This window comes from Panthera leo, chromosome A1, assembly GCF_018350215.1.
Source record: "Panthera leo isolate Ple1 chromosome A1, P.leo_Ple1_pat1.1, whole genome shotgun sequence".
NCBI lineage: Eukaryota > Metazoa > Chordata > Mammalia > Carnivora > Felidae > Panthera > Panthera leo.
The window spans coordinates 212,657,025-212,801,203 of NC_056679.1; the positions used below are offsets into that span (position 1 = coordinate 212,657,025).

The 144,179-nt window shown below is 41.0% G+C and overlaps 1 protein-coding gene and 1 non-coding gene across 3 annotated transcripts; one reads left to right on the top strand and one right to left on the bottom strand.

Moving 5' to 3' along the window:
• Positions 1 to 16,611: 16,611 nt before the first annotated feature.
• Positions 16,612 to 90,021, bottom strand: NPR3 (natriuretic peptide receptor 3). Of its 2 annotated transcripts, none has more exons than XM_042952439.1 (8): positions 89,234 to 90,021; positions 75,708 to 75,830; positions 65,280 to 65,446; positions 27,734 to 27,869; positions 21,915 to 22,009; positions 20,410 to 20,545; positions 18,428 to 18,512; positions 16,612 to 17,404 (listed from the first exon to the last, which is right to left on the bottom strand). In XM_042952439.1, the coding sequence occupies exons 1-8, from the start codon at positions 89,988 to 89,990 to the stop codon at positions 17,293 to 17,295; spliced, it is 1,611 nt and encodes a 536-aa protein (XP_042808373.1). In that variant the 5' UTR covers positions 89,991 to 90,021; the 3' UTR covers positions 16,612 to 17,292. The 2 variants fall into 2 exon arrangements, with proteins under 2 accessions (XP_042808373.1, XP_042808366.1); XM_042952432.1 differs by having other exon boundaries at positions 18,428 to 18,515.
• Positions 90,022 to 103,797: 13,776 nt separating this feature from the next.
• Positions 103,798 to 103,903, top strand: LOC122202574. The gene has a single exon (XR_006194742.1). It is a non-coding gene; the product is annotated as a U6 spliceosomal RNA (small nuclear RNA).
• Positions 103,904 to 144,179: the final 40,276 nt, after the last annotated feature.

A 144,179-nucleotide genomic window follows, 5' to 3' on the forward strand; every position in this document is an offset into this window, starting at 1 on the left:
TCCAAATTGGCAAAGATGAAGTCAAGCTTTCACTTTTTGCAGATGACATGATATTATACATGGAAAATCCGATAGACTCCAGCAAAAGTCTGCTAGAACTGATACATGAATTCAGCAAAGTCGCAGGATACAAAATCAATGTACAGAAATCAGTTGCATTCTTATACAATAACAATGAAGCAACAGAAAGACAAATAAAGAAACGGATCCCATTCACAATTGCACCAAGAAGCATAAAATACCTAGGAATAAATCTAACCAAAGATGTAAAAGATCTGTATGCTGAAAATTATAGAAAGCTTATGAAGGTAATTGAAGAAGATATAAAGAAATGGAAAGACATTCCCTGCTCATGGATTGGAAGAATAAATATTGTCAAAATGTCAATACTACCCAAAGCTATCTACACATTCAATGCAATCCCAATCAAAATTGCACCAGCATTCTTCTCGAAGCTAGAACAAGCAATTCTAAAATTCATATGGAACCACAAAAGGCCCCGAATAGCCAAAGTAATTTTGAAGAAGAAGACCAAAGCAGGAGGCATCACAATCCCAGACTTTAGCCTCTACTATAAAGCTGTCATCATCAAGACAGCATGGTATTGGCACAAAAACAGACACATAGACCAATGGAATAGAATAGAAACCCCAGAACTAGACCCACAAACGTATGGCCAACTCATCTTTGACAAAGCAGGAAAGAACATCCAATGGAAAAAAGACAGTCTCTTTAACAAATGGTGCTGGGAGAACTGGACAGCAACATGCAGAAGGTTGAAACTAGACCACTTTCTCACACCATTCACAAAAATAAACTCAAAATGAATAAAGGACCTGAATGTGAGACAGGAAACCATCAAAACCCTAGAGGAGAAAGCAGGAAAAGACCTCTCTGACCTCAGCTGTAGCAATCTCTTACTCGACACATCCCCAAAGGCAAGGGAATTAAAAGCAAAAATGAATTACTGGGACCTTATGAAGATAAAAATCTTCTGCACAGCAAACAACCAACAAAACTAAAAGGCAACCAACGGAATGGGAAAAGATATTTGCAAATGACATATCGGACAAAGGGCTAGTATCCAAAATCTATAAAGAGCTCACCAAACTCCACACCCGAAAAACAACCCAGTGAAGAAATGGGCAGAAAACATGAATAGACACTTCTCTAAAGAAGACATCCGGACGGCCAACAGGCACATGAAAAGATGCTCAACATCGCTCCTCATCAGGGAAATACAAATCAAAACCACACTCAGATATCACCTCACGCCAGTCAGAGTGGCCAAAATGAACAAATCAGGAGACTATAGATGCTGGAGAGGATGTGGAGAAACGGGAACCCTCTTGCACTGTTGGTGGGAATGCAAACTGGTGCAGCCACTCTGGAAAACAGTGTGGAGGTTCCTCAGAAAATTAAAAATAGACCTACCCTCTGACCCAGCAATAGCACTGCTAGGAATTTACCCAAGGGATACAGGAGTACTGATGCATAGGGGCACTTGTACCCCAATGTTTATAGCAGCACTCTCAACAATAGCCAAAAACGTGGAAAGAGCCTAAATGTCCATCAACTGATGAATGGATAAAGAAATTGTGGTTTATATACACAATGGAGTACTACATGGCAATGAGAAAGAACGAAATATGGCCCTTTGTAGCAACGTGGATGGAACTGGAGAGTGTGATGCTAAGTGAAATAAGCCATACAGAGAAAGACAGATGCCATATGTTTTCACTCTTATGTGGATCCTGAGAAACTTAACAGAAACCCATGGGGGAGGGGAAGGAAAACAAAAAAAAAAAAAAAGAGGTTAGAGTGGGAGACAGCCAAAGCATAAGAGACTGTTAAAAACTGAGAACAAACAGGGTTGATGGGGGGTGGGAGGGAAGGGAGGGTGGGGGATGGGTATTGAGGAGGGCACCTTTTGGGATGAGCACTGGGTGTTATATGGAAACCAATTTGACAATAAATTTCATATATTGAAAAAAAAAAGAAAATATCTTTTCCCATTCCATCAATTGCCTTTTAGTTTTGTTGATTGTTTCTTTTGCAGTGCTGAAGCTTTTTATCTTCATGGGGTCCCAATAGTTCATTTTTGCTTTTAATCCCCTTGCCTTTGGAGATGTGTCAATTAAGAAATTGATGTGGCTGAGGTCAGAGAGGTTTTTTCCTGCTTTCTCCTCAAGGGTTTTGATGGTTTCCTGTCTCACATTCAGGTTCTTCATCCATTTTGAGTTTATTTTTTGTGAATCGTGTAAGAAAGTGGTCTAGTTTCATTCTTCTGCATGTTGCTGTCCAGTTCTACCAGCACCATTTGTTAGAGACTGTCTTTTTTCCATTGGATGTTCTTTTCTGCTTTGTCAAAGATTAGTTGGCCATACATTTGTGGGTCCAATTCTGGTGTCTGTATTCTATTCCATTGGTCTATGTGTCTGTTTTTGTGCCAATACCATGCTGTCTTGATGATTACAGCTTTGTAGTAGAGGCTAAAGTCTGGTGTTGTGATGCCTTCCACTTTGGTCTTCTTCTTCAATATTACTTTGGCTATTTGGGGTATTTTGTGGTTACATACAAATTTTAAGATTGCTTGTTCTAGTTTTGAGAAGAATGCTGGTGCAATTTTGATTGGGATTGCATTGAATGTGTAGATAGCTTTGGGTAGTATTGACATTTTAACAATATTTATTTTTCCAATGTTCATGGAATGCACATTTTCAGATCACAACGCTATGAAACTTGAAATCAATCACAGGAAAAAGTCTGGAAAACCTCCAAAAGCATGGAGGTTAAAGAACAACCTACTAAAGAATGAGTGGGTCAACTAGCCAGTTAGAGAAGACATTAAAAAATATATGGAAACAAATGAAAATGAAAATACAACAATCCAAATGCTTTGGGATGCAGCAAAAGCAGTCCTGAGAGGAAAATACATTGCAATCCAGGCCTATCTCAAGAAACAGAAAAATCCCAAATACAGAATCTAACAGCACACCTAAAGGAAATAGAAGCAGAACAGCAAAAACACCCCAAACCCACCAGAAGAGAAATAATAAAGATCAAAGCAGAAATAAACAATATAGAATCTAAAAAAAAAGTAGAGCAGATCAATGTAACCAAGAGTTGGTGTTTTGAAAAAATAAAATTTATAAACCTCTAGCCAGGCTTCTCAAAAAGAAAAGGGAGAGGACTCAAATAGATAAAGTCACGAATGAAAATGGAATTATTACAACCAACCCCTCAGAAATACAAGCAATTATCAGGGAATACTATGAAAATTATATGCCAACAAACTGGACAACCTGGAAGAAATGGACAAATTCCTAAGCACCCACACACCTTTCAAAACTCAAACAGGAAGAAATAGAAAATTTTAACAGACCCATAACGAGTGAAGAAATTGAATCAGTTATCAAAAATCCAAATAAATAAGAATCCAGGACGTGATGGCTTCCCTGGGGAATTCTACCAGACACTTAAAGCAGAGATAATACCTATCCTTCTCAAGCTTTTCCAAAAGATAGAAAGGGAAGGAAAACTTCCAGACTCATTCTGTGAAGCCAGCATTACTTTGATTCCTAAACCAGAGAGAGACCCAGCAAAAGAAGAGAACTACAGGCCAATATCCCTGATGAATATGGATGCAAAAATTCTCAACAAGATACTAGCAAATCGAATTCAACAGCATGTGAAAAGAATTATTCACCATGACCAAGTGGGATTCATTCTTAGACTGCAGGGCTGGTTCAGTATTTGCAAATCAATCAATGTGATATATCACATTAGTAAAAGAAAAGATAAGAACCATATGATCCTGTCAATCAATGCAGAAAAAGCATTTGACAAAATTCAACATCCTTTCTTAAAAGAAAAAGAAACCCTCGATAAAGTCGGGATAGAAGGAACATACTTAAACATCATAAAAGCCATTTATGAAAAGCCCACAGCTAATATCATCCTCAAAGGGGAAAAACTGAGAGCTTTCCCCCTGAGATCAGGGACACGACAGGGCTGTCCACTCTCATTGCTGTTGTTTAACATAGTGTTGGAAGTTCTAGCATCAGCAATCAGACAACAAAAGAAAACCAAAGGCATCAAAATTGGCAAAGATGAAGGCAAGCTTTCACTTTTTGCAGATGACATGACATTATTATGGAAAACCCGATAGACTCCACCAAAAGTCTCCTAGAACTGATACATGAATTTAGCACAGTCGCAGGATACAAAATCAATGTACAGAAATCAGTTGTATTTTTATACACTAATAATGAAGCAACAGAAAGACAAATAAAGAAACTGATCTCATTCACAATTGCATCAAGAATCATAAAATACCTAGGAATGAACTTAACCAAAGATGTAAAAATCTGTATGCTGAAAACCATAGAAAGCTTATGAAGGAAATTGAAAAATATACAAAGAAATGGAAAAACATGACCAATTTCAAGCTGATGTCACTGAATGTGGAGCTAAGAAAATATATACAGTGTGTTACATGATTATTTTATATTTCCATACAGATACCTTACAGATAGAATAGATGTAAATACTCTCAAATGCATAGAAAATAGCAAAATAATTTGAAAGTGAAATTTTGAGTATTTATTACCATTGTTTTTAATGAAATGAATTTAATTGTAAGCTTATATAACTTAGCTTTGAAGAATGACTTTGTTAACCAGCTCACAAAGTTTCTGAAACTATAATAAATTGTTTTCACAAGCTAGTACAAACAACTCCAGCACAACTCTACACATATTTTCTTTATATGACAGAGATGAACCAGAGAATGACAATTAATTCTTAAATAAGATCTAAGAAATCTTTTGGGCCAAGGCTTACTTGAATGAGAAGATATAGGATCTTGGATGGGTAGACATTAAGAATAAAATGCAAAAAAAGCATCCAGACTAATATACAGGGTTTTGGCTTTGGGGGGTTTTCTTTTTTTCTCTTAAGTCAAAGCAGCTAGAAAAAGCTTAAAGTAAGAAAAAAAATGTTTCAAAAAAGAAAAAAGATGTTTCAATGTGCTTTTCTGGAGGATACACTAAGTAAGAAACACAAATACCATGTGATTTCACTCATAATCTAAAAAACAAAACAAATGAATAAACAGACAAAAAGCGTTATCTGACCTGTAAATACAGAGAACAAACTGATGGTTGTCACAGGAAATGGGGGTAAAGGGATGGGCAAAATGGGTGAAGAGGAGTGGGAAACACCAGCTTCCAGTTATGGAATGAGTCACAGGAATAAAAGGCACAGCACAGAGAATATAGTCAATGATACTGTGGCAGTGTTGTATGGAGACAAACGGGGACTACTTGGGGTGAACACAGCATAAGATATAGAAAGGTTGAATCAGTATGCAGTAGGCCTGAAACTAATGCAACATTGTGTGTCAACTATACTCAAATTTTTCAAGAAAAAAATTTTAAGCAGATAGAAAATGCTTAATAGAGTAAGAAAAAAATGTTTCAGCATGATCGTTTGCAAGTGTATTGTTGCATTATTATCACTATCACTATTGTTGTTATTATAATAAACCGATAATTAGTGCTCTGTTTCACTATAGGAGCTGCCTGTAAATGTAACTAAAAGTTTAACACTGGAGGCTGGTTTTAAGAAACAGTTATGAAAACCTTTGAAGGAAAGAGCAGAGGCATGAGATGTTTATTTTGCCAGTAGTTTTGGTTTAAAAATAGCCTGTTAATCACTCAACTAGTCAGAATGTGAGAGATCTCTCAAGGAAGACAAAGATAAACTATTAGGAATCTGGGGTGGACACAGGTTTGTGTGGCCTCTAATAGAATCAGCCAGCAAAGATTTACTAAACAGATGGATATCTCTAAGACACTGAGATACAACAAGGGGGAAGCGTGGCCCAGGATCTATTCTCAGGTTACAGTGAATAAACAAGCAGACATTATGTAATCCCATCAAACAACAGACTAATGTCTCCAGACTGATGGATTTCATAATTTCAACTATCATTTACCAATGTTTAATTCTGTCAAGTAAAGACATAAAAGCGGGGGGTGGGGGGACCACTGTTATCACTACCATTTGATGATAGAAAAGGTATTCTCACAGCTCAGACACAAAATCATAGTTGTAATCTCACGGGAAAAAAAAGCCAAACAAAGCTTTATATATTCAGTCAATTAGTGTTTATAAACATTTCCCTATTATTGTCCTTATTTTTCTTATTAAAGCACAAACTGCTAACGCTTCCTGGACAGACAACCATCCTAAAGATGTGACATGGAAACCTCTGAGCAGCAGTCCTAAATTCTGCTGTAAAAGTAGCATCTTTTTCTTATCATCACGATCAATGTCTGATAGGGCAGTATGCGACAGAGGATTAAAGGTGAGAGGGTCTTTGAGGGTCATCTAGGTATACTTAGAGTGTGAACAACACTAATCTCATGTTGTTACTGTGGCCACTGCCGTATTTCACGCCCTGGCTTTGTCATCTCCTGGCTGGGTGACCAGGGCAAGGTGTAAGACTCTGTCTCAGAGATGATCGCAGTGCCTGCCTCACAGGGCTGTGGCAGGGACTGCATGAGATAGTTTAGCCCTGGAGGGTCCTGGGAAGTTTGATGCCACCAGTGTGAGCCATCATTGCTTCTCTCTGCTGGGAACCTCCCACCCACAACGTTGTGCACACCTCAGGGTCCTCATCTATGAAATGAAGTTAAGGAGTAGATAGAATCTACCGCACACAAGGTCACATACAAGAAAGATCCCAGGGCCACAGTTATGGGCCAATCTTGACACTAGGAGCCCAAGAACTTGAGATGCTAAAATAGTAGCAACCCCGTTTGTTGACCTGCCACTGCATATCAGGAACCACTTGAACCCTTCAAATGACTTATTATTCTCCTAATTGTACCAAGGAGCAAACTGAGGCAAACAAAGGCCTGTGGTTTTCTGAGACCCCCACAGCTAGTTTACAAAAACACAGAGATTTAAGCAGGCCATTTGAGAAAATCTAAGTTTTAACAAAATTTCACAAAGCAGAAACATCATGGAGTATTAACCTTACAAAAACTATACAGAGTTTCTTTGGGTAATAATTCCCCTGGTGCAGGAAATGTTTTATTTTGGAATACTTAGTACTTGACAAAGAAGATAAAAGGAAAGAAAAGTTTCAGGGAATTCTTTGAAGACCAGCAGTGTGGAGGTTATAATGTTAAAAGGATAAATAAGGTGGCAACTGAAGAGATGGGACAAAGCTACAAGGTTGTTCAAAACAGAGTGCAAGCCCTAAAACCTGATGTAAGTTAGTGAAGAACGCTGGATGTAAAAACATTGGGAGTGGAGGGCTCCCAGCAAATTAGAGAGTATTTGCCCCATCAAAGGCATTAAAATTCCTTTTTTTTCTTTCTGCAAACACTAGCTGTCCAAACAGAATGCATCTGCAGAGGCTCCAATCATAATCACTGAGACAATAAATGCCCCAGAATGAGGGAGAGCTCACCTGAAGCCAGGGTGGCCAGGGAGGTCTGCAGAGCAGCAGGTGTGAACCTCTGGTGAAAAACAGACCCGACTAGAAAGCCAAGGGTTTTCCCGGCAGGAGGAACAAAAGGGATAAAAAGTTGCAGTCAGGAAAGTGTGAGGAATGTTTTGTGTGTGACAAGGAAATCAGTTTGAGGAAGTCAAATTCAGCACAATTTGAACCTAAGGACTTGCCACTAGTAAGACAGTAAAGCCAGACTGAGGGCGTAGGGCTGTGAACACCAGAGGCAGGTGTGGAATCTGATGGGGAAGAGGGGAGCTCATTAGAGGTTACTGAGCAAGACAGTGACATTGTCAAAGCAGCATCTTAGGAAGACCAACATGGCGGCAGTGAAAAGAAGGAGGAAAAGAGGGGAGTTGAGGAGTTTGGAGGCTGCTCTCTACTACTTTGAGGCTGAGGTGATAAAGGCCTTGTTTGGTGGCAGAGAAGATGGACAGGGAGAGATGGATGAGAATCTGACTGGATGTGAAAGGTGATAAAAAAGAAGCCAGGTCTACTTACAGAAGATGAAAAATGACCACTCTACTGGACTAAGTCGTTTGGCATGGTCATTGTCTAGAAACAGCAGCCTGACTTCAAACCCCAGCTCTGCTACTTGGTAGCTGGGAGGACTTGGGCAAACTTTCTGTGCCTCCATTTACACACTTTTAAAGTGACCATAGTCGAACTTCATAAGAGTGACACATGGATAGTGTGTCATAGGAATTTCATAGGAGCGACACTGACACATTGTTCAGAAAATGAACCTATTTAAGGTGCTTAGCCCATTTATGGTGCTTAACCCATTTAAGGTGCATAGGTCTCTTGGCATGCAAAGAGCTCTCAATAGCTTGCTACTGTTACTGAACTGAGAAGGGCACACACTCTTGCTCATTCTTCATTAAATACTGAGAACAGTCATGAGGGGTATACAGTTAAGACACCAGGTGACAAGTTTCATTTAGTTAGTCTTTTGTTGGATTTTTTCCTAAAAGCATAAAATACCTTTGACACCACCCAGGACGCTCCTGCTGGAGGAGCACAGATCTCTCCTGCATAGCTGGTTCTTTTTCAAACCCTCCATGGAGAGCACCCAGCACTGGCCACCACACTACAGGATAAGGAGGGGGTGACACAGCCTGGAATGCAGTCTCCCAGACCTGTCTTACTTGACCCTCATTCTGAACTATCGGAGGCCCTTCTGGAAGAGAGGTGTTGTCTCTATTCTGGTCTCTGGTGTCCCTGGGCCTGGGAGGTACCCCTATAGGTATTAAGAACTTCAGGGCTTTGATGCAATCATCTTCTACCAGCCTGTCTGATGCCTGGTCTCTCTTGGCCCACTGGGGTAGCAGTGGAATAAGAATCCCTTTTGTCTACACTATGCAATCTCCCCACCCACCCACTAACACCTTTATGAGGTGCTGCAAAAATCCCAGAATTCCCAGGAGAGACTTGGACTGAGGTCAGGCACTGGTGGGAAAGATGTTCTTCGGGACCCATGAGGGTCTTTTATATTGGGGGGAGGGCAGTCATTGCTCTGACAGATGACAGCTGCTAGCATGATTGCCCCAGGGTAATGACGTCCAGGGAGCAGTTCTTAGGGATGCTAGGTTCTTCAGTTCTTAGAGGTTCTGATAAGCCAGGGCAAGAAAGCAGGTGTGTGACAGTGCTGATGCGCTAGGCCAGCAGGCGCCTCCACCCCAAGGAGAAAGCAGATTTGAATGAAACTTCTCTGACCCTCTGAGGGCTGTCACTGGCCCACACTGGCCCTTGTCTGGCCCCTTTGGATGGGGGCCAATGTACAGAAGAGGGACCTCTTCCTCCTTACTGTCATCTCTTCCTACAGCAGGGCAGGGCTACTTGTCACCAAGCCAAATTGTCTTGAAAGGCCTCAAAAATGACAAGCTGGGGCTTTGTCCCCTTATCCAGGGCAACAGGAGAGTATCGTAATTGTCCTACTGAATGCCTCACTCTATGCCAGGCAGGGTTCTAAGTTTGAAGTCTTCACAGCAGTTGTGAGGTTGGGACTATGACAATCCCACTCACCACAGGGTGCAAGTCACAAGAATGGAGCCGGGTTATAACCTGGCTCCAACAGTGTCCTCATCTATGAAATGGGAATGATAGAGCTTCAGCAGCTAACGATGCTCAGGGATGCACAAAGCCTGCAAATGGAATTCTTTTCCTTACTTCTAGTTTGGTGTTAATAGATGATTTTTTAAATTGCTATTCTTTAAAAAAAACACAGCCATTGGTACCTCTCCTATTAGTAGTCCTATTTCTGTCAACTCCAGAAGCCCATGATTTAGCATTAGGGAAGGAGTGTGGTACTAAAATCAATGGTATTTGGAGCTCCGTAGAGCTCCTCTGGGGAACATAGCCCCCACTAGCCACAGTGATGAAGCATATTTGGCCATTCGTGGGATGTTGCGTATGCATGAAGAAGTTCATAGAGGGATGAGGAGGTAATACACAAGATGGAGATTCAAGAAGGCCCAGGTCCCCAGGGTGGTCCCCAGGGTGATATGGGAAAACACTAGGAATACTCTGTACATTATGGACTGAATATTTGTATTCCCCCTAAAATTCATATGTTGAAGTTCAAATCCCCCAGTGTGGCTCTATTTGGAAATGAGGTCACAAGGGTGGGGGTCTGATCTAATAGGATTAGTGTCCTTATAAGAAGAGACACCAGAGAGGCGCCTGGGTGGCTTGGTCGGTTAAGCACCTGACTTCGGCTCAGGTCGTGATCTCATGGTTCGTGGGTTCGAGCCCCACATTGGGTTCTGTGCTAACAGCTCAGAGCCTGGAGCCTGTTTCAGATTCTGTGTCTCCCTCTCTCTCTGCCCCTCCCTTGCTCACACTCTGTCTCTGTCTCAAAAATAAATAAACATTAAAAAATAATTTTAAAAAGAAGAGACATGAGAGAGTCCCTCTCCCTCTCTACTTGTCTACCTCTCTCTCTATTTCTATCTCTATCATTGCATTACCTGCCCCACACACAGCCATTTCTGGGATTGGTAAGTAATAAATGTGACTTTACTTCCTCTCTGTGAGTATATTGAAACTGTGCCTTCAATCAAAATAACCCCAGGGTTCTTACTTCCCCAAAGTGCCAGCTCTGATGCTAAGGGAGCTAGCTGCCAACCCTGTGTAGGTGCCTTGTGCCTCCTCATTCATCAGATCAGATTCTGCATGTTGTCAGTTCAGTACACTAGCTCCAGCTTCCCAACATTTCTATCTGCCTATCTCCCTGTGCACACATGCACCCAGGAAAGGACATGTGAGGATACGGCAAGAAGACGGCCATCTATAAGCCGAGAAGCCCTCGCCAGGAACCAAATTGGGAGATATCTTGATCTTGGCCTTGCAGCCTCCATAACTGTGAGAAATAAATTTGTTGGTTCAGACCCCCAGTCTTTGGTATTTTTGGTATGACAGCCTGAGTGGACTAAGACAGCCTGTGTTTCCTGGAGGTTTCCTGGCCCCGCCCTTCATTTCTGGCTTGCCCTTCCACACCCTTCCCCCAGCCCCCACTCCAACCTCCAGCCCAGAATCAGCATCCAGCTCAGAATCCTCTCAAACAGGAGCCCCCAGTATGAGTGGCATTCGTGGTGCTGTCAGGGGACTCCATGGCAGTGGTAGGAGCAGGAAGACCAGGGAAATCGCTATGTGGTGCTCTGGCTTAAAACAAACCATAAGTAATTTTCCAGGTAATGAAGCAGCTTTTTACAACCTTGAGGAAACTAGAGATGCTTAAATCTCATCAGTCTAATGAGTACACCAGAACCTGAAGAACTCTCTAGTGACAAAACTGACTTGGGACCTCTTCAAACTGGGCAATAGGAGTCAGTGAGGCCAACTGTGTAGCTGTGCAGTGTTCTCAAGCTGTAGAGATGCAGGTAATAGGATTTCTGAAGGGTTCTTCCCTTACCCTCCAATTCAAGGTTCACCACTCATTATAATATATTGTTTTCTTAGGGCACCTGGGTGACTTGGTTGAGCATCCAACTCTTGATTTTGGCTTGGGTCATGATCCCTGTGTTGTGGGATCAAGCCCTGTGTCAGGCTGCACGCTGAGCATGGAGACTTCTTGGGACACTCTCTCCCTCTGCCCCTCTCCCCGACTCATGCTATCTCTCTTTCTATATATAATAAAATATAAAAAAGTAAAATAATAGTAATTTTTTTTCTTATTTCTATGAATTTCCCTTTGCTGGGCAGAAATTCTTGAGTTCTTTCATGGGTACCATTCAAGCAGTACAATTCATCACATCTACTAATTGATCTTTACTTAAACTCACCCTAGGAAAACAAAGTCCCCAGAGAATATGGGTATGTGCAGTGTATGTTGGTTGAATTATAAACAGGAAAAAGTTTCTTTGGGATGTATTTTTAATGAGAACACCATTGTTATAGTGTGAGCATGTGGCATTCTTGCTTAATAGAAACATTTACAAGAACATACATATTTATATCCAAACACCAAATGAAGTAGATACTTTAAATGATCAGTTTGCACCAGAAATAAAAATATATTATACAAAACAGGGGTTATATCCACAGTCATTAACTTTCATTTTCCACACAAAACAATAAATTAAATCACATTATATGCAGATAGTTCTACTTACATTAGAATAATAAATTGTATATAGCTTGTGCAGTTCTTATTTTACTTTTCTACCATCCTCATGGTAGATTAATATTGGTTGGTAGTCCTATATTTAAGATAACAATGAGTAATAAATGGCCCAGAAGACAAAGGCTACAAAAGCAATCCTCCACAGTGTCTGTTCCATGTCCTCTTGGTTTCAACCATTCACCACACACAGGACACAAAGCTCAGATTCCCAGGACCCAGCAAAAAGGTCTGCAAACTCACAGCATCTGCATGTTATTGGGAGCACCTTATCACTGTCTTATAAGTAAGACACACCACACTGAACTTTGTCAGATGTCGGCATTAAATAATAAATAGAGTATCTGGTTTTGAAATCCAAATTTTCCTCTTTCTCAACATTTTCTGCCCAATTATTGTATGACAGCTTTGTTCCCCTAGCAAATAAAATTTGGTAGTCTATGTTATGATTTACACCCTTGGTGGAAGGGCCCTTTATTCCTGTGCATAAAATTTAGATCTTTAAACATGTGAATCAAAGCAACAGCATCTTTGCTAACTCTTAATTTTGCTTGTTCAAATCTTTCCCCTAGAAATCATTCCACACCTGATACATCAAAGAGCTATTATAACATACAGATTTTTACTTCTGAGACTCAGCTCCCATTGAAACCCTTTCACCGTGTTTGAAGTAGTTTACAACATGAACATTAACAGCATCAGCTGGTTTAGAATTGCTTTCCCTTTGGTATGAATTAACGTTAGTGGTTAATGAAAAATTTGAACAAACTCCAATCCAGCACCCTTTGAAAGTCATTTTAATCCTAGAGTCTAGCTGTGGGATATGCCTGCAAGAGACATTTGTGAGATCTACATGCTGAAAACCAAAGCCAGGCTTGTTGGAATATACGCACATCACAGGCTTGAACTGCCCCGAGAGCATGTGTAGTCAAGTCAGCATAGGGTTCTGATCCAAAGCCAGCTACATTCTTATAGGCAGCACTGTTTTCTCTTCTTTCCCTCTGAGGAAGTGCAGAGGTCCTACTCAAGTCTCTACCTGCATGGGCAAGATGTCGATGCATCTCTGGAGCCATGATGGATGCTGGAGGGGTGGGCAGAGGGAGTAGGGGAGAAAGGGGTGGTAAAGACAGTGGCAGCTTGCAATGCCACCCTCTTCTGTTTCTTTCGGAGGATCAAACTCTTGACTTTTCTTGCTGGGTGTGTCCCAAGCTTCTTGCTGAGTCTGGCTATTGAAGATGGGCTAAGCTACTGGGTATTCTGTAGTTTAAAGATCAACTGAAAAGGAAACAGATCCTTCTGAACAGCACGTTCTCATTTTCTATGCTTCTGCACTGCCCCCAAAATATATTCCATGTTTTCAGACAGTTTCAGTTTGTTCCAGTGAAGAAGAAATTCAGCCCATTTTCAGCTTCTCCATGAAGCACTAACCAACAGGGCATAACTAAACAAAACCCATGAAATACAGATCGAGAGGCCTGATTTTGGTTGGTGTTTGGCTTTATCCTGTACCCACTCAGGATCTGGGTTCTTTGTGTCCCAAGAAACATAGGTCCGCATTCCTTTCAATTTATAAACACCCCCTTAATACTGGTGGTATAATATTTTACTTGGCGTCCTAAACAGACTTCCACAAATAGCCCAGTATACTCACTGACAAGAAGGTGGTGATGCCACGGAAATGACTTTCTGAATTGTCATTGTATGAGGTCTATACAATAGCTTTAATTTCCCTGCCAATGGCATATCTTACACTTCCAAAATCAGTACCAACCAGAAGGAAAGTGGTAAATTAGGGACAAAGGGGACACAGGTACCTGGAATAAGCTAACTCTAGAAGCCTGTGAGTAAAGTAAAAATCTGAATTTTAGAGAAGAGGAGAAACGGGCATTATCTTCCCATGCCTTTCTCTTCTCCCTCCACTAAATATAGCATCTGAAATGTAAAAAAAAAAAAAAAAAAAAAAAAAAAAATACATAAACTATTTTAAAGCCTATGGAACCATGTATGTAGTTCAGGAAAGGACAAGCTGACAGTTCGGAGAAATGTAATGCTGTAGGGGCTTCCTCATGGAACCTGTGATCAGCCTGGGGGAAAATATGCACTCTATACAGAAATTTCTTTCTGGATAGAAATGATCATCTGGAGAAGGCTTTTATTTTTGAGTCCAGGGGGGAAAAAACCCTAAGAAGGTGACAATGATGACCATAAAACCTATACTTATTTCCAACACCATAAGTATATACAGAAAGTATATACTCATTCTGACCTATATAAACATCAGCTTGTTTGTCCAGATGAAAAATACTGATGAAGTTTCCCTTTTGAAATCTGAACACCCTAGATTTCAGGGTAAAAATTTATAGGGTGATTTAAGAACTAAAGCCTTACTCATTTTACTGTATGATATGTGGCTTCTGGTGGAGTATGAATGACTAGTTGTCAAAGGTGCTGTTTAGCACTTAGGAACTTAAATCCCAAATTATAATTTCCAGAGGTCTTAACCCAGGGTAAGCTTGGGCCAAACATCTATACTTTTAGCAAAGTTTTCCAATGTAATAGAGTTTTCAAAACTTAACAGAGTTTTGGCAACACATGGATGATTTCAAGGAGGAAAGAAGTGAAACCAGACATGTAAAGAAGCAATCAGAACTGCTTTAAGATTGGAAAAGAATGGCATGCACATACGAGAAACCTCATGATTTGTTCCACCACATTTAAAAGACTCAAAATCTCAATTCTACCATTTTATCTGGGTGTAAAATATTAAGTTTAGAACTATTCTACTACTTGAAGTAGAAATAAAAGATATTTGCTTTAAAAATGTTAGAGTTAATGGGCCCCTATATAAAATCCAGAAAGGTTAGAAACATTTATACCCAAAGACTACAACCAGGTAGAGTGATTTTTCCCCTGTAATAAGCACATAGGCTTGAAATTTAATTTTTTTTTACGAACACGAGATGGTATAAAATGAATATCTCTAAAACACATTGAAAATATCATTGAAAAATAAAAATTAGAGAGAAATAAGCTCTCAATTCACGAAAATAGGATGGACGCAAACCTTCCATTATGTTTTCACTTTAAGGAGTCCTGAGCTGTTAAATGTTTTGCTTTTCTAGATTATACCTCCCAAACTCTCTTCCTACATTGGAATTTCTGGAGCTTGCATTTCTTGCTTTCTTTTTCCATCTTTTTTTGAAGTCAGCACTTTTTCCTTCACATCCACTATGGAGAACTACAGTATGGTCATTTCGGTTGATCATAGCTCATTCTGTTATGTGCTCTCCAGCTGCCTGAATCCTATTTTTTAAACGTGGAGGGAAAATATGCCTTACACAGAAATAATTCATTCACTGAAATAATCCATTGGCCAGTTGAAGTAGGAGTGACAGAGGCAGACTCCTCCTGGGAAGCAACCTCAGGCCAGCTTCCAAGACACACAGCTTTCACTCTCTCTGCCTCCACTATTACCTGTGTCAACTACGACCTCCATCACTACCAAGGAATTATTCTAACTCCTCTATTTTCCTCCCTATACATGGTCTTTTATAGTCATTAAGATAATTTTTAAAACTATTTTCCAGATGTTCAAAATGTTATTGAGGAAAGCCCCTAGTGACATAATTACAAGATAGTACACTAATCTGGCAACTTCCTATTCTTCTCTGTTTTCTCCATAAATTATAAGCAAAAATGGCAACCTGAGTTTAAACCTCTGTGCAGAGTATTGGGTGCAAAGTAGGTATTCGGCAAATACCTATCCAACTCTGTTCAAATCCCTTACATATACACCCATAACCCACCATTACACGGATTATTAGCGGATGACTATTAAGCTTTGTGGAATCAACTAAAAAGGAATATAAAAGCTATCTAGATTCCCTCTTTTAACCAAAACATCACTGAATTTTAGTAAAACGTCATGTATGCATTTTTTAAATTTATCATCTCTGTGCTTACTGTTAAATTCTAATACTCTTTATAAAGTTGTTGAGGGAAAAGGCTGCCTTAAACCATACTTAATTCCAATAAATTCCACCCTTTATCTTGAAACTCATCATTTGACCAGAACTGGAAGAGGTCCATCCTGAAAATAACTTACATTTAAAACAGGTAAATTGTTGTTGTATGGAAACCAATTTGACAATAAATTTCATATTAAAAAAATAATAATAATAAAAAAATAAAACAGGTAAATTGTTATACTCCTGTAGAGTCTGTGATCTGAATACAATTCTAGGTCTCTGTAATTAAAGCAGCAATTGGCATTTGGCTATAACCAAGGGCAAGAGGGAAACAGAGAAAAAGAGAAGCATCTTTCATCATCGTTGTTTTGTGGTACACTTTACCCATGCTTTTAAAATATAAGTGAAATTCAATCTTCAAAATGAAAAAATAGACACATTTTCTAATAGCAAAATATAAGATTAAAAATACCTAAAAATAAAATGTTAGTGTGAAATAGGGTTTTTTTACATTAAAAAATGAAACATTTTAGATTTGCCTTTCTTATATAAATCCTCTTATCTTATTAATAGTTACAACTTTCCAGAATAGCTTTTATGAGACACTGAAGGAGACAGGCAGGAAACCCTTTTTCAAGATATGACATCAGGACCTGAATATATACATTGGACAGAGCATTCCTCAACCTCAAATCCATCCAGCAGCACTAGAAAAAGGAATGCTGTATTTCCAACCTTGAGATTTTTCATTACATTTTCTTCTTTTTGGATCTTAAATTCTTTCCAAGAATATTCTACTTTAAAAATGATTTTATTCTAGCTATAAAACATTTCATTTAGGAAAACCACACGTTGTAGCCTTATGTGAAATGTCCCCAAAAGCCATCAAGATATGGAGACATCGCATTTTCAAAACATAAATCTAATCATAGGCCCTGAAACAGTGTGACTATTTAAACAGAGTGATGTTATATTCTCATATTTGCTTGTCATGAGATGAAAGGCCAGGAGGCATATGGTGATTAATAATAGTTCCTGAGCTTCTAAAGAAATTATACAACAAAATGACTAACTGCTTAAAAGAATGAGTTCTTCAAGAGCGCCCCTTCTGTTCCGTTGATGTCTTTCATCCCATCTATCTCCTTAAAGAATCTCAGGGCAAAAGAAAAGGCTTTCTTTTAAGCCACTGAAAAATGGGATCTGATGGAATCTTCCCGTAACTCTCGATGTTTTCCAACATTACTTTCTTCTTGCTGGCTTCGCCTCTCAATGGTTATTCTGTATTTCTTCCTGGGTAAAGGGAAAGTGAATGCAGTAATAAAACCTCAGTTGGCTACAAAATACTATGGTTTCTCTTACAAAGAATGCCCTCAAGGGACATCTGGGTTTGGGTTGATAAATGAGAAGTGACAGAATATGAAACCCTGGTCAGAGATTAAAGCTGTGTGCCCCAAGGCATTATGCACTTCTTCAAGGAGGAAAATTGGCATGCTTTCTGAAATGCCATAGAACAAACCTCCCCCTTTTTCCCTGGGTGCCTTGTGGGTTAAGTCTTGTCTGTTCTGCCACAGAAGCTCTCCCTAACTCCCAGGATGTGCCCTAGATAAAGATCAGACTAAGTATACTGTGACCAAAGGAACAGGAATACAATTGTTCCCACAAAGAATCACATACACCCAGAGTTAAATTTCCATACAGAAATGAAGAAATCTTGGTCTAATGACATGAGAATAAGCCACAAACTCAATCACCAAAGATTACAAAGGAATGAATCGCCCTCATCATTTGGGACTATCAGTATCTTGAACACACATAAATATTACAAGTTTACAAGCTTTGGGGCTTAACCACAGTGATAATTAAGCACATGGATTCTCCAAACTGAGCACACACCAGCCTGAGAGTGTTGATTAAGGGCCACCTCCTCCTCTTCAGAAGGTGAACTCAGACACCTATTTCTGAATTGGAGGAAGCTTAAGAATAGGTAAGTTGTTTCTCCTTTGTCTACTTACACATTTGGTGGGTAGTAGGAATTTGTGCCAGAATATTTGTGATCAAAGGATAGCAGTGGCTCTGTGGCTGACAGGGGGATGCAACAGAAAGCCTGACCCACTACCCAGTATGCTAACCCACTGACCACCAAACCACCAGGGTCACAAAGACCATCACAGAAGAACAGCTTAGTTCTTTTAACCACCATGATTTGGGGGTAAGACCAAGATATAGACAAGTCATAGGGAGGACTGTGCAAAGGCAAGTGACAAGGGCAATAAAGGAGAGTGAATTTTAAAACTTGATAAAAACAGTTCTCACCTGAAAAAGTAGAAGGCCATTAACAAACCAGCTCCTAGTAAGGCCCCCACAACAATTCCTGTCACTGCCGATTCTTCTAGACCACCTGCTTAAAAAAGAAACATAGATAATCAGAGTTCATTTTGAGAAACAGAAATATCTCAAGTTTCATTCACTGGAAGGTGTATCTCAATTTCCCACTTGAGGCAAATTTTCCTTTTTTTTAAGAAAGATTTTCTAGGGGATCCTGCACCTTCATTTGTTTGCTAAGCACAAAGCTTCAGAAGCATTTAAGAAAGGACCAGATGGACGAACATACCACTCGAAGAGAGTGAGAACAATGAGAAAAAGCAGGTTCCAAAAGTATCTGAGGAGCACAAGGACTGAAGTTTTAGACACATCCACACTGAGTTCATAGTCAGAGAAGACAACTGGACAGACCATGGGACTGACCCAGCACATCTTACTTTCACAGATGGATGATGACACTTCAAAGTGCTAGAAGATTTGGTGAAAAATGCACTGGGTTAATATTCTGTTTTTAGATGTTCTCTCACCAGAGCCAGAGTTTCATGTCAAAATGTCCTATATAGCTTTGCAAAGATGGGAATAACAACTTGAAACAATCAAATTCAGTAGTGTCCCAGTTATTATATAAACATGACAAAAAGCTAGCTTTATATAAACAGCATAGTGTCAGACTTTAATGCATTATCTCATTTAATCCTCAGAACAGCTCTAAGAGTTGGGTGCATTTTTTTCATTTTACATATGGGAACACAGAGGTTTAAAGAGGTAAAGGAATATTCCTAGGGTCACAAAACCAGTAAGTGACAAGGGTGGGATTTCAAACCCATGCCCAGTAACTCCAGAGAATGTTCTTAACACACTTCTGCCCTACTCCTCCCCGTAGTTATTGCATATACATAAATAACATGGTTTGAAGGCTGGACCCAAAATAATAAGCATAAATACATTAGCCTAAAGTGACCAACTGGCCCGAAAGATCAATATTCACTTGGTTCTCCCTCACTAGCTTATCAAAGGGTCTCTCTAAAGCAATGACTTCCAACAGACTCCTATTTGTAAGCTCCTTATAAGAATGTCCACTTGTGGGGCGCCTGGGTGGCTCAGTCCATTAAGTGTCCGACTTCAGCTCAGGTCATGATCTCGCATTTCATGAGTTTAAGCCCTGCATCGGGCTCTGTGCTGACAGCTCAGAGCCGGGAGCCTGCTTTGGATTCTGTGTCTCCCCCTCTCTCTGCCCCTCCCCGGCTTGTGCTCTCTGTCTCTCAAAAAATGAATAAATGTTAAAAAATTTAAAAAAAAAAGAATGTCCATTTGCTGGGGCACCTGTGTGGCTCAGTCAGTTAAGCATCTGACTTTGGTTCAGGTCATGATCTCATGATTCATGGGTTCAAGCCCCACACCAGGCTCTGTGCTCTGTGTCTCCTTCTCTCTCTGCCCTTCACCCACTCGTGCTCTCTCTCTCTCTCTCAAAAATAAATAAACACTAAAAAATTTTAATTAAAAATAAAAGAATGTCCACTTGCTTCTATATTTATGACAAGGCTTCTCATGAATAATATATTTTACACTTATTTGCTAATTTGCAAATTTGGGAGTGTTTAAGTCTGAGGGGTAGGAAGGTACCAACAAACTCTGAAGATCAGACTGAGACTTGCTACACATTTCCTATTTGATCTTTTTATTTTCCCCAACTAGTAATGCCAGATGCTAAGAGATGATACATAGTAAGAGATGGAGTAATAGGAAGAAGTCATCTAGCATTTTGGGAAAAGATGAAAGAGAAGAAAGACCTAGAAACCTCTGGTGAAGGTGGGGTGCCAGTTCGTGAACTGTTCCCCTGGGTTTTACCACATCGGAAGAAGAAAGCTGAACGTTCAGAACATGAGCTCCTAGAGAACATCTGTCTTTTAAACTTGCATAACACTGACATTAAAGATGGTGAAACACAGCACAAGTTAAGTCTCTAAACTTACATGATTTGCAAGGGGAGCTGTTTGTGTGCTCCACGATTCTGGTTTCATCTATTCTCAGTTTTAAAGGTCCCCAAGGATATTTGACATTCGGCCGCATTTCAAAACGACCTTCTTTTCCAAAGTAATCACCGATAACCTACGTAAAAGCAGAAAACATGCAAACTGAAAGGTCGAAGTTATCTGTTTCCAAAGGAGGCATAGGGTGGGCTCCCCTGTGACACTGACTATAGTGATGTGTTTTTGAGGACTTTGTAAGTCAGGATTTGTGGTCACTGATGGTGCTTTCAAAGGAGGCATAACTGAGGGAGAACTGTGGCTCCCCATGGCAGGAAAGTGGTTACACAGAAAACAATAATCTTGGAACTCATGGCTCCTCCCTCACTCATCCGAGGAGGTGCTGCTTGACCCGTCTGCCGTCTGCCACAGAGCAGCCCACACACAGGCAGCCATTTGTAAGGCCCCAGTTACTTTTAGGGATGTGGGAGAGAGTCAGGCATCTCATACCCAGATTAAGCCAGTCCAGGTACACAGCCTCATGCCACTCAATTAGCTGGGCACATAAAGGGTCAAAAGTATCTTTTAGGAACATCCTGTTTCACCCTCCTCTGTTTGGAAGATTATCCCCTGATTTCGAGAGTTACATTCTCCTCTCTGCTGAATTTATCCCATTTGCACCCCATTTCCAGACAACTTTTTTTTCACTTGGTTCAGTTTTCTTTGATGCTCACTTCAAGGTTCACCCACGGTTTCTGGTTCAAACAGATGTTCCATCAGCTACCTGGGCCCTGATCTAGAAGTACCTTCCCACCCAGGTTCTCAGGATCTGTTTCTCTTTTTTTCCTGGGCACCAGCACACTGCTCCTGAGTGGCCTGTGACATCTCCCCCTCTGTCTTCTGAAGGAGGGCCAGCAAGCTCTCACAGGCTAGCTCATGTCATAGTAAAAAGAATTCTAGATAATCACCAAAATACAACAATCACTGGCATGTACGGAGCATGTCCCAAGTACTTTAACCTCACAACGAGCCCATAATAGACTATTACTATCCTCCCTTTACAGAGGGAGAGACTAGAATGCACATGAGACTCAGGCCACTCCAAGGGTGAAAAATCATTCAGTACATGTAGCAAGTGTCAGGTCCAGCTGGCTCTGCTCCTCCCACAAAGGCCACATATATGTGTACTAAGAGAAAAGCAGCAAGCCCTTTAGGCCAGGGTCACATCAAGTGCTATGGAAACATCAACCCTGGATGAGAGCCATCAAAGAAGCACATTTGGCCACTGGAAACAGGATTTCCCCACTCAGGATAAACATGGAACCGTTTCTTGAAATCTTCCAGGATCCCCTCAACCAGAAGGGAGCCCTCTCTACTTGGAAACTCCTAGATTTCCAGCTCATTTTTATTTGGAGGCTGCTCTGGGGACAGCTATTTGGACACCAGAACAAATGCATTCCTTGGAACCTCAACAAGCAGAAGGAGCAGCCGAGGCAGTCTCATTCGCTCACCTCCTGGGTGCCCGCCTCTGGGTCTGTCATTGCAATCACAGAGAAGTCCCCGTACCGGTCTCCATTGGCATCTATGGACACCTGCCCGGCAATACCTAGAGGATGAGACGGGAAGAACTCCAAGTTAGTGACTTCAAAGGCCTCTGTCTGCCACCAAAAACAAGAAAATGAATTGACAGGATTTTTTAAACAAACTCATGCCACAGGGAAGCTCATCAGACTCTGAGCATTTTTGTTGGCATTTGGAAAGACATTGTAATTTCATCTGTGTCTGCATTCCTAAATTCTTAACATTTCTCCATTTAAAAATGAAAAGAAAAAGAAATAAATGACCCTCTTTGGGGAATATGTTTAGGAAAAAAAAAGGTTAAGGCTAATCCTGAAAGCAGCATGCTTATCCCAGAGTCTTGTATTAATTAAAAACAAACAAAAACTGCAAAGAGAGAGAGGCTGGAGGTGTGGTGCACTCCTAGACCTGTCATGAGTTCATGTTATCACTGGCCAAACATTATAGAAGAGAAGTCATTCCAGGCCCAGGACTCAGTGAATGTGCATCACTATAGGCACACTCAATGTACAGGAGAGCAGAGGGCCTGCTTCACAGGCCATGGGAGCCAAGAGCTAAAGAAGAGCTAGTCTTCACCCTACTTGTGTTCATTAATTCATTTTTATTGTGTTTTGTTTTGGGGGTGTTTTCCCAGTTTTATTGAGCTATAATTGACATACCTCACTGTATGAGTTTCAAGCATCCAGCATAAAGGTCTGACTCGGGTATATTGTGAAATGATCACTACAGTAAGTTTAGTTGACATCTGTCATCTCATATAGATACATGAAGTCACTCGTTGTTTATCCACATGAGTTCTGGGTCGTTACTAGGTGCTGAACTGGACACATTCCCCACTCAAGACAGGGGCAGCCTGGACTAAGGATTTCACTTGTTCGCACTGGAATCTGACTGCATGTATTTTAATCCTAGCTTTCACATTTACTAGCTCTGTGACCCTGGGCAAGGACTTAGCCCTCTGGGTCTCCACCTTCAGGACTGTAAAAGAGGAACAATAGTACCTCTCAGCCAAGAGACTGTTGAGAAGATTAAATGAGCTACAACAGGTAAAACACTTCCACCACAAGTATAAAAGAAGTTAGTTGTTTTCTTCTACTGTTACTGTGCCTGGAATACCACCACTACTGTGCCCGGAATCTGGGAGAGGGCATCTGACCATGCCCACACCACTCAGAAAAGGAGCTGGCACATCCAGTTGGAGACTCAAGGAGGATTCAGTAAAAGAGCAGATCTTTCATAGGAATACTAGTAAAATCCATGATTTAGACAAGCAGCCATCAGGAAGTAGCAGTATTCTAAGCAGAAAGGCCAGACTTGTTCATATTTACAAAGTCATGGAAGCTGAAAGGAACCAGAGGGACCATGACATTCTGGGGTAGGTGGCCCATGCGTGTGGAAGGAAGCAGTGAGATGTAAGGCTGGCATAGGATGGCCAGAGCATGGAAAGCCTGAGTGCCCACACAAAGGATTTCAATTTGCTTTGGCTAGCAACAGTGGCTTAGACAGCTAATCAGTAAAAGAGAATATGTATCATTAGTTGATATCAAATGTCTATACTGTAATTTTCATTAACTAAGCAAGAGAATGCATAGGTCAGCCACATTCTAATTAACTAAGGCAATTTGTTTTCTTTCATTTTAAACTGTGTTAAAGTTCAGTGTAATTCTTAGTGTTTCTATTGATTTGATTCTCTCTGGAAGTAAAATGAATGTCTGGGAAAAGGGATCCCAAGGGAAAGTTCCATCCTCTAGTGTGGTTTGGAGAGGGCAAGTATTTGGGTTTACTGTCCTTTTGGTTATGGTTTGAGGGCCCACTGATTTTTCCAGACTTCGGTCTATTTTGCCGCAAACAGAATGGAGCTACCATTCATCTTGATTTTTTTGTCTTTCTAATATATGCCGGTTACAGAGGATACACCTATCTTAAACTTGTTTATTCTTGACAGCCTATACAACGTTTAAGTCACATATGTCATTTTTAAACATCATATTTATCTTGGGGCACCTGGGTGGCTCACTCACTCAAACATCCGACTTCGGCTCAGGTCATGATCCCGCAGTTCATGGGCTCAAGCCCAAAATCAGGCTCTGTGCTGACAGCTTGGAGCCTGGAGCCCTCTTCAGATTCTGTGTCTCCCTCTCTCTCTGCCCCTCTCCTGCTCATGCTCAGTCTCTCTCTCTCTCAAATGTAAATAAACATTTTTAAAATCTTTTGAAAACATCATATTTATCTCCAAACATATTGTCTATCCAAAACCATTTGTTATCCTGTTCAGAGGTGTTTATAAAGAAAGATGTGTTCTGCTAAGGGTTTTGTAGAGTATTTTATAAGACAAGGTGGCCCTAGTAATCCAAGACCTCATTACACTTTAAGCTATTACAATTCTGCCAAGAAATGGGGTGAGAACCCTCAGGGTGGCCAATTAGCAAGTGAGACTTCACCTGAGAGTATTGTGTATAAGGTGAGATTGTCAAGCTGACAGCAGAATTTTCCTGTACATAAGTAATGAGACTTTCCACCCTCATTTCCATTGGCCTGTAGTGGACTTCAAGGTTTGAGCCACAGTCCTATTTACCTTGTCACTCTGACCTCTCCCACAGAGAGGAAATTCAGCTTCTTCCCAGGCCATTTATTGAGAGCCTTGAAAGACGGTCATTGGTTTCACAGTAATAAAATCCAAATCTGTCAAATAACATCCAGAGTATTTTTCCCTTAACAATTTAATGGTCACTTACAGAATGACCATTTCTCAGAGTTCTTTTGGGAGCTACCCTCAGACTGATCATTGTTTAGCAAATAAAATCGGCTTTCCAAATAATTCAAGCCCAAAACTTACATTGGCTTCAATTATCTTTATATCTGGACAAATAAGAGTCTAAGTTTAGACTCGACTATATAGTTGATTGTTTTAGGACTCATTTCATATTGTCTGTGTAGACCTGGCCCTAGAATGGAAGCATCAGGATGACCTATGGGAAAATTTAGTCCATGCCCTCTATACAATGCTGAATTCCAGCCCTTGTGGGCACCTGCCCTTCCCTTAACAACCTCCTTCAGAAGACCAAGAACAAATGACCACACCATGTAGTAAGGAACAGCTAAAAATGGGATGTGGCCTACCAAGGTTGTGTCCACACACACACTAGTTTCTCAGTGTATTGGGCACAACTTCTGGGAAATCTGACTCTGTCCTAATATGCCCCCTGAATTATCTGATTGGATTCCAGCTCCTCAACTGAAGCAGTCACAAGTTGAGCAAGACAATCCTGGAGGCTTATTTGTTTGTCATGTCCTACAATCTGTCTAAACTTAACGTAGATGCTACTCTAGTGTCAAGTAAGACATGACATTCACTAAAACCACCACAGAGAAACTAAAGCCAATTGTCACCATATTTGCTGCCCAGACAACTGGAACTTGACCTCTCAGCACTGTCCTACCATTCCTAATAAACAAGGGCAGGATGAGGCAATGGAGTGCATTGAAATCCCAAATGAATATGTGTGTGTGTGTGTGTGTGTGTGTGTGTGTGTGTGTGTGTATGTCTGTGTGTGTGTGTGAGCGTGCACGCTCCAAATCTAGACTTGGCAGTACTTGTTCCCATCACTGAAAAATTTCATTAATTGAATTGCAAATAGATGTAAGCATAGCCCAGTGTATGAAAGGGCTCACAGGAGGGGTTAGTGTGATGTAGGACTGAAAGGGCTCTTGTCGGTCATCAGCTAGTCCAACTCCTTCATACAGGTGATGACAGAGAAGCCCAAAATAGTGTGACAGTGGCTAGGATGCAGGTTCCCTGAACTCCTGGTCCAGCAATCTGTACTCCATATCAGTGGTTTTTAAATGATACCCATCAGTATACTATACTTTATTTTCCACATAGTCCCCGTAAGGACTCCTTTTAAAGACTTCAGAAAGATCATGTCCCTCAAAACTTTCTGGTGGCTTTCTATCTCACTCTGGGTGGAAACTAAAGTCACCAGCACAGCTTCCAGATGCATGTGATTTGTCCCCCACTCCCTCTCTGACTGTGGCTCCTATCACACTGCCCTTCACGTGCTGTGCTTGAGCCCAACAGGCCTCTTTGCTCTTCAGGGGGGCCACTCAGCACTCTCTCGCCAGATACACTCAAGGTCTCTGTGTTTGCTGCTCTGTCTGGAATGTTCCCTCCTAAACATCTACATAATTTCTTTCACTTTACTCAGGTCTCTACTCAACTTCAACGTACCAGAGACCTTCCCCAGCCACTCTCTTTAAATTAGCAGTCCTCCCACCACCCCCTCCTGTCACTGTCTATCTCCCTACCCTGCTTTATTTTATTGCCCCTGAAATGGTGTATTTGTTTGTTTATCACCAGTTCCCTCCACTACCTGGAAAGCTCAACTGATTGCAGGGAGGGTCTTTAGCTCACTGCTGAATCCTCAGCACTTTGAACAGTGCCTAGCGTATAGCAGGTGCTCAAGAATATTTGATGAATGAATGGGTGCATGAATATAAAATTGACATCTGCAAGGCTCCAGCAGCTGGGTCATTCTCATTGAGTCCCATGTTAATCTTCTTTGAGACTGTCAGTGAAGTGAAAGGAAACCAGAATTCTATACACTATTAGCAAGAATTCAGACCAGGAGACCTTTTGGGAAGATATTTGGCAATATTTAATGCACCTTAAAAGGCACTAACATACTTTTGGACCCGGATATCTCACGACTAGAAATATTCCCCATTGGATGTACTCACAAAAATTCATCAAGATGTGTAAGATGCTTGAGATAGCATTTTGCATAACAGCAAAAACTGTAAACAACTGAAGTATCCGTCAATAGGAAACTGATTAAAGAAATCCTTGTACAACCATATAGTAGAAAAATATAGAACCATCATTTTAAACTGTGCTGAATCATGAGTGCTCATATGGAAAAATTTTTTACTTGACATACAAGTTTTAAAAAAAGATGAGATGGAAGAGTGACATTCATTGTATGGTTCCTTTTGTATAAATTTTTTTGATAAGATATATAAATGCATATGTGCTGGCAGAAGGCACAAAATATTTTTAGACTAAATCATAGGAAATTGTTAATAGTGGTTACATTAGGGAGAGGAGACTAGGGTGGGAAGGAAAACTTTCACTTTTAATTTTGTACATTTTTGTACTGTTTAAATTTTCCAGCCAAGAATAGTCTCATTCTTGTACAATTTTTAAATGTCAACAGAGGTTGCTTGAGTGATGAGATTATGGGCCATTTTTTTTTGCTGTGGTTCATATACTTCTCTGTTCTAAAGAAAGCCACAGCTGATATTCACCATTTTAGAAATAAAATAAAAACAGAGGGCTTGATTAGACTTGCTTATAATCTCAAACTACCCATGATTAAATTGATGAATGTGTATCTGGGATTATTTCATTTAAAACTGATCACAGAACTCTTCACAAACTAATTATTTGTTGTGAATAAGGCTTGTGACAAATTTAATTTGAAGAAGCATAGAGTTGTTATCTAACAATCAAAAGGAGACAAGGTACTTCCTGTTTCAGTGGGATTCTTTCAAAGCACTTTCACAAGCTTCATCTCATTTAATTTTCACAACAAGCCTGTGAGGTAGTTTGAACTTGACATATTATCCTTACTTTACAGCTGAGGAAAACAGGAAACTGACAAAGTCCCATAGGTGTAAGAAAGAAAAACAGAACCAGGGAAGAAGAAGCTTGATCATCTACAGAGTGTTGTCATCTTATAGACTAAATCCTCACCTTCAAATGTTCTGTTCCAAGTCTGTTGGATAATTTTCCCTCCATCCTTCTTGCTGTAACCAGCTCTGAGTACTTCATGTAAAGCCAGAACATAGAGGAGGATGGCATCGTGGAATCCTTCAACAAACATGTTAACCTGAAAAGGAAACCCCAGTTGGGTGAGCCCAAACACCAATGACTCAACGTTCATGAATAATGTAAGCAAATCAAATGGTTAACAAGTTAGACTCAAGGTTCACAAGCAATGGCAGAGATGGGCAAAGTGTAGCCAACAAGAATCATGCCAAGATTTTCCTGGTACTGGCTTAGTGAGGAAAATCCTTCCCAGGTTTAGGAATTTGGAGAGCAGTAAAGATATTACACAAGTCAAGGAAATTGTACCTGTTGACGAGGTTAAGTATTCCAGGTGCATCACACTTGCCCATAGTTCCCTCTATACGGGTGCTTTCTTTCTTCCTCACGTCTACTCTCTACCTCAAGCCAGCCTAAGTCCAACCTCCCCCTTTAGGTTTTCATCTCCATCAGTCACCATGATCTCTCCATGCTCTGAATATAAAACTGACTAAAAGAACAGTAGGGATCCACTCATTCATGTTTGGATACTATTGAAAGCCTACTCTAGTGCTGGTGTTAAGGATTCAAAGAGGAGTGCTATTCCTACCTGCCTGGCATCTGTGGGCACTGCCATTCCTACCTGCCTGGCATCTGTGTCCTCTCTTCCATCAGCAATGGCATCTCAGTTTCTCTTTCCAGTTTGTGTTTGTACTTGTTCCTGTGGATCTGACCATCTCTACCCACCCTCTGGACTACCCCTCCCCACCCCAAGTTCTAAGGACAGGAATGGAAATATGCTGGGCCATTGGTTTATCCCAGCCAGGTCCTGGCTTAAGTAAGATAGCCCTTCCCCTCAAAAAACTTAAGCTCCATGTGAATTTGGGGAAGTCATTTAATTTCTTTGAGCATTGTTTCATTCAATAAGCATCATTTGAAAGTTCAGGTACCATATTTAAACCCATTGAACATGAAATGAGAAAATACAATCTTGAAATTTAGTAGCTTACAAATTCTGTATAAAAGTACAAAAAAAAAAAAAAAACACCACACACACACAAAAGCAAGTCTTTTTATTTCAGGAGAAATTGTCAAGAATGGAATGCCGTGGAGCAGAATGAATTCAGCATTCCACAGATGACCACCATTAAGTCTTTGTGAGGAGGCATTCTATGCCTCATTCCTAGAAAAGGTTCCCATAGGAAGAGAGCCACAACTGACCTGCATCACCTAGTTCAAATACACAAACATCCATAGAAAACACAGCTCAATGTCCAGTGCTACTTGGCCTCATCTCATCCTTAAGGATGGTGAGTCCTGTTTTTTGTCATAGAAGCAAATGTTTTGCATTTGCCAAAGTCCAGTGCTGAGAGGCTGTTTAGAATAATGGCTAGAGCCTGGGCTCACTACCCAGAGCTGCCACTTCCTGGATGTGTTTCTCCACAACTCTGGGCCTCAGTTTTCCCTATCTGGAAAATGAGGAAAATAGTAGTACTTATCTCGTGGAGTTGCTCTTAGGTTTAAATGAACTAATAGATGTAAAAGACTTCCAACAGTGCCTAACAGAGTTGGCACTCACTGTTGGGTTTTACTGTTGTTATTGTCTACATATAGAGAATTATAAACCTAGGGATCCTGCTTAGCCTTTAATTCCTAACAGCAGTATTCAGAAAATAAGCATTCTACTTATGGTATAACATATCTTATGGACCCATTTTACACTTAATGGAAACTAAGGCTCCTTGTTCATGCTTTAACATGCCAAGCAGTGTTCTTACTTCCAGAATGTCACACCCTTAATTCTGCCCAAGCATAAGGTGTGCAGCCCGCACTGGTCAGTTCCACGGACCATCTGGGAGAAGAGAGGTGTCTGATCGCAGAAAAGCTCAGAATTAGTTGCAGGGCCCAAAGTCTAATCCTAGCCCTGACACATTACTTAATCTCCCTAATCTTAAATTTCCTCACTGGCTGAATGGGGGTTTAGTGCCTGCTCATCCCACAGAGCTCTTCAGGGGACTGAATTAGTGATTGCATATAAAACATCAGAAACAGTTTCTGGGACTAAGAAAGCAAATGGTAGACATTGGCTTTCACTCTTAACCATCAGCTTAAGTCTCAGAGAGTCATTATTTTCTTAGGCAAAGAAGAATGATGTACAAATAACATCTAGTCAAAGATGATTTTCTGCTGATTTGGCTATGCTAATTCAATTTTCCAAAGGAATATGAAATTTTCACTTAAGCCATGAAGTCATCATGGCTTAAGAAAGTGTGCATGCTGATGAGTTAATGAATTTTAATAAGTGGACTTTAGGGGCACCTGGGTGACTCAATCAGTTAAGTGTCCTACTCTTGATTTTGGCTCCATTCTCACAGTTCATGAGATTGAGCCCTGAATTGGGCTCTGCAGTGACAGCATGGAGCCTGCTTGGGATTTTCTCTTCCTCTCTCTCTGCCCCTCCCCTGCTTGTACTCTCTCTCTCATAATAAATAAATAAACTTAAAAAAAAATAACATAGTGGTCTTTAGCTGTGTAATTTCTTAGGCCATGGTAAAAACATTTTTCAAAAAAATCTATCTTCCCTGGGATAATTATATAAAACTCATCCTGCTACAGGGGCGCCTGGGTGGCTTGATTGGTTAAGTGTCCGACTTTGGCTCAGGTCATGATCTCACGGTCCGTGAGTTCGAGCCCCGCATCGGGCTCTGTGCTGACAGCTCAGAGCCTGGAGCCTGTTTCAGATTCTGTGTCTCCCTCTCTCTCTCTGCCCCTCTCCTGTTCATGCTCTGTCTCTGTCTCAAAAATAAATAAACGTTAAAAAAATTAAAAAAAAAAAAACTCATCCTGCTACACAGGGAAGTCATACAGCCCTGGACTATGGGAAATATAAAGTGGCTCAGAAAAACTCTGGTCTAATCCTCTCAGTACTCTGAGAACCAAAAGAGCATCACTCCCCATTAGTCTTTCTGCACTCTCTAATTGAAGGTTTTCCCTCTCCTTGTTCCTGGGGAGCCTAGTCTGAGCCCTGTTAAATTGTAAATTACCAGCCACTGGGTATCAGCTCTCCACTTATCTTCCTCCCCCTCCTGATTCCTGCTCAAAACCTAGGGCCACCATGCTGACATTGGGCACCCAAAGCACTGGACATGCGCCCCAGCATCAACCACCTTCTGGCCCCTCCTCTTCCTTCCTTCTTGCTGTGCCCTCTAAATTGCCCCTTCTACAATTGCAAATTATCTGGCTGAGAAACATGAATTTGGATTACCCTTTTCCTAACAGGTTTGATGGTAGAAGAGAATAGATAGGTTCTGAACACATGGCCAGGTCTGAAAACTCATTCTATCTTGATTTGCAAATGGATCGCAAAATTTACCTTTTCCTCTCAAAGTGGCTGAGTGTTTCCCTCTCCTGCCAAAATTAGCAGGAGAGCTGCTGACCTGCTCCGAGGCTCACTGGCACCCTGGGCTGCTGCGGAGGAGGTTTCATAACACCTACCTCATAGGACTTCAAGCCAGAAGCAAAACCCCAGAGACCGTCTTTTCTCGAGGAGAACATTCTCACATCCACATGTGTTTTTTAATGGGAGGAAAGCCCATCAGCACATTATAGACACTAAAAATCACAAGTGCAAACATTTTTTTTAATGAGGAAGAAAAAGAGCCAGAGTATTAAGTTGCCTTTGAAACATTTTTCACTCGACCTCCAGGCTGAAAGGAACAAGATCATCTGCTCTGTCCCCCTGCCTGTGGTCATAACAAAATTTGAACCTCGAAATCCATGATCCATGACAGATCATGCTATAGTTACTAATCAAAGAAAATAGGATACCCTTACCTGAGTATTCCAGTATTTAGCATCATTTCTAGCCAAAAAGCTCTTCCGTACCGTCATTAAGCATAAGTCTTAATTAAATTCCTAAATGCAGCCATTCCCCTGCTAGATACCGAACAGAGTTAAGAGAACAATGTAGTTCTTGGGGCGCCTGGGTGGCTCAGTTGGTTAGGTGACCAACTTGGCTCAGGTCATGATCTTGCAGTTTGTGAGTTCGAGCCCCGCATCGGGCTCCGTGCTGATAGCTCAGAGCCTGGGGCCTGCTTCAGATTGTGTCTCCCCCTCTCTCTACCCCTCCCCTGCTCATGCTCTGTGTCTCTTTCTCAATAATAAGTGTTAAAAAAAATTTTTTTAAAGAGAGAACAATGTAGTTCTTGAGCCCTGGGAGTTTACAATCTCAACCAAATAGCCCCACAGTTCCACAAAACACATAGATGAACTCCATACTAGAAAGTTATGAAGCAGAAAGTTATGAACCAATGAGGGACAAGAGTCAGAGTAATAATTATTTGTGCTGGGTATCATCAAATAAAGTATCTATCATTTAAAAAAGATGGAAGTCATTCATCATCTTCCACTCACTCTGGGAAGTTTTCCAGAACAAGGTAGCATGCTGGCACTAACTCTCTCATCATTTCATCTCCATCCTCCTGATCTTGCCCTTTTAGTTGGCCAGCATCAGATATTCCAAATGAAATATAGCCATTTTGCCACTGGCCTTCCTCTCTGATAGTGCCTGTCAGCCATGTCCATTAGTGTTTTTTAATTTTTTTTTAATCCTCTATCATGGGGAAAGCTGAATAGAAATCTTGTTATATTTTAACTGAGCATATAGAGTTGCCATTCATAACATGGCTCTTATCTGTGACAGTGAGCAAAGTCTTTCTTATTTCTCTTTGGAGGGGCAAGTTGAGATTGATAGATGAATTCTTCAATGCCTGAGTTCCAAACAAGTAAGCAAAGTATGCTGCATGCCTCAGCTGTTCTGTAAAGTGAGAATGAGTAACACAGCAGTAATCTAGCTCCTGGGATGTCTGGATATCTGAGAAAGACTCTAAAGCTCTCAGACCGAGGCTACTGGGAGAAAGCTACCAAAGTTAAATGCTAAGACTAGGCTGCCCTGGGATTTTGCTTGTGGTATCCACATAACTCAAGCATATCACACAGTGGTTCTATCTTCCTTGCCACAAACCAATGGTTCGTAATGCAAATGAGGAAAGCTGAGAGTGTTGGGCAACATTTCTCAAAAGTCTTTTGAAAAAGACATGACCCTTAACCTCTCACTCAGTTGAAGGGGAGATGGAGTAAAGGGAAATTTTGATGGCTTTCTGAAAAGGTAAGAAGAGAGAAGGGTCCAGGGCACCCAGAGACGGGTCCATCATAGCAGGAACAATGGCAACTTGTCTAATTAGTAATAAGACCCTCAAATGAAACTTATCCAGCTGGGCCCCTGTTGATCATGGACAGGGGAAAGAAATTGCCTGGGCATGCCACATGGGTAGGCCAAAGGTTAGAGAACATTATACATTTGATGAACACTTTACAAGTGATCTACATGCAATAAAAACAGAGATACTATTTGTTTTAATTCAACTTTCTGTTGAATTAAAAAAATTAAAAATCTATAATTTAGGGGGCACCTGGGTGGCCCAGTCAGTTAAGTCTCTGACTTCGGCTCAGGTCATGATCTCATGGTTCGGGAGTTCAATCTTCACATCGGGCTCTGTGCTGACAGCTCAGAGCCTGGAGCCTGCTTTGGATTCTGTGTCTCCTCTCTCTCTGCCCCTCTCTCACCTCTCAAATATAAACATTAAATTTTTTTTTACTCTATAATTTAGGATAACAGCAAGAACTTCCATAAGCCAATGGACATCACAACCTCTTCAACACCAAAAGGCAGAGTTCTCATTCTTACTGGCAGACATTCCCAATGTCTGCTCTTCTGTACTGGGCCTGCCTTCATGGAATTCACACTTGGTCACTTGCTTATTTTAGCCTTGAGGAAAGTTAAGTTGAAAATCTAAATCCTTATCCTAGTTGAAATCTGAGGAAATGCAAAGGTCAAGTGGCTTATTAACAACAGTGAGGCAGCACATCAGGGAGAGAGCCAGAACCCAGTTATGTGCTAGGCTGAAGCATTGCCATAATATCTGACATATTTCTTTCTCCCTGTGCTGAGGTTTGCCCTAAGTTTTCCAAATAACTATCTCTATCCTGGGCTCAGCTCCACCCCTATAGCAATACCTACTAGGATTAACTCAGATCTTATAGCCTAGAGTGTGGCTGCCGACAAACAGAGGTAGATTTTTTTCTCTCTCTCATCACCTAACACATAATGTATCATTAAACAAAAGCAGTCCTGAGAAGATTGTTAAGTCAACTTATGACCCCTCATTTGTCTTCCATACCACAGCAACTGGCTGCCCTTTTAATGACTGCAGCAGCAGTGGAGGCTAAATGCAGGCACCACAGTGCTGATACGTGGCACTCATTTATTTACACAAGCAAACCTCAGCAAGGAAGGCATGCAGGGCCTGCTGGTGGGGAGCAACAAGGTAGAGGAGGACTCCATGGAATTGGCCTGTTGGAATTGGTGGATGTGGAGCACAAGCAAATGATAATGACTTAAAAACTCTCCCCTTGCTCATGCAGAGAATTCAGTCATATGATATATCTACCCTCTGAATGTGTCACACACACGTCATATCCAGATGCTTCTCATCACCCTTACCCTTGATGGCTTAGTTGAGAAATACACATACATAATGACATAATTGTCCCTGGCTTTCAGATGATCAAGTGAGCAATGTCTGCCCTTGGCCTTGATTTCCACCAGTACCTGACCAGATGTACCTCTGGAAGGCTTGGTGACCAAACCCCCAAGACTGCTCTAGACACTCTCTGGCCTCTCTTCCCAGGGGTCTGTGGTCCTGTCAGGCTCAATGTTGAAGTGGGTAAATGTGTATACCAAAATCTAATGAGAGAAGGGCTGGGGCATGCAGCAGGTAGTGAGGTAGGCCCAAGCCAGTACAAGGGGTGACCAAGTCAAAGGGAGATGGAGACAAGGAAACATGAGAGGACAATTTCTGGCTTCATTATTTCCAAAAGGCCAAAATCAGAAAGAACATGTAAATTCTAATTTCTCCAACTTGATGACATCCTTTTAGACAACCTGAGAACTTCAGATCACTTCTCCTGAATTTCTTGAGTCATCTATAGATACGATGGCAAGGAAGAGATGAGCAAAAATCCAAGTTTAGATGGGTTTTTTTTGGGGGGGAGGGGTGGTAGTTACTTCTTTTCATTTCTGTCTTGTATCTTAAAATAAAACCGGTCCCTTTTTCTTTAACCAATTTCAAGATGTGGTAAGGACTGAGCTAAGATCCAGAACCCTAATTCCTAGTTCTAGCATTTTTGATTTATTCAACCACTGTGAACAGTCAGCACCTTAATTTTGTTCAATTTTTAATTCAGAGTTTCCCAAGCTGTATTCCACAGAGGCAGCATTCTTTAAAATGTAATGGATGACTCTAGAAATAGCAGTAATGTGTCTAATAAGTTTACAAAATGCTAGGTTGAATAAAGTCAAGCAGTTCTCTTTACTGCCAGATAATTATCATAACAGCTAACTTTTACTGAACATCTCCTACATGCTAAGAGATATGTAAACACTTAAGTTCTACTGCATTTAGTCCTTACAAAACTTTCATAGATAAGTCCTGTTATTATCCCCTGAAAGAGACTCTGACTAACCCTTTAACAGAATGGAGATATCTTGGTCAATGGATTAGGTCAAAATTCCAGAAAATGTTGGGGCAGACAAGCTCTTAGTAGGGGTCCAAACCAGAACTGCCTAGTTATGACATTTATCTTACTGATATGTTCAGCCAACTAATCCTGGAAAAAAAGCTTTGTGCTCTACTTTGTGTTTTTAATTGACTTGGTAGCTCTACAAGTTGAGTACATAGACTGGAAAGAGCAATGAGAGACTATGAATGAGAAGACTAAGACAATGTTCTTCAGGGTGATGGAAGAATAGAACCCACACCTAGAGAGGGAATGAGATGGCAGAAGATGAAAGAAGAAAGGAGGAGAAGGTACATGAGGCAACAAGCTAACTTTCCCTCGTTTCTTAATTCAGTCTTTAAGCCAGAGCTAATACAACATGACTCAGATCAAGTGGATCAGGAGTTCTGATAAGTCATTGACTCAGATAAAGTTAACTGTGTTCCAGCAATCAATAAAAAGGCCAAAGGAGCATCTAAATAAGCTGGATGTTAAGGATGAGGGTCCTACTCCAAAGACCAGTCTGTTCCAAGCACATCAGCAGCCAAACCATGTAATAAAAGATCTACTAATGTGATGTTTTTTTAACTAGCACACAACACAAAATATGATGACTTTGATAAGTAATAGTAATAAATGTAGCAAAGCTTCATCTACCCAGTTTCATCAAATAAAAAAAGATGTCTCATATCAGCAAAGTTTCCAGGTTCTTAAACATTATTTCTCTAAGTATCAAAGTTTTTGAATAATACAAACACTTTTGATGGAAGTGCCTGTAAAATTAGCCACATACATTCCTGCCTTGGTAGCATAAGTATGCTGAATGTGATATTAACTTATTACAATTCTCCATATGTAAAGCTATGACAATAGCCAGTCCAGTAGGCTTCATTGCTATTGAAAAGTGTACTGGGGGGCGGTGGCTCAGTCGCTTAAGTGTCCAGCTCTTGATTTCAGCTCAGGTCATGATCTCATGGTCATGAGATCGAGCCCCTGCAGCAGGCTCTGCACAGAGTGTGAATCCTGCTTGGGATTCTCCCTCTCCCTCTGCCCTGTCCCCATGTGCACATGTGCACTTTCTCTCTCTAAAGGGAAGAGAAGAGAAGAGAAGAGAAGAGAAGAGAAGAGAAGAGAAGAGAAGAGAAACGAAAAGAAAAGAAAAGAAACGAAAAGAAAAGAAAAGAAAAGAAAAGAAAAGAAAAGAAAAGAAAAAAGAAAAAAAAGGAAAGTGTATTGGGCTCTTTACACAATGCTGACACCAGACTTCTATGTTTCTAGATATTCTCACTTCTTCCATTCTGATAGAACATGAGCTGGGACCCACTTCCTTTTCTGAAATGCTTCCTTCCCTTGGCTACTGATTGTTCTGCATCTCCTTATCTAGCCATTCCTGTTGGTGACTCCAGGGTTTTCAACAGCTAAAGAACTAAGTCTAAATGTTTCAGGGTGGTGAAAAACACTCTTTAGTATTAGCCACACTCCCAAAAGAACTTTATGCCTTACTCTTTACAAAATCTCTTAGATTCTCTGAGCATGCCATGAAGTACCTTTACACATTAGCCCCTGGGCTTGGAATGCCCTCCACATAAGTCTTGTCTCATCCAAAGCAAACTCCTACTCAACTTTACTGGACATTCTCAGATTACCCTCTCCAGATCCACCTTCTACCCTTCTTCAACCAGCTCTGTGCCCTGTGAGGCTGGCATATATGGACAACATCAACTGGGTCCCCTTGCCCTCTGGTTTCTGGTTGGTTCAGCAGATGAGAGGGTAGAAGGAGATAATGGTCAGGATGTGAGAGGCTGCACTCCTCCACCAGATGCCACAGGTGGTTCTCCCCAACAGCCACAGACCTCATGGGTGCTAGAAACCTCTCCCTCCTCTTGCCCCTTCTAGTCTAGGGGCTGTAACAGCTTCCCACATTTGCAGGCCATGAGGTTCTTTGCCATTGTTTGTTGATTTTCCTTAATTCCACACTTACCTTTGTAATAGTCCCTTTACTGAGTTCTCTTTCATTTCCTTTCAGTGTGTCTTTTATTTCCTCCCAGGATCCTAATGGACACATCAACTTTCTGTGAGCCACTCAAACTTGTTCTTGCTGCATCCTTCCCTGAACCACCCAATTCCTCCTTTCTTCCACAAGTACACTTAGTGCACATATTATCTCACTCACCAGTCTATTTTACTCTTTTGCATGCCTCCATACCCTGACATTCCACAAGCCCCTTAATGCACAAACCATATGTTAGGTACCTTAGTTTTCCTAGAATCTAGCCCTGCATCTAACACAGAGACTGTACTCACTTGAGTTGACTCCACTGTCACCTGTCACTACCTGTTACTTTCACTGTGCCTACTTCTAGATGCCATCTTCTTCTCTCAGGCTTACTACTATTAATGTTCTGTAAGCTGGAGAAAGAAATCACAAAGCTCATTATAACTGTACTTAAAATGGGGGTAAACAGTTTCTGAGTGAGGATTTGAGAGATTCTCCTATAATAAAATTAATAAATTAGATGTTTGCTTTAGCTGCTCAAAAGCCTTTTTCACACACTCTTTGCTTTTGACTGGGTCTAATGTAGTTGAGATTGCCATAAAATTGATTCAGCAGGTACTTCTAAGAGAAAGACTTCCAGATTTTGACACCCAATACAGGATTCTCATGCTGAAACTAACAAATAATTCTCAGCCAGTAAATGAATGAACTTTTTTCTTTTCTTTTTTTTTTATGTTTATTTACTTTTCAGAGAGAGAGCATGAGCAGGAGGGGCAGACAGAGAGCGAAACAGAGAATCTAAAGCAGGCTCCACACTGTCAGAACAGAGCCCGATGCAGGGCTTGAACTCATGAACTGTGAGATCATGATGTAAGCCGAAATCAAGAGTTGGACACTGCCGAACATTTTTTCTTTTAATAAATTTTTTGCCATCAAGTTTGCTAAACACACACACAGACACACACACACAATAAAACTAAATATTATCTCCCCTACAAGAAGCTTAATTCCCTACACATTTTGAACACTGTTTATTAAAGGAAATTAAGGAATTATTGGAAGATTTCAGGTGTGATAATAGTATTATAGCTGTGTTTTTAAAAAGAGTTCCAGTACTGGCAGAGTAATTTGTATTAGATTAATTTTTCAAAAAGAAATTAAACTCTCTAAACAAAAAGTTTTAAAAAGGACTAATTGAAGACAATGGGAAGTGACCAAAAAAGAGGCCAAAAACAGAGGAAATTTGATCCTTGAAAAAATGGACCACATTTCATAAAAACTAAATGTATATGGTTTTCCTCTAAGGGTACTCCTTGTCTTGGGGTATCTAGGACTCAAGCAGAAAGTCACAGCCTTCTTGGCTTTAGAGGTCAGAGGGTGTAGTTCAGAGCTGATATTGAGGACATACAATGAGGGAGTAAATCCCGGGCAGAAGAGAGCCACAGAGAAGGGAGCATTCCAACCTGTTTCATAAACTTCTGTCCTTAGTTGATTTTTTTAATGTTTATTTATTTTGAAATTGGAAGAGAGAGAGAGAAAGGAAGCCGAGGAGGGACAGAAAGAGAGAGATGGAGGAAGAGAATCCCAAGCAGGACCTATGCAGTCAGCACAGAGCCTGACGTGGGGCTCGAACTCACAAACTGTGAGATCATGACCTGAGCCAAAATCAAGAGTCAGATGCTCAACTGACTGAGCCACCCAGGCGCCCCGAGTCCTTAATTGATTTCTAAACTGCACATATACAAGAAAGACACCAAGGAATCCAGTAGAAAGCAACAGCTGGAAAGCTGAAGAAGCTAAAGAACATTTAAATTGCTGCCTTCTAGAGTTTGTAACTTGAGAAATATCTCAGGCTTTCTGGTAAAACCCCATATGGGCCACACCTTAGAAGTAAAGTCTATACCAAGAGACTAAGGATTCATCCTAAAACTGAAAGTAACCCAAAACAGAATCACCTTAATAAAAAATAAAACCAAGCTTCCAAAAGTTCAAAGTGGGTGGTCAGTAATTTAACTGCCTGCTAGAACAAAAATCACTCTTCAGGGGAACATAACTGAATACACTCTCTATAACATCATCCACAACATCCATTACAAACTCAAAAAAAGTAAACATTCAGGGGCATGAGAGATCATCTATAGTCAAGAAAATAGTGAGTAAAAGGTGACCCTGAAATGATCCAAATGTTGAAATCAGCAGATAAGAACTTTAAAGCAGCTTTATATATGTTCAAAGATTTAAAGAAAAAGATGACCAAAAAGAAGGACCAAATGAGAAATCAGTGGAGAAATGTAAGGTTTAAAAAAGAACAAGTGGATATTCTAGAACTAAAAAGTACAATATTGAAAAAAGAAATATTCACTGGATAAGTTTAAAAGCAAATTGAGTCCATGATCTTAAAGATATCAATAGTGGGGCTCCTGGGTGACTCAGTCAGTTAAGCGGCCAACTTTGGCTCAGGTCATGATCTCACAGTTTGTGAGTTTAAGCCCTGCTTCAGGCTCTGTGCTGACAGCTCAAAGCCTGGAGCTTGCTTCGGGTCCTGTGTCTCCCTCTCTCTCTGTACCCCTCTCCTTGTGCTCTATCTCTGTCTCTCAAAAATGAATAAATGTTAAAAAAATTAAAAATTAAAATAAGCAAATAAATAAAAATTAATTAATTTTAAAAAAGATATATCAATAGTAAATATCTCAATCTAAAGAACAGAAACTATATAAAGTGAACATACAGGGGCGCCTGGGTGGCGCAGTCGGTTAAGCGTCCGACTTCAGCCAGGTCACGATCTCGCGGTCCGTGAGTTCGAGCCCCGCGTCAGGCTCTGGGCTGATGGCTCGGAGCCTGGAGCCTGTTTCCGATTCTGTGTCTCCCTCTCTCTCTGCCCCTCCCCCGTTCATGCTCTGTCTCTCTCTGTCCCAAAAATAAAAATAAAAAACGTTGAAAAAAAAAAAATTTTAAAGTGAACATACAGACCCCAACTGTACTTTCTGTATATTCTACTGTATATTCTACCAACAAAAAACTGAAGATGAATTTTTTATTCTACTTACAACAGTATCAGAAGACATAAAATTATTAGCACTAAATTTAACCAAAGACATGCAAAACCGCCACACAGAAAACTACAAACATTATTGAGAAAAATTAAAGATGACTCAAATAAATGGAGAGATATATGTTCACAGATTGGAAGATTTAGTGTTTTTAAGATGTCAGTTTTTCCCCAAATTGGTCTACAGATCAATACAATCCAAATAAAAAATCCCAGCAAGTTTTCTTTTTTTTAGAAATTGGCAAGTTGATTCTAAAATTTATACAGAAAAAAGAAAGAACTTAGGACATGCAAAACTTCCCTGAAAAAGAAAAGCAAATTAGAGGACTTGTGTTATCAGATTTCAAGATTTACTGTAAAGCCACAGTATTCAAGACAGTATAGAATTGGTATATATACAAATACATAGATTAAAGGAACAGAATAGAATCCAAAATCCACACTAATATCGTTATCTGAGTTTTGACCAAGGCATTTCATTCACAGTGGGAAAAACAGAATTTTTTCAACACACGGTAATGGGACAAATTTACTTTTAAAATATGGGAAAAAACTAAAACTTGATTCCTATCTCTCAGCATATACAAAAATTCATTTGATAAGGATCACAGACCTAAACATAAAAGCTAAAACTATAGGGGTGCCTGGGTGGCTCAGTCAGTTAAGTGTCCGACTTCAGCTCAGGTCATGATCTCACAATTCGTGAGTTTGAGCCCCACGTCAGGCTCTGTGCTGACAGCTCAGAGCCTGGATCCTGCTTTGGATTCTGTGTCTCCCTCTATCTCTGCCCCTCCCATGCTCACACTCTGTCTTTGTCTCAAAAATAAATAAACATTTAAAAAAATTTTTTTAAGCTATATAAAGCTGTGAAAGAAAACAGGATATCTTTTTATCTTTGGGATTAGCAAGTTTTATTAAAGAGAATACAAAAAAGCAACACACATTAAAAAAAGACTTCATCAATATAAAAAAAAAAACCTCTGCCATCAAAAAGTATCATTAAAAATACCAAGAAGTGAAAAGTTGAAAGAAAATGTTCATTATACATATTTCTGATTTACATTCAGAATATTTAAAAAGAACTTTTAAATTCAATAACAAAAGTAATAAATAACCCAATTTAAAACTGGGCAAAACACTTCATCAAACAAGTTACAAAAGTAAAGTAAGCCAACAAGCACATGTAAAGAGGCTCAAAATCACTAGTCACCACGGGAATACAGTTTAAAAACCACAATGAGGTACCATCCTACACCCATCAGAATAGCTAAAAGTAAAAAGTTGACAACCCCAAACGTAGATGAGATTTTAAAACAACTGTAACTCTCATACATTGCTAGTGGGGATTTAAAACAATATTACTTTGGCAGATTTTTAGAAAGTTAAACATAGACCTATGCTGTGACCCAGCAATTTCTTTCTTACATATTTACCCAATGAAAATGAAAGCATATGTCCATAAAAAGACTTGTACAAGAATGCTCACTGCAGCCTTAGTCATAATAGTCCCAACCTGAAAAAAAGGGTCCATCAACAGGAGAATAGATTGTAAAATTATGGCATATTTATATAATAAAATATTACTCAGCACTTTTAAAAAGAGAAAAGTGAATACATAAAACATGAAAAATCTCCAAAATGGCATATTAGTGAAAGAAGCCAGGCACAGAGTATACACTGTATGATTCCATTCATATAGTATGTGCTATATGAGTTTAAGAGCAGGTAAAACAAATTTATGATAATAGAAATAAGAGTATTTGCATCAAAAACAATAAACTACTTAGGAATGAATAAATTTAACCAAGGAACTGAAATATCTGTGCACTGGACACTTTAAGAGATTGATAAAAAGAAGCTGAAGAAGACACAAATAAATGGAAAATATCCTGTCCATTCATGGTTAGGAAGAAATAATATTGTTAAAATGCCCATACTGCCCAAAGCAAGCTATAGATTCAATGCAATGTCTACTAAAATTCCAATGGCAATGTTCATAGAAATAAAAAAAAAATCCTAAAATTTGTATAGAACCAGAAAAGATCACAAACAGCAAAAGCAGTCTTCAGAAAAAGGAACAAAGCAAGAAGCATCATACTTCCTGATTTCAAACCATATTACAAAACTATAGTAATCAAAACAGTATGGTATTAGCATAAAAATAGACACAGAAGTCAATACAATAGAATCAAGAGCCTAAAAATAAACCCACACATATATGATCAACTAATCTTTGGCAAAGGAACCAAGAATACACAATGGAGAAAGGATAGTCTCTTTAATAAATGGTGTTGGGAAAACCAGATATCCACATGTAAAAAAATGAAATTGGTTTCTATCTTACAACACTCACAAAAATTAACTCAAAATAGATTAACTCAAAATGTGAGGCTGAAACCATAAAACTACCAGATGAAAACATAGGAAAAAGGTTCGTAGACATTAGTCCTGGCAATGTTTTTTTGGATATGACAATAATATCAAAAGCCCAAGCAGCAAAAGCAAAAACAAACAAGTGAGACTATATCACATCAAAAAGCTTCCGCACAGCAAAGGAAACAGCGACAAAATGAAAAGGCAACATATAGAATTGGAGAAAATATTTGCAAACCATTTTTCTGTTAAGGGGTTACTATTCAAAATACATAAGGAACTCATACAAGTCAACAGAGAAGAATAATAATAATCTAATTTAGAAATGAGCAAAGGACCCAAATAGACATTTTTCCCAAACAGTTCATACAGATGGCCAACAGGTACAATGAAAAGGTACTCGACATCACTAATCATCAGGGAAATGTAAATCAAAACCACAATGAGATATTACTTCACAATTCTTAGAATGGTTATTATTTAAAAAACAAGGGGTGTCTCCATGGCTCAGTGGATTAAGCACCTGACTCTTAATTTTGGCTCAGGTCATGATCTCATGGTTCGTGAGATCAAGCCCCACTTCAGGCTCTGTGCTGACAGCATGGGGTCTGCTTGGGATTCTCTCTCTCCCTCTCTCTCAGCCCCTCTCCCGTTCTTGCTATCTCTCTCTCTCTTTTTCTCTATCGCTCTCTCAAAATAAATAAACTGTAAAATTAAAATTAAAATCAAATAAAACAAAACAAAACAAGGGATGCCTGAGTGGCTTAGTCAGTTAAGTGTCCAACTCTTGGTTTCAGCTCATGGTTCTTAAGATCAAGCCCTGCACTGAGCTCTGAGATAACAGCATGGGGCCTGCTTGGGCTTCTCTGCCCCTCCCCTGCTTGAGCTCTCTCTCTCTCTCTCTCTCTCTCTCTCAAAATAAATAAACATTTAAAAAATAAAAAGTAAATGGGGCACCTGGGTGGCTCACTCAGTTGAGTGTCCGACTTCAGCTCAGGTCATGATCTCACCGCTTGTGGATTTGGGCCCTGCATCGGGCTCTGTGCTGACAGCTTGGAGCCTGGAGCCTGCTTTGGATTCTGTGTCCCTCTCTCACTCTGCCCCTCTTCCGCTCTCTGTCTCTCTCTCTCTCTCAAGAATAAATTTTAAAAGTTTTTTTTAATTTTTTAATAAAAAGTAAAAAAATGAAACAAAAATCAAGAGATAAATATTGTCAAGGATGTGGAGAAAAGGGAACACTTGTGCACTGTATGTGGGATTGTAAATTAGTACAGTCATTATGGGAAACAGTATGGAAATTCTTCAAAAATTAAAACTATGACTACCATATGATCCAGCAATCTCACTTCTTGGGTATATGTCTGAAGGAATATCTTGAAGAGACATCTGCCAACCCATGTTCATTGCAGCATTATTCACAATAGCCAAGACACAAAAAACACCTAAGTATCCATCGATGAATGAATAAAGAAACTGGTAGATATACAATGAAATATTATCCAATCATAAAGAAGAAGGAAATCCTGCCATTTGTGACAATATAGGTGAACCTAGAGGGCATTATGCTAGCAAAATAAGTCAGAGAAAGACAAATGCTCTATGATCTCACCTATAAGTGGAATCTAAGAAAGTCAAATTCATCGAAACTGAGTTGAATGGTGATTGCCAGGGGCTGAGGATGGGAGAAATGGATGGGGAGATGTTGGTCAAAAGGTACAAACTTTCAGTTATAAGATGAATATGTTCTGGGTATCTAATATATAGCATGGTGACTATAGTTACCAATACTGTATTGTATACTTGTATAAAATAATAAAGAGTCTTATCTTTTAGATACAAACTAAAATATTTACAGATTAAGTAGAGGACACCTTGGATTTGCTTCAAAATTATCAGGAGTTGGGGATGAAGGTGGGGGAAAGTTTATAGATTAAATTACACTGAGTTGTTGAAGCTGAGTGATGGGGGCATGGAGCTTCACTACACCGTGCTCCCTCTTTTTATATATATTTTAAATTTCCCACATAAAAATTTTTCTTTATTGGGGTGCCTGGGTGGCTCAGCTGGTTGAGCATCTGACTCTTAATTTTGACTCAGGTCATGATCCCAGCGTCACGGGGTTGAGCCCTGTGTCAGGCTCCACACTGATGGGGCTTGCTTAAGATCCTCTCTCCCTCCCTCCCTCTCTCTCTCTTAAAAAAAAGTTTTCTTTACTAATCAGTTCCCTAATGAACAACTCCAGCCTGGAAAATAGTGGAAATTTTCCACAGTTGGTGCGATTAAAACGTATGAAAATACTAACAATCAGGTCAACATTCATGTTTTGTTCAGTCTAGTTCTTTGTCTTCTATCATCAATCAAAATTTTTTTTAATTTTAAATCAATAATTTTTTTAAAGACATTTATAGATCTTAAATATCATGCTAAAAGAATAGAGCAACATACCAAATGATCACCACACTCTCAGTCCCATTTGGAATCCATCATAATGAACTTATCTGAATCATTCTGGAACACATTTTAAGACAGCCTTTGAAAACTATGCAAATAATGAGTTTCATATGCTTACTAACTACCAGGAAAAATAGTCATTCCTTGTAATTATCCTGAAAGTATGCCTTCAGGTCTACAGTTTGAGAATTCAGTTAAGTCTTCAAATTTCAAGAAATGCCCATAGTTTTCACAAGGTTGGATCATGCTACATATTATTTTACATTTTGAAGAGACTGGTCTTTTTAAGTCTATCTCATTAAGAAAAGTTTTTTATCCCCTTGAGCAATTAAAAGATACTCCATTTCTTTCTTAAAATCTGTACAGCTAACATACACTCTGCTAATGTGAGGAGACTCATTACTCTTAAGAAAGTTACCAAAACAGTGACAGTATTCTAGATGCAGATGTGTCATGATTTTGAATCATGGCGGTAGTTCCAATATTTTAAAAGGTAGAATAAGACTAAGCCCAATAAATATATTGGCCACAAAAGAAGAAATTCCCGGTATAGCCCAAAAGAATTACAGAATTACAAAATTCCACAACATGAGGGAATTTAGAGCTCCTTCAGTCCAACCAGCGTATTATGTAAATGAGAAACTGAAGCCCACAACTGTTGCCTGATTCACTTGAAGTCACGCAGATATCAGGAGCTACAACCAGAACTAAAGACTCCAGACTCCAAACCAGCACCATCATCAGTGTTAACTTGCTTATCAAGCAAGGCACTTCCCTAAGGACCGAATTCACACGCAGGGATAGAACACCAAGGATATCAGCCTCTTTCAAAGACTAACATGACTTCTCTAACATAAGATTTCCAAGACCTTATCTGCATATCAGGAGGAAGAAAAAAAAGAATGCAAAAGTTTATCCTAGCAAACACGTTTTTAATTGTCAGGGAAATAGGATCAAGGCGGAAGGGGGGGCAATAATATTGGATACCAGATTCTTCAATTGTTAAAGAGAGCTCTAGGGCTGCTAAAAAAATAAAAATAAATTTTTAAATTTTTAAAAAAGAAGAAGAAGAAAAAGAAAAGAAAAATTGTAAATTGAAATAAGCTAGAAAAAAAGGGCTTAGCCTCATTAAGTCCACTGCTCATAAAGCCAATTCATCATCATTTAAGAACCTGCTATGTTATTTTAAGAGCTGAGACAGGGAACTTAAAGGGGGAAAGTCCTAATTAGAGACTGTGTTCTCAAAGAACTGAGATGTCAAAAATTCTCTGTCAAATATCACTGTCATCTGATGCAGGGACCCTCCCCCACTCCCCGGGCATAATGAATGCATTAAGGAGGTTGGCAGTCAGCTCACATTCTTCCTCTCCACCCACGTTCTTGCATTCATACTGGGAGATTTCAATGTCCCTGTGCATTATTCATTCATCCAACACCATAGCCTCTTGGTTCCCTGACTGCCATTATCTGACAAATTTCATCTGCACTCAATTTCAACTCACTCTCATGCACATGCCCTAGACCAATGCTTCTCAGACTTTAACGTGCATACAATTCACCTAGGAATCTTGTTCAAATGCAGATTCTGATTCAGTAGGTTTGAGGAATGGGGCACCAACATTCCTCATTTCTACAATCTCCTAGTTGATACTAATGCAGCTACTCCATGACCACTGTTTGAGGAGTAAGACCCTAGACCTTGTCATCACCTGGAGCTGCTCTACTTTCAAAATCCTTGAAAATCTCTTATTGACTATAGTCTCCTACTTCCTACTTCCTTCTGGGGATAGAACAAGTTCATTGAATTCAAATTTCCATCCTCACTCACCCCCTTTATGCTTATTCCAGTGAAGTGCTGAAATGGAGCAATTCCCAAAAAAAGGATGAGGTAGGCAGATACCGTGTTATCCAGGTGGAGGAGCCAGTGGGAAACTGGAAGCGGAGCCTGCCACTCAGGAGAGAGGTTGCAATTGGAGATACAAATTTAGGTGCTATCCACAGAGATGAACATCCCACCTAGACAAGTGGATGTGCTGCCCAGAAGTAGTGTTTAGAGAGAAAAGGGCCAAGGGAAGAACCCTGGGAAACACCAGTATTTGTGGAGCAGGTGGAAAAGAGGATTCATGAAAGGACACTAGGGGGGACCGCAGTGGGCAGAGAACTTGGAGACGGTGGTGTCTTGGAAGCCAAGGGAGGGGCAAATTTCAAAACAGAAGGAGACCTTTCCAAACTACTCCCCTGTGAAATCCTTCTGGTCAAGCCAGGTTATTTTGCTCACTATTCCCTAAATGTGTCTAATGGCATTCCAACTTCTAAGCTTGGAGTCACTTAGCTTCACTTAGGAGGCTCATCTGTCCCCATCTCTTCTTACCTATCCTTCCAGAGACACCCACACAGACGCTAAATTGTCCTCATTGGACCCAGCACAATGCCTTGACCAAAGGAAGGCCTCGATAAATGCTTGATGGTATCCACACAGATTCAAACAATAACCATCTTCAGGCTTAACTATACACATGGTGATAAACTGGGTCAAGTGGTCAATAAAAATACATGTGCACCTAGAGAGCATATGAACTACACCTGAAATCTGTTCTACCCAAGAAATTCTTGGACATAGGGTTGACATAAATACATGTCACTGCTGAGCAGAGAGAAGGAAAAATGTCCTAAAACTGAAATGCATGTAACTTGTATGGCAACACTGGGCAAATCTGACACAGGGCCATTTGCTAATGAAATCAAATCTTCAAGATCTTTATGACAGGATAGAAACACAGCCATCTGACTTCGGTGAGTGGGTAATTACCTCACACAGAGATTACAGGAAAAGGATAGAATAAAGGAAATAATTAATAAAGATCTCCAAATTTAGACCAATTGTCAAATTGTTTATTATACAAAAAAAAAAAGATATCCCCTGTTCATCTCCTCCCTGCCTCCAATCACAGCCCGTGGGAGCAAGATTTTTTTCAGAAATTTACGAAATGAAGCAAATTCACTCCAGGGGGGAAAGAATCAGAAAATAAACACTAATCCAAAATAATTTCTTACAGCTTGAGCTACTTTCAAATTTCACAACTGGGAAGAGGACTGAGTCCCTAGCAATATATTATTCTAGTTCCTCTCTTTTAACAATTGGCTGGGCCCCAGGAAGGGTGTCATTTAAAACTGCTACTGCCTGCTGCTTGCAGGGCTATGGGATCTTCTGCTCTCAGCTACTGGGGCTATTTTCCTTGGACACTATCACTCAAAGTGCTTAAGCTTATAAAACCCCTTTACAATCATTTTTCATAACTCCCAAGAGCAACTCAGTGCGGTTTTCTCCATTTCACAGATTAAAGTCTCTGGCACACAAGGTGGCATGCCCCAAGGTCACCAATTGTTTTAATGCCCATTAATTCATATTTATTGAACCACTACCTTGGGCTCCTCCACCACATCCACCCACACGGGCAGCAGCATCAATGGCCAGGCCTCATGAACTAGAAATCTACCCTTGGACTTTATTTTTTTTTTTTTTTTTTTTAATTTTTTTTTTATTTTTATTTTTATTTTTTTTATTTTTGGGACAGAGAGAGACAGAGCATGAACGGGGGAGGGGCAGAGAGAGAGGGAGACACAGAATCGGAAACAGGCTCCAGGCTCTGAGCCATCAGCCCAGAGCCTGACGCGGGGCTCGAACTCACGGACCGCGAGATCGTGACCTGGCTGAAGTCGGACGCTTAACCGACTGCGCCACCCAGGCGCCCCTACCCTTGGACTTTAAAAACCTGTGGCTGCTGTCAGCATCGAACACCAGAGTCCTGTGTTAGCGCAGTGGCCAACAAAGCTGGCCAGACCCTTTCTGCCTCCCTTCTCCCAAGCTGGAAGGCTGAACACACGGGCATTCTCTTCTGGCTCCTGTCAAATTATGTGAGATGCAGAGTCCTTTTGCTGCTTGCTCTACTCGTGAAATAGAGCAAGGCTTCGTGTAACGGAGTTGAAGTTTCTGAAATCACTGTGTTGCTCTAGCCGTGGGGTGATCTGACTAAAGCAATGTCTCCTGAGCAGAGCTCTCCGAGAAAGAATGAATCCTGACATATGGGAGGTTCTTTCACCTGAGGCTCTTTCATATGTCAGGCTCCTCCTGACAGCAAAATACCACCTTTAGGTTCATTTATGTGAGTCTTCCTTTTCTAGATCCTTCCTTTAAATGCGATATCCTGGTAAGGCCCATCTGCTGAACCCCAGTATCTTTGTGTAAATGAGTTCTTCACCAAGTAGAAAAAGACGGATGCTGAGACCCTGAGCGCCCAGGAGAACCAGGGGAGAAAGCAAAAAAAAAAAAAAAATCAGAGCTTTCATCCTCTACAATTTTGCCATGTGCTCCTTCACTTATGCTAAGGAGTATAATTGTGGGAGCTAATGCATGTTCTTTCTGCAAGCTAGACTGGTCATGTATCCACAGTCCATATTTTATGTGATCTGATAATTCTAAAAAGAAGTTAAGGGGCGCCTGGGTGGCTCAGTCTGGTAAGCATCCAACTTCAGCTCAGGTCATGATCTCACAGTTTGTGGGTTCGAGCCCCGCGTCAGGCTCTGTGCTAACAGCTCAGAGTCTGGAGTCTGCTTCAGATTCTGTGTCTCCCTCTTCTCTCTGCCCTCCTCTGCTTGTTCTCTCTCTCTTTCTCTCTCTCTCTCTCTCTCAAAAATAAATAAACACCAAAAAAAAAGAAGTTAAGTTGTGTTTTCATTGTGAAGAATTTGGCCAAATGTACTAAAATGCCCTCTACTCCATTAAGTGACAATAGATGTGAAAAAAAAGTAAAACAGCTTAGCCTTTCAATTGTGAAATACATTTCCACACTGCATTGCTATTTTAGTCATGCATATTTGAGTATATTGTCACCCTTACTGCAAAATATCTTTCTAACTGAAATTACATCACTGTACACAATGGAAATGGAAAAAACAATAATTGTCTTTCAAAAGGTCAAAATGAAACCTACTGCCTGGAAAAGTCCTTTCTCATAGGTACTGTGGCTCTTCTTTAAACATTTTCAGATTGCACCTATTCTGCAAAAAAATAGTATTTTTTGCAATTAAGCAATCCACACCTGCCAACATGTGAAAATCACAAGCAAATGGACAATTATTTACAATCAAACAATGTACTTTAACCGGGAGATTCCCAATTTTTTAAAACATTCCAATTTGGCACAACTAATTGAGTTAAAAGTTGTAAGAATAATCTATTTCAAAGGATTTTTCCTCTGTATTTCAAGACAAGGGAAGTAACTATATTTTAGATTTCAGTACATCTTTATTTAAATGTGTTCTGAAAGCCAATTGGTATTTCTTTAGCTGGAAAAAAGAATGGCTTTTAATAAGCCATTCCTCTTGCAGTGCCACTGTCTGCTGATTACATTTTCCTAATAAAACTAATCTTATTAATATGTTGGCATGTGAACTCATTATTTTTCTGCTGTTAAAAGCCAACTTGTGGTTTGCTTTTACTCTTTCAAATACAATTAGCAAAGCTCTCCAGTGCCTGAAAGGGTCTTTTCATTCGGACAAATTATTCCCGGGCTGGCTTTAAAGAAAGGGGGTGAGGACAAAAAGGGGTGATGGCTGGTGCACGGGGGAGAGTCTCCTCCATTCTGACGTATCTCTGGAAGACACGAAAACTTGCCTGTGCACAGTCTCACCAGAAGAGGGGCCAACACGGCTTGCATCCATCAACTGTGGGTTTTTTCTTACATTACTTTCACCAAAGAGCTAATTTTTAAAAATCTCAATCAGAGTGCAGAGTCAATTAAATGATACTATTTTAAGACAAGAGGGGGTGAAGTGTCTGGCAAAGATTTTATTGATGATCTGATAACTTTTCAACTGATGTCACTTCCCACACTGTTCCTGTGCAAAACCAGTGTCAAAATACAAGCTGGTTTAGACAGCTTTACTGCTAGGCTGTCCCCTCATTGAAGGAATTGAGAGTTGTTTTTCAACATTTCGGACTTTCCAAAATGTAATGTCTGCCTATCTAAACAATGATTTATTAAACTTGTCTCTGTTCAAATACCTTGGCTAGATACATCAGCTGCTCTCCAGCTTCCCTTTTCATTTTTGAGTGTCAGAGGGAAACCTGGAAGAGAGGAAATGCCCAAATACATATCCCACCTCCCTAACAATACCGTTGTGCACCAAACACTGCCGGAATATTTGTTTAATTAGTTAAATTTCCAACTTTTAAATAAGGAGAAAAAACAAGCTATGGGTGGCCTGTAACCTCAAACGAGCAAATATTCAAGGTTATAAAATCACCCCCTGCTCAGAATACCTGGTTAGAAATAAAAACAGCAGTTACCAAATTCTACCCCAAGTCAAGAACAGAGGTGGCATTAAGAAGCATGAAACTGAATTTGAAAGCCAAAACACTAAGGATGAAGCATTATTTCATAGAAAAAAGACTCTACATATTCTTTATAACTAGAACACCTTTCTTTAACAACAACAAAAAGCCATTTCTGAAATTAGCTGGAGAAATAGTAAAAAACAGTTCTGATCCATTCTTAAAAACTACGCTGTAATTTTGTGCTTGCAAAAGTACACTTGTAGCTGTATCTTTGCTAATGCAAACTGAAGACAGAACACTACAATTACTGAATTCATGTATACAAAGGTGAATTATGCATATATAAACAGTTACACATCATAGAATAGTGACCAGTTCAAAGCTGAAGAAAAGTTGGTCCTTTGTTTTTTTAAAGCTGGAGTAATGAAAATTTCCAAGAGACTTTCCTCACGTAATGTTACAAGCAGCAGAATAGTACATTGTCATAAAAGTCTCCTAAAAATGGGGGTGGGGGGGTTGGGGAGCACTTGTGATGATTGTTACACTGTGATTTTTCAGTAAGGGATATGTACATTCCATACCCAGAGAAGGACAATTCTAAATTAGAAAAACACTTTCCACATGTTAATAACAGAAACCCGGAAATGGGAATGCTTCTCGAGGTGGTGGCCCAAATATCTGGTTTTACAACAGAGGAAGCCCCAAGAGGTAAAGGGACCTGGCCAAAGGCTTTCTCGGCCCAAGTTCACTGCCCTAGTTCACAGTCAGGAACTCTGCCTTCTCTTCTATAGCTCTTTCCCAGCTGGGCTGCCTTTGGCTCTAGAGTAATGCTGTCTGCAACCCCGGAGATAACTAAAGGTTGGATCACATTCAGAGGAGACAGTCCCTGCATAGGAAGGTAACTGAGCCCCACAATGGGGCCCTCTTAACATGTTTTACATCTTCAAATGTCTTTTAACTTTTTTTCTGAAATATTTTGTTTTACAATAAAAGAGTCCTAGCAGATTCTAGAAAGGGTTTTAAATTGCTACCACTGCGTTGTGATAAATTACAAATAACATATCAGAACACAAATAGCTCCCACTATTTTTATTTAAATAACCCATCTTCAAACTTTTAACTGAGTCGACTTGGCTTTTTAAAAAATCTACTTTAAAACCTAAACTTCTACTTATACTGGCAACAGGATCCCTAGATGATGTTCCTGTGTATATACAAAGGAATCACTTACAAGTGAAGCTGGTCCATAAGCTGTATTAGAGGAGTTTAGCCCTAGACATAAAATAGAAAAAGGTCTTCATACACCAGTATGACAAACCTGTAAAAGACAACCGCTTTCTTAGTATTACTGTCAATGTATGTCACTTGTATATAATTGCTTTTAAAGAATCACAGAAGGCAGGTATGTCTGTGAGGGGGAAAGAGTGAGCACTAAGTTGGTAAATCAAGAAAAAGTAGCCACTAGAAGGGAAACTATAACTGAATAGGAATTTCTAAAGGAGCTACAGCATTTGAGGCCAAAAGAAACATGATAGATCCCTCTCTCCAACACACACACTCTCTTTCTTCCTTGCTTTGAATATAAGATTACCCTCCTACCCCTGCACTAACAAACAAACAAACAACAACAACAACAACAACAAAAAAAAAAACCCAAGATGCCATCACCATCTCTGAACATTTACACGGTACTGAGAGTCAACAATCCAGGGTGACTTCTGGTAAACCACTCTGGTAAAACGCACATTCCCTCCAAAATCCCTACCAAAACAACAATAAAAATATCTTTTAAGGTATAAACTTATAAGTGGAAAGAGTACAGGAAGGAAATAGATGAGAAATGTCAACAAAATTTTGGAAGCTGGAAAGGGGTAACCAATTCAACAGACCTGAAAAACTAAAACTAGAGTGTGCACAGGAACAGGGCAGGCAGCTCCAGTAAGAAACAAAAAACTCCTGTACAGAGGTTCTAGAATTGGAAACACTAGTTACCTCTGGAGGTAGGGATGCCCTGCAGATGAAAATGGCGGGATTCATTGAAAGTCTAATAATGGATCACTTCAACTCAAGTGCACCCCACCTTCCAGCCATCACCAAACCTTTCCCAGAAAAAAAATTGCCCCTTCCCAACCAGGCAGAAAAAAGGAGGTTTATTGGCTGAAGGTGTTGACACAAAAAAAGGTCTGAACAGGAAGGTACCAAGCACATCTGGAGCTCAGGTGAAGCATAAAACTGAAAATCAGGTTTGAGTGGAAAGTCGGCAATCCTAAAGGTGAAGCTTCCCCACCATGGGCTCCCAGAATGTAGGAAAGGCTTATGATTCTCAAGAAGAGATTTGGAGAATTCTTTTTTCTTATATACAAAAAAAATTTTAAGTTTATTTATTTATTTATTTTGAGAGAGAGAGAAAGAGTATGTGTGCAAGTGGGAGAGGGGCGGGTGGCGGGGGGGGGAGAGAGCGAGAGAGAGAGAGAGAGAGAGAGAGAGAGAGAGAATCCCAGGCAGGTTCCACACTGTCAGTGCAGAGCTGGGCTCTGCAGGGCTCAAACAAACAAACCATGAGATCATGTCCTGAGCCGAAGTCAGATGCTTAACCGACTGAGCCACCCAGGCGCCCCGTTGGAGGAGAATTCTTTAATGAAACCGATAAGCCTAGGAGATACAACCTCCAGCTAATCATATTTGGGATAACCCTTTGAAAAAGCTAGCTCAACATGTTATTACCCTACAATAAAGTCTACTTCTAGACACATTCCCATGCACACAGAGCTTCTAGATAGCCTCTTTCATGGCTCACCCTTAAATATAAACAGACAGCTAAGGATTACCAACAGTTTAAGAAAACCTTGTAATATGAAAGAAATCACAATATTTTTATAAGGAATCTGATGTAAGTAAAATGCAATGTAAGTTAAAGAAAACTTACAAAAAACACCTTGTGTCAGCAAAAGTAAGATACCAGAATTATAAAATGCACCTTTGTTTTATGTTCCCTTAGAAAAAAATTCTACTTACTAAATTATGACAGTCTACCAGTTATGAAATGGATCCCGACTTCAGGTAAGTTAAATGTGTTCTAGAACTGATGAAAGGATATATGCAGAAAGATAAGATATTGAATCCAGGAAACAATGTCAGGGTACTACTTTTTAGAAAGAGAGGCACTCAGAGAACAAGAGAGAACTCTTAGAAATTTAACATATGATAGCAGAAATTAAAAATTCCAAATATCTTTGGAAGATAAAGGTGAGGCAATCTCTCAGAAAGGAAAAGAAAAATGCAGAGTTGGAAAATGGGAGAAAAAATTAGATAATTGACTGACAAGAGCCAACATCCAACTTTAAAATTTCTGGAAAGGGCAAGCAAAGTGACCAGCACAAAGATTTTAAAAGACACACACCAAGGTGAAATCATTGTGAAACATCAGAGCACCAGTGAGCCACTTGTCTGCCTTATGGTCTCCAATTCATTTCCCTCCCTACACCTGCTTTGCTTTGCTCTAAATCATAGGAAGATGATTCTTCCAGGCTGCATTTCCCTATCAGTTGACTTCTGGTTGGTTCAGCCAAAAGAAGCACGGGTGGAAGAGTCAGGAAGTAAGGGGAAAGCCAGGATATGTCTTCCTCTCTCTCACCTCGCCTTAGGTACCATCTCTGGGAGAGGTTGTATTTCTTCCATGCTGCTAGCTCCTATGAGCAGCTCTAAGTCTTTGATCCCGTAAAACTCTTTCTTCCCTGGTCTTTCTAGCTCTGGAGGTGGTAATGGCTTTTTGCTGTTGCTAATTTCTGGCTTGCCTTACTATTCTATTTGGTGTTTTGGCTCTTTCTACACTTTAGTTTCTCCAATTAAATTCCTTCTGTTGAAGTATTTAATTTTTCCAGACTAGACTCTGATTAAGCAATCACCATTATGTAAAGAAAATACTAAAGTCTTCGGGATAGAGAAAAAGAAAATAACATGAAAAAGATAAATAATCAGAATGGTAACACCAAAAGCTGCAAAACAATAGAGCAATGTCATCAAAATTTGAGGGAAAATTAATCTTCAAACTAAAATTTTATACCCAGCTAAATAACTGACTATATATAAAAATAAAACAAAATGTTTTCTGTATTCAAAGTCTCAAAAGATTTTCTACTCATATCATCTTGTTCTTCAAAACTAAGGTAAAATTCAACTAAGAAGGAGATTTAATATCCACTAAAAAGGGAAACTGATACAGGAGAAAACTGAAGGAATTTCCAGGTTTATACTAAAGGAAGTAATTACTCTAAACAGGAGCAGGAAAACAAAGGGCTAAAAAAAATCACTAACATCATTCTAGGGAATGAGAATGAAACAGAACTACATGGAAGCAAATTTTTTAAAAGGAAGGAAATTATTAACTTCAGAGAAAAAAAGCTACACATGAAAGGAAATGTAATCATAGAACACTACACAGTTCTGCTACATGGTTCAATATATATGGTCATAATAACAATAGCTCTTAATAAGGGGGGATAGCTATTATTCAAATTTTATTTTATGAATGTACCTGTAAGTAAAAACTATGCTACAAAATATTAGGAGGATGGGAGGAAAAGTACGTATTTGTAGAGAAAGTGTGCAAAGGAGCTAAATCTTTTTCCATTTTAGGAAATGATGAGCTATATCAAATTTCTCATATCAAAAACAGCAATATCAAGAAGCTATTTTAGAAATACAGAGGGCAACACTAGAAAAAAGCCAATAGAAACATTAAGGATTATTGCCTCTAAGGAATGGAAGTCAGGAATAGAGAGGAACAGGACACTCCTGTTTGTCTACAACTCATACAGTACCATAAATTTATTTTTAATTCAGTCTGTTTCTTTTTTTCACTTGTTATAGTCAATCTAGAATGGCATATATTATTTTGATTTAAACAACAACAACATCAGGGAAAGAAGGTGAGCTTCACCCAAAGGCAGAGCCAACAGCTCGTGAAGCCAGCCAGTGAATGGGCTTCAGAAGTGCCAAACACAATAGGGAGAAAGGGGCAAGGCCAAGAGTGGGATTTACACGACTGAGAAGTCAGACAGGCTGCCAGAGGGGAAGAGATGTCTCCAACACTGGCTCAGCCTAAACTGAGAAATAGTAGCAAGGACAAATTTGAGTCTACCTCTTAAAGACTGTGAAAACACTAGGAATTGGAAAGACTAGACTGACTCCCTAGCCCAGAATGAAGGAAGGAAGGAATGACTTGGTATCTCTTTCATCTCAGCAATAAAACTAATGTTTTTCAAATTTAAGATTAGTAAATATTCAAGCATTTAAGTGTTTCTTCATTTTCTTCCAGGGGAGTGATTTCTCAGTGCAGCAGTGCATACACCATGCTGTGCCCTATCCATGAGAATAAAAGGGGCTTCAGACAATAATTGGGCAAATGGCATGCTGACTAGCCATCGTCTAGTTCAATGATTCTTACTTTTTTGTGACACTGAACCCATTAAGAATCAAGTGGGGGGTACTGGCCCCTCTCTCTAGAAATACGCACATGTTCACTTACAAAAGTTTGTACATAGGTATAGAGTTAATGCACACTAAGTCAAGAGACCATTATCCACTTAAAGAGGTCATGGAAACTTGGATGAATTTGGAAGGAACTTCTCACTAAAGAACTAAATGAACCCACTCCACTGTGTTTAATGTCATTTCTCTAGAAACATGGATATTTTCACATATGCACCACATATGGTCTGCTACAAGATAAATGGTCCACATCTCTGTGAGTACCGTCAGTGTATGAGAATGCTTTACACTGAGGCGCGTAATGTTTAATATCCATCCTGGCATAGAAATGCAGATCTTGTGGGCTTCCAGAGCTCGTGGCCATGGATATTTATATACCTGCTTAAGAATTTGTAGGTGATGAGGATCTCACCCCAGATGGGACCACCGCATGGTCACAGATCAAGCTCACAGCCATGTTCTCTGGAGCACTCAGTAAACAACATCTCATGATCTAAGAAATAATGATTTACGCTCCAGAAGAAAACAAGAAATACAGGTTGCTGCTGATGAAGAAGAGACAGAGTCCCAGCAGATTTTGTGAAGTGTGTGAAAGAGTAAGGAGAAATTGGTATTTTAAAAGTGTATATTTGGGGAGGCAGTGTGCAAGAAAAGAAGTCCTTCAGCCTGTGTTGCCTGCCAGACTCATTTGTCGGGCTTGAGACACTTAATCTTCAAGTCACGGGTTCACTCCCCATAGTGGGCATGTTGTTAATAAAAGGGTCAGACTGATGTAGTGGAAAAAGAAAGTCACTGAACCAGGATTCAGGGGATGCAACTAATCTTGGCTTGGCCACCACACAGTGCATTCTAAAACCAAATACCAGTGCCCTAGAATTGGAACCACTCACATGGCAAAGGCCAAACACCCATTAAGATATCCTTGAGTCAGAGCCACTGCCCATGTGGGCAACACAATAAAACCACTAGAGAAAGCCAGGCAGGCACTCTGCAAACACTTGTCTGAGCCACGCTGGGAGCCCCTTTGCTACTTGAGGGCCTCTCCAGCAGAGCTTTACTTCTAACTTTAGATTTCTAATGACTGCTAGAGGGTCTTCAGAATCCCCATTGTGAAAACCCATTACTGTCTCCCAATACCATCTCCCACAGGACAAGTGAAACTGAACTCCTGGTTTTGTGGACCTAACAAGGTCTAGGCATAGGATTTATTCAACACTCACCATTGCTATGTTGATTGCAGCATACAGGTTACATTTGGAAAGGCCACCTCACCTGACTGGACCTCAGTTTCTACCTTTCCGTCACCATGCAAGGAGTAGGTTGAATTTGATGTCCTTCTGGTTTAATAATAACTAAACTAATAAGCATAATAATAAAAGCTTAAGTGTATTGGCTGCTTCCTTTGTGCCAAGCATACAGCAAGAGGATGTAAGAATAAACAGAAACAGACATAGTTCCTGCTCTCACAGAGGTGACAGTCTGGTAGAAGAGAAAAGATTTAATTATAAAATCCCACACATAGCTGATGGGGCACCTGGGTGGCTCAGTTGGTTGGTTAGGTGTCCAACTTCGGTTCAGGTCATGATCTCACGGTTTGTGGGTTCGAGCCCTGCATTGGGCTCTGTGCCGACAGCTCAGAGCCTGGAGCCCACTTTCTGTGTCTCCCTGTCTCTCTGCTCCTCCTCTGCTTACGCTCTGTCTCTCTCTCTCCTTCAAAAATAAATAAACATTCCAAAAAAATTTTAAAAAGAAAATTCCCCACCTAGCTGAGAGGCTATGATGGTAAGGATCAGAGTGCCATAAGATAGTTTGGACTGTCAGGAAAGACACATACGGAGATGATGGTATCTGAGCTGAGATCTGAAGGTTAAGTACAAGTACTAGTTACGGTAGGCATGCAGGAGCATCATACACTTTGGTCTGGAGTATAAGAAACAAGAGTAAGAGAAATAATAGCTATCATCCATTGAATATTTACTAAATGCCTGACATTGTGTTAAGTATTATTTATATACAATCCTTGAGTTCTTTCAACAGCCTTGTCAGTTAAAAATTATTATCCCCATTTTAGAGTCAGTAAACTAATGCACAGAGTTTCAGAAATGTGCCCAAGATAAGAACTGTAAGAGACAGAGCCAGGTCTATGACACCCCCAGCCTGCATATTTAACCATCAGGTTACACCATCTCCAGTGGTGCCCGTGGGGCCCTACTAAAACATGATGTATCAGAATGGAACAGGTCTCCAGTAGGTTCAATAGTAAGAAAACAAATGTACTTTTAAAAATATTTTTATATTACCTATAGGAATGGTAGAAATATCATCATAAGACACTTGTACTAATGACCATTACAGTACATGCAACACCCACAGCCCCAATGATAGAAGAGCCCTAAGTAATCTGATTTTCTTTTTTTTTTTAATAATCCTCTTTTTTAACTTTTTAAATGTTTTTATTTATTTTTGAGATAGAGAAAGACAGAGCACGAGCAGGGGAAGACCTGAGAGAAAGGGAGACATAGATTTTGAAGCAAGCTCCAGGGTCTGAGCTGTCAGCACAGAGTCTGATGCGGAGCTTGAACTCACGAACCAAGAGATCATGACCTGAGCCAAAGCTGGACACAACTGACTAAGCCACCCAGGTGCCCCAGCAATCTGATTTTCTATATACCACACACATGCACCCACCAAACCACCCACCAAAGACAAGGGAAACAAGAGTAGGTATTTGACCCAGAGATGCTAATGTACAGGCAGCAAATAGCCTCTTATTCTCCACTATATGACCTGGGCAGTAGAAAAGCTCAAAGTCTTGAAGTGTAGAGCGACCAGAGTTATGCCAGGAGTGCAGACATTATTAAAATTAGAAAAATCTAGTAATGCAGGTGATTAAAAGGTACAAAAATTTGCAGTTATAGGATAAATAAGTTCTGGGAATCTAATGTACAGTATGATGACTATAGTTAGCAATCCTGTATTGTATATTTGAAAGTTACAAAGATACTAGACCCTAAAACTCATCGCAAGAGGGGCGCCTGAGTGGCTCAGTCTTAAGCGTCCAACTTTGGCTTAGGTCATGATCTCGCCATTCCCAAGTTCAGATTCTGTGTCTCCCTCTCTTTCTGCCCCTCCCCCGCTAGCACTTGCTCTCTCTCTCTCTCTCTCTCTCTCAAAAATAAATAAACATTAAAAAAAATTTTTTTAAACACATCACAAGAAAAAAGTTTGTAACTATGCAAGGTGATGGATATTAACTAAACTTACTGTGGTAAGCATTTTGCAGTATGTGCATATATCAAACATTGAATTTATACAATGTTATATATCAATTATAGCTCAATAAAACTGGAAAAGAGGAAAATTTAGTAATGTAACTCATTACATTATAATAGAATAAAGAGGAAACCATCTGATTATCTCAGCAGATACAGAAAAGGCATTTGATAAAATTCAAACACCCCCAACCTACACAGGTGATAAAACTGCATAGAACTTAATATGCATATACTATGTTACACACACACACACACACACACACACACACACACAGGAGTACAAATAAAACTGAGGAAAGCTGAGTAAGGTCAGTGTCAATATCTGTATTGTGATTATATATATATAATCTTCCAAAATGTTACCAATGGAGGAAATTGGGCAATGTATACAAGTGATCTCTCTGTATTGCATCTTAAAACTGCATGTACCTCTGCAATTATCTCAATAACAGCTCAAATTTAAAAAGAGAGGACAAAGGGTGAAAATGGAGGGGAAAAGGGAGAGAGGAAGAGAAAGGAGATCAATTTTTTGGAAACAAAATTGCATTAATCCATCAAAATTTGTTAAGTTAAAAATATAGGATAGTAATTTTACTTAAAAAATCATAGCCATTCCAACCTCCCAATGTTTTAGTATAGCCTTATAAAAATTTAAAGTTTCAGATTTTTGCATTTTTCTCATTTTTTTAATGTTTATTTATTTTTGAGAGAGACAGAGAGAAAGCCAGTGGGGGAGCGACAAAGAGCGAGACTCAAAATCTGAAGCAGGCTCCAGGCTCTGAGCTGTCAGCACAGAGCCTGACACAATGCTTAAACTCACAAACCTATAAGATTGTGACCTGACCTGAAATCGAATGTTCAACTGACTCAGCCACTCAGGCGCCCCTCAAATTTTTGCATTTTGAGAATATCACAACCCTTCCAGGGATGCTGCCAACATGCTAAATATGATGAATACAACACTAACATATATGACATAGTGTCAACGATATATTACAATTTACAGTGCCTACAATAAAAACTGTGTCTGGGGGTGCCAGTGGCTGTCAGTTATGGGGGTGCCAGTGGCTGTCAGTTAAGTGTCTGACTCTTGATTTCGGCTCAGGTCATGATCTCACAGTTTGTGAGATCCAGCCTCACATCGGGCTCTGCACTGACAGCGTGCAGCCTGCTTGGGATTCTGTTTCCCTCTCTCTGCCCCTCCCCTGCTTGCTCTCTCTCTCTCTCTCTCTCTCAAAATAAATAAACGTTAAAAAAAAATTTTTTAACCTGTGTCCAAAGCCTTTCCCCTAACCTATATTATATAAACTTAAACCTACATTATATAAACTTCGATGCTTGCTATGCTATTTTCGTTTCAGTTATTCCAACAAAATATGTAATTCTTTCAAAACAAAACAAAACTTCACCAACAAAGAATAGAAGGGAACTTCCATAATCTAAGGACTCTCCCAAAAACTTCACACTCAACATTATATTTAAACAGTGATATGAACAGATATGAAATGTGTTATATGTTCTTTGTAGTAAAGTTAAGAACAAGGCAGGGATGTCCATTATCACTGTTTATATTCAATTCTGCGCTGGAATCCTAGCCAGTGCCATTAAAATTTTTAATAAAATATACTTAATTTAATATGCTTAATTTAATGAAGTATACCTTCAATCAAGCATACTTAGGAGAAGAATTGAAAAGAAAGAAAATTGTCTCTATCCACAAGCCATGTGATTGTTCAAAGAATAAGTGGTAAATTTTAGAACTAATAAGAGATTCCACCAAAGTTGCTGGATTTGAAATCGATAGTAGAGGCCGAAGAGCCCATGAGGAGTGTCATGAACTGAAATTCTAAGTAAAGAGATAAGACAACCCATTAGTACAAAGAAGAGAAGCAGAATGACCTAGAAAGGAGCTGAGCCCTAGAATGAAGACCACTAAGTCTTTCTAGTTGTGCTAAGAATCTCCTGCTGCATTAGAGCAAAGTCTCGCACCTGTAAGTCCCAGCTGCACCAGCTCCTGGGTCTTTGGCTCCCACAGCTCCCTCTCCCACAATAGCCCCCACAACCTCCTGTCTAAACTAACCTGATGAACTCAAAAGAGCCCAACTAAAACACACGTAAGCATGAAAAGTAGACATATTTTCAGAACTGGAATAAATTACTATAACGAGCTCTAATTTCTACTCATAATTTTTATTTATTTATAAAGTCAGTTTTAATGATCCCATCATCAGAGGGAAGCAGTATTAAAATCCACAACTACAACTAATCTCTAAAGCACTGACACATGGTTTGGAATATGTTATGGATCTTTGTAGCAGGTACAAAGATACATACTTCTTTTGCCCAAGAAGTATCATTATGTTGGACAGCCTCTACTGTAATACTTAACTTCAACAGCCTCAGGTAGGAGGCCAAACAAAATGTGCTCAGTGACCTTTACATTCTTTCCTATTCCTGAGGCAAAGGATTTGGATAATGACAATACTATCATAGGTTTCCTTCAACTTGGTCTCTATTGCAAAAGTTCTACTTCTTTCATTATTCAGAACCCACTCTCCAATATGGTAGCCACTAGTCACATGACTACTGAGCATTTGAACTGAATTTAGATATGCTATTAGGGTAAAACACACACTGAATTTCAAAGACTTTATATAATAAAAAAGAATATATAATCTCATCCATAATTTTTATATTGATTAAATGTTGAAAGAACATTTTATATGTGAGTTAAATAAAATGTATTATTCAAATTAATTTGACCTGGTTATTTTAACTTTTTAAAAATGTAGCTACTAGTTTTGAAGGGGAACATGCACCCCAATGTTTATAGCAGCACTATCAACAATAGCCAAATTATAGAAAGAGCCCAAATGTCCATTGACTGATAAATGGATAGAGAAGATGCGGTATATATTTACAATGGAATATTACTCAGTGATCAAAAAGAATGAAATCTTGCTATTTGCAACAACACAGATGGAACTAGAGTGTATTAATGCTAAGCAAAATAAATCAGAGAAAGACAAATATCACATGATTTCACTTCTATGTGGAATTTAAAATACAAAACAGATGAACATAAGGGAAGGGAAGGGAAGCAAAAATAATATAAAAACAGAGAGGGAGACAAACCATAAGAGGCTCTTAAATGCAGAGACCAAACTGCCGGCTGCTGGAGGAATGTGGGGTGGGGGGACGTGCTAAATGGGCAAGAGGCATTAAAAGGAGGGCACTTGTTGGGATGAGCACTGGCTGTTATATGTAAGTGATAAATCGCTAAATCCTATTCCTGAAATCATTTAAAAAATGTAGCTAGGGGCGCCTGGGTGGCTCCGTCGGTTGAGCGTCCGACTTCGGCTCAGGTCATGACCTCACAGTCTGTGGGTTCGAGCCCCGCATCGGGCTCCGTGCTGACAGCTCAGAGCCTGGAGCCTGTTTCAGATTCTGTGTCTCCCTCTCTCTCTGCCCCTCCCCCGCTCATGCTCTGTCTCTGTCTCAAAAATAAATAAAAAAAAATTCTTTAAAAAAAAAAAAATAAATAAAAAAAATAAAAAAAATAAAAAATGTAGCTACTAGAAATTTTAAATTACATACATGGCTCACATTTGCATACACACACACCTTTTGGCTTTCTAAATCAGAACCATCCAGTATGTATGCATATGTATATACTTTAAATGATATGTATATTATACACATATATAACATTTAAGCCATGAATAAATATATTTATGAGAACTTTTGTACATCATTTGATAGCAAATCATTCTTACAAAGACAGGTATAATGTGATAATAACATAAAAGAGGCCTCATTTATTGAGCTCCAACTTTGTGATGCGGATAGCACTAAAAGCTTCAGATAGATTATCTGTAATCCTTCCAACAGGGAGCAGTAGTTTGGACAAAGACTGTGCAATTTGCCCCAGATCACACTGCTAAAAAGTGTTCAACTCAAGCTCTGAATGTAGGTCTGTCTGAGGACAATGTCTGCACCCTGTACTCCTTCAAATAAGGAAATCGAGAGAGGCCCTGTTTGGAAGTGACCAAATGAAGCTCGTCTTACGAAGATGGTCATTATCCACTTTGGGCAAGGACTATCCAAAGCCATATATCTATGATTAAGAAGGTGCTCCTTTTCCACTTTGGACACTGTGGAATGAACAGTTTTGAAAACCGGCACACACACAACCCCCCAACCAGCCTGAGGAGTGCACTGCTCACCCTGCTCTGAGAAAGAATTTGCTGGAAGGACACAGAGTTTGAGGGCCCGCATAGCAAAGTACGCCAGAAGCAGCAAAACAATGGCACCAAGTGAGGTGTGGCCGGCTGTCTTTGGTGCCACCTCTCAGATGAGTTCTCTGCTCAATCCTTAGTGTGGCCAAAGCTTCTGACCCTAGTCCACTCTCGGAAAATGCATCAGTAAAACACCACTAATGGAGTGGGAAGCTCGAGAATACCCAAGGGGAAGTGACGCTACCATAGGAGAGAAAAGCAGAGTCGCCAAAAAGATGGCCGAAAGAAAGAGCCTTCTAAAACCCAAAATATCTTATGCCATCAAGCTTTGGAAAAATTAGGCATGCAAAACTGTGGCATTCCTTCGTCCATCTTCTCCCCCACCATGCTCCCATTCGAATAAGCCTTGGAAGTCTATAGACATCTGCTCAGCATGGCCACAAGTACCCACAAAAAGCAATTCTCCTTCCTGCAGCAGTTGGAAAACTGGGGTGACGGACATGGAGGAGGGGGGAACTGGTCAGAAAAAAAAAGACAAAAAGTTCAGTGACATTCAGACGTGAACCTAGGGATTTTTGAATGGTTCAGAATAGGACACTGTCACCTCTGATTTAATTAGAAGACTGTTTTCGGGATGCTGAAGGTCTCGGCTCATAATCAAGCACTTACATAATCCTCCTCATTGAGTCCTTGTTTCTCAACAGAACTTTTCACCTCCATGGAAAACTTCTCAAACTCAGGTTTCACTGTCCTCAGTAGAGTGATTGTTTGGAGGGATGAGTATGCTTGCTTAGCTTCAAAGTCATGCTTGTCTCCTCTCTTCCACGAGCCATCTCCTACAGAGAAAGAAAAATATTTATAATTCCAAGGCAGTCACCATAAAGGGGCCATTCTCCCTCTTCAGCTGCAGCGTGTCACTACATGTTACTTTTGGCAGCTGGGGCAAGCGGTATTGTCACAGTTCTGCACTTGGATATAACATGACCACATCAAGATCCTCAAAGGAGAAGAAGGCCTTTTGGACACGTGTTCCTTTGAAATGGGAGAGGAATATAAAAGCACTGTGGACTTCACTGCCTCAACCACATAACTGTACTTTCAGCACCTGAGAATCCAGCACTGGAGGAGTAAGAAGTAAATTTGTCTTCCTTTCCATTCACATTTTTTTAATACCTACAATCAACCGTGGAGGTCAACCGAGTTGTTACTACTGTGCAACAAGCCTGATGTTATGTAGATGTGGAATGACAGGAAAGTCTATGTGTGACAACACAAGTCTTGTGCACAAGACTTATGCACAAGTATGATAAAGCTGGCACCATTCACAGGGAAAAGTTTGACATTATTGATATTCTTTGAAATATTTCTGGAATCTCTTCAGAATAAAAGTAGCTCAAGTGAACACGAGGGTTTATATCTCTGTAGTGTTGGGAGCACCATAACAATTATTTTTTGGACAATATTCGTCAGTGCATCAATAGTAACAAAATTAAAATTGCTAACATTTATTGGACATATATAACAATAAAAGCTCTGTTTATTGAGCACTTTATACATATAAACTCATTGAATCTTTACAAGACTCTCTGTGATTCGGGCACATTATCCTATGTTGCAGATGAGGAAACTGAGGCATTGAGAAACTGGGTCCTCCCTGCTTCACAGCACTCCCTCTCACAAAAGCAAAGGCAGATTACATGGATAAGAATCATTACTCTTCTCGTTATGATTTCATTTTTGAGGAAATATGTGGCCTGCAGGACCCCAAAAGGAAACATGGGCTTCCAACATGTGGCAATAAACTGTTGTTTCTATGAATTACCATTATGACCCCTACAGATCTCTGGAAATACAACAAGGAATTCAGCCCACTAGAGTTCAACATCAAAGTCAGTTGTTCACACCAAGCCCCTAGTCCACAGTGGACACGTGGAGCCCAGCAGCTAAGCAGTGAGGATGCCTGGGGAGTGTGCAGCCAGGGCTCGGGCCACTCACTCTGCTCTTATAGACAAAGCTCCATAAAGAGTCGGTGGCTCTGGAACTTCTACCACAGCTTAAATCAGACAAACATTAACTAACTGTATACCACACACAAGGTTCTGTGATAGCCAGCACAGGACACGTCATGAATGTCTTGAACAGTCTCCACCACCATCACAGAGGGGTTTAGAGGGGCACCTGGGTGGCTCAGTCAGCTGGGCATCTGACTCTTGGTTTCGGCTCAGGTCATGATCTCACAGCTATAAGATTAAGCCCCCCGTTAAGCTCCACACTGGGTGTGGCACCTGCTTGGGATCCTCTCTCCCCTTCTCTCTCTCTCTCTCTCTGCCCCTCCCCAACCTATGCTCGCTCGCTCTCTCTCTCTCTCTCTCTCGCTCTCTCTCTCAAAAAAAAAAAAAAAGAGGGATTCAGAAATAGACACGTAAATAACTGAAGTTATTACAGGGTAACAGTTAGCTTACTATAGCAGGAGGTGGGGGAATACAAAGAAACAATGCAGAGGGTAGAGGAAGAGGCAAGAGGCTCCCACACTCTTAAGGGGGATGGTTTCGAGGGAGGTGGAGGAGCAGGTATCGGCTGGTCCTAAATGTGTGAATAGGATTTTAATAGAAGGAGAACAGGATGGAAAGGCGTGCTTGGCAGAGCCTGTGGCACAGGCAAAGGTGCAAATGTGTATGACATCAAGTAGGCAGCTGGGAGCCTCAGTCTAGAGCATGAGAAAAGGCAGAGGCAAAGAATTTATTTGTGGGGGCATCTGTATAACCATAATCCTATTAATAGCAACCATTTATTAATTGCTTACTCTGTGCCAGGGAGCTGTTAAAAGATAAATAAGACAGAGCTGAGGACAGAATTCATTAAGGACTAGATCCGCTCTCAATGAGCACAGATTAAATTTCAAGCCACCAAACAAAACTTGACAAAGTCCTCCTCCTTCATATGAAACCTCCCAAACACCAAGGAAGCTGCAACATGCACGGCAGCTGTGCCCGTAGTGAGTGAGTTACAGCCACTGCCACCAGCCAGGGGACCCAGCGGGGTGCTCAAGACCCAGGCAACACAGTCTCTGTTAAGGAGCCAGATCCATTTGCCAGGAAGACCCCCAATTCTAAGAATGTCCAGAACATTCTTCATCCCAAGGAGGAACCCATTTCTTATAAGCATGCAATCAATACTTATTGATTCATTTATAATTGATTTGAGATACCAAGACTCAACAGGAATGGTATTTTGTAGGCAAAGAGGGTCAGAGTTTCTAAGCTCCGGGAAAGAGTATTCTCCAGACACATAAGAAAGAAAATACTTAACCCTAAATGGTTTTATTCTGTGGAATTAGAAAATACATATACAACTGGAAACAGTAACTATCTCTGTTATGAAATAGGAAAACACTCTTTTCTGAAAGAAGTGAAATCCAATGTAATAAATCTGTCTACCACAATCCAAAGAGGAATAACTGTAGAGTTTTGTCTTCTAGAAAAAAAAAAAATGGAAACAATAATGCTTAAATAAATCTGAGCCAAACTAAATAGTTCCCTTGTCACAACCATAATCGATACTGTAACTTCTCACTTTTGTGGGCATTTCTTATTGTAATATGTCAGTAACATTTCCCATACACAGGGTGTTGAACCCTGGAAAAGCAGAGTTAGCTTGGCATGATGCCCCATCAGCGAGGACAAATTTAATTCAGTAGACAACTGGGTGCCTCTAGAGATTTACGAGTGTAACAGAAGAATGACATGATCAGAATCATGCCTTGGGAAATAGCAATGAGATTAGAATGGGGAGACACGGAGGGTTCACAGCCACAGTAATCCAGGCAAGAGGTTACAAGAGGCTCTAATGGGAAGTCACACACCAAAAAACTAAACATCGTTCTTTGGGTAGTTAGAATTACAGGAAAATTTTCTTTTCTTTTCTTTTCTTTGCATTTTTCTGAATCTAGTAAATTATAAATACAAAATATTTACTGCTTTTACAATCGTAAGAGGGAGAGTCCTTGAGAATAAAAGCAGAGGACAGTGCAAGAGGAATCTAAAGACTCTGAAGAGTTAGGGAGTGAGGGACAACAAAAAGAGAGGCACGTCGCTGATGACGCCAAAGAGGAAAGGAAAATGGGATGTTATTAAAGGAAAGCACAGAGCCAGATGGCGGAAGAGGGATATATGAGGTGGAAATGGTAATGACTTCAGTTAGGGTCACGGTCAACCCAAGGTGACTAACTACAGAATGCCCAAATGACAACACCAGGCTAGAGTTGGAAATAGCAGTCTGAAGCCAGAAAAAGGAGTGAGCACTAGAGAGTATTGGATGCCATTTCCAAATGGCTTCAAGTGAAACCAGGGAGTTACCACATTGGATAAGAAAGAGAAGGAGAAGGGTTGAGCACAGACACCTTGTGGATGTTGTTTCTAGTGGGCAGGAAGAGGAGACAGAGAAGAGCTAACAGAGAACCAAAGAATGCTGTGCCACAAAAACTAAGAAAAGCAGGGTTAGGGAGTGGGGAAGAGGAGAAGGTGGGTGATGGGCATTGAAGAGGGCACTTGTTGGGATGAGCACTGGGTGTTGTATGGAAACCAATTTGACAATAAATTATATTTAAAAAAAAAAAAAGAAAGAAAGAAAAACAGGATTTCCAGAAACAAATGGGTGGAAACAATACAGAATTCTCTAGAGCTGTGCTGCCTAATAGAGCAGCCACCAGCCACATGTGTGCCCATTTACATTTAAATTAATTAAAATTAAATAAAATTTTAAATTTGGTTCCTCGGTCACACTTGGCCACATTTCAGGTGCTCAATGGCTCCGTGTGGCTAGTAGCCACCATACTGGGCAACCTAGAACAGAACAGAGGCAGCGTCACAGAAGTTTCACTGGACAGCACTGCTTTAGAGGCACAGAGACTTGTTCTGAGGTAGGCCAATGGCTTTGGTAGTGAGGTCATTGGTGACCTTGATGATGGCACTTTCAGAGTGGTGAGCACTAATGTCATATTCTTTCAATGCTCCTGAGCAAGGGATCAAGAAGATGAAAAAGAAGTCTGCTAGTGAAAAGTAGGGCAGGGAAGGTGATTCTTTGAAGTTGGTTCAGGAGTGAGGAAAGTGTTGCTTTGTTTTGTTTTAAACATCATGGAGTACCAAGCTAGCATTTAGAGTAAGAGCACAGAATATTTGTGAAAGAGGAAGTAACCTGCTCACCATCAAGCCCTCCTGTGGCCAGGGAGCTGGAACTGGCAAAAGGTACCCACACTGGGATAACAAGCTGAAACATCACATCCAAGAAATGAATGCCTGGAGTTCACCTGGACTGACCTTGCCTCACTCTACCCTCTCCGAATGTCTAGGTGTTAAATGCTTGTCATGAGCTAGGCTGGTCCACTCTTCCTCCCATCAGTAATAACAGCACCACTTACTGCGTGATTCCACTGTGAATGGCATTTCCTATAGCATTTCATTCTTTATTCTTCATAAAAACTCCATGAAGAAGATACTAAGTATGATTGCCACCTTCCAGACAAGGAAACTGTGGCTCAAGGAAATTAATGTGCCCCAAGCCACTTAGCTAATAAACAACAGTGGCAGGATTCAAATGCAAGCCAGACTCCAAACACTGGTGCCATGCCATACCTGCTCTGCCTTCATTTCATCAGAGTTTGGGGTGTTCCAAGCTTTAAAACTGAGCAATGCGATGGGATGACAAAAATGTTAAAAACAAAGTAACACAGAGAGAAAGATCAGAGGAGGAAGCGTCTAAATGTTACAGTTCAAAGACTGTATGAAAGTTCTTTTTCTTTTCTCATGGTCACAAACTGACTTTAATGGGCATATACTATTTTTATAGCAAGACATAATAAATCTAATCTCTCCTCAATGTTTCTATTTTTCCACTTTTAACAAGTCAATTTATGTGCATCACCTAGCTCTACTTCACTTTCATCTTCACCTTAATTGGTGCTCTCTGAGTTAATCAGGAAGTCAAGAAAGCTCTACAGTAATCTTACAGTCCTGGACAGGATCACCTAAATAACCTGCCACCTAACTTACATCCAAAGACAATAATGCCAATGAATAAGAATGCCAAGAGGTGCTATTAAAAACTCTACAAGGCGGGGCGCCTGGGTGGCTCAGTCGGTTAAGCATCCGACTTCGGCTCAGGTCATGATCTCACGGTCTGTGAGTTCAAGCCCCACGTTGGGCTCTGTGCTGACAGGCTCAGAGCCTGGAGCCTGTTTCAGATTCTGTGTCTCCCTCTCTCTCTGACCCTTCCCCGTTCATGCTCTGTCTCTCTCTGTCTCAAAAAAAAAAAAAAAAAAAAAAAAAAAAACAACTCTACAAGGCAATATATATCATCTTCTCTCTAGATTTTGTTAAACCTATCCTTTCGGTCTTATTTTCCATCACTTGAATCCCCCACCCCCCATAGTATATTCTGAATTCCTGTAACAATATAATTTGGGCAAATCTGATCATTTTTTTTGAGTACTCATCAAGACCAAACAATCCAGTAATCAGTAAATATGAACACAGTGTCCATATGTTTTTTTAATCCAATGGCAAGTTAAGTATTAATTAAAAGAGAGCCTTTTCCTACAACTTGTATGGAGGAAGCACAGGGAGAGGAGGATGTTGAAAAACTTTTCCTGAACATATATCTGATTCTTCAGGCACAAAATCTCAGAGAGGACCCTTTACTGATAATGGACACCAGAATCTTGGTCCAGGTCCCCCTGCCTGCCATAAGATTCTGTCTACTGCTTCTACTCTGAGGAGGAAAGGGCTTCAGGGTCTGTGGCAAACATGGACATTTGTTTCCCATCATCCATTCTTCTTTCTCCATTAGTAACAAATTCCTAAATTGATTTGGGACAACAATGAGTCCAGCTGAAAGCACACATTTACTGCCCTCCCTCACAACTAGGGGTAGCAAATGATATGTAAGAAGTTAATGAGAGGGGCTTCCAGAGAGCCTTCAAACAGAACTGAGTCAACGGAGATGGTCTCTTTCCCCCTTCATCTTGCCTAGATTGAAGACACAATCCCTGGAGTCCTAGCCACCATCTTGTGATCTTGAGGGTGGACACTGTTCACTAAGATTAAAGGTGCCAAAAAACAGAAGTTTGCATCCTTGATGACATTATGGAACGACCACCTCTGCTCTCAACTCCCACCTCTGTAAAGGATAAACCTCTACATTTGTTTAAATCACTATAGGTGGGAGTCTTGCATGCAGATGTAATTCTTAATGCACCTACATCCATTCCTAGGCTGTATTAGATAAAGTTGGTTAATTTGTTAATGGAATGTATGGCCTGAACTTATCTATAAAACTATACCAAGAAAAGTTTGTGAACTTACCATTTTTTGAGTACTATATATAATCATCAAAGCAAACTAACACTAATAATAAACCTAATATTTATTAAACATTCATTATATTTCAAGAAGTTTGCTATGTATCTCACATACATTATCTCATTTATTACTCAGCCTGATACAAAGAAGTAAGTACTATTATTATCATTAGAAGAAACTAAGACTTGCGGGGGAGGGCAGGGTTGCATCAATTTGCCAAGAGCACAGCCCCTCAGAGAGACTGATGCCAGAGCCCAAAACCTGACAACCATCAGGTGAAAAAGAAAGGGTACCTAATCAGAAACACCAAGGATACTTTGTAGGTTATATAGAGTACACTGTGTAACTCTGCAATTAAATTTTCAAGAAGCAGAAAAACTGAATTCATGGAAAAAATATGTTTTAAAAAGTTGACCCAAAATTACACTGATTATACACTAATATAATGCAATGAGAAGGACACAGCATCGCTTTTGTAGTACTCTTGCCAAATAAGTTTAAACTCAATCTTACCATGTGAAAACAACAGATAAATCCAAACTGGGAGACATTCTACAAAATAACAAACTCATCAGAAGTGTCAGGTCATAAGTGACAAAGATTAAGAAAATATCACAGATTGGTAAAGATTAAGGAGATACAACAACTAAATGGTTTGGATCCTGGAACAGAAAAAGATCATTAGGAGGAAAGGTAGTAAATTTCAAATAAGACTTGTAGTTTAGTTAGCAGTATTGTACCAATGTTAATATTCTTATTTTGATAATTGTACTATGGTTATTTAAGTTGTTAACATTAGAGGGATCTGGGTAAAAGATATACATGAACTCTCTATATTATTTTTGCAGATTTTCTTTAAGTCTAAAATTATTTCAAAACTATTTTTTTAAGTTTTTCAAAAATTACCTCTAAAAAGAAGTTAGGTCCAGATACAGAGTTGAATTGTTTCCATCTTTCAAGGAATATTCTTATGGTATATAAACTGTTCTAGAGCACAAAAACAATGGAAAGTGTCCCGATTAATTTTATAAAGCTAATATAAACCTGATATTAAAACTGGCAATACCACCTCAAGGCAAGAAAACTACTGTCCAATCTCACTCATGAATATAGACTCAAAAATCCTAAATAAGATTCTAAAAACATAAAATCAGCAGTGCATCTAAAAAAGTCATCATGATAAAATGTACTTAATTCCAAGAATACTACAAGGACTCAATATTAGGAAATTTATTAAAAGTATATGTCAAGTGTATTTGATAACATTCACTGCTCATTTCCAATTTTTAAAACCACACTTAAGAAACTAGAAATAAAAGGATACCTTAACATGTACTTCAGTTCAAGAAGTCAAAAATTAATATAATATATATATTATATATATATATATTACATTATATATATAATAATATTATTCTGGAGGTTCTTGCCAATGCAATAAGAAAAGAAAAATATATATTCAACTTCAAAATGAAGGAAAAACTCTTGTTCCTATATGAAAATGATATAAAAACTACTGGAACAGAGGATTTAATATGTGGAATTCTTGCAAAATAAATAAATAAAAATTCATAGCTTATCTACATAACAACTACAATTATAAAATGTAATGGGAAATGATCACCATCATAGTAACAACCAGAAAACATAACCTCTAAGAATGAACTCAACAAGAATGGTGCAGAATATAAATAAAGAAACTGAAAAACTTAGCTTATGGACATAAAAAGAAGTTCAAATATATAAAATAATTTAAAAGTTAGATGATGTAAGGATGCAGAAAAACAGACAATCTCATAGCTTGTTGCAAAAGCATAAAGTGGTAAACCTCTTTAGAGGTCAACTTGGCAATATCTATCAAAACTTAAAACTTTTGACCCAGAAATTCTACTTCAAGAAACTTATCCTACAGATAATATGTATGTATAACTATGTGTATGTGCATGTGTGCACGCACATACAAAGCCACTCAATATAGGACTGTTCTTAATAGTAAAAAGCTGAGAACAGCATAAATATTGAAAAATGACAGACTATTTACATAAAGATGGCATATCAGCATTACAAAATACTATGTAGCCACACTTGAAACAGTATCAACACTTTATTAAAAAATATTTTCGTAAATATGTTTTTTTATAAAATAAGCAAGACGTACATACTTCTACATATTATCAACATACTTTTATCTGGGTGGCAGAATTATAGTAACTTACTTTCTGCCCTGTGATTTTCTATTTCTCTCAAATTTCCTTAATACTCATGTATTATAATTAGCAAGGAAAAGTAATACAAGCTTTACCTGCAGATGCAAGAAATTCCGGTACCTAATATTTGCATTGCCCTGGCCCATTTATACTGTGCATTCACATCATTTTCTCCAAATAAATACTGTGTTTGCATTACCAACTTACAAAACTCAGGATAAATGTTTTTCATTTTTCACCAGTCTCTACTACTATCTCAGTGAACTCAATGCTATAGCCAATAACATAATTACATTCTGATCTGTGGTCAAAAAGTGAAAGCAGCACTTCGCTTATGCAAAGAGAAGGGGAAAGATAACCATGGCAGCAAGGAGGAAAAACATGGTGTTTACCCTACAAGCCTCAAATCTCCAATCTTATCCACTACAGGAAGCAGTAGCTACTTGTGTTTCATCATCTTTTGTTTATCCCTGTGAGAACTATGTTTTATTATCTGTTTATGCACAATGCTCTATTGCTTGGGTTGCTTGAATAAGCCAGGGTATCAGAGCAGGAAACTGAGGTGGATGCTTCAATATTTAGATCCTGTCTAACCATATCTCAACAGCAAGAACTGGGAAGTCGAGCTCAGCATAAACAAACCATTTGCGATAAGCACACTTATGATTCCCTATAACTGCTCAGCTTTGAGCAGTCAAGGTGCAGTATTTAAGAAAATGTGCCATTGCTCTATACTGTCTCCTTCAGAGAGGGCCTTAATCACATATGGAGAAAATGTTTTGTATCTGTGATCTTCATGGCCTTCTTAAACACCCTCCATCACAGGAACACTGGGAACTTCCCCAGATCCATTTTAAGAAATTATATTCTTTCACTGATATGTGTTGGTGGATCTCAAACTTCTACAAAGGAGAAGCTTAATGGGCAGTAATCTGGAAGGAAGACGGGCTGGGAGCAGTAGCTTTTAAAATGTTTTACCTCAATTTACAGTAATAGTTGTTTTACTTTCACACTATAACCCATTACAAACACATGTGTAACATGCATAAATATATACACACATACAATTATATTTCCAAAATAAAAGTTTTATGAAATAATACACATGCAATGTGTAATACACTTTGACATGTTCTATTATGTTGATATATTCTAGTCTATTCTATTAAAAATTATGCCCAAATCTCACTAACATTCTTCCAATAGTCAATCATGGTGGCAACCTGCAGTTGGAAACACACTGAGGAGGCGTCTTTAGGGCCTAGATTTACAACCATCTGGAGGACTGGAGACAGCTATGCTCACTCCCAAACAAGTCTGTTGCCATCACCAGTATGAGGTATCTGCTTGCTGAGTTCTCAGAGAAGAAAAGCGTGAGAACTTACAAGAAGTCCCCAGAGTGTTCAATATCACAGATTTCTAAAACCCTTTTTATGGAACCAGATCTACTGAGGTAATTCAAATTACTGGCTTTCTCATGACCTCGTTTTGACACCTTCGAGGGAGGGGAGACTAGAAGCGGTATAAGCATTTACCGTAGGAAGAGCTGTTGAAGAGCTCGATGTTGAAGAAGGCGTAGTCTCCACTGGTCATCCCGTGCTTGTGCGCTGCCAGCATGATGCCCCGGACCGTGTCACTGCTTGCACACATGATCACCACTGGGGAAGGAGGAACAAACAACATGCATGAAACACCCCTTCCCAGAGGATAGTGGGGACGCGGAAACCAGGGGAGGGAGACAGGGTACTAATATAGCCCTTAAAGCATCTCCTCACTCATTACTTACTAATTACAGAGGGAATGAATAGTAACTTTACAGTGGAGAAAGCAAGCGGTCACCGGCATAACCAAGTGATGGAAGCCAATATCATCAACCATGGGAACACATTCATGAGCCTACACCCAGGAACCCAAATGTCAGATGGGCAACATAAATCTAATCAGGAGAGAGGCCAAAAACTCAACTTTGGGGGACAGTCTATAGAATAGTTGTCCTCTGCTCATGAAAACGATCAGTTTCATGAAAACAAAGACAGCCTGACGAAATGTTCTAAACTAAAAAGACTTTTAGGAGCAGAAAATTAAATACCGTGTGTGATTCTGGATCCCAAAAAAAATAATAAAAAAGTTTTGCTATAAAGCGCATTATTGAGACAACCGGAGAAATCTGAATAAGTCTGTAAATTAGATAGCAGTGTTGCGTCTGTGTTCAAGTTTTTGCTTTTCATATTTATACTGTGGTTACATAAGTGAATGCCCTTGTTCTTAGGAAACACAGACTTAAGTATTTAGGGGTAAGGGAACATGATGGCCCTACTTCTCAAGTGGTCCATAAAAAGATCATTGTGTGAGTATGTGTGTGTGTGTGTGTGTGTGTGTGTGTGTGTGTGTGTGTGTGTGTGTGTTTGAAGAGGAGTAGGAGGAGAAGGAGGAGGGGAGAGATTTGGAATGAAAGCATATGTGGCAAAATGTTAATAATTGGCAACAATCTGGATGAAGGCTGTGCAAAGGTTCTTTATACTTTCTTACATCTTTTCCAAAAGTGTAAAATTACTTCAAAATAAAGTTCTTTAAAAATACCTCAAATGTATCATCAGATTTACCCAATATAAGCCAGTCAAGTGTGTCAACTGCTTTTAATACTTAACAGCATGGAAAACACATTTTCCTGAAGAAGCAAACTGAATGGTTTGAGGGAGAACAGTCATTTGGCAAATCAGGATTCAGTGAGGGGTATAAGCTTTCTGCTGTCTGAATTTTGAAACATTTTTCTCAAGCTGTCTCAACGTATATAGGAAATAGTTAACAGAATTCCAGGCCCCACCTCATGTTCTCTCAGCTTATACCCACACTTGTCAAACTTGAGAAGCTTTAAACAGCTCCAGAACATTGTTTCCCGCCACATAAGAGCTACATCAGCCAACAGTGAAGTGGGTACCTGGCCGTTATCTAGTTAATTTGATCATTGTTGATGGCCCTGGTCCATCAAAACACAGACCACTGTGTTTTGCTGCATACATGGAAACAGAAGGCCTGGAGAGGCCTGGGGGCTATAACCATGCGTGCAGCCCTCCGCGATGTACACGTTCTTTGAAAAAGCATGGGTGCTGAAAGACGTAAAACAAACCTACGTGAAGGTTTACGCACTTGATATTGTTTACTGTGCATGTTAATTCAAAGTGTTCAATCATGACTCTGACATTTCTTACCACAAAAGGGCTCTGTGTGCAGGCTAAAAGCTCTGAAAAACAAGTTTTAACAATACAAAACTCCTAAAGGTCTATAACTGTGGGGATAGGCGTTATCTGTGCCTGGAAATATTGTTATATATTTGGAATAAATAGTCAAATTCCAAGGTGCCTTAGCAAGGAAGCTTTCAAAGAAACTCTTCATCGCTCATTGTGACCTAGACCTTTGTTTTAGCTCTGATTCAATTCTCGACCCTGGAATGACAAAAGAGCCATAGAGTCCTACAGAGCAGCCAATAAGGACAAGGCTGAGGCTGGACAAGTTTGAAAAGCACAGATTCCAAGAGTGGGCATCTGCAGAAGGCCCTGGGAGGCTCTGGCTGACTGTCCAGCAGCCCTTATCAGCTTTTGATCAACTGATCATAGTCTGGAGCTTGGCTCTAAACCCCTGGATATAGAACATGATTCTGTCAGCACATAAAAAATAGAGTCATTGCTTGGAGGCAGAGTCCCAATAACCTAACTCAGATGTTTCGGGGGTTTTTTTTTAATTGTTATTCATTTTTGAGAGAGAGAGAGACAGAGCGTGAGCAGGGGCAGGAGCAGGGAGAGAGGGGGACACAGAATCTGAAGCAGGCTTTAGGCTCCGGGCTGTCAGCACAGAGCGTGATGCAGGGCTTGAACCCATGAACCATGAGATCATGACCTGAGCCGAAGTCAGACGCTTAACTGACTGAGCCACCCAGGCACCCCCTACCTCAGATGTGTTTAGGTACCCTGAGATGCAGATTGCTTGATTTCAATGATAACCAGAGTGGTCACGAACACATTTGTGTCAGCATATACCTGGGCATGCCAACTGATAAGCCAAATTGTAAGGTAGTAGAATGCTAGTGAGGATGAAATCAGACTCAGGGACGTCAGTTGGAGGGTTCAGGCACTCAAAGGCACCAGGCCATACAAGTGCGATACCTGGCCCAGGACCGAGCAGGCTGTGTCCTTAGGCCAGAGCACAAGCTTCCCCAAGTCCTGGACAGGCTATGCCCGACACCTGCCCCTCTATCACTTCTTTGTCTATTTTTACAGTCCTGGCCCATCTCCTCCCTATTCCTATCACCACCAAGACCAAACCTTCTGACAGACATATTCTTTCTTTAAAATGTCAGTACCTGCTTGGGCTGGGCAAGAGTGACCCACAGCAGCAGCGTGTCTATGTAAGCAGACTTTGATTATTTTTTTTAAGGTTTATTTATTTTTGAGAGAGAGAGAGAGAGAGAGAGAGAGAGAGAGAGAGAGCGCGCACAAGCGGGGGAGGGGCAGAAAGAGACGGAGACAGAGGATCCCAAGAAGGCTCTGCACTGACAGCAATGAGCCCAATGTGGGGCTTGAACCCACGGACGGTGAGATCGTGACCTGAGCCAAAGTCAGATGCTCAACCGACTGAGCCACCTAAGTGCCCCGATTTTGATTATTTTATACCTCATCCACTTTGTGTTGACCATGTAGTTAAACTCTCAAAAAGGAAATCTTAATTTCCAAGTCCATGGACAGGATATTGTTTTTTTCTTGCATAAAACAAACCCATAATGTACATTATCATCCAGTTTAAGTTGGAACAAGTACTCACAGACACCAGCAGAGCAGAGAGAATGAAGAATCCTTCTCGATCTGTAGGCTGTTCCCTAATCTCTTACGGCTATTTCATTCATGCCTAACTCCACAGCAACTATTTTTAACAACTTGCCTTTATACAATCTGTCAGAAGGTTTAAAATAGTTTTCACTAAAATAGCTTTCTCTTCCTACTCATGTTTCATCAGTTTATATAACTAATTAAATTACATACTTATGATAATAAGTACAAGTGGTATAAACACATTTGGCAACAACTCTTGGAAAGGACACGGACAAGTGTGAGAAGAGTGTGGGCATACTCAGGAGAAGTATACAACTACCAACATTCACCAACAGTCAATAAAGTGTACAGAGAAAAAGAGACCTTCAGCTAATCCTACAGGCTGCTTAAATGAAGGTCAATTAAGACAATTTGTGTTGTATTTAAGTATAGTTAAATATATAAATACTAAGTTTTTTGGTCAAATTGTTAAATTTCTGAAAGAGGGGATGATAGTGTGATCCTAAGTTTCTGGGTGTTCTTCATTCTGCTCTATTTTTCTCTTTGCCAAAGAACTTGTGATGTTCCATGGCATCCTCCGCCATCTGATTCCCAGTGTCTTCTTTAAGTGACTTCTCACGATCACAATATGTTCTTGCAATCACTCTAAGAAGGGCAGAGAGAGAAGTGCAGAGGGGTGACTACAGAGGTCAATTCAGAGAACCAGAAACAGAGCAGGTAGCATAACTGAGTTAGGAGGCTATCTTTTCCCCCGGCTCAAGTTTCCATCTGGAGCAACCTCTGAGAGAGTGACACTCCTCATCTCTCAATGGACCTCCATTTATCCCTCTCCCCCCACCCACCCCAGAGGAAAAGGACTAAATTGTTGGATTGGTGAGTCTAAAACCAAAAATGGCATGCTGGACCCAGCCTTTTCTTCCTTCCTTTTTTGGGACATGTCTGCTTGTGGAGGGCACATATTAGGGGAGAAATAATAGCAAATAGGCCCTCTTGGCAACAAAGCTAAATCCATATTTTCTAATACGTTTTACCAGCAGTAAAAACATATTTTCAGAGCACCTGGGTGGCTCATTCGGTTAAGCATCTGAATCTTGGTTTCGGCTCAGGTCATGATCTCATGGATCATGAGTTTGAGCCCCGCATCGGGCTCTGTGCTGCCAGCGCAGAGCCTGCTTGGGACTCTATCTTTCTCCCTCTCTCTCTCTATGCTCTTCCCCTGCTCACTCGCTCTCAAAATTAATAAACTTTAAAAAAAAAAAAAAGGAAAAGAGATGTTATGTCATGAAAGTGAAGCAAGATATGCCATGTGCTGAAAATCAAAACTATGATAGCAGAAATTAGAAACCAAAACTTAATAGAAATCTGGGGCATAGTCAAAGGAATATCTAAAGAAGAGGAATTTCTTTTTAAAAGACAGGTGGTACTGTCAGAATGGCTAAAATTAAACCAGGAAACAACAGAGACTGGCAAAGTGTGGAGAAAGGGGAACGCTTTTGCACTGCTGGTGGGAATGCGAACTTGTGCAGTCACTCTGGAAGTTCCTCAAAAAATTAAAAACAGAACTACCCTACGACCCAGCAACTGCACTACTAGGAATTTATTCAAAGGATACAAAAATGCTAATTCGAGGGACACCTGGGTGGCTCAGTCAGTTAAGTGTCCGACTTTGGCTCAGGTCATGATCTCACAGCTTGTGGGTTCAAGCTCCACAGGTTGGAGCCTGCTTCAGATTCTGAGCCTCCATCTCCCTCTGCCCCTCCCCCACTCGCACACTGTCCCCCCCAAAAAATGAACATTAAAAAAAATTTTTAATGCTGATTCCAAGAGGCACATACACCCCAATGTTTACAGCAGCACTATCAACAATAGCCAAATTATGGAAAGACCCCAAATGTCAAAGACTAATGAATGGATTAAGAATATGTGGAATACTACTCAGTGATGAAAAAGAATGAAATCTTGCCATTTGCAACAACGTGGATGGAACTAGAGTGTATTATGCTAAGCGAAATTAGTCAGAGAAAGACAGATATCATATGATTTCACTTATATGTGGAATTCGAGAAACTCAACAGATGAACACAGGGGAAGGGAAGGAAAAATATGATAAAAACAGAGAGGGAGGCAAACCATAAAAGCCCCTTAAATACAGAGAACAAACTGAGGACTGCTGGAGGGGAGGTGGGTGGGGGATGGATTAAATAGGCAATGGGTGATGGGCGTTAGAGGGCACTCTTTGGGATGAGCACTGGGTGTCATATGTAAGAAATGAATCCCTGGGTTCTACCCCTGAAGCCAAGACTACACTTTATGTTAACTAACTTCAATTTAATAAATAAATAAATAAATAAATAAATAAATAAATAAATAAATAAATGACAGGTGGCAAATAGGAGAAAAAGAGTAAGAAAAGTAACGTTTTGATCCAGGAAGCCTAGATTGAACATCAAAATAATACAATTCTAGGGGCGCCTGGGTGGCTCAGTCAGTTAAGCGTCCAACTTCGGCTCAGGTCATGATCTCATGGTTCATGAGATGGAGCCCCGTATCAGGCTCTGTGCTGACAGCTCGGAGCCTGGAGCCTGCTTTGGATTCTGTGCCTCCCTCTCTCTCTGCCCCTCCCCTGCTTGTGCTCTGTCTCTCTCTCTCTCTCTCTCTCTCTCTCTCTCACTCTCTCAAAAATAAATAAACATTAACAGGTTTTTTTAATAAAATAAGTTTTAAAAATGTTAAAATATTGGGAGCAAAAGGAAAATTCTAAAATTTTTCAGGAAAAAAAATAACAGATAACAGGTCAAGAATCCAAATCAATTCAGCTTCCTAGTAGCAGCAGTGGAATTTAGAAGACAATCCTTCAAATCTTGAGGGAAAACGATTTCCAACCTAGAATTCCATAATAATGTATAAGGGAAGAATGAAGACATTTTCAGTCATGAAAGGTATCAAGCTTTAGCTCTCATCCACCCTTTCTGAGAAACTCCTGGAGGATGTGCTCACCAAAACAAGAGCATAAGCCAAGAAAGACGAACGCATAGAGATCTAGACAGAGAGAGATAGGGAGGCAATGAGAGATACAGGGGGGTGTTGGGGAGAGAATCCCGACTGACAGCTGCGCAAACTGTTTAGATAATAACCAAACTGGAACATTTCAGGGGCTTAAAATAGAGTTGATAGATGATTTAGTTATAAGCTCGTAGGACACTAAGCAAACAATCAAAAACAGACTTTTTTTTAGCCCAAGGAAAACTAGAGCAATAAAGGAAATATCATTGTAATAGCCTATATGGGTCAACTACAAATAGCATTTAGAAGGCAATAATGATATAGACACTGAATGCGGAGCTAACCAAAAATTTTCACACAGCCACTTGAAAGGATGGCTGCGGGGAAAACCTTGAGTGTGTGGTGAACACGCAGTAGAAGAGAACCAAACTAACATCTTCCACTGGGATGGCAAGAGAGAAAAACAAAAACTGAAATCATCAAAGTAACCTGTTTTCTGGAGGTCTGAAACCAAATACCTACAGAAATAGCTGCAAGGGTTGAAAATACTTTCCTCTGGACAAAACACCTCGGAATGAATCTAACCAAAGAGGTGAAAAATCTATACACTGAAAACTATAGAAAGCTTATGAAAGAAGTTGAAGAAGACACAGCAAAATGATAAAATATCCCATGCTCCTGGATAAGAAGAATAAATGTTGTTAAAATGTCAATACTAACCAAAGCAATCTACATCAATGCAATCCGTATCAAAATAACACCAGCATGTTCACAGAGCTAGAACAAACAATCCTAAAATGTGTATGGAACCAGAAAAGACCCCGAAGAGCCAAAGCAATCTTGCAAAAGAAAACCAAAGCAGGAGGCATCACAATCCCAGACTTCAAGCTGTATTACAAAGCTATAATCATCAAAACAGTGTGGTACTGGCACAAAAACAGACACTCAGATCAATGGAACAGAATAGAGAACCCAGAAATGGACCCACAAATGTATGGCCAACTAATCTCTGACCAAAGCGGGAAAGAATATGCAATGGAATAAAGATAGTCTCTTCAGCAAGTGGTGCTAGGAAAACTGGACAGAGACATGCAGAAGAATGAACCTGGACCACTTTCTTACACCATACACAAAAACAAACTCAAAATGGATGAAAGACCTAAATGTAAGACAAGAAGCCATCAAAATCCTCGAGGAGAAAGCAGGCAAAAACCTCTTTGATCTCGGCCGCAGCAACTTCTTACTCAACACGTCTCCAGAAGCAAAGGAAACAAAAGCAAAAATGAACCAAAATGAAAAGCTTCTGCACAACGAAGGAAACAATCAGCAAAACTAAAAGGCAACCAACAGAATGGGAGAAGATATTTGCAAATGACATAATAGATAAAGGGTTAGTATCCAAAATCCATAAAGCACTTATCAAACTCAACACCCAAAAACCAAGTAATCCAGTGAAGAAATGGGCGAAAGACATGGATACTCCTCCAAAGGGGACATCCAGATGGCCAATAGACACATGAAAAAATGCTCAACATCACTCAGCATCAGGGAAATACAAATCAAAACCACAATGAGATACCACCTCACACCTGTCAGAATGGCTAACATTAACAACTCGGGCAACAACGGATGTTGGCGAGGATGCAGAGAAAGAGGATCTCTTTTGCACTGGCTGGTGCAGCCAGTCTGGAAAACAGTAGGGAGGTTCCTCAAAAAATTAAAAATAGAACAACCCCACGACCCAGCAATTGCACTACTAGGTATCCATGGGATACAGGTGTGCTGTTTCAAAGGGACACATGCACCCCAGTGTTTATTGTAGCACTATCTACAATATCCAAAGTATGGAAAGAGCCCAAATGTCCATCAATGGATGAATGGATAAAGAAGATGTGGTACATATATACAATGGAGTATTACTCGGCAATCAAAAAGAATGAAATCTTGCCCTTTGCAACTACATGGATGGAACTAGAGGGTATTATGCTAAGAGAAATTAGTCAGACAAAGACAAAGACATAGGACTTCTTCATATGAGAACTTTAAGATACAAAACAGATGAACATAAGGGAAGGTAAGCAAAAATAATATAAAAACAGGGAGGGGGACAAAACATAAGAGACTTAAATATGAAGAACAAAGGGTTACTGGAGGGGTTGTGGGAGGGGATGGGCTAAATGAGTAAGGGGCATTAAGGAATCTACTCCTGAAATCATTGTTGCACTATATCCTAACTAACTTGGATATAAATTTTTAAAAATAAATTAAATTAAAAATAAATAAATAAATTGTGTGTGTGTGTGTGTGTGTGTGTGTGTGTGTGTATGTAGATTGAGGAAGGTTACATAAATAAATTCACAGGTAACATCTGTAAAAAATATGAAATTAAAAGTTCACTAGTATGGGAAGTTATGGCTAATATTTCTTTTGAAATTAGCATCATGGAAGGCAACCACTTGTTTCTTTTCTCAGGGAAAGAATTTGGGGATAGAAAAAGCTGCTGATTTGATCAAATACTGTTTTTGCTTCAACCAATATACTTGCCAGCAACAAAAAAAAGGAAAAGAAAAGAAAAAAAGCTTTCCTCTGGGAAGTGAGAAATGGGAAATACAAGATAGGAAATTCTTGTTCCTAATAAGGCTTGGGTAATCTTACATTTTTTTTAAGTTTATTTATTTATTTTGAGAGAGAGAGAGAAGTGCAGAGAGAGGGAAGGAGAGAGAATCCTAAGCAGGCTCTGCACTGTCAGCCTGGAGCCGGATGCAAGGCTCAAGCTCACAAACTGTGAGATCACGACCTGAGCCAAAGTCAGACGCTTAACCCACTGAGCCACCCAAACGTCCAATCTTCTGACTTTTTAAACTATGTAACTGTGTAACTAACTCCCATAAGATTACTATTTTTAAAAAATACTTCTTTCTGGCTGTTCCTACACTATACAACAATGGGTTTCATTTGCAAAACAGAGATTGCACTTTTATTTTTGTTGTTCACAAAGTTCCATCTACTCCAAAGGCTTTCAGAATTTCTACACTACAACTTACAATGCTTCTTTCTTCCCCTGCTGTGTGTTAGTTATTTTACACTTAACATGCATTCTTTGCTCAAAAATTCTGCTGACCCACCACTTGGTCATTTACCCCAGGCTAATTCTAAAAATAAATGGCTCTTGTACTGATTAAATACTGTTATCTCTACAGTTGTTATGCAGGCCCAGAGTAATGACATATTAATAACTAAAAGGATAAAACTATAGTTCTTCACACAAAAATGTGTGTGTGTAATACTTCTCGTTCTGCATCTCATAACATGTATAGACAAAACAACTGCTAGCCTCTATTGCTTGAAAAAATCTTTATTTTTAAACTAGCCTTTTTGAAACTAAATTTATTGCTGAGTATAGAATACTGAGGGCAGCAGTAGGCGTTAGAATTGAATCAGTTTTAAATATGGATCATTATTTTTTATGAATATATACTCAGGTGTGTGTATTTTGCTGATGATATATGTTGGTTAAAGATAAAAGAGGGGGGAAATTTTTAACTATTGATTTCAATGCTAAGTCCCTAAAAGGAATGATTAATGTCCCTTCATTTTACAGTACAGCACATGACCAAATGAAATTTTAGTCATATTATTATTTGAGATGGCGGCATTATCAGTTTTTACCCATTAAGAAATTCAGACATCTGTGATATGATCTTAAAGATGACTTAAGATCAGGGGCGCCTGGGTGGCTCAGTCGGTTAAGCACCTGACTTCAGCTCAGGTCATGACCTCATGGTCCATGAGTTCAAGCCCTGCATCTGGCTTTGTACTGACAGCTCAGAGCCTGGAGCCTGCTTCGGATTCTGTGTCTCTGTCTCTCTCTGCCCCTCTCCCGCTCATGTTCTCTCTCAAAAATAAATAAGCGTTAAAAAAAATAATAAAGATTAATTTAAGATCAAAAAAACTGCCAAAAATGTTACCTCCAAAAGAGGGGGGAAATGGGAGACTCTCTAGTTCTCTGAGGTTTAACATGGAGTTTTCAAGGACACAAATGTGGTCCGTCATATGTTTCATACCTGAATGAGCACAAATCCAAACCCAGGATCAGTGTGAAGAGGCCTGATTCTCATCCAACCTCACCGTTTCGGGGAGGAAATTCCACCTCAGAGAAAGTCAGTGCCATGCCCGGCCACACAGCAGCTGAGTGGAGATGCCAAAGCCAGAGCACCTGCTTCTCCTCCCAGGGTTCTTTCCCCACAGCAGGGCCTCACCCCTGCAAGGGCAATTATCATCACATACATAAAATAGTAATAACTATAATAAAACCTCGCATTTGCTGAGCATTCCGTGTGTGTCTGGCACTGCTTCAGCACATCCCGTGTGTTAGCTCATTTAGCCCTCCCAGCATCCCCAAGATGGGGTGCCCCAACCACCCCTACTTGACCTGAGGAGCCCGAGGTACCGAGGTTTAGCAGCAGCCCACCTGTTTTGCCAGTGAATGCCTGAGCCAGGGCAGGTGCTCTGGGAGAAGTAAGAGTGATTAGTACTTTAACCACTTACGGAGAAGTAAGAGTGATTAGTAAAATGTCCCCAGAAAGGGGTGCCCAGGTAGCTCAGTTGAGCAGCCCAGGCCATGATTTTGGCTCAAGCCATGAACTCTCAGTCTGTGGGTCAAGCCCTGAGTTGGGCTCTGTACTGATGGCTCGGAGCTTGCTTGGGATTCTCCCCCTCACCTCTCTGCCCCTCCCCCACTTGCTCTCTCTGTCTCAAAATAAATAAATAACCATTCTGGGGGCACCTGGGTGGCTCAGTCAGTTAAGCTTCCGACTTCTGCTCAGGTCATGACCTCAGGGTTTGTGAGTTCAAGCCCCCCACCATGCTCTGTGCTGACAGCTCAGAGCCTGGAGCCTGCTTCAGGTTCTGTGTCTCCCCCTCTCTCTGCCCCTGCCCTGCTCACACTCTGTCTCTCTCTCAAAAATAAACATTTTTTTTAATTAAATAAACAAAATTTTTTTTAATTTTTTAAAAAGGTGCCCAAAGAGAGCTTTGTTATCAAGCAACTTTCTCTCCTGAGGGTACAGAAATGGGGGGTGGGGGTGAAGGCTTAGGAGAGAAACTTTTGTTGTATATTTCTGAATATTTATATTTCCACCAGGTCACTGCTGGAAATGTATTTCAGAGTAAGCATGGTGGCCTTATCACCTGTAAAGCATACAGTTCAGCCCAGCAAACTTCCACTACTAAATTCAAAAGTGTTAGAAAAACATAGAAGCAGCAGCAAAAAGACCTGGGAACAGCTCTGAGGCTCCGGGGTTTAAAATAATCGGCAGCACCAGACTATAGCCCAAGGCCTCTGAGCCCCCAGGCCTACCAGGGCACTGGTTCCTCTCTACCCCACCTCAGCCACACCATTGTGAGGCTGAGGGGCCTGTCCTCCTCCGGGCTGACCGCTCCGCTAGGCCAGGAATCGCAGGCCATGTATACATGGCTCACCACCACCAGCATTTAGACCTTCAGGGCTTTGGCAGCATAGGCGCCTAGGAGGATCGCGGCCCGCGCCCGCAGGGTAACACGCCCCCGATTCCCAGCCCTTCCTGGCCTCGAAAGCCAGGCCCTGGAAACGCCTGGCCCTCGAAAGTCAAGAGCTGAAAAACCAGGTTCCGAAGAACAGAGAAACCCGAGGTCTGCAGGGGTCTGCGGTAACCTGCGGACAGGGAGAGGGGAAAGAAGTAAACGTGGGTTTCTCCGCCGGGCGTGGCGAGTCCGCAGCGGTTGGACACAAGTGCCCTTTTTCATAATCAGCGAAACCGGCGCCCCGCCTGCTTGTCTGGCAGGGATTCGGCGCAGACAGACTGGAGTTCAACGCTCAAAACTTGGCGGTGCATCCCCACTGTCAACACTTCCCGTCTCCTCCCTCTAAAGAGTGCGTTCACTCCCGAGTCGAGTCCGAGTGGCCAACCTGGGAAAAAGGGATTGCCACAGCGCCATCCTCCGTGGAGCCTCTGCCCGCTCTCACCTGTTCCTGAGGCCCCCAGCTTCCGGTTGCGCTTTGTCCCACGGCCAGCGTCCAGGCGCCTGGCCTTGCCAAGTCGTGGGCTAGCCCTGTGTTTGGCTCAGCCCTTCTCCCCTTTAGCTTCCCCGCGTGGGGTCGTGGGGTTGTGGGGTCGTGGGCAGCTTTGCCCGGACTGCACCACTGACAATCCAGGCGCGTGCGCGCCGAGGGGGAGCAGAGGTGGGATTCCCCGAGCACCGTGCACCCCAAACCTGACACCCGGAAGGAGGGAACCGCACTTTACTGGGACCTCAGCCCACCTTCACGCAGCCTACGCTGCTGTAAAAGGGGCCTTATTGGGGGCATCTGCAATTAGGTATCCGCGACCACCCGCTTCTCCACCCGCTCGCTGTAGCCATAGCCGCCATCCTCAACCTTGAGCTTTGTTCAGTTAGGTGGCTGTTCAAACCTCCACAGACCCGGGGAGAAAACTTGGGGGGGGATACACTTGGAAAAGCAGCACAGCGCCCGCTTCTCCAGCGCTCTCTCGCGCAAAGCCTCAGTCAGGACGCTTTAGAGACCACGGTTTCGAACGCACCGGGGGTGGGGGTGTTAAGTGAACCTGAGTCCAGACACAACGAGGCATTCTTGGTGGAAACCGCAGGAGCTCGTTTATAAGGGCCACAGAAGAAATGAGAAGGGCGAAACAATGACCCTTTAAAAGAAAGCTGGGATTTGTGGAAGGAGCAGCCAGGAAAAACGGACAACCAATCTAGCCAAATAGCGGCGAGCCAGCAGTGAGTCCGCATACGCTTCCGCACTAGTGGGGGGGGCGACACGTCGGTAAACGACTGGGCAACAAGTTCTTTCGGCCTTGAGACGTTTTCAGACCATGTTTGGAGCAGGGCATCGGAGTGCGCCCCCAATCACTAGACTGGCGCTGGTGAAGGGGGAGGGAGGAAGAAAAGCCCAAGCGGTTCGACAGCACCTGTCGGACCTGGTCAAGCGGGAGCTGCAGGCTCAGACGCCCCTCCCCCAGGCCCTCCACATTCACCCCGAGACCTGGAAGGGCGATAGTCAAAGGTTGTCGCAGCCAAACAGCGCACGCCCCGGCGAATCCCCGTGTGCGCGATCTCCCCCTGTCCTCTGTGCAGCAGTGGGTAGTGGACTCCGCAGAGGAGCGGACGGGTACGTAGGGAGAGCCGCCGAGAGCGGTAGGGTTAGGGCCGGAAGCCCGGGGCGCGCTCCTGCTCACCTCGCTCACTGGCCTGGATGTAGCGCACGATGTCGTCCAGATCCAAGTCTTTGGTCTCATCGAAATTGTAGGCAGACGTATGCAAGCCCTCCTCCTGGAAGACTTCGTGGACCCCTTCGAGGGTGAAGTAGCAGTTCCGCTCCAGCTTGTCATCGCTGTAGACCAGCGCGGCGCGGCTCCACTGGTGGTGGCGAAATAGGGCGAGCATCATCTCACCCATCTTAGCGTATGCGGGTGCCACGCGCGTGAGGTGCGAGTATTCCGTGTCCTTATGCTGGAAGCCGGCGGCTAGTGCCCCTGCCGACAGCATAGGCAGGTCCCAGTGCGACGCAAGCCGGGCCACCGGCGCTGCCGCGTACTCGCACACCGGCCCCAAGATGAGATCCGGCTTGGCGCCGCGTGCCGCCGCCACGCGGTCCACCAGGCTGAAAAGTGCGCGGTTGCCGCAGTCCGAGTCTTCATAAGCCACATGGAAGCGAGTGCCGGGTGGCAGAAGCCGCCTCTCGGTCCCGTTGCCCTCCACGCTGCGCAACGCGTATTCGATGGCCGGCCGCACCCGGGCCAGGGAGAACAGGTAGGAGTCGTCCTGGGGTAACAATACCAGCACCTCGATCTTCTGCGGCGGCAGCGCCTCTCTTTCCTGGCGCCCTCCGCCCGGGCTGGCGCCCTCGCCGCCACCGCCACCGGTGCTGCCGACCAGCAACGCCCAGACAAGCAAGACGCACTCGGAGAAAGTGAGCACCAGCAGGGACGGCATCGTGCCGCAGGAAAGCGCTTGCCCTCGCTGCCGACTCGCCCTCTGCCCCCCACCCACCCTTCCTCTTTCCTCCCCACTCTTCTCTGCGAGGTCCCTGCGCCCCCTTGGGCGCTCTAAGAAAATAGAATATCCCTTTCACTAACTTAACAAAAGACAGAGAGGAAGAGTCCTTTGCAATGTCACTCGTTTAAAAAAGGGAGAGAGAGAGAGAGAAGGAAGAAAAAGTTCACCGCGTGTAAACCTGTACGCCTGTAATATATTTATATATATATATATATATATATATATATATATACTTATAAATATATATATATTTGCCCTCCCTTTATATATACTATTTTACTTAGAGGTGGCTTCTTATTTGGGCGTTGCTAAGATTGCTTTTGAAAGCGTATTTGTAAAAAACAAAACAAAACAAAAAAAGGAAAGAAAAGAAAAGAAAAAAAAAGTTAGACTTGTCCAAGTGCTTGTAATTGACGGTGCATCTCCCCCGCATTTGATCTCATTGATTAGCGCCGGTTCCTGGATCCATAGTCCGCGTTTAAATAGCGTGGCAGCGGCGGAGCGTGTTACCACACAAGGCGCTCCGAGGCTGGGTTTGTATTTCCAGCGGGTGGGGTGGGTGGGGGTGGGGAGTGATGGGGGCTGGGCTGGGGGAGCCTCTCATTAACATTCTTACATCAGGGCTCCTCCCCGCACCCCTACCTTCCCACCGTTCCCGGGTCCCTAACCCCAACAACTCCCAGCTACCCCTCGGCCTTGGCCTTAAAGCCGCAGTCGCCCTCGTCCGCACCGGCGGGAGCCCCCACCACACCGCACCACCCCTGGGGTCCCCCGCCTTACCCTGGCCGCGCACGCGGCAGCGCTTTCCCCAGCTCCAGGCTTTACACAGGGAAATGTGTTTGATAGTAAAGAAGTGCGCACAGGCACACACACACCATGCAAAAAATAACTGGATTAGAGGAAGGGGGTGGTCCTAGAAATTTGTAGTTTCGTTGCAAAACTCCGTAGGTCCCGCTCGCTCTCACCTCTTTCTCACTCCGGCCAAATTCCCTCCTGACGCGCCAACTCGGGGCGGGCACCAACCTTCCTGGTCCCTTGGCGCAAGGTCAGGGAACAGGGACCAAGGTCCCAGGGCAGACGGCTCGATCGAGGACCCAGAACTCCCAGCTAGCCGAGGCGTTACTTACACCCCTCCCTACCCCGCTTTCCCCTGCTACGCGCCCGCGTCCTCCCCCTGGGCCACGCGGGTTCGCGCTGGAGTCGTAGCGTTTCCAGGATTCCAGTGTCCCCGCGCAAAGTCCCTCAGCCGGCGCCCTGCAAGCAGAAAAGCGAAACTTGTTGCTCGCAAAGGCGAGCGAAGAGTTCCGCTTCTCGAAGTGGCGAATAGTTTGAAGAGCATCTCCGAAGCGTCCTCAGGGTTTTGTTTGCCAAACCAGGTAACTAAAGAGACCTCCCTAAATCGTCACTCGAGGGTCCCCTGGGTGCAGCAGCACCACCCTCCGCTCTAACCGCTTCTCCTCGCCAGCGCGCGACACACTGTGCTCCGGGTTCTGCACTGCCGAGAGAGGTCCTGTGTCGGAGACCTAGGCTTGCCACTGGTCACAGCCACAACGGCAGTGGGGACAAGGATGGAAACGGCCGTGAAGTCCGCGGCCAGAGGAGCCTCGCGGAAGTCCGCTGCGCTACAGGGCAGGTCCAAATGGAACTTGACCCGCTGAAAGTGACAACACGCCGAGGTCATTTGCAGTGTGAACGTGCTACATTGGACTGGGGAATTCTGATACTTAAAGGCCACAAATTAAAATAAGGTGAAAATTATTTTAAATGGGCTTTCATTAGACTGTCTGTGTCCACGAATTTCTATTAGTCTTAGACCAACGCCCTCTTTCGGCAGAAACTTGCAGCCGACTGACTGCTATCGCCGGTGCCACCGTCCCAGGCGCTGCATTTGGTTGGTTTGTTGTTGGTTGTTCTTTTCTTTTCTCTCTTTGTCCTTTCTTTTTTTTTTTTTTTTTTTTTTTCTTTCTTTTAAACACGGAGGCCCCAAACAGCAATCGCTCTTATTTGTGACGGTGAAAAGGCAAACTGGGACTTAAGGAGACGTGGCAACTTCAAGTAACAGCGCCTGTTGCCATTTAAAGCACCTCCTTAACGCTCTTTCTGGCACCGGAAGTGTGATTATGGATAACATTTCGCTCTCTGGGTCATTTAGATTTCAGATTATGCACCATGATCCCTAAAACTTCCAAGTAGGACCTTCCAACCCCTGCATGAACTCTCATTTATTTAATCAGAGCTGCTAATCAGCAGCAAAAGAGGCATCTGTATAAAATTTTAATTCCACAAAGAGGTAATTCGCACATACTGGAAATTAGATTTAGCACTTCACAGCAATTAAATCCTCCCTGAACTCCTGGGAAGAAAGAGGATGGAAGGAAGAGGGAGGGAGGGAGGGAGGGAGGGAGGAAAGAGAAAGAAAGAAAGAAAGAAAGAAAGAAAGAAAGAAAGAAAGAAAGAAAGAAAGAAAGAAAGAAAAAGAAAGAAAGAAAAAAGAGAACACGACTATATCACGAATTCCTTGGGTCTTAAATGGATTTTGAAACTGGTTGCCAGGAGACATGAAGGAACCAAGGTTTCCTATTACTGCTTTCTGTGCCCTGTGTCTGGGGAACGCCAGCCAATGGCGATATGATTCTGCACACTATGTGGTGTGGGTTTATTAGGAGAGTCTGGGGTTTCAGTGGCACCAGGCGTGAAGGCCTCTGCCCCAGCGGCACCGAAGGTCACGCCCAGGGCAGTACGTTTGCGTTTGGGTGAGTATCATAGTCTCCCAGTGGCCTTTGGATCAGAGCTCTCAACTTCCAGCCTGTTACTCAAGGGCACCGAGAAACCAACCTGTGTAAAGGAAGAGCCCCCAAACTAGACAGCAGAACCAGAAAAACCAGCATTACTGCCCATGCTGGTGTTCAAAGCACCCCTTAAAATTTTTCAATGAGCAGAAATTAGGATTATTTTTAATTGAGGTGTAATTAATACATAACATTATATTAGTCTTGTAATATGTATTATGTTGTATAATTTATATACAACATGATTCCATATTTATATATAATGGAAAATGGTCACCACAATAAGTCTAGTTAACTTTCATCACCATGCATAGTTGCAAAAGTGTTTTTCTTGTAATGAGAACTTTTAAGATCTCTTTGCATCTTTCAAATATGCAATGCAGTCTTAACTATAGTCAACATGCTATACATTACCTCCCCAGGACTTATTTTATAGAAATTAGGATTTTTATTTTTTTTAATATTTATTTACTCTTGAAAGATGGAGAGAGATGGCATGAGCGGGGGAGGGACAGAGAAAGAGGGAGACACAGAATCTGAAGCAGGCTCCAGGCTCCAAGCTGTCAGCACAGAGCCTGATGGGGGGTTCAAACCCATGAACCACGATATCATGACCTGAGCCAAAGTCAGATACAACTGAATGAACCACCCAGGCACCCCCTTGAAATTAGGATTTTTGAAGAAAAATCTTTAACTGAAAATATGCACATCATAGGAAACCCCATCAAGTAATTTAAGTATATGAATTGTAATATTACAAGTTTACTTTCCATCAAATTAAAATTCTTCCAAATAGCTGGAAGTCTGTGTGAATATCTTGACTATCATGAAGTTCTCCAACCTTAGGACTAGAAAAGATTTTAGAAGTCATGCAGCCTGACACCTTTCATTCATTAAGGCCAAAGAATAGAAAATACATACTTAAATATATCTTCATCCCTGAGATTGAATTAGAAATAAGCATTACCACCTATTATACCATCTAAAAAAGGTTTGGAAACAAAGCTAATTTTCATTAAATAATAACAGTCTTTATATAAAAATTTTATTTTATATGTGGCTAAGTTTTGAGGATATACAGCACACTAAGATAATTATTAATAGATTATAATAGAATTTTTTGCAGCATTATAATCATAAAAGTGAATCAAACCAAGAAGAGAGGGGAAAAGAAAACAAATAGAAATAACTCATCCCTCAGACTCAGTTTTTAAATACTGTTCCTTTTAATTCTGTAAAACACTGATATGGGGGGGAGGAAGATTGCTAACCTTTTCACTTAGTACATTATGGCTACAATTGCTGAATGAAAACAAAAGAAAGTTACAGGGAAGTCCTGGAAAATAAAAGAAAATTACCCAAATGAAAGGCAATGTTAGCTCTAAACATGATTATTACAGAAACTAATAGACTTTTTATAGGATTTAGAAATGTTTTCATCCATATCCACAAACTATATTTTTTTAACTTTAAAATAAAGTGGCCAGTTTTCTATATTCAATTGTTTGGTTGCCAGCTCTTTGAAATGAAAGCAGTGTCTATATGTTAATTCCTCTACTACCAGGAAAGACAGCATTATCTAAGGAACCTCAACATGTAATTCTTTGAAATGTGTTAGAAATGCTATAAGGAAATTTTCTCCACCAGTTTTAATCGTCTGTATGATCTTCTCCCTCACAATCCCCATGGCAATCTCTAAAGCAAGAGCCCTTCCAGATTTTCGCAGAGAACATCTCCCTTGTGAAGCCAGCCCTGAGGTCACATTAAAGAATATTCCTGTGAAGCCTTCAGCCCACAAAGAAGATACCTTCTGGGGACAGAATTGTTGAAAACACACTTCCCCCTAGAGGCAGAAAAGATGAAAGAATATTACACACAATTCACAACATTTCTGTAATTTAATGAGTATTGTATTGAGGTTTTATTTTTAACATATATTTGATGTTTTAGAGGAAACCATTCAAGACATGGGAGGGAAATCAGTGAATGCCAAAAAATTAAATTAAAACTTTGCCTCTGGGTTTTAGCTTTCTTTAGCAGGGACCCTATTCATTGATTGACCCTTTTTCTTCTATTATACAAATCTAGGATTTTTTCCAGCACTATAAATAATAGCAATTACATATTTTTTCTATTTAAATTTATGATTCAATTTCATCAGAAACTGCAGTGAAAGGTGGCCTTGAGGGATTCTTTTGAAAACACAGCTCTAACAGATTTTCTTCCTTATGGTCAGATTTGTTTCTAAATTACTGTCAGGTTTCCATTAACTACAGGTTTCCATTAACTACATTCTGTTTTCACTTCTTTGAAGATGTCCTGAGACAAAGTGACGTTAGAAAGACTTCTGAAAAACATACAACTGGTCTGATTTAACCTGAGTACTGACATGTTTCCTAGGATTTGCAAGCCACATGAAGAATTCTCCTATCATTGATTTAGAGGTAAATTATTTAATGTAGAGTATCTCATTCACAAAAAACAGTGTATATGCCTCAGCTTCATGCATACCAATACTGACTATATTCTGTTGGTATAATTACTTGTACATTGCATTGAATTATTCCAGAAAGGATTTGTGAAAGCACATAAAAATATAAAGTGGAAATTTGGAAAAATGTCCTTAGGGCAAAATCCACAGCCATTGGGTCCTCGTCTCTTGGATTGTGCTATTCCTTTAAGCCTTTACTAACAGCCACAAACCTCAGCAACATCCACCTCTCCCGTCTGAGCTTCCACCGTGCTCCTCAGGGTTATGAGCCACTCAGTTTTACTTCCATTTCCAGGGAGGCACATCAGGGCTGGGATCCAGGCTTCAGAGTGGCGTCCTGGGAAGCCAGCACATGCATAGAACCCTCACAGCACGTCAGTAGGCTATCACCTCACCTCCTTGGCTAGTTTCCCCACTTGCCTCAATTTTCTTGCTTCTAAAATGGAGAAAATAATATTGTTCTGGTGTTGGGGTCCCTGGGTGGCTCAGTCCATTAACCATTGGACTCTTGATTTCAGCTCAGGTCATGATCTCAAGATAGTGAGATCGAGCCCCACCTCAGGCTCTGTGCTGACAGTGCGGAGCCTGCTTGGGAGTCTCTCGCCCCCTTTCTCTCTGTCCCTCCCCCCCAAAATAAATAAATAAACATTAATATATATATATATAAATAATAAAATAAAATAAAGAATATATATATTATATATATTGTATATATACTGTAAATATATACGTATTTATATATATTTATAAACATTATATTTTTATATATAAACAATATATCTATAGGTAGATAGAGTTGTAGGAGTAAGGATCAGAAAAAATAGATGCAGCCCTTTGTATGCAGGAGGAAATTAATAAATGGCAGCTCTCATTATTAAATTCCTTTCAATGCCTGGTAAAAGTATTACACCAGGGGCGCCTGGGTGGCTCAGTCGGTTAAGCGTCCAACTTCGGCTCAGGTCATGATCTCGCGGTTCGTGAGGTCAAGCCCCGCGTCAGGCTCTGTGCTGATGGCTCAGAGCCCAGAGCCTGTTTCAGATTCTGTGTCTCCCTCTCTCTATGCCCCTCCCCAACTCATGTTCTGTCTCCCTCTGTCTCAAAAATAAATAAACATTAAAAAAAAATTTAGAGGGGCGCCTGGGTAGCTCAGTCGGTTAGGTGTCCGACTTCGGCCCAGGTCACGATCTCACGGTCCGTGAGTTCGAGCCCCGCGTCGGGCTCTGGGCTGATGGCTCAGAGCCTGGAGCCTGTTTCAGATTCTGTGTCTCCCTCTCTCTCTGACCCTCCCCCGTTCATGCTCTGTCTCTCTCTGTCTCAAAAATAAATAAACGTTAAAAAAAAAAAATTAAAAAAAAAAAAGTACTACACCAAGTAAGTGTTCAATAAATGTTTATGGAATGAAGGAATTAATTCAAAACCCCAAATGGTGTGGCTTATGTGTAACTTGCTTAGAACTATCTATTGCCTCATCACAACAGACCTCACTTAATAATGTTTATTTGGTGACAGTGGCTTCCCTAGGGGGAAACGCTTTTGGCAATCACTGTGATATTGGCCCTGGATGTCCAACCTCAGATATTTCCTGGTAAGCTTGAGACAAGAGCTAGTTCAATATTCTTCCTTCTGCACAGTGGAGCAAAGAGAGCAGGCGCTGATGTTTGCCACCCACAGCTGCCCTTAACATCTAAAAGCCTCCAGAAATCCAGGCTGCCTCCAACCTCAGAGAACTAACAGGAACAAGGGAGACAGGGATACATCACAGAGTGATTTCTTTAAAAAGAGAAAAAAATTGAAGCAGCTGCTCAAAGGGGCAGGACTTTGAGGATGGGGAAGCAATAGAAAGATTATATGGAAGTACAAAGAGGATTGTGCTGCAAGGAACGTACTTATAGACTGTGTACATTATAATAAATAATGAGAAAAGAATAGAATGGTATCCTAATGTACTAAAAACCCAGGTAATAAAAGTATCAGGCCCAGGGCTTAATGCTCTTGTCCAATTCAGCAAACCTTTCAAAATCCCTATAGTGTATCAAGGATAATGGTGTTCTATAGCTTAAACCTATCATATCAGACAGTCATTTGTTTTATTTGGGGATATGATTTGACCCAAGTTATACTTAAATCTATGCACTAGCAATCACATTATAATGCCGAATATGCTATGTTTAGGAGAAACGTTATAAGGACAAAATTATATCAAATTTCAAAAACATAAATATAATTTTCCTGGTGTTATTACATTACAGTATCGAACAGTTTGTACTCTAAATTAACAAGCATTAACCTATTAGAATATAAACTGCATGAGGGCTGCGATTTTTTTCTTTAATCCCGCACCATTAATAAATCCAAAGAATACAAATTTCCCATAAAACAGAATTTAGAAGAGAAATAGTAAAGTAATGAAAGGAAAAAAGAGATAATTCAAAGAGAAATTCGCTCATAGATACAAACTCATATATATATAAACTTCTAAATTCATAATTTTCAGAACATTCAGATATGACCATATTGGATTTCTGAGTATACAAATAATCTTATAAGCTACAAATCCTAAATATCAATTTTAAGAGGTCTCAACACACTGATACACCAGCATCTCATCACTCGTGCTCAATTCTTGATTATTTTCTTGCCAGTGAGAAAAATGCAGTACCCTAAAAGAAATCAGCTCATTATCTTTTGTAATGCTATGAACAGGAATTTAAGGTCGATGAGGAACATTTCTGTCACACTAATGCTCAATGCTGTGAGATGCAATTTTTTATTTCTTTCCAGCAAGTACATTCCACTAGGTATTAAATCTTGGATAGCTGATACATAAGACTAAAATAGAATAGAATGCCATGAGGAAAACATCAGGAAAATTCTTGACATTTGCCCTCTCATACTTTTGGTGATCATGTTGTGACATCAAATTTCGCCCTGACACTAGTGGAGAAAATTGTTTCTTCAAGCTGACATTGTTACTTTTCAATTGTTGACAACTCCTTTGGCATTAAATGTTCTTCTTTCCTCTTCATCCATCCTACAAAAATATTCTCTTGTCAGCCCATATTCTCTTTTTCCTTTACTAACTGCCTGGGGGAAATAGTAAAGATTATTTTAAACAGAATCCATTGCGTTGCAGACTCTTGGAAGTCTCAAAGTACGACATGGAGAAGACTTTCTACGTGGGCACTTTCTCATATTCAAGTGTATATTACAGGTATGAATTGTCTCAAATTGCAAATCATTCATGTTGTAATAAATCATTATGGGGTTTTTTAAACCTCAGGTACAAATTTTTTAATTAATCACAACCTCAATTCCTGGCACATTCAGTCTGGCACATATCGATCTGAAAGTTTCTTAATTTCTCTCCTTCATTGCTCTCTTCACATTCCTTTTACTCCATGGGATCATCTTTCTGTGTTTAATATATGCCATTGATACATCTATATTCTTGAAAAAGAGTGTTTCTCATGCATGCATGTGTTATTCCAAAATAGAAATTGTATTGTCCTATTTCTCATTTTCACAGAGAATGACATGGATAGATCTTAACTATTAGGTGAAAATTTTACATCCTTAATTTGTTTTGTTTAATTTTGTTTAATTTTTAAAACTGGTGATCTCTTTTTTTCCTAACTTTATTAAGGAATAATTCCCAAACATAAGTGCACTTATTTACATTGTACAACGCCATGATGAGATAGACATATATATTGTGGAATAGTTACCAAGGTCAAGGTAATTAGTACATACATCACCTCATATAGTTAACTCTTTTTGTGTGTTTGGTGAGAATGCTTAAAATCTACTCTCAGCAAGTACTCAGGTATACAGTACTCTATTATTTTTTTTAAGTTTATTTATTTTGAAAGAGAGAGACATATGGTTTACAAATATTTTCTCCCCTTCCATAGGCTGCCTTTTCAATTTCCTGATGGTTTCTTCGGCTGTATAGAAGTTCTTTAGTTTAATGTGCCCCACTTGTTTCTTTCAGCTTTTGTCACCTGTGCTTTTGGTGTCTTATCCAAGGAATCATTACCAAGACCAATGTCAAAGAGCTTCTTCCCTGATTTTGTCTATAATTTTTATGATTTCAGGTCTTACATGTAAGTCTTTAATTCATTTCAACTTAATTTTTTGTGAGTGGTGTAAGATACAGGTTCAATTTCATTCCTTCGCATGTAGATATGCAGTTTTCCCAATATCATATTAAAGAGAGTACCCTTTCCCCATTGTGCATTCTTGTTGCCCTTGTCAAAGATTAGTTGACTATATATGCATGGGTCTTCTGGGCTCTCAGCTCCGACCACTGGTTTGTGTGCCTGTTCTTATACCAAAACCATACTGTTTTGACTATAGTTTTGTAATATAGTTTGAAATCAGGAAGTGTGATACTTCAGCTTTGTTCTTCTTTCTCAGTGTTGTTTTGGCTACTTGGGGTCTTCTAGGGTTCCATAAACAGTTTAGGATAGTATTTGTTCTTTGAAAAATTCCATTGGAATTTTAATACGGATGGCATTGAATCTGTAGATTGCTTTCAGTAGTGTGAACATTTTAACAATATTCGTATAATCCAAGTGCATGGGGTATCTTTTCCATTTATTTGTGTCTTCTTCAATTTGTCTTATAGTTTTCAGTGCACAGGTCTTTCACTTGCCTGGTTAACTTTATTCCTAAGTATTTTATTGTTCTTTATGCCACCATAAATGGGATTCCTTTCTTTCTCTTTCAGATACTTCATTGTTAGCGTATAGATACCTATAACTGATTTTTATGTTGATTACATATCCTGCAACTTTACTGAATTCATTTGTTAGTTCTAATAGTTTTTTAGTGGAGTTCTCAGGGTTTTCTTTATATAGGATCATCTGATCTGCAAAAGAGATACTATTACTTCTTCCTTTCCAATTTAGATGTCTTTCATTTCTTTTCCTTGCCTAATTTCCATGGCTAGGACTTCCAATAAATAGAAGTGGTGAGAATGGACATCCTTTTACCTTTCCTAATCTTAAAGGAAAGGCTTTTCACATTGCACCATTGAGTATAATATTAGCTGTGGGTTTGTCATATAATAGCCCTTATTATGTCAGTGCAGTGACAGCTCCAGCCATGGGGAAGAAGCATAGCAGTGGGGACCAGTGGGGAGTCTGGGCAGCTCCATCAGATGGTTTCTGTATTGGTGAGGACTGCAGGTGTCCTCAATAGCAAAGGCTGCAAGGGCAGTGAGGCTTACTAGGGTTCTGCTCTCTTTTTCCTCCATGGAAAAAGGATCCCTCCAAGGGGATCCTTCTTGGAGCTGAGTTGTTTTGGACAGGGGGAGGGGATGACACAGGTAAAATGTTTCCTACTCTTTTCTATGCAGCCATCCTCAGTTTCTTAGCTCTGCAGAGTTCTGCTGCTCCTTCATTGTAGTCCAGAGCTTCCCCAGAGCTGTTTTCACCAGTTTGTAGTTGTTTACTTACTGGGATTTTTGTTTGTTTTTGTGGGGGAGATGAGTGCCAAGATCTTCCAGCCAGCCATGGTGCTGAACTACATTATTACTTTTGAATGTTGCATAGTATTCCACAATATTTCACTTGTTCATCCTCCTAGCTTTCAACTAGTGTTAATTCTCTGCTGCCAGAAACTGCTCTGATGAAGATGGTCATCTGTGTCCCCTAGAGAGTTTCCCTAGGGCATTTGTTGCTGGGTCAGAGGTGTATGTGTTTGTATTTATTATGGCCAGATTACTCTGCAGTATGGCAGCATCAGTTTACGTCCCCACAAGCTCTACACGAGGGTTTCCTTTAGGAACGTCTTTAGAGCAAAACTTCCTAATGCCTGTTTAGTGTGTCTTCATTACCAAAAAAGAAGGCTGAACCAGTTTCCTCAGACCCTACATAACGGCAGAGTCTGTCTTCTAGATGAAAAGAGAATTTGAACAAATCCTAAACCTGACTTTTAATTGTCTGAATTAGATCACCTACCTCTTCCTGTCCAAACACCGTGGCCAAAGCAATCGCATGTGAGAACTGAATAACTGACAGCCCCAAGTAAAACCCCAGTATTGTTACCAAAAGAGGGAGAAAGGATGTTGAATGACGAGAACAAGTGCTTACTAGAGCATATGTTCCTGAAACCACAGCCTTGTGGTTAGCAGGTATGACCCATCCACAACCCTAGCCCAAGCCACAACATCTCTGAGCAATATCCAAGATGGCTCAGGTTTCTTTCTGCATAAAAGACCACCTCAAAACTTAATGGCTTAAAACAGCACCCATTTATTTACTCATGATCCTGTACATGAGCTCAACCGGGTGGTTCTTCTGGTATTTTGTCTAGAATTACTCACGTGACTATAATCATCTGGCAGCTTATCTGGGGCTGGAAGATCCAAGAGGGCCTCACTCACATGCCTGGAGATCAACTGGGGCTGCCAGATGGAATGTCTCCATTCTTATCCATGCAGCCTCTCTGACAAGATGGCCTGCATTTCTTACACAGAGCTGATAAAAGTAGGCAAGCCTCAGTGCAAGAGCACATATCAGGTCTCTGGCTTGACATTTGTTGATGTCTCACTGACCAAAGTGTGTCACATGGCCAAATCCAAAATCAACGTGGAAAGGCATCACATAGGGGGTAAGTACCAGATCCATGCTTTATTGGGAGCCATTAAAATTACAGTCTACTATCCTAGAGGACAGTTCCACAACATATTACACTAAACTTGTGTTTTCATGAGAGTCACCTAGAAAGAGGTGGGACTCACTGGCCAAAAACTGAAATGAAGAAAGACAAACCTAGAGAAATATTTGGCTCTTCTGGGGTGAGCCAGCCCAGGAGATTGAGGAAATGCTGACATAATGGGCTCTAAGACAACACCCCTACATGGAGACTGGGGAGAAGTTCAAAGTACAAAAGAGACAATGTGACTTCGAGCTTTGTAGCGCAAGGACATCTTCTGAACAGAGATTCTCAGCCATAGAAGCAATGTGTGGTAGAGAGGGCTAATTGTCCACCCAATACCCATTCTTCCCTTTGTGCTTATTAGCATAACCCCATTTTATTCAAGGCAACGATCTTCTCTAATGAAAAACTATATTGATCAGCCTCCCTCAAAACTAAGTATGGCAGTGTGAAACTAAATATGGCCAATCACACTCTGGGAAACAGTATGGAGTTTCCTCAAAAAGATAAAAATAGAACTACCCTACTATCCAGCAGTTGCACTATTAAGTATTCACCCAAAGGATACAAAAATACTGATTTGGAGGGATACATGCACCCCAATGTTTATAGCAGCATTATCTACAATAGCCAAATTATGGAAAGAGCCCAAATGCCCATCGACTGATGAATGGATTAAGAAGATGTGGTACATATAATGGAATATTACTCAGCCATCAAAAAGAATGAAATCTTGCCATTTGCAACAATGTGGATGGAGCTAGAGAGCATTATGTTAAGTGATATAAGTCAGTCAGAGAAAGAGAAATACCATATCATTTCACTCATATGTGGAATTTAACTAACAAAACATATAAACATAGGGGAAAGAAAAAAGACGCAAACCAGAAAACAGACTTTTTTTTAATGTTTTTATTTGTTTTTGAGACAGAGAGAGACAGAGCATGAGCAGGGGAGGGGCAGAGAGAGAGGGAGACACAGAATCCGAAGCAGGCTCCAGGCTCTGAGCTGTCAGCACAGAGCCGGACGCGGGGCTCGAACTCATGGACTGTGAGATCATGACCTGAGCTGAAGTTGGACGCTTAACTGACTGAGCCACCCAGGCTCCCCAAAAACAGACTTTTAACTACAGAGAGCAAACTGAGAGTTACTGGAGGGGAGGTGGACAGATGGGTGGACTAAATGGGTAATGAATATTAAGGAAGGCACTTGTGATGAGCCCTGAGTGTTTTATTAAATGATGGATGAATCACTAAATTCTACACCTGAAACTAAGATTACACTGTAGGTTAATAAACTGTAATTTAAATAAAAACTTGAGGAGCGCCTGGGTGGCTGTTGGTTGAGCATCTGATTTTGCCTAGGGTCATGATCTCACAGTTCGTGAGTTCGAGCCACGCGTTGGGCTCACTGCTGTCAGTGCAGAACCGGCTTCCAATCCTCTGTCGCCATCTCTCTATACCCTTCCCCCATTCATGGTCTCTCTCTGTCTCTCGCTCTCTCTCTCTCAAAAAATAAATAAGCATTTTTTAAAGATAAAATTAAAAACCCAAAAGGATAAAAAATAATAAAATAATAATAAATATGAGTAATCAAATGTAAGTGGAAATTAATTGTTGGGTAAAATTTCCAGGAAGACTCTTAAAGGGGGGGGGCATATGGAGCTCCTTGGTCTTTTCTCTTCTTCCTCCCTGGAATATGTACATGATGGCTGGAGTTCCAGCAGTAATATTAGACTGTGAAATGACCTTGGGAATGGAGTCCTTGTGCCAACGATGGTGGAGTAGAAAAATCAGTATCTGCACTCGCTTTGGCAGCACATATACTAAAATTTGAATGATACAAAGAAGATTAGTGTGGTCCCTGAACAAGGATGACACACAAATTTGTGAGCATTCCACATTTTTAGGTGATGTGGATTAAGGAGTACACTTGTGATGAGCACCGGGTGATTAAAATAGAAAATTAAAAAAAAAAAGATTTTAACAATGGTGGCTAGATATATGTCAATAAATGTTTAGGGGTGCCTGGGTGGCTCAGTTGGTTGGGTGTCTGACTTCGGCCCAGGTCATGATCTCCCGGTTTGTGGGTTCGAGCCCCACATTGGGCTCTGTGCTGACAGCTCAGAGCCTGGAGCCTGCTTTGAATTTTGTGTCTCCCTCTCTTTCTGCCCCTTCCCTACTCACACTCTGTCTCTCTCTGTCTCTCAAAAATAAATGGACATTGAAAAAAAAATTGTTAATAAAATAAATGTTTATAGTGATGACTGAAAAAAGAAAAGAAAAATCAATATCTGAGTCCTCAGTGACAGACTGGTAGGCTTCTTTTACAAGAATGAACAAACTATATTATTAAGCCATTCTTTGTTTGAGTTTTTGGCCAATACATCTGAACTTAATCCTAACTAGTACTACTCAAGGTAGATTGAGTAATTTATATTTTGTAAATTGGGCTATTTGTGGCTTCTTGAAATTTGGTGTTTATTTTCATTTTATTCTGTTTTACAGAAAGTCTTTAGAAGTTCTGTTCTTGTTCCAGTTGTACCCAGGAGCACAAGACAAGAGAATTTTGCCCAGACAGAGACTGTGTACAGGTGGGTGGTGGTAATAACAAAATGAGAAGACACATCAAGGTCATAATTAGAACTACAAATTGGCTTCCTTCATCACTTTTACACATTGATAAACTTAAACAGTAGAGGTTCTGAATTACTAAGAGAAGAGAATTATTCTTCATACATCCTAGAGAGCCATCAGATAAACCTTGAACATTCTTTAAAAGATAGAAGATATTTGGACACAGAAAAGAGAAGACAATGGACATTCCAAACAAGGGTAGTCTCATAAGCATGAACTCTGAGTCAGTGACAGTGTTCTGGATGGACTCAGAAGAATGGACTTGTTAGGGTGAAGGGTTCATCTGGAAAAATCATAGGACTATGGTTTGGAAAAAGAATAGAGAAAGGTTTTAATAACATTTTACAGCCTGATTATTTCTCCCGAAATCATCAAGCAGAGCCTGAGGATTTTCTAGGTAGGGGGATAATATGATGAAACTAAAGATTTTAAAAGGTCAGTCTGGTCATGATATTAAAGATGGGTTTGGAACTGAAGGGAGTCTAGAGGTTAGAAGAGCCTTTGAGGGTTCTTATAATAATCCAGATGTGAAACAGTCTTTTCCTGGATGGACTAAATTGATAGCAACAGGAATGGAAAGGAAGAGGAAGAGGTCACTAAAAGCATATCGAAGGAAGTCATCAGGACCAGAGGACTTAAAAGTTTTAAGTAGCACTATCATGGTTATTAGGGAGCTTGTTTCTCTGAAAAACTAAGAAACTAAAAAAGTGTTACTGAGACCTATTCCAAAAAGCATTAAGGAAAAGTTTCTGAGTTTTTAGGTCAGATACCAAAGTCAAAGTATATCTGAAAATCAGAACAGTCAAACATAGTCAAAGAAAACAAAAATGTTCAACCTGAACAGTCCCATTATTAAGCTGTGTCACCCAGACCCATAGAACAATTATGGAACTGTATACCTTTTTGTAGATTTATAAACTTCTCTATAGGGCAATCCAAGTGAAATGGTTAAAACCATAAGCTTTTTTTATTATAATTTTTTATTAATGTTTATTTATTTTTGAGAGAGACAGAGAACATGAGCAGGGGAGGGGCAGAGAGAGGGAGACAGAGGATCTGAAGATGGCTCTGTGCTGACAGCAGAGAGTTTGATGCAGGGCTCGAACTCACAAACTGTGAGATCATGACCTGAGCTGAAGTCAGACATTCAACTGACTGAGCCACCCAGGTACCACAAAACTATAAGCTTTGCTAAATGCAGTTTGGTATTTTGGACTGGATCCTGAGATACAAAAAGGACATTAGTGGGAAAACTGGTGAAATCTGAACAAAGTCTAGAGCTTAGTAAGTAGTAATGTACCAATATTAAACTCATAGTTTGAGCAAATGTACCATAGTTACATAAGATGTTATTATTAGGGGAAACTGAGTATGTTAGCCCATTCAGGCTGCTGTAACAAAAATACCATAGACTGGGTGGCTTGAACAAAAACGTTTATTTCTCACAGTTCTGGAGGCTTGGAAGTCCAAGATCAAGGTGCTGGAAGATTCAGCGTCTGGTGATGGCCCACTTCCTGTTTCATAGAGAGCCGATCTCTCACTGTGTTCTCAGATTGTGGAAGCGGTGAGGGAGCTCTCTGGGTTCTCTTTTACAAGGGCACTCATCCCATGCATTAGGGGTCCACCCTCATTACCTAATCACCTCCCAAGGGTCACACCTCCCAATATCATCATACTGGGGTTCAACGTATGAACTCTGGGACAGAACATTCAGTCCATAGCACTGGGAATACAGGAACTCTCTGTATATCTTTGTAACTTTTCTGTAAATCTAAAACTGTTCTAAAATAAAAAGCCAGAAACTTGAAGTCAATCAGACCTAGACTGAATTCCAGCTGAATGAATTTAGGCAATTTCCCTAAACCTCACTTTCCTCACAAATGAAAGAGGGCAACAATAGTACTGATCTCATGGTATTTAAGGACACAATACGGGTAAAATCCAAAGTGCCCTGCCTAGTACCCAGTAACACTCAGTTTTATTTGTTGTGGTATTGGTGAACTCTTTATTCAAAAGTGTTCCCAAATAACTCACAAAGTAATGGAAAGATCTAAAAACTTGCTGGTCAAAAAACAATTCAACCACAACACACCTACCAGAATGACCAAAATCTGAAACACTAACAACACCAAATACTGGTGAGGATGTGAAGAAACAGGAACGCTCGTTCATTGCTGATGGGAATGAAAAATGGTACAGTAGTTTGGCTTTTTCTTACAAAACTAAACATACTCTTACTATATGATCCAGCAGTCATGTTCCTTGGTTTTTACCCAAAGAAATTTAAAACTTATACCCATACAAAACATGCACATGGATGTTTATAGAAGCTTTATTCATAATTGCCAAAACTTGGAAGCAATCAAGATGTCCTTCAGTAGGTAAATGGATCAATCAACTGTGGCACATCAGACAATGGAATATTATTCAGCACTAAAATAAATGAGCTGTCAAGCCATGAAAAGACATGAAGGAACCTTAAATGCATATTACTAAGTGAAAGAAATCAATCTGCAAAGGCTGCATACTGTACGATTCCAACTATATGACATTCTGGAAAGACAAAGCTATGGAAATAGTAAAAGATCACTGGTTACCAGAGTTTGGGGAGTGGACAGAAATGAATACAAAGAACACAGAGCATGTGAAAATCATCTTTTTAATACCATAATGATGGATATGTGTCATTATACATTTGTCCAAACCCATAGAATGTACACCATGAATGAATCCTAATGTCAACCATGGGCTTTCAGTGATTATGATGTGTCAATGTACGTTCATCATTTGTAACAAATGTACCATTCTGGTGTCAGCTATTGATAATTAGGAGGAAATTATACACATATGAAAGCAGAAGAATATGGGAAACCTCTATACCTTCCTCTTAATTTTGCTATGAACTTAAAACTGCCCTTAAAAAAGAAGTCTTTTTTTTTTTTTTTAATCTCTTGGATAAATACCTAGTAGTGCCATTGCTGGGTCGTATGGTAATTCTATTTTTAACTTTTTGAGGAACCTCCATACTATTTTCCATAGTCACTGCACCAGTTTGCATTCCCACCAACAGTGTAAGACGGTTCCCCTTTTTCCACATCCTCGCCAACATCTGTTGTTTCCTGTGTTAATTTTAGTCATTCTGACCGGTGTGAGGTGCTATCTTATTGTGGTTTTGATTTGTATTTCCCTGATGATGAGTGACGTTGAGCATCTTTTCATGTGTCTCTTGGACATCTGGATGTCTTCTTTGGAAAAATGTCTGTTTATATCTTCTGCCCATTTCTTAACTGCCCATTTCTTTTTATTTTTTTAAGTGTATTGGTTTTGAGAAAGAGAGAGAGAGCACATGCAGGGAGCGTAAGAGAGAAGTAGAGACAGAATCCCAAGCAGGCTCCACAACATCATCTCAGAGCCCCACGTGGGACTTAAACTCACAAACCGTGAGATCGTGACCTGAGCCGAGATCAAGAGTCGGACGCTTAACTGACTGTGCTACTCAGGTGCCCCTTAACTGCCCATTTCTTAACTGCCCTATTTTGGGTGTTGAGTTTTATAACTTCTTTATATATTTGGGATTCCAACTCTTTATCAGATATATCACTTGCAAATAATCTTCTCCCATTCCATAGGTTGCCTTTTAGTTTTGTTGATTGTTTCATTGGCTCTGAAGAAACTTATTATTTTGATGAAGTTCCAATAGTTTATATTTGCTTTTGTTTCCCTTGCCTCAGGAGACACATTTAGTAAGCAGTGTTGCTATGACCGATGTCAAAGAGGTATGGAAGTGTTGAATCATTAAATTCTATACCTGAAACTAATATTATACTATATGTTAACTACTAAAATTTAAATAAAAACTTAAGAAAAAAATGAAGTATTTCTTTAAAGAAATGAAAAACATTCATATTTGATTTTTTATCGAGGTATAAATGACATACAATGTATTATTTCCAGGTGTACAACATAATGATTAGATATTTGCATACCCTGGGAAATGATCACCACCGTTAAGTGTAGATTACATCTGTCACCAAACATAGCTACAGAATTTTTTTCTTGTGATGAGAACTTTACTCTCTTAGCAACTTTCAAAAATGCAATAAAGTTATATTCACTATAGTCACCATGCTATACATTACAAGATTTGATTTTTTAATGAGATTGGATTTAATGTTGTAGGTACTGTGATGGTCACTTTTATGCATCAACTTGGTTGAGCTGTAGTCCTACAGTTATTTAATCAAACACTAATCTAGGCGTTTCTAGGTATTTTGTAGATAAAGTCCACAATCCTGTTGACTTTAACTGAAGGAAACTATAGATAACCTGGATAGGCCTGATTAAATCAGTTGAAACGCTTTTAAGAGTAGAACTGAGTCTTTCATGAGGAAGAAATTCCACCCGTGGATAGCAGATAAGGCTCTTACTCAAGAAATCTGACCTGCCTTTCCTGCAAACCTGCCTTATAAATTTTGGACTTGCCTTGCCACCCCACAATCACCTAAGCCAATTCTGTGGAATAAATCTTTTAATATATATCTCCCATTGGTTCTGTTTCTCTGGTTGAACCTAGACTGATACAGGTAACTTCACCTAAGATTCTGGATTCACGGTATGACACCTCAGGCAGCTTGGGTTTCTCCAATATTAACCTAAGGTGACCAATGTTAAACAAAGTTGAGGTGACAGAAATCCATTAATATAATGCAGAGGAATGCATTCTAGGTGGGTTTATCATGTTTCCCTCTTTCAGCTCACACCCAAAGCAGTATGGAGTAGAGCCCCCTTCTGACCAACTGATGAAGGGGCACAGGGCTGAAAATGGACTGCTGCCATGCTGTAGTCAATTCAGGGGCAGCCCTGAAACACGGCAGTGAAGGGAAGTATTCACAAGGAGCAGAGCTTTGGGCCGAACACTTAGTCATCCACTTCATGTGGAAAGAGCAGGGGCTCGAGGTAAGAGCATTCACAGACCATAAATGTATACCATTGTCCACCTCTGGTGAAATACAAACTGTTCTAATCCTCCTTTCAGGAATGGAAAGGAACACATTCATCAGTGTTCTTCAGTGTTCATTCACATCAGTGTTCATTAACCACTATCTGTGTGCCTAAGGCTTTGTGTACATGCCCAAATCTGGCACAACAGCTGCAGTTCAAGATATTACCTGGTTGAGTGGTGGTAATCTTCTGTAGTCCTCCGTGATCAGTCTAGATTTTGTAGGGGCCAAATCGGTGAATTAAACAGGGATGCATGAGGGCCACTACCCCCTACATCACTTAGGGTAACATGAGCCTGTGCTATTTCCCATGAGGATGTAATATTAACTGGGCTGGGGCAGTGGGCAGGGGATAAGGAGCTTCAGGGATTCCCACTGTGGTGCTCTTATCTTTCAGGCCCAGGAGCAAATGTAGAGGTTCTGCCATATACCAATTTAGGGACCAGGGAAATGGCCACTGGTCACTCTATAGACCCAGCTAACCCGCTAGGAAATAGACCTGGGTCAAGACTCTATTACCTGGCCTCCCATTTGCCCCCACTGTAACAGTGATCCATAAAACTGTTTTGGGTTCTAACATAGCAATGTCAACTTGTACCCTATGTCCAACAGTTTTTGAAATGTTTGGTTATTCCTTTTCCCCAGTGGTTGGTTATCTAAGCAAATGGCCACAGGTCTCTCTGGGAAAGGACTAGAGGAAACATTACTATATCTACTTGTCATATTGTTGCAGTATCTTTCCTTCTGGAGACATGGCTCCTAAACTCAAGGTATCGGAGTCTTAAAACAGCTCATGTCTGAAAACTGAGCAAAGGATTATGACTTTTAGGTCTGGCTGCATTCAACCCTTTTATCATCAATCCTTGATTTCTCTCAATGGTTTAAATTAAGCAATACCTTTGTTGCCTGCCCATCTGTCTTTCTCCCGGGGAGCACATCTATTAACCAACTCTGTAGGCTTCTTAGACATCAGATCCACCCACCCCCATGACCCTTCAATTTTGTAGCCTCATTGCTTCTGATGATTAAAGACCTGCTGGTCTTTTATTATTTTGGAGTTCTTTTATCCCCTTCTTATCAGGAAACCCAGTTCTATCGTCAGCCCTGTACTACAGGGACAACAACCAAAGAGTGAATCTGGTGCCCTCTCACCAGAGCATTCTTTAATATGTTGATAAATGGACTGTTCTCTGGGCCCCTCCCCAGAATGGGCTTTCTGGCCTTCGATTATATGTCCATTCCAGCATGCACTCCTCTCTGAGCTTTCTGACCTACTTTTCCACCATCTGCCACAGCAGTTCTGGAATTTCTACTTCACTTGGTGTGGGCCTTGCCTTTCTTCAGACTTTCAAGAACTATCATTTCCCAGGGTCGTTGCCAAAGGTGTTAAATCACATATCATGGAAGAATGCTCCCGTGATCAACTCTTACTTCATTATGCTCTAATCCCCCTTCAGTTGGCACCCTCAGGATCCAGTTCCATCTCTATCCTCCCAGCTGCTGCTAGCGCATGTCAGTGCGTTCCCTCATACAGCCTCTATCCTCCCTAGCAGGTTGGCACTTCCCCAGCCGAGTTTTACTGTGTGATTTAACCCTGCTTTTTGGCCTGATAGCCAGATCAGGAGATGGGTGTAGATCCTGAGGGGGCTTCATATTAGTTACATGAAGAATAATTCATCATGTTAGGCAGGTGATTTTCTTGTTTGGCTGCATGGTTTGGGGATGCCAATGAAGGGGAAAATTGAGATGCCGAAGTGATCTCTGCAATGCATATTCATCAGGGTTTTTCCCCCACGGCCTCCCCAACCCCCACTCCTCCCAATTTTAGGACAATCTAGGTGGGATTCGGTGCTCTGCCTCCCACTGTGGAAATCAGGTCAAGGAGAGCCTTTCCTCTTTCCACTCCCTACCAGCCAGCACGCAGCTGCCTGGCCTCTTTTTGCCGAGGTCCAGTCATCTGGAAGGAGGGGCGCCTGGGGGGCTGAGACTATTAGGAAGACGTGGACGTGTCAGAGAGGCAGGTGACCTTGGCATTACTGACCCAGGAGCGGCCGGCGTGGCTGCAGCCTTGCTTCTGGCATGTGTCAGTCCTGGTTCTGATTCTCAAGCAACTCGGACTGGCTGTTCTCAGCACCTCACCTATATCCCCTCTGTGTGCTGCAGCCCAGAGTCAACGGCCACTGGCTGCATTTCTAACTGGAGGCTTTCCCCAGAGCAGGAGAAGCCTGCCCTCCCTGTGCTAAGGGCAGCTGGAACGGTGGGACAGTGAGCAGCCCCAGAACGGTCCCCAGGCTAGGACTAACAGAAGTCAGTGCATAACGATCCCAATGCCCGCGATCCCAATGCCCGCCCCACGTAAGCAAGCTAACTCAAAGATCCATGTTTCCACAGGTTCGAAGAGTTCCTTCCGCTGGGGGGTCATTTCAGGGGCCCACAGTGGTAGCTGTGATTATACACCTTGTATCAGCTGCCTCCCTTCCCATCTCACTTCACCACCCTCCTAACCAATGTTTCTGCCACCCCCCAAATAAGCTACTTGCTTTCAAAGTCTTTCCTCAGAGTCCGCTTCTGGGGCACCAAACAGGTTTTCTTCAGCAAAAAAGGGATTTCACTGGGAAGCCACTGGAGGCAATGCAAAGCTCACAACCAAGCCGTAAAATAGATAATCCACAGAACTCAGCAGGGGTAGGCCCAGCGAGAGCCTAGCCCACATGCCTCCATATCTCTGAGAGGAGCCAGAGTCTGAGAGACGGTCCAGTCTGCAGACCTCAGTTCCAGGGCTAGCCTGGTTGGAAAGGAGAAAATGTTCCCTTTGGCTTCTGACATGGAAGGTGGGTGTCTCCTCCCATCAAGACTTGTAGCATGAGCTGGGTGCTCTTACAAAAAAAGTTGAACTCTTAAAAGACAGGGGGAAAAAAGGCAAATGTCTACTCCAAGCAGAAAAAAACTTAATGGCCTTGAATGTATTTCATTCAGTCTCCAGGGTGAAGAAGATGTGAAGCCACTGGTTGTTTTCTGCTGTTACCACCCAAATAGTAATCACACCCTTTGCCATCTGCTTATCAACATGTCTGTGGTATGAAGCTTTATGACAGTCAAAATGTCATGTTCCTTCCCAGGGCGCCTGGGTTGCTTAGTGGGTTGGGCATCTGACTTTGGCTCAGGTCATGATCTCACAGTTTGGTTCGTGGGTTTTGAGCCCCGCATCGGGCTCTGTGCTGACAGCTCAGAGCCTGGAGCCTGCTTCAGATTCTGTGTCTCCCTCTCTCTGCCCCTCCCCCTGCTTGTGTGCGCTCTCTCTCTCAAAAATAAACTTTTTTAAAAAAATGTCATGTTCCTTCCCAATCTGATACTGAAATTTTTTAATCTGTCATTTCTTAATTTCCCTTTGTAAACTCTATTAGGATCTACTCTCTATATTTGCAAAACAATTCATCTTTCTCTTATACTAGATGTTCCATTCCCCCCAGCTTCCTTTATATTATTATAAATCATGTCTCATTTTTTCTTTTTTTTTCCTAATCTCACAAGATCATAAGGGCACAGAATTGAGATCCAAGAAGGCAATATAGCATAATAAGAGGAACTCCTTTTTTTTTAATTTTATTTTTTATTTTTTAAAATTTACATCCAAATTAGTTAGCATATAGTGCAACAATGATTTCGGGAGTAGATTCCTTACTGCCCCTTACGCATTTAGCCCATCTTCCCTCCCACAACCCCTCCAGAACCCTCAGTTTGTTCTCCATATTTATGAGTCTCTTCTGTTTTGTCCCCCTCTCTGTTTTTATATTATTTTTGTTTCCCTTCACTTATGTTCATCTGTTTTGTCTCTTAAAGTCCTCATATGAGTGAAGTCATATGATTTTTGTCTTTCTCTGACTGACTAATTTCACTTAGCATAATACCCTCCAATTCCATCCATGTAGTTGCAGATGGCAAGATTTCATTCTTTTTGATTGCCGAGTAATACTCCATTGTGTATATATGCCACATCTTCTTTATCCATTCATCCATCCATGGACATTTAGGCTGTTTCCATACTTTGGCTATTGTTGATAGTGCTGCTATAAACATGGGGGTGCATGTGTCCCTTCGAAACAGCAAACCTGTATCCCGTGGATAACTGCCTAGTAGTGCAATTGTTGGGTCGTAGGGTAGTTCTGTTTTTAGTTTTTTGAAGAACCGTAAGAGGAACTCCTTTTTGAGTGCTCGCTCCACAAGAACAAAGCACAGTTGAGTGCTCTACATACATTATCTCATTGAAACCTCACAGTAACTCTCCAAAGTAGGCATTTCAGCTCCATTTCAGAGATGATGAAACTGCCTTCAAAAAAATGGAATGATTTGTCTGCAGTAGCAGAGGTAGTATGTGACAGGGCTGGGATCCGAACCCAGTTATTTAATTTGAAAGCCCATATTCCTAAGGAGTGTTCCACAAGCAAAATAAGGGGTTTAGATTCAACCAGAACTAGGATCGAACTTGCCAGTGTCAACCGTCACTCTCATAGTGAAGAACGATTCAGAGCCTACCAATGTGGTGGGCTTCCGGACTCCATAACTGTGCTGAACACCATCTACCCTCCTTGCTTTGAGAAATCATTGTCAAAGAGTTTTCCATTTTAGCCATTAATCTTTTTTTTTCATTTCTTTATTATAAATTGTAAATACATGCATCTATATTTTGACATATATCAGAAGTGTTTGGTCCTGCTAATAAATTAAGAGGAAAGGTCTCTACCAGAGGGTTTTCTAATTTGAAGATCTAAAGATGGGCTTGGAATTGTCACAGAAAGAGTCTCAAGTAAATTATTAATATGTCAGAATTTTAGAACGGGAAGAATTCAGCCAGTCCAATTCTTTGATTTCACGGATGGAGGAGGGCCTGGAAAGTGAAGGGAATACCTTATTGCCACCAACTGAAGACAAGCCATGAATTAAGGCGTGGTGACTCTATCGTTCCTCGGTACGACAGGTTTTATTGTATTACCACACATTATGTTATTAAGAACTTTTGCAATTTTTGTCCTGAGCCTGCAATGTGTAAACGTGCTACTCGGTGAGCATTTAATGTTTGAGTTAATTTTATACATTTTCTCAATTCAGCATTTCATCAAGTAAGTCGTTTTTTAAAAAAATCTATCTACCAAGCTTATTTTTCAGAGGGGAAAAAAAGTCTTTTTTAATATGTACATAAGCCCTCAGGTTCTATTTCTGTTTGATTTATACTTTCCTATTGAATCACAGGTTTTCCTAGAAGCGCCTGTGTTTCCTCATCTCATTGTTTGCCGGCACTTTTCTGTTTCTCAGCAGGAGTTATTTTTAAGCTGCCAGAGCTATGGAGATCAAATGGAGGCTTTGGTTAACATCTTTTACAAGCCCAGTTACTGGGCTTTGGGGAAAGAATCGCACTGGGTAAAATTTCCGTTTGCTATAGATAAATTTTTGTCATTTAAAATCCAGGGGCCCTCTTGTTTCATGCAGCTATTCAAAGATTATGAAGCAAAATAATGGATTATTTTCTTCTTTTGAACAAGGAAAGACCATGAAGATCCAGTTAAAAGTAAAAAACAAAACCCAGATTGTAATACACAAAGGGCATTCTGTATTATGGGGGGAACCACTTTGTCCACACAGTGTATAGAACTTCAGGGTTTGGGCATTCCTAAAACCTCAGATGCCCACCAGCCCTGCATGGATGTTGCCATAAACCGGGAAAGGCTAAGGGATTGGGACCCCAGGCAGCTTTAGAATGTTTATGGTTAAGGAGAAAAGGTAGGTGTTCTAAGATGTACTAGGGATTTGTTTTAGTTAAGTATGGTGGTGACGCCTTTGAAAGAAGAGTTTATTCCTTACATTTCCCAAGGTGGGGGCGTGGATGCGGCCACCACACCACACAGGGCCAGGGCCCCAAGGGAAAGCCAGGAGGCAGAAGCAGCAAAGGAGAAAGGATGACCCAGAGTCTTTATTGTGGTTCCTGGGGGAAGGGAGGGGTGAGGCAGGACTGACAGATTTGAGCAAGTTTAAGATTGAGTAGTTTGAATAATTTTGCAGGGCTCTAAGCTAGAGGGGTGGTCTCCAGTTGCCCAATACCTGATTTAGGGCAGGGGAAACATTGGCTTGGCGTGTGAGTGAAATAAAGGAAGTAGCTGGCGAGTCAGACTTTGGAGAGTCAGACTTTGGATGGGTTAATGTGCGTATGAAAATGACACTCACCAGGGAGCTGTTGGGGCTCCAGGAACCAGCCAGCCCTGGGAGGGGCAGTCTCTCCCCAGCCAGGGCCTCCCAAGATGTCAAACGTCATAAAATATGGAAAATAGAAATCATGATTAATACAGGCCCCTATTAGGCAAGTCGTTCTTAGGCGGAATTAACCAAAACCGAAATGTCATGTAGAAGTGCTATTTGATATTTATCAGCTCTTATGGAAAAAAAAAAAAAGGAAATGTATACAAACTGTGGCTTTTACACATAATTCTGTACCAGACATCACTCCAAGCGGTAGGATATGGAGCTGAACTAATCACCTAAATCACAAAAGCATTACGTTCAGTAAGTTTTACATTGTTGTAAGGACACATGCATGCTTTACCCTCCTCCTCCCCAATTTCAAATGCATGTATATTATTTCCACATAAATTTTTTTATTTAAAGAAATATTACTTTTCAGGTCATAGCTTTCTTTCTTTTATAGGTTGTGGTTTTAGTTTAATAGAATAAAATTTTTAATGTGTTGATCAGCAAAACCTGTCATAACAGCTAAAGATTGAAAACAATCTAACTATCCACAGCTAAGAAATTAAGTAAATTATGAGCTATCCATACAACGAACCATGAAACAGGTATTTAAAATAATGTTTAGAGGAGCCTGGGTGGCTCAGTGGGTTGAGCGTCTGACTTCGGCTCAGGTCATGATCTCACAGCTCTGTGAGTTTGAGCCCCACGTCGGGCTCTGTGTTGACAGCTCAGATCCTGGAGCCTGCTTCAGATTCTGTGTCTCCCTCTCTCTCTGCCCCTAACCCATTCTCATTCTCTGTCTCTCTCAAAAATAAATAAACATTAAAAAAATTTTATAATGTTTAAATATTATTTAACTGAATAATAAAGAAGTGCTTTTAACATACTTAATGGAATAAGTTATAAAATTCTGTGTTCTATATAATTTGCTCTTCTGAAGAAAAAGACATATGCATTTAAAAAACAATAGCAACAAAAAAAACACTGAGAGGAGATGCATCAAAATAGAATCCACAGTTATATGGGTTGTGGGGTTATAGTTTACTTATTTTCTTCTTTTTTCTTGTATTCTTAACATTTTCATAAGAAGCAGGGCAGGGGGAGCGCTTGGGTGGCTCAGTTGGTTAAGCAGCTGGCTTTGGCTCAGGTCATGACCTAACAGTTTGTGAGTTCGAGCTGTGCATCAGGCTCTGTTCTGACAGCCTGAAGCCTGTTTCGGATTCTGTGTCTCCCTCTCTCTCTGTCCCTCCCCCACTTACAATCTCTCTTTCTTTTTTTTTTTTAATTTCTTTTTTTTAATGTTTTATTTATTTTTGAGACAGAGAGAGAGCATGAGCAGGGGAGGGTCAGAGAGAGAGGGAGACACAGAATCTGAAGCAGGCTCCAGGCTCCGAGCTGTCAGCACAGAGCCTGACGTGGGGCTCGAACCCACGAACCGCGAGATCATGACCTGAGCTGAAGTCGGACGCTTAACCGACTGAGCCACCCAGGCGCCCCTCTCTTTCTAAATAAACATTTTAAAAATTTTTAATTTTTTCATAAGAAGCATATATTATTTTATAAAAATGAGAAAATAAAAATTTTATTTTTATTATATTGGAGTTTCTTTTCCCAAAGAAATTTTCTCCTACTGCCGGTTCGGCTGGTCATAAGGTTCAAGGGGCAGGGCAGCTGGGATCTCAGCCAGACTTACCGCACAACCATTTCTTATTCCAGATCCTATTTGTCCTAAGGCATACTCGTTTCTTGGTAAGACATCAAAGGGGTTTGCTACCTCCTGACCACCAGGTCCCATTAGCATAATTCCATCCTCTACGGGATATCAAAATGACCATTTTCCTCCAAACTATACTGTGATAGCAAGAGAACTGACTTAGCCTAAGGCTAAGCATATGAGATGGGATATATATTCCAAAAGCTTCGGAAAATACAATCTGTCACAACATGGCCGCTGAGTACAGATTTTGGTTAGCCAATTTAACGCACTAAAGTCAATACACTAAATGTAGAATCCCTGAAGAGCACTCCAATGTTAATAATTCAGACCAAAAGAGCCTTAAATAGTGTCCCTTTTTGTCTAACCAGCCTGCTCTCACAGTTGCTCCCCAGACTCTTGTCAATACAGATCAGTGACATCTTGTGGCTTTGTATAAACTCTCTCTTCCCAGACCAGCCTTTGTGCCTCTCTATCAGGGCTCTCTAGGCTTTAACTCTTGTTATGGGCCTGGAGGCAATGAGTGATGACATTAGTTTGGGAGACAATTGCCAGGTATAAAAGACTTTTATAGAAGAGGAAGGCTTGTTCCCTCGAAGAGGGGTGGGGTTTCCTCAGTTGGCAAGGGAGTTAAGGGGAATTTACAGACTGAAAGTTCTCAGCCTTGTCCATGTCTGCCCAAATGTCTTCAAACCAACCGCGTCTCATGTCCCCCTCCAGGCCCACCACTGCCCTTACCCCAGGTAAGCCTAGCAGGTATAAGCATTTGATCATTTTCGTACCTCTTCACCCTTTATCCCTCAGCCATATCAACCCTGCAGTCACAATAAAGGAAGGATTCCCTCAAAGCTGTCATGGAGGCCTTCTGGCTCCCTGTGTGTATTCTTAAGTTTATCTTTAAAGCTTTTCATTTCTCTTGGACTGTCTAGGGTTCTCAGAAGGAGCCAGGTGACTCCATGATCCTTACAAACACTACTATCGCTATAGCAATTAAGTCCCACAGCCACTTGATCTCTCCACGCTGTGCCCTTCACCTGCACTTCACTTCTTGCTGTCAGGCAGTGATAATTTGGGTAGGCATGATGCCACTGCATGCCATGAATTATCTATGTCGCTTTCTCCCCTACCAAGCAAGTGATCTCTGTGCTTCTTGAATATATACATAACCCAATCCCAAAATCCCATTTCAAGGGTCTGTTTTTGGAGTATAATATAAATTATAGGCTGGGTGCCATCCCTTAGTTCCATAATCCCATAGAGAACTCCAGAAATAAACCACAGATAACAACTGTACCCTAACTTCACACAGACTGCGTCATATTACATCACTTTTTACTCTAAAATCTCCGATCTGTCATTCTTTGGCTAATTTCTTTTCCCATCCTCACTTGGCTTTTAATTAAGCATTTCCCTGGAGATGCTTAATTCCTTGCTTTGCACTTGAAGCAGATTATCAATGTACTTCTTCAAAGTCAATGTTTTTTCCAAGAAAAATATGGGTGGATTTAATTTCTTTTCTCTTACTACTTCTGTGCCCCCAGCACGTAGTTCAATGACTGTCTCATAATACATATCAAAACTGTAATAACAGCACATTATATTGTAAGTATTTACTGTAAGTTTTATGTATCTTGTCTCATTTAATCTTCACAACAATACCATGTGGTTTATACTATTACTATCTGCAACTTACCTCTGAGGAAACAGGCCTGGAGAGTTAAAGTAGTATGCTCAAGGTCACACACAGCTGGTAAGTCAGAGAACCAGCTCTATTTGATGCTAAAGCCGCTAAGCTCCACAGTTTCTTTCAGTAGTGTTTATAGAATGAATAGCCAGATGAGGAGCCCCAGTAAATGCTATCCATATGGCTTTATTTCCACATTATTTTGTTGACCCCAGACAAAACTTCCTAGCATTATCGCTAACCCTTTCTACCAGACTTTACCCTTATGGCCCCATCAATGGTTGTGTATATATAACAAACCAACTCTGGCTAACCTTATCAAAAATAGAGGGATTCATTGAAAGGTAAGGTTAGCCTACAGAATTAAAGTAATGGCTGATCAGCAACTTTGGGGAGGGACAGAATCTAGGCAAACCCAGGGAATAAAGTAGCAGGAATTAATAAGCAGGAGGCTGTTTGGGGCCTCCACCATTGGAATGAATCAGCGTCAACTATTTTCAGTCTTTGTGTCACTGTGCTTCAAGCCTCAGATTCCAGGGAGAGTCTGCCTGACATCATCTGGATCCCCTGTCCAGCCCCAGGCCAGGGAATGGGAGTGGAGGCGGGAGGGGGCACTGTGACTGGCAGTTCCACCAAGACTGCATTCCAGAAAGGAAAATCAAGGGGCAGTAACCAGAGGTTGGCTTCGTGGGTGCTGGGCAGGCAACAAAATGTCTGCTGCAATGACCTTAACACATCCAAGACCAGAGGAGAAAGACGTGGACTACTGAAAATATCCAAAGAAATGCACAACAAAGGCTATTCCTAGAGAAAAGGTTCAAAATGTTTAGAGCACCATGTATCAAAAGGACCGCTTTTAACAAAATTAAAAAAAAAAAAAGATTTTTTAATTTTTTTTTATTTTTCAGAGAGAGAGAGAGAGAGCAGGGGAGAGGGGCAGAGGGAGAGAGAATCCCAAGCAGGCTCCACACTTAGCACGGAGGCCCGATGCAGGGCTCGGTCCCACGACCCTAGGATCATGACTTGAGCTGAAATCAAGAGTCAGACACTCAACCAATTGAGCCATCCAGGTGCCCCAAAATAAATAAAAGATTTTATGGACCATCTAATGTCGTCTTAAGTTACTTTTTACTGCAATGTTACTTAGATGTGTACAAATATCAAAACAGGAGTAAAAATCCTTGGATTTGTAGCACTTATGAAATTATAAAGCACAACAAATTTTATTTATTTATTTTTTTTTAATGTTTGTTTATTTTTGAGAAAGAGAGACCGGATCCTAAGCAGGCTCTGCACTCCTGAGTTGAAGTCCATGCTTAACCACTGAGCCACCCTGGTGTCCCCCTGGTGTTTTTTATTTTATTTTTTTTTCAATATATGAAATTTATTGTCAATTTGGTTTCCATACAACACCCAGTGGTCATCCCAAAAGGTGCCCTCCTCAATACCCATCACCCACCTCTCCTCCCTCCCACCCCCCATCAACCCTCAGTTTGTTCTCAGTTTTTAAAAGTCTCTTATGCTTGGGGCGCCTGGGTGGCGCAGTTGGTTAAGCGTCCGACTTCAGCCAGGTCACGATCTCGCGGTCCGTGAGTTCGAGCCCCGCGTCAGGCTCTGGGCTGATGGCTCGGAGCCTGGAGCCTGTTTCCGATTCTGTGTCTCCCTCTCTCTCTGCCCCTCCCCCGTTCATGCTCTGTCTCTCTCTGTCCCAAAAATAAATAAAAAAAAATGTTAAAAAAAAAAAAAAAAAAAGTCTCTTATGCTTTGGCTCTCTCCCACTCTAACCTCTTTTTTTTTCCTTCCCCTCCCCCATGGGTTTCTGTTAAGTTTCTCAGGATCCACATAAGAGTGAAACCATATAGTATCTGTCTTTCTCTGTATGGCTTATTCACCTAGCATCACACTCTCCAGTTCCATCCATGTTGCTACAAAGGGCCATATTTCATTCTTTCTCATTGCCACGTAGTACTCCATTGTGTATATAAACCACAATTTCCTTATCCATTCATCAGTTGATGGACATTTGGCTCTTTCCATAATTTGGCTATTGTTGAGAGAAGCACAACACATTTTAAAATTCAATGCAAACAAAAATGACAAAACCACTATCATTCAAGTTACTTACATAAGTTGAACTTGACAAAGGACATTTTTCTGAACCTGAGCTGCTCTGCTCCCGATGTGCAGGTGGTAGTGACAGCTATACTGCAGGCATTTTGGAGTTCAGCACTGCTGTGCTATCGCATGCCTGCTGATGACTCAATTCTCCCGCCACTTTATCCCTTCAATCCACGGGGAAACCTCGGGACAGCATGGCCAGGTCCTTACTTGGCCTTCATTTGGCATGAAAATATCTGTGCTTTTTTCTTATTAACCCAGGATAGAGTACTGTTCTCTGATGTGAACGAGTCAGAAACAAAAACGCATGTAGAGGCACAAAAATTCCTGGCAGTGCTGTTATGAGATGGTCGCTCAGGTGATCCATAACATGCTGATATTAAAAGTTTTTCGAGTACCTTAGACACATAAGTGCAACTTTTAAACTTTCTTATGGAGAACTCATGGATATCTGAGACTGCATCCTTTGGTACCCAGGGATCGTGAACCCCAGTTTGAGAAACAGTGTTTAGAGCCATGGCATCATCCTTAGAATAAATGTGTGAGGAACCCTTTGAAAAGGGTATTACAGGGGCTCCTGGGTGGCTCAGTCGGTTAAGCGGCCGACTTCGACTCAGGTCATGATCTTGGGGTCCGTGGGTTCGAGCCCCGCATCAGGCTCTGTGCTGACAGCTCAGAGCCTGGAGCCTGTTTCAGATTCAGTGTCTCCCTCTCTCTGACCCTCCCCTGTTCATGCTCTGTCTCTCCCTGTCTCAAAAAAAAAAAAAAAAAAAAAAAAAGTTAAAAAAAAAAAAAGAAAAGGGTATTACAATGATTTGCTGCTATAAATTCCTAGATATGTATTTGTATAAAATTTCCATATGCCTTCTGATAGTTCTTATGCCCTTGATATTCTGCATACTGTATATAAAGAGAAAAAAATACTTAACAGCCTCTTGATAATCTCTATGGAGTGGGTGAAAACTCCAATTTCTAAGAATACAGTAATACATGTCTGTCAAATTGCATAAAAAATCATGTTAATTGAGCAGAGGTTGAGATTCTGACCATTCCTCTAGTTATGAAATGGCTAATAATTATCTAGCTATTTTGAGTAAATGCACATGTGGAGAATTTTGCTTTCCAGTGATTGTGAAACACAGCACTTTATTTTAAAATGTTTCTGATCCAGTAAGGCTGAGCGACATTCTGCTCTATTTAAAAAGATCAACTCAACCAAATTTTGCAAGCATTGACTTTCTAAATACATTTTTTTAATTATTCTAAATTATATGGCTGAGTTAGACTCAGAATTACAGCCCCCTAATAAGGAACAAAGCACTGATAGCTAAAAGGAAATGCTTTCATATGTAAGATAGAGTCCTCCAAGAATGTTTGAATTTTGCGTTTACATTTATAAAATAATCTCAGAAAGCTTAATATCAGCATGTTATGATTATCTGGGTGACCATCTACAACAATGAGAAGGATTTAATTATCACCGGTGGCATAGGTCTCTTTAATTTATAATTATGCCTTGCTTTACAAGTGTCTTGGAAACATGAACAACTAGCACTGAGAATATTTCAGTAAAGAATAGCTCTCATATTGTCCATATAGGAAAAAAGTAATCTCATGTGTGCCAGTTCCAAATGCCAAATCATCTGAATGATTCTGATTACATAGATCAACAGAACTAGTTAATGGGCTAGGTTTACGAAGAGAGGCTATACAGAAACATGTTCTTAATATTTAGTTTCATTTTACACAAAATATACTATATAATCCCTAATCTCCACAGTTAGAAATCCAAAGAATTTGCTTTTAATAGTAATACATTAATAGCAGCATGTTTTATCAACATTTTACATCTATCTGTATGAAAACTCCCATGATAAAATTGGTCACATTGAAAGAATGCAGGGTTGAGCAAGTTTAATTATTTGCACAATTCAAAGTGAGTTGATTGTTGAGAAATAACAAAAAAAAATTAGAGATTTTTGCATCATCTGTCACTTTAAAATGTCACCTTTTACAGTATGTTTTATAAGAAAAATTAGAACACTTTAGAAATATCAGAAAAATTTAGGATTCTCCCTTTATTAGTTGTGAGTTGGGGGAGGAGGAACTATCCTGCAGAAAGTGTCAATCATGCTAGTGTCTTCATTTTCAAACTGGATATGAGCTAGCTTACGAGCATCGCGTGATAAAGTGTAATGGGTGGGCTTTGAAACTAGACTTTGAATCTGGGTCTGACTACAGGCTTTGCCATTTATGAATTGTGTGATCCAAAGCATGCCCTTAACCACTCTGAACTTTCGTTTCATAATTTGAGGGGAAGAGGTTGATAAGACTTACCTGGAGGAGTGAGAGAACTTGGTTTCTTTCCCCGCTCTCTAATTCACGCTGTCATTTGGACAGTCACATGACCAGTCCAGCCTCCTATCTTCTAAAAAATGAATGTTTTAGTGGTTCTCAACAGGAAAGGTTACTTTCCTCTCCACAGGGGCATTTGGAAATGTGTGGAGTGGTTTCTGGTTGTCCCCAAAATTAAGGGAATCAAGAATGCTGAATACCCTGTAGTGGGGATGACAGTCCCATACAACAAAGAATTGTTCCATCAGGAAATCAACATAGCCCTTTTGTGAAACTAACTAGATCATCCCTGACCTTTTCACTTTGACATTTTAGCTTTTATTTTAGTTTCATTGTTTCTTTACAATCATGTTGGATGAGCCAGATAATTAAATGCTGTGAGCCACCATGATACACATGAGCATGTTGATCAAAATGAAGACTTGTGGGGTAAAGAATGGGCTTTGTTTTTGTTTTGTTTTTTAGTTGGAATGAAGTGCTCAAAGCAAGCCTAAGAGCATGTGAAATAAAAGCTTTCCTGGAAATCATTCCCAAAGCACTCCAGGCTAACCAACCTTAGGCCTTAGACAAAAGAAGAGTTCTTCTCTGCCTCTGCAAAGACCCACCCCTTATGCTCCCACCTCCTCCCTCAAGACAGACCCCTTTCCAGGACAACTGATGGTGGTTTCACAGGAAACTCCCAGCCTCCACTCCCAGGACTGTACTATTGTTCTTTAGCCCCAAAAGACATCAGAACGCATTTCTATATCAATACGTTTCCCAAATACGGTATTCAATCTTTAACAACACCACGTGGGGTCAGCCAAATCCCACCCATGTCCCTTTGCTCCAAGCAAAGTTTCTTGGCACAGCTTCTCCTCCAGCATAAGAGAAGACTGGGGACTGCGTGTGTTCCCAGACTCTTCAGGGTCTCTGCTTCTGATATGGGAGCAAGAATACACATTGCACCAATATTTGGAGCACTAACATACAAAACATCATGGCCTGGATCCGCCCCTAGAAAAACCCCACTAATACAAAAATAATGGATAGCAAGGCGGCTCTGTCCCTGTGGGTCCCTGTGCACATAGACAAGTCATTTAGCTAATACCTGTCAGTTCCAAAAGAAGGCCTTTGCGTCTCCTTTCATTACTAAAGGCCTGTCTTGACTAGTTTCCCCAGAACAAGGGGACAGCTGACCAAATAAATGAAAAGTTTGGCTCATCAAGTGTTCAAACACTGTGGGGTACATATCAGTCAGGATCCCTTGTTACAATCCAACAAACATGCAATGATTGCCTCTTGGGTGTCAGGTGCAATGCCAAGTCTTAAAAACACAAACAAGCCAAAGAAGAAAAACAGCTCTAGACTCAGGAATAAACATGTATAGAAATTCAGTGACCAGTTCCTGATAAACCAATTCTAGCAAAAAACCTACTGCTATACATCTCTTTGGCAAGCCTGAGAACTCTGATGCCAGCAAACCCAAGTCGCCCCTGATGGGCATTTCTAGAAAAGAAAGAATGGAAGTGGAAATAGAATGCCTGAAAATAGAAAATGAAGGTAAACCACAGAGCATTTCTCCAATGAAAACTCAGGAAGATAAAGGAAACTGAGAGAAGCCTACTTCCTTGGGATTGTACTCTGGGACTGTACAGAAGGAAGGAACTAAGACATAGATAAGAAGACTTGACAGCCAGGGCCAAGCAGAGACACGGGGCGCCCCGAGAAGGCCAACAATTTGGCACGTCTTCGGATCAACGTTATTTTTTTAAATGGTTCAACATTTATTTAGTGAGGTTAAGGTTAGGGTCCTTTCATTCTTAAAAAGTGCGTCTAACTCCTCCTCCTTCTGCTTTCCTCTTTCCTTCTCAAACCATTCAGTCCTAAAGCTACCAGATGAGGCAGGAAAAGGGAGGAAGAGGGAAGAGGCCACAGTGGCCCAGAACAGGATGTCAGCCAAGCAGGGAGAGTGCAGCATCCATCTACACACTGGGGTGCCCCGGTGGGGTTTGTCAGAGCTCTGCACAAGAGGAGTGTGTCCTTACCTGGGAGGCACCAGGTGGGGTGCTGGGGCAAGCTGGAGAAGGGTGTCTCTGTGGAGGGGAGCGGGGCAAAGGGCACCAGCACTCTGGAGTGAAGAGAGCACCTGGGCAGGGGAAGGGTTGGCAGCGGAGATGGAAGATTGGGTGATCAAAGAAGTAAACTATGGTTGCCCTCCTTTATCCGCAGAGGATACATTCCAAGACCCCCAGTGGAGGCCTGAAACCACAGAGAGTATCAATCCTATATATACCATATTTTCTCCTGGACATACATATCTATGATAAACTTTAATTTATAAATTGCGCACAGTAAGAGATTAACAACAATAATAATAAAGTAGGACAATTATGGGGCGCCTGGGTGGCTCAGTCAGTCAAGCGGCCGACTTCGGCTCAGGTCATGATCTCACAGTCCGTGAGTTCGAGCCCCGCGTAGGGCTCTGTGCTGACAGCTCAGAGCCTGGAGCCTGCTTCAGATTCTGTGTCTCCCTCTCTCTCTGACCCTCTCCCATTCATGCTCTGTCTCTCTCTGTCTCAAAAATAAATAAACATTAAAAAAAATTTTTTTAATAAAGTAGGACAATTATAACAATATACTGTAATAATAATAGTTGTATGCATGTGGTCTCTCTCTCAAAAGATCTTACTGGACTCACGCTTCTATTTCTTGTAATGACGTGAGATGATACAATGCCTAGGTGATGAGAGGAAGTGAGGTGAATGACAGAGGTGTGGTGACCTAGCATTAGGCTACTAGTGACCAGACAATAGGTTAGAAGGAAGGTCGTCTACTTCTGGACTGAAACCAAGGAAAACGAAAACTCTCAAAAGGGGGGACAACTATAAAGCTAATGGAGCCAGGTTTCTCATGCAGAAGAGAGGTACAAATACAGAAAGGAAGGAAAGAATTTTCATGGTGATGGATTCAGACTGAAGGTATTGGCATGAGGTCAAGAGCTTCAATAAATAGCCGATACAGAACTTATTATAAACTTAAGTGTGTGTTTCTGTACATGCATATATGAAGAGAGAAGAGAGACAGAGAAAGAATCTACCTACTAAAAGGGCCTGGAAGCAACAATGTTCTGATAACAGTGAATACACCCAGCACCCAGATTTGAATCCTAAACACCACCGGCCATTAAAGGAACCAGGGCTCCCTGAGGAAATGGCTGACCCGCCCCAGGCTGGGGCAGGGAAAGTAGAAGATGAACCCGGAGAATCTTATGCCAGAAAGCAAAAAGCACTCAAAGAATGAGGGGACATGCCAAAAAGGACACAAGCCAGCCTGCGCAGGGGCCAAAACAGGGACAGTTTATCAAGATAAATTACAGTCGTCACAGATTATTACCCAAACACATGAACCCATATTCATATTGGAAAAGCAATCAATGAATTGTCAGTTTAATGAGGTACAGGATGTGTATACAGTTTTAGAGGCTTTCCCCACAAAATACTAATTACAAAGAGGAATAGAGACGTCTCAGAGGTAAAAATGTTCTGTGTTGTACTTGCAACTTTCCCGTGTCATTGGTCAAAATTATATATTTTAAAAGTATATGAGAAATGCTAATTTGATTCTGATTGAAACAGAGTCAGTGGTCTGAAAAAAAGTCAACAGAACATTTCCAGCTTTTCTGTAGTTCTTTCCTTTTGGAATTTTCTAATCCTAGCCAGTTATCGGGAGGTGTACTAAATAATAAAAGAAATCCATCATTTCTTCCATCCACACAAAGTTCCCTGTGCCATGCTTTCCTCGGTTTCAGAATTCCAGTTGCCTGGGACTGCTCACTTTTAACTGACTGGATGGGACTGCGTGTGGGCATCGCAAAAACAGGAGACAGAGCTTGGCACTCAAGTTATTTTATTTCTCCTCATAGGTACCGTGTGTCTGAAACAACTTACCTCTGCATTACTGCATTCCAGATGCCTGCTCCCACCACCCACCCTGGGCTCTGCTGGGGTCATCACATTTGGAACCACAGTGAGTGTGGGAAATGACTCAACCGACTTGCTGACTATTTGGGATGGACACACAGAGGCAGAGGAAGAAAAATGTTTCTTATTGCTTACGTGCCATCTCAGCAAAGATTATCTGCATGCATATTGCTTCAAGTACAGAAGAAAGACCCTATAAAGTTTCTGTCGAGACTGAGCCTGGGTGGCTCAGCCAGTTAAGCATCTGACTCTTGATTTCAGCTCAGGTCATGATCTCACAGTTCTGTCCTGATAGCATGGAGCCTGCTTGGGATTCTCTCTCTGCCTCTCTCCGTCTCTCGAAATAAATAAGTAAACTTAAAGAAAAAAAGTTTCTATCAAGCACGTTTAAATTATTTGTAGCATATCCATATGACTATTTTAAGATGTGTAAAATGCTATGAATAATCCCTCTCAGAGCTGCCACGTAGGTTGGTCAAGTTGTGCACAAGGGCACCTGGCTGATTAAGGCTGTGTCCATCCAGAAAAAGAGATGCATTTTAAGTTTTCCACAGAGGAACTGTATGGCCTAGCAGCATCCATGAATGTATTATTTTTACTTCTCTTAGTGAACAACAACAAAAAATGGTGTAAAAACTTTTATATGTTCACTTCTGACTCCACTACCTCAACTCCTTAAAATCTTATTTTTCAGCTATAAATTCTCCTTCATTACAGAGTGTCAGGAACCTCTCCTTGCAATTTGAGAAAACTGGAGAAATAGGACAACATGGTACTTGCAGAGTAAAGACTGTACAAAGTACTAGGTGAGTGAAAAAGAATGGCCACAGGAGGATTGCAGCAAATTTCTAAATAGTGGTCACTTAAACTCACCTGTAACATTCGTATAAGGCAGAAATGTAGAACTGGTAAAGTGGCCTTCTTACATTTGGATGATGTCATATTCAATATTCAATATGATCATGGTGAAGAGATAATCCTGTGTTCATTATAAAATATTTACCTAGCACATAGTTCCATAGAGAAAACTCATGTCTACTGCCTAAGTCCCTGGGGGGGGGGGGGGGGCGCGAATCTGGAACATTAATTTTACCCCGCTAAAGCAAGTTCATGCTGAAATTACCATACTGGAGGTTTTTTAGCAAGAGTTAGTGTTAGAAAACACACACACACACACACACACACACACACAAACACCTTATCCCCTTTTCAAGTGGGATTTTGTATAAGAGTAAAACAAGAGGATACACTCTCCCTGGCCATGCTATTTAGACAGACAAGCAGATTACTAGCTGTATTATAATTAAAGAACTGCAGCTCAAGTCCTAAGTCAGGGTACAGTGTTGAAAATCTACACATCATTCACTGGCTTAGTATGTAGTTTGACCCCATGATGGAACTAGTTCAAATTTCTTTTTAACATTATATTATACATTTTTAAATGTTGCTTTTGGGGCGCCTGGGTGGCTCAGTCAGTTAAGCGTCCAACTTCAGCTCAGGTCATGATCTTACTGTTTGTGGGTTTGAGCCCCGTGTCAGGCTCTGTGCTGTCAGCTCAGAGCCTGGAGCCTGCTTCGGATTCTGTGTCTCCCTCTCTCTGCCCCTACCTGTCTCGCGCTGTATCTCAAATATAAATAAGCATTAAAAACAAAAAGAAAAATTGTTGCTTAAAAAAAAAAAGATTGCTTTAAAAAATAAAATCTAACTCTGTTATGTCTTATGCTTAGATTTTTTTATTAATTATTGTTTTATTATTAAATATTTCAAAATACACAAGGGAGTATAGAGAATGATACAATAAACACATGGTCCCTACCACTTAGCTATAACAAATATTTTTGCCTTGCCATATTCACTTCCCATTTTTTTGTTAAAGACATGAACCCCTTCCGTGAGGTTGCTGCTGCCTATGTAGCCCTTACCGATGTCGTTCCCTCCCTCCTGCCCGGAGAAGCCCACTACTCTGAAGCCAAAGTGTTTCTATCCCAAGCATATTTTTAAACTTTAACCTCCTAAGTATATAATTCTATAACTTGGGTTTTTTCACTTAACACTAGATTTTTAATATTTCTTCCATGTTAATATGCATACTTCTAAGTCATTTGTGCTGGTTACTGTAGGTTGTATCAGTAGTTTATGTATCCGTTCTGCTACTGAAGGAAATCTGAGTTGTTTGCAGTTTTTCACCATTACAAACAAGACTCTGATGAATAGTCTCATGCATTTTTCCTGGAGCACAGGCATGAGAGTTTTTCCAGAGGCCTATCCATTCCATTTGCTTTTCCATAAAGGTTGCTTAAATATAGCAGATTTATATGGCTGCAGCTAGCTACAGGTTGCCAAGAAATTCTTCCCTTCGCAGAGGAAAACATAATGGCCAGGGAGGGCTCTCTGGGTGACCTGGGCCTCTACCATATACAATGGCTCTTACAGAAGCCCCCTCCCTCAGCGAACAGCAGGAACCTTCCCGCCTCACCCTCCTCCATGGGGAGAGCTAGTAATACATCAGGGCATGCAGCTTTCCTCCTGAAGGTACCCAGGCTAGTGCTTATAAAACCTGGAACAGACCAATGGAAGCACTGTGGAAATGATGTATGTATGTGGCAAACAGCCAAAGCTGTTTGGAGGTTTAACAGTGAAAATGACAGCTGTGGTGGGCGGATTAATGGTGCCCCCCCTCCCCCCACCAAAGATTTCCACATCTAATCCCTGAAACCTGTGAATATGTTTCCGCACCTGGCAGAAGGGACTGTGCAGGTATGAGTAAGTTAAGGACCTTGAGAAGAGGTGACTATCCTGGATTATCTGGAAGGAAATGGGGTCCAATGTAATCACAAGGGTCCTTAAGGAGGAAGACAGGAGGGTCAGAGTTGGACGCTGGAAGATGCTAAGCCTTTGAAGATGGAGGAGGGGCCACCAACCAAGGAATGTGGCAGCCTCTAGAAGCTGGAAAGGGCAAGGAAAGGGATCCTCCCTTAGAGCCTCCAGAAGGAACACAGCCTTCCCAGCACCTTGATTTTAACCCAGTGATCTTGGCCCAGCTTTTACTTCTGGCCTCCAGAAATGTGAGGTAATACATTTGTGTTAAGTCGCTGAGTTTGTGGTAATTTATTACAGCAGTGGCATGAAATGAACAACAGCAAAGGTGGAGGAGGACCCACCTTGTGGATCCTCACAGAAAAGGAGGCACACCTCACCCTACCCATCCGAGAACAGAGCCGCCAGTGCAAAGGCTAACTTGAAGAAGACCGTCATCCTTCAGGACTGCAGCCATTGGCAGGCAACACAAGAGCTCCGTGCATATCCCCATTGGGATTTGGGATTTGGCAGCCCATCCCTGCAAGTAGCCAGTGATGGCCTCTGCAATTTAGCGGATGCGGTGGGTTGCGGTAAATCAGTGTGTTGTTTGTGTGATCTTTCCCATCCCGGATCTGGAGGAAACTCTCTGGTATCACTTGCTTCCTAGTCAACCCCTGATTTTGGAATCTGAAGCCTTGTCTGTCTGTTCTAGGTCTGAGGGCTGCTCCCTGACCTCACCCCTCCCCCCACCCATCTGGGATCCTACACTCTAACCTCACTTTGAGCTGGACCTCCTGCCTGGCTGGACTCCTGCCTGCACCCTCTCACTTAGATGGGAAACCTCCAGACGTTGACTCCTGACCTGTCCCATCTGAACATGTCTGTGCTCTGTGACAAATCTGGATATTGTTGTTGTGTGTCTTTCCCTGGACTTGTGACCTGGTTTTGTTTGTCCTCCAGGTTGGCCTGACCTCTGAGGCCTAGATCTTGACCTGACTAACTGTGATTTTTATTCAAAGCACACTTCCCAGCTAGTTCTGCCTCTACTTAGTTTAGTGTCCCTGTTAAAACGAGGGTCTTTCTCTCCTGCAACCTGAATAGAAGAGTAGCCACAAGAAACTGACAACCTATTTCAGTGCCAGGAACTGTGCTGGCATCTCTATATACATATCCCATTCGATCCTAAAAGATCCCAGGGTGTGTCATAGTTCAGAATACCAATGCCCCAAGCCTTTTCTTCTGGAAAACACAGCTTTCTCCTTTCAGAGACCTGCTCCCCATCATGCTATCATGAAGACCATGTTGATCTAATGGAGGTGGCTAATCGTGTTCTCCACTCTGCCAGCCACGGTAGCAGTCCGTGAGCTGAGCTCATTAGCACACGTCACCCTCCTGCCCATCAAGACTGGAAGTGTGACCTCAAGTCGGGCTAATCAAAGCCCTTCTCCAGAATGTTTTCAATAGAGCATTACATGGGAGGATGCCTTTCCTGGGAAATAGGTGAGGGGCAAGCTAAGAGGTGAGAGCCAGGTCACCAATCTCATGGGGAAAGCTGGTTGAAGAGAATGAAACAGACCCAAGGACACAAGAATCACACTGAGAAAATAAACTTTGACAGCATTTAAGTCTCTGGAGATGCACAACACACAGTGTTTCCAAGTGTGCGCTCAGAGTCAGACTGCCTGGGTAACCTTGGGAAAGAACCTCTCTGAACCTGAGTTTCACTTTTGTAAAAAGATAATAATAGTATTTAACTCATGGGGCTGTTGTGAGGATTGAATGAATTAACGCATGTGAAGCATGTTGAACAGTGTTTGGCTTGGCACATGGCCCTCCCACAATAAATATTAACTATTATAAGCTACTCCAGCTGCCCATGACACTATTGTCACCCTCGTCCTGCCATTGGTTTGGTTACTCAAGCAAATATTGCAGCTGGTGTTTGGTCTCTATAATTTGCAACCTGAAGAGTCCTGAGATATGTAGTCCTGATTTTTCTAAATTCATGGATTCCATGAGATGCTCTAAGAGAAAAAGTTTCCATAGCTAAGTTTGGGCGACCATTGGATGTCCATTGTGTTTTCATTTATATAGCTCCCCTCTTTGATAGTCTGGTTTTGTGTTAATATAGTAAAGGCTCTGAGTGACCCTACAACTAAAAAGCCAGTTGAACTTCATTCAACCTAGGCCTTCCCAAACTTAATTTTTTTTTAATTTTTTTTTAACGTTTATTTATTTTTGAGACAGAGAGAGACAGAGCATGAACGGGGGAAGGGCAGAGAAAGAGGGAGACACAGAATCGGAAGCAGGCTCCAGGCTCTGAGCCATCAGCCCAGAGTCCGACGCGGGGCTCGAACTCACGGACCGCGAGATCGTGACCCGGGCTGAAGTCGGACGCTTAACCGACTGAGCCACCCAGGCGCCCCCCCAAACTTAATTTTTAACTTGGGTTTCTTTTCTTCTTTCCTGAGATCCTTGTTTTCTATTCTACAAATGCTTATCCTATAGAAAAGCATTCCATAGGATACACTTTGGTGTGATGAATAGAACATAAAGCTGAGGAAGACAAGGAATATGCTGAGGGATGAGTTGAACCCAGATCTATTTGAAACTAAAACGTACGCTCTTTCCACAGTTTCGTGCACATCACAAACACAACATTAAGTGTCATCAGTCATTTGGAAGGTAAGTGTTAGGCATACTGGTTTTGAGTTTGCTTTTCTGTTCTGTTACTTTGCCAGGGAATGAAGTTTTAAGTGTTTGCTCTTGCAGATTCATATATACTATGCAAAATTAAGTAGAAATGAAATTTTAAGACAATTTTGAATAAAAATTATCTCGGACATGCAACAGCCTCTTCTTTGAAAAATTATAAGAAAGATGGCTTTTCTTTTTGGGTCGCCAGAGCCAATTTTGGAAGAAACATTAGCTTGGGAGATGTTTTCATTCTAATCCACGCTGTCAGATACCTTTGTCTTCATTTGCAGGAGGGCCAAATTATTGCATAAGCTCTCACATGTCCTTCTGGCCCAAACTCTAGCTTCTGATTATCCAAAGCCATGTTATCGAATCTAGGCAACGAAGATTATTATTGTTGTTGTTGTGGGTTGGTATTGATTGTTGGGCCCTAAGAATTGTCACAGGGGACTTTTGGACCAAACAAGAGACCTGACTCCTTCTGGCAGCCTTACAATCAAAATTAGACTGAGTTGTATAATGGTTTTAGGCATCTGATATAGGACTTGCCAAATTTCATGGCTTCAGGCACACGGAATGCACATCCCTGTTCCAGGGAGGCTAAATATTTTTCCAAATCAGTAGATAAAACAAACTCCCTGACCTCAACTTACTTCCTGGCGCCTGGAGTCCTGAGTAGCTGATGAAGAGTGTCTGTCTGCTATCAAGTGACAGGACACATTCAGACTGGCTCCTACGCTCAGGACCATGTGGTACCTGATCCTGTCTCCATCTTCAGAGCTAAGATTTTGGCCACAACTTAAAGATCTAAGTCCAGAGGGCAATGGGCCAGGGTTAGATACCATTAAATGCCATTGAATCAGCCTTGAAGGGCAACTGTGGCTTCTTAGAGCATGAGGCAATGTGCTGTGGCTGGAGGCCGGTGACAGCCTGTGATCACAGACCCCAGGCACACCAAGTCTCAAACGTCATATCTGAAATGGAGAGGTGGCTACATCACTCTCTTAAGTAAATACTATGCTCAGATTTTAGACCTTACAGAGCCAACCAAGTAGGGAGTAAAACCATCAAAGGGAACCTGAAGCTTCTGACCTAAGGGCTTGGTTGGGTAGACACCTTAACTATTTGACAGTGACATCTACTGACTGTGTTAGACACTGCCACCTTACAGATAAAATAGGAATTAGCTAAGCTTTGAAGGCTCAGAGGAAGGCAAAATGAGGGGTGGCGGGGAATTCCCATGGATGGTCTAGAGCGAGATTAATAGAGAAGGAAGAGCACAGATATTAAAAAGCATCGTAGAGGGTTACAGACAATGAAAATGAATTTCTAACTATCACAAAGTCCTTTGAGTCTTTTCCAGGAGAGCTGCTGCAAGCATGTTGATCACCGTCCTAACGCCCTCTGCATCCATCAGCTCATCCCCATGCCATTTACCTGGGGTTCTCTGGTCAGTCAATTGCACTTGCCCGTTAGACTCTTCGGCATTTGCACTGCTGCACGTAGGCATGTTTTCTCCTCACTTTCTCCTCTCCCTGCCCATCCTCCTGCAAATAAGCTGTATTTGACCAAAAGCCTGGTTCCTATCTTTTTGTTTTATTGAGTCATCTACATAACTTTTTTTCTGACATCTGCTGAGCCCAGGGAGCCAGGCAGCCACAGTCTCCCCTCACGTCCTACTGTGTATGTGGAAAGACACATGACTTCATTTTGTTCCAAACTGCCCTAAACCTCCCAGTCACTCTTCTTCCCACAAACGCCACCAAGCTGCTTGTGCTACTGAGTGGCCTGCTTGAGGGGACCGCTCACCCCGCTGTGGGTCCTGACTATATACCCTTGAAAGCAAAGAGAGTGTCACATCCCACTTGGGCACCCCTCAGACCTACCTGGTGGCCTTTAAATGCTTACTGTATGAATGAATGATTGGGAGACCTGTTTTAATTCAGGGTCATCAGTGGATTGAAAAGGTCCTGTTCATGGCTATCATCCTGCCCAAATACTCAAAATTGGAAACATGGAAATTAAACATTCTCAAAGAAAAATTGAGTCTGGCTTCCTGGTCATTTCTATCATTGTCTATTTTTTTATTATTAAAATAAATTTTTAAAAAAGGAACTCCTTTTGGGGCATCTGGGTGGCTCAGTTGTTTAAGCATCCAACTTCAGTCCAGGTCATGATCTCATGGTTCATGGGTTCAAGCCCTGCATCGGGGTCTGTACTGACAACTCAGAGCCTGGAGCCTGCTTCGGATTCTGTCTCCCTCTCTCTCTGCCCCTCCCCCGCTCATATTTTTTCTCTCTCTCTCTCTCCCTCTCTCTCTCTCTCTCTCAAAAATAAATAAACATGTTTAAAATTTTTAAAGGAAAAGGGAAATCCTTTCGAACATTTGTCTCAACTAAGATCACAACACAGTGCTCTAAGTTTCTATAATGTTGTCTTTAAGGAAGTAGGTTTAGTTCTTCAAGAGAATGCTCAAAGAGGAATCCTGTGCACTGAGAGTCAGGAGCTGATTTGGGAACTGGCATCGCCTCCCAGACCTTAGACTGGGGGCCTGCTTTGAAGAATGACAGCAGAAGGCTGAGAATTATAGCTTCGACTGATTTAGGAAAATAACCTTGGTTTTTACTGCTAATTTACTACATGAAAGCATTTGCCATCAATTTTTACTTGGTAGATAAAATGCATGTATGGGAAACAGTATTTTTTAAATGTTGTCACAAACATGAGATGCTCAGAATGTCTAGATGTAAATATGTTGCTTTAGTCCTTTCATTATTTCTGTGCAACTATGGGCCAGCCTATGGAGATTTTCGGGTGGATTTTCATATTGTCTGAGCTTGTTGAGTAATTATGAAAATTAAACTCTGCCAGCAAGATTCAGTAGAATTATTTTTTCTCATCCCATTTAACTCCTTTTTGCGGGGGCACTGGACGTCTGTCATTTGGAAGGAAGAAAGCTGCAAGGGTGAATAGGTGGGATGAGATAGAGATCATCTAGCACCCCAACAGAAAGATGTTATGTGAGCAATTTATTCCACCAAGGGTGCCCAGCACAGCTCGGTGCTTAAGTTGGAACACTAGAAAGATAAAGATGACTCATCATTTAGCCACAAGCATGGATACAAAGGGCTGACCTGTTACAAAATGCTGAGAGGCACACTGGCACGGTTATGGTGTCGGGGTTCTGCCTTCATGACTTCTCCTGGAGAAGGGTGGTCACTGCTGGAGTAACCAGCTAGCGGGGAAAATGGGAAATTAAAAAAAAAAAAAAAAAAAAAGTTGCTTAGGAATTGTCTCTTGGGATAGAATTTGGAAGGTTAGGTATCTTTAATACCCCAGGAACTAGGATGCAAGACAGCTCGCTCCAGTGGACCCCAGAGAACACTTGGCCAAAGGGATGATTATGCTTCCTGTTGGCAGTCAGTAATTCTCTGCCTTTTGTCACTTCCTAGCTCTTCTGAAAACTCTCTTAAGTGACATAATCTCGTAATCTCGGCTCAGCTGTGCTGTAGTCATGTGTGGGAAGGCCATGCTTCCCTGGTTAGGCCAGTTTTGTTAAAAGGGAAATGATGCTGGCTACTCTCACCACTACCCCCAGCCAGCATGGAGCTGGTGGCTGGGGTGCACAAGACATCCCCCCTGCAGGTCGGTGGAACTTGGGAGACAAACAGGGCTGTGGGATCTAGCCATTCCTCCCCTCCGGGAGATTCTCTTTCCAGGGTTAACCTCGAAGGACCTGGTTGTTATTTATTTATTTATAATAAAATTGGGGTGGGGGTCATTACTTTCAGGCACTACTGTTTCCTAAATGAAATGATCTGATATCTAAAACGAAAGAAGTTGTTATGGGCTTAATTTCTATCCCCCCCAAATTCATATGTTAAAACCCTAACCCCCATTTTGACTGTATTTGGAGAGAGTCCCTTTAAAAAGGTAATTATAATCAAATGAAGTCATAAGGGTGGGACCCTAATCCTATAGGAAGGACTGGTGTCATTATAAGAAGAGGAAGAGGGGTGCCTGGTGGCTCAGTCAGTTGAGTCCGACTCTTGATTTTGACTCAGGTCACGATCTCACAGTTCGTGGGTTGGAGCCCTGTGTTGGGCTCTGTGCTGACAATGTGGAGCCTGCTTGGGATTCTCCTTCACTCCCTCTCTCCGTCTGCCCCTCCCCTGCTCTTTCTCTTTCTCTCTCAAAATAAATAAATAAACTTAAGAACAAGAAGAACAAGAAGGAGAAGAAACACCAGAGATCTGTCTCCAGTGAGCCCACCCTAGTGGCAGTCTACAAGCCAGGGAGAGAGGATTCACCAGAAACCAACCCCATCAGCACCTCACCTTGGACGTCTAGCCTCCAGAACTGTGGGGGGAAAAAAAAATCTGTTGCTTAAGCCACCCGGTCTGTGGTATTTGGCCATGGCAGCCTAAGAAGACAAATAGAGAAGGCAAGGCCCCTAGCTCCCAGAACAGTTTTGCCCTTTGCTGAAGTGCCTGTCAAAATACTGTATTCGTGGATGCAAGTTCTCTGAGGACTTTGCCTCCGGGGAAAGAGGTTATCTCAACAAACTTGCTAAGGGCTTCAGTAAAGTACAAGGTCCAAGGCTCCAAGGAGAAAATGACTCCATGATCTGAAGGCAATAACCTCTTTGTCACTTAATAGCATTTCCTTTTCCAGAAACATCCACATCCTGAGAGAGAATTTAATTCTTGTATCTATAAACACCTTGATGGTATTTTACATTACTCAGTAAGTTCCTTATTCCTGTTTGTATCATGTAGTGACTCAAATGCTTAGCATGTTGCCTGGAATACCTTAAGCCTTCAGTCGTCATTGGTCAACTTCCATTGAACTTCAGAAGAAGATATCAATGACTGCATTTTTCTTTTTTTAATGTTTATTTATTTATTTTGAGAGAGAGAGAGAGAGAGAGAGTGTGTGTGTGCGCGCTTGTGAGAGAGGGAGGGACAGAGAGAGAGGGAGAGAGAGAATCCCAAGCAGGCTCCACACTCAGCGCAGGGCCCAAGGCCAGGCTCAATCTCACAAATTGTGAGATCATGACCTGAGCCAAAATCAAGCGTTGGATGCTTAACCTACTGAGCCACCCAGGTGCCCCTCAATGACTGCATTTCTGAATTTCAAATTTGCTAAGGGCAAGAATGAAAGTGTTGAATTTATCCTTATATCCCAACCCTAGAGCACTTAAGAGAGGGTATACAATAGTCACTCAAGGGGTGCCTGGGTGCCTCAGTGGGTTAAGCACCCAACTTCAGCTCAGGTCATGATCTCACAGTTTGTGAGTTCAAGCCCCATGTTGAGCTCTGTGCTGAGAGCTCAGAGCCTGGAACCTGCTTCAGATTCTGTGTCTCCCTCTCTCTCTGCCCCTCCCCATCTTGCACTCTGTCTCTCTCTCTCTCTCTCTCAAAAAATAAAGAAACATTAAAAAAAATTAGTCACTCAATAAATGTTGGCTACAGTGAAATTTAACAAAACAAAACTCAGCCATTTTTTTAAGTTTATTTATTTATTTTGAGAGAGAGAGTAAGAGAGGGGCAGAGAGAGATGGAGAGAGAGAATACCAAGCAGGTTCCACATCATCAGCACAGAGCCCCACACAGGACTCGAACCCACAAACTGTGAGATCATGACCTGAGCCAAAACCAAGAACAGGGCACTCAACTGACTGAGCCACCCAGCCACCACCAAACGCAGCCCTTTTAAATAGCTGTTTGAAAACTGCTAGTCCTACTTCCGTTTGGATGAAGTTTGTTCATGTTTGCCTCAGTTTGACTCAGGTTTCTCAATCTGGTTTTTGCAACATTCCTGGCATCATGTCAGAAGAGCATTATAAAACAGCAGTGTTAATACAATCAGCAGAACATTTGAATCATAACTAAGACATAATCCAGGAATTTGAAATGCAAACAAACCATTTTTCTTGAAGTATCTGAACCAAAATGCATGGTAAATACAATCTAGTAAAATAGATGGCTGAAGAGACTGGAACTTTAAGAGACAGCAATTTTTTTGCAGTGTTGAATTTGTAAAACAGACGCTTTCTGTATTATACTCTTTACTTTTGATAATTTGAAAGCTATCTCTAACCCTTATAAGTTAAAACAACTGATTGAATTGAATATGGATAGCATTCATCACAGAGCAGGACAATTATTCATTAATTGACATCTCTATAACTAATAAATATTCCCCCCCCCCCACCATCTATTCCTTTTACTTAAATGTTAGTATTGTTGTTTTGAGATGCTTTCCTATACTATGACTTTGGAGCCTTACGATGAAGATTTGGGGGCAATTAAACAGCTGTGTGCACTGAGGCACAGAAACACTTTTCTCCTCCTTGCCTGTGAATGAGCCGCAGCACGCTGATGTGGGGAACACTATGATCACTGGGGGGAATCACAGCCTCTTATTAGAGATCCTTCATCACTGGATGCCAACCCCTAGCATTCTTCTCTCCCAGCCTGTGACATATTGGAGGCTTCTCTGACTTTTGACCTTTAAAAAAAAAAATCAGGGCACCTGGGTGGCTCAGTTGATTAAGCATCAGACTTCGGCTCAGGTCATGTTCTCTCGGTTCCTGAGATCAAGTCCCATGTGGGGCTCTGCACCGACAGCACAGAGCCTGCTTGAGATTGTCTCTTTCTCTTTCTCTCTGCCCCTCCCCTGTGCACACATGCTCTCTCTCTCTCTCTCTCTCTCAAAATAAATAAATAAACTTAAAAAAAAAAAAAACCAGCTTGTGCTTTGTTTTTTGTTTTCTTTTTACTCCTGGCACAATTTCCTTCCTTTAGTCTGTCCATTTCTAGAAGCTCACAGCCGAGTTCTGGCCTCCCACAGCCAACAGTCCCACAGTGTTGTCTCTCTACATGAAGCTGCCTCCACGGAAGCTGCTTCGGGTACAGGGGTTTGATCCATCTGTAGAACTGGAGATTGATGGTTCATGGACTGTGTCAAGGCTCCAATGTGATTAGGTTTTGGCTTTTCGGATTTTTTGTTTTTAACCTGAATAATGTTGAATTTTTAAAAATCATTATTTTCCATGTCAAAAAGAAAAAAGGAAGATGTGGCACCCCTGGACCCACATCCCCAAACGGCAACAATTAGCCCGAGCCGAGTAACAGCTGCTGTCAGGGCAAGGTGCACGCACACTCTTCAGTTTGGCCTGGCGCCCACCACTGCCACCCCTCACCCACCCACCACTCTCGCTTTCTTTACCCGCTGGGCTCCTGAGGGTCTCTGAGTCTCTGGTCTCTTCTCTGCATCAGGACATCAACCAGCAGCTCAACAGTAATGCCCATCCCACCCCCATAGGGCTGCTGGTCAGAACCTGTGCTCCCAAAATGGTAGCCACTAGCCATGTGTGGCTACTGAATACCTGAAATGTGGCTCATGTGGCCACAAAACAGACTTCAAATTTTTCTTTAATTTAATTTTTCATAATTGTTTAAAATAATAGCATAAAGTTCAACTGGACAGTGCTGGTCTAGACCAAGAGAGATGAGAAGACTGAAAGATCCTGTCACTCACAGAGAAATGTGGCTCCATGCCTTTCCTTGGGGTCAGAGCTGGCATCTTCATCCTGGGTGCTCTTGCCTTAGCGCCTCTCCCACAAGCGCTCCCCTTTCTGAGCAGAGAAGCCAAGCAGGCCCAATGTGCCCAAGCCCCCAAGCCCTTGTCCTGTCTCTCCTGCTCCCCCTGAGCAACACACAGAAAGTCACGAAGATGCCCTTCACATGTTGAATGTAAAAGCAGACCGAAGTGCCCCATCTTCAGGGCCTTCTTCCTCTACTTGTTGGCCCCCTTGCTTTCGCCCAGACCAGAGGAGACATCTGTCAGGAAACATGGAAGGTAATTAGTACATGATGCAGTGTCCCCTCCTCACTTGCTGAGCTGAACTGCACTCGGATGTATTCAGGAGCAGCTTAGAAAACACACTAAACCCTTGAAAGAAAGGGCCAAACGATATTCCTAAGAGGGGGGCGATAGGATGATCTCAAGGCTTTTCCCGAGAGAGTCCAGGGCCTAATTAGGATGCTGTGGATGACGGGACCGCTCAGGGAGCCATGGCAGTAGAGGCGACAGCCGCTAGGCAGAGAGAGGTCCTTAGAGAGGAAAAACGACAAAGGCAGGCCTACTTTTCCTCCACCTGAGCAGCCGCGGTCTTCTGAAGGCTGTGGTCCTTGGGCTCCAGCAAAATGCTTACAACCAGAGCTCTTTCCTACTGCCTCCTTCTGCTCCTAAAATAGGACGGTCTCCTCTCCAACCCTTCTGGGCGGTTATAAGACAACCTGCAACCAACATGGACTAGGAGGAGTGGGTTGTGAAGGCTGGTACGCGTGTGAGTACGGCTGGTTGCATCACATAATGAGCTAGTCTGATGAGCCACTTGTCTTGTCCTAAACTCCCAGAGGAGAAAAGCAAGAATAAACCCTTATGCAGTGTTTACTATGCATGCCCATATATGATAAAATATTCATTTCACTCCAACAATACCATTGCTAATATTATCCCCTTTCACAGATGAGAAAATTGAGGCTCTGAAAAATAAAGGTCCAAATGCTAACCAATCTTTCCAGATCTAAGACTGTAATCCACATCACCTGACTCCAACATCTATATTAATGCCATGGTGAGGACATTATAAAGAAGACAATCAAACAAGGATCCAAGCAAACAAGGATCATCCTCTTGCAAAACATGGAGCCATTTCTGAAAGTAAACACCACTGAAGCTATCTGGATGGACTACAAGGCATTCTAGTACACGCTAGTGTTTTGAAAGGCAGGTTTGGCCCACGTGATGCACTGAGGTCAACACGTGACTTGTGCACTAACCAGTGAGCACTCATACTTCGCCCTAAGTCCCTGCAGGTCAAGTCTCCCCATCGCAGATGCCAGGGAGCCCCTGCAACTCTGGGGCAGAGCACATGCAGAAACTTGAGTTTGGGTTTCAGAGGTTTTCATCCTTCCCTGAAAACATTTCCAGTTTCCGAGTTGAGAATTCACATGTAAGAAGTTCACAGATGCAGAGAAGCACCCTTTAATTCTTGGCTCTGGTCACGGCCCACATCCTCATATGTTAAGGAAACCTTGCCATATGCATGGCTCAGAAGTGCGCCATGGATTATAACTTCTTTTCTGAGTCTGAGACTTGTGAGACGTTGGAAATTGCCAGAAGAGTCTGGAATTTTGTTTGGTGGAAATAAAATTACAGAATCTTAACACCTTGGGCTCTTTTTTTCTCAGAACCCCAGATAATTAAAGCATCTCCACACCTGAGGGGAAAAGTTCATGTCATATAAGGTTTTAGGTAACAGGGTTAGCCTCTGAAAATCTTAAAGACTTAAAATTTTCTCTTTCAGTCTGTTAAAAACTAGTAAGACACTAGCACAACTGTAATCAAAGCAGAGTCCTTATTTTTCTCGGTCACCATAATTTCTGTAGCATCTACAATAATGCCTGGCATATGGTAGACTCAGTGAAGAATAAAGAATGAGTGAATGAGTGAATGAATGAATGAATGAACGAACAAGCGAACTGGAAGATTCACTGGGTAGGCAACAATGGGAAAGAAAATGAAGAAATGTTGAAAATAACCTGAACAGGGTAGAAAAAAAGCAAGGAAAGTATCTGTTTGGTTCTTCTCATCATTGTTTACTTCAATTTTCATAAACTAATCATGATAATCTCAATAGAGAACATTTTAACCATCAAATCTTAGTCTCTTTCCCAACATTTCCCTGTTGGAGAATGTATGGAATAATGTAACTTGACACCAAATGGGATACCATTGTGAAAATTCATAGCATGTTGTGAACTTTATTAGTTTACCGTTTTCATTTCCAGTCTCTTAATTCAGTAGCAAATACTAGGGAGAGGGTAGGAATTTAGTTGGATAGAGACTTTTGACTCTTAAAGAATTTTTCATAATCATTCATTTCTTCACACTTAAGAGGTAAGAATTGTGTTTACTTTGTAGACTTTTTTCTTCTAATAATACCTAACTCCGGTAGCAGGATTATAAGATAAAAATTACATATTAAATAAGCAGGTGCCACTTTCTCATTTTCCTAGTTTGTTCCCGTTTTTTGTGTTCATTTGTCTTGGCTTGCTTTTCACTGAGTATTGAAATTTTTTACCCAAGGTCTGATTGTAACTTTGCTACCACCTTCTGGCAAAATAATGAACATCTTAAATCTTTGGCTAGAATGAGTTTCCACTATTTTGTTTACTTCACGTTGTGTACTTATTTCCCCTGCATCCATCCATTGAGGTTAAAAACAGAAGCAGAAAGTGTAGCTATAGCTTGTCCAGGGCAATAGGTTGAGTCAGGGGACCGGGCTTATGCCCACCAGGGTGGGACACACCAATGGCTGTGTGAAATGAGCCTGGACAGAACATCTTAATGGCTCAGAAGAGAATGAAAGACCAGGATTCCAACCAATAGCTGCACTTGGTCCCAAAAGAGCTGACCTTGCCCTCCACACCCTGCCCTCCACAAGGAACACATATTGTTGGCGTACAGAAAAAGGGAAAGGGAAAAGAATACCCAGTCATTAAACTGTCATTCAAAGGAAGCAAGATAAATAGGTCCTCAACAACATGGGCAACTGTCAAGGAAGATTTGCCCACACTGTACATAAGGAAAGAGTTTTAGACAGAATCATCCACGTGAAACATAAACACTATGCAGAGAAATGGCACACAGAAGAGCAACACAATGAAAGTGAGAAATCTGTAACCATGCATCCCAACATGAATGAATCTCACAAGCCAAATGCTGAGGGAAAGATGTGTGATGTGAGAGGATGCATACTATATAATGCTGTTTACATTATATTTTTTATTTTATTTTAATTTTATTTAAATTTTAATTTAAATATTTAATATTTAAATAAATTTAAATTTTAAATATTTAAAATTTATTTAAATATTTATTTATTTATATATTTTACTATATATAT

Coding starts and splice junctions, on each gene's coding strand:
- NPR3 (XM_042952432.1), bottom strand. CDS start 89,990: ATGCCGTCCCTGCTGGTGCTCACTTTCTCCGAGTGCGTCTTGCTTGTC. Junction 65,447..75,707: donor CTTCAACAGCTCTTCCTACG/GTAAATGCTTAT, acceptor CTTTCTCTGTAG/GAGATGGCTCGTGGAAGAGA. Junction 17,405..18,427: donor ATGGCCTTCTACTTTTTCAG/GTGAGAACTGTT, acceptor CCCTTTACCCAG/GAAGAAATACAGAATAACCA.